Source organism: Helianthus annuus, chromosome 2, assembly GCF_002127325.2.
Source record: "Helianthus annuus cultivar XRQ/B chromosome 2, HanXRQr2.0-SUNRISE, whole genome shotgun sequence".
NCBI classification, from domain to species: domain Eukaryota; kingdom Viridiplantae; phylum Streptophyta; class Magnoliopsida; order Asterales; family Asteraceae; genus Helianthus; species Helianthus annuus.
In genome coordinates, this window is record NC_035434.2 from 14,866,736 (window position 1) to 15,010,914 (window position 144,179).

A 144,179-nucleotide genomic window follows, 5' to 3' on the forward strand; every position below is an offset into this window, starting at 1 on the left:
ACTATGAATCAACTAATCAATTTTTGTTGCATTAATAGAAAATCCACGCTTATGAACACACGAATATATGGTATACCTCAATATGGTAAAAACAACATATTCATAAGCAACCAAAATATTTTTTTTTAACGGCAAATTTGGATCACTGACGGACCACTAGAGTATGATCGTGCCACCAGCGGATCCACTCGATCATATCCATCTCCACTAGGCATACTGCCTATACACCAGTTCAAGAGGACACCCAATAAATATGGGAAAAATCCCCCTTGTGGGGAATCAAACCCACGACCTATTGGTCCCAAAATCTTATCTCACCACTAAGATGCCACTAGATTATTATAATAAATACGGTGTTGATGCTCAGACTTCTCTCCAAAAAAAACACCCAACTTCGAAATATCCCAAATAACCTATAAAAATGACGTCTTTCATTCTGATTTACTGTGTAGAAAACACAAATCAATAATGAACACAATATATAATAAATAGAGAAAACACATAGAATCTACTTTTGTACATGATGACTAATTGCAAGAGCTATAACAGATTAGAGCAAAAACAAATTGGAGCTTTAAGGGTAACAGATTAGAGCAAAAACAAATTTGGCAGCAAAAAAAAAGGGGGGGGGGGGGTGGAATTAGAGCAAAAACAAATTGGATGGGTAACATATTAGAGAAAAACAAATTTGGCGGCAAAAACACATAGTCTGACTTCTATTGTATATCGGCTCTTCCCTGTTCCTAGATACGCCAGCCAGGTGCTCACCAAGGCCCAAATTACATTAATTAAAAAAGGTTTGGGGGCCCTATTCACGTGGAGGCCTAAAGCAAACGCTTGCTTTCACTGCCCCAAGAGCCGGCACTGGCCCTAAATCATCCCATTACTAATTTTGTTATCCAAACATCCAAGCTAATCTTTATATGTCTTCTTTTTAATGGCTCGTTTGTTCCCACCATTTGGATTCAAGTATAGTTATACTAAATACGATATGTTACCACATTTCATACATTGACTCGATTATTATGTACTCATCCTTTCATGATTCCCATACCTCATGCATATCCTTACCTCTTCTTGACCGGTTTGCCTTCCGTGCTTGAGTCCATTTTGACATGATTTCTCATGTTTACATGTCATCACGTTCATATCTTTGTGAGCATATATGATCATACATATTATCAATCATATCCAATACCTATGTAACATGACTTCCATTGGTAAATTACTAACATGCATATGACATAGATTAACAATTACATTGTTCCAAATCCACGCATTTCAACTTACCATCATGTGTACCACATAATAATCTAACATGCATCATATGATTTCCCCAATCTTACAATTGTGTTAGGATGCCTAAAGATGTTATCCCCACATTCCTTGACTTTTCAAAAGGTCAATGTCAAGCCTACAAGCTTTCAACTTAGGAACATACATTCATATTGATATACTAGATCCTATCAGTTACACCATATGCATTACATTCACATGATTTATGACACATGCAGCCTTATGATCATTTAGTTACATAGATATACCCATGTACTCTATTCCACACATACTAGTATTTCCATGATTATATGATTAGTAACATAATCTAAGGTTAACTAATACAACATACTTCTAACATCATTACGTGCTAGTAAGTCCACATGCTACACAATTAACACCAATTTACTTCTTGATCCCAACTAAATAATCAATTAAATACATGGTTTATGTCACACTATTCAAGCGTAAAGTACAAGATCTTAAGGCATACATCTACCAAATTATACTATCAACTACATTCCCACATGGATTCCCCAAAAATTAACTAGAGTAAGTATAGAGTAATAATATCTATTTCTCTTTCAGGATTGCATTAATTTGATGATGGTCCATGGTATGGCTTTATATTCATGTTTTCTTTCTTGACAACTTGGTGATTATAGGTTCAGACACAGATATTATAAGCACAACCCAAGGAAAATGGTGAAGACATAAGGAAATGATAAATTTTATGCGGTTACATAATTATCTTTTCCTTAGTGAATCTGTATAATCTCATAACTTGATGTGGCTTCCAAAGATAGATATAACTATATTTCACACAACGGGTTCAACAGGTGGTAAGCAGTAACACCGCGCATGTTAAGGGGCAGAATTTTGTGTTTAGCAGGGTAGGGTTTGCTATTCAGAAGGGGGTAGCGGCGCAACTTGTTGCTCGTCTACCTGCCATTAGTCTGTAATCGTCTCTGTTTTTATGATTCGATATAAATAAAAGGGTTTGAACTGAAACATGTTGTTTTCAGTGCAAATTGAAAGGGGCGGGTTGGGTTAAGCACTTAAGCCGCAGGCAACTTGGAATTTTAGCTTGTAAACCTGACTGACTGCAGTATAGTGATTGGGGTCTCCAACCGGACCAGAAGTCGAAAAGCTAAAAAAAACCCAGCTTTCTCTAGACAAGTTACAAGAGGGTTATGTTTGTAAGGATTAATCTTGTCATAACTCAAAAGTTGGAGGATGTTAAGTGTTTAGTTTATTTTAGGTGGAATATGTAGTATTTATGGTACTTTTATTTTATTTTTATTTTATATGATTTATCGTTGATTATATTGAAAAAGCCTGATTTCCAACAATTGGTATCAAAGCGCGGGATGATCAAAACCATCGAGAGTTGAAGAGATTCGATCGAGCGTATAAGGCGCTGATCGAAGCGTTGGGTTTGTGGAATTTACTGGATACCATTGTTGTTGTTGGTTATGAGAGTCGGCCACTTGGCCATCGTCATCTCAGCCATAAAATAACATATTAATACAAACTAGCCGGCCACTGGGCCATCATCCCTCCTCAGCAATATGACAACAATTTGAAAAACAAGTTGAACCGTTAAGATTATCAAAATAATACCACATTAATCAGTCAAAACAATACCACATTAATTAATCACCCAATTTATTATGTCATCATGTACCACACCCCTCCCCCCCCCCCCAATTGCTTTAATGATAGCAGCAGATCACCTGCGACTAGTCGGCGAGTAATCACTAGTCGGCCGGTAACTGAGTAATTTTTCATTAATCAGTCCATTAATCGCTAGTCGGACCTAGTCGGCTGGCCAAAAAACGGCGATTCCGGCAAAAAACCTTTATATTCTGGCCAAAACCTCTAAATTCCGGCCAATTTCCAATCAAACCATGTGAATTCTAACAATTAATCTTGTATACTTAAAAAATGAGTTGACTAAAAGTTAAAACCTAGCTACTTAAAATATTTACCGATAAAAATATGTATATGTATACATAAAACTGAAAATTACATATAAAACCCGATCTGATTAATCCCGATTAATCACGAGTAATCCCGAGTAGTCGCTAGTCCCCACCTCACCACCAGCCGACTAGCGAGTTCTCCAACCTTGAACAACATAATAATACAAAGCTACAACTTCAATTTTAATCAGTCTAAATATCCTTTCTTCTTCACCGGTGGCAAGGCAATGGCAGTCCCCCTCACTTTCATCTCCGGCAAACCACCATTCTCCGCCACACCATCACAGTTAACTACCAATCTTTCACTCCCACTCACTCTTCTACCCATCATCCCTTCAAAGACTCATGTTTCTAAACACCTCATAATAACCAATGCTATTGCTAAACATTCACATTCACATAAAGCTTTTGTGGTCTCGAGGTTCGGTCCTGACGAACCAAGGAAAGGATCTGATGTCCTAGTGGAAGCACTAGAGCGCGAAGGGGTAACGAACGTCTTTGCGTATCCAGGTGGCGCCACCTTGGAGATCCACCAAGCGCTAACACGATCAACCATCATACGCAACATCCTCCCTCGCCATGAGCAAGGCGGTGTGTTTGCTGCAGAGGGTTACGCACGCGCCTCTGGTTTAACCGGCGTATGCATATCTACTTCCGGTCCAGGCGCTACAAACTTGGTCAGTGGCCTTGCCGACGCCCTTCTTGATAGCGTCCCAATCGTCGCCATTACTGGACAAGTCCCTCGTAACATGATTGGTACTGATGCTTTCCAAGAAACACCCATTGTTGAGGTTTCACGCTCCATTACTAAACATAACTACCTAGTTTTGAATGTACAAGATATCCCACGTATAGTTCATGAAGCTTTCTTTCTTGCCTCGTCTGGTCGGCCCGGCCCGGTTTTAATCGACATCCCAAAAGACATACAACAACAGTTGGTTGTTCCCAATTGGGATGAACAACAACAACCTATGAGGTTAGATGGTTACATCTCCAGGTTACCAAAGCCTCCAAACGAGACGCATTTACGACAAATTGTACGCTTCATAAAGGAATCGAAGAGGCCGGTTTTGTATGTGGGTGGGGGTTGTATGAACTCGAGTGATGAACTGGGTCGTTTTGTAGAGCTTACCGGGATTCCAGTGGCGAATACTTTGATGGGACTTGGAACATACCCCGGGTCGCATGATTTGTCGCTTCATATGCTAGGGATGCATGGCACGGTTTATGCGAATTATGCGATTGATAAAAGCGACTTGTTGTTGGCGTTTGGCGTCCGGTTTGATGACCGTGTGACGGGAAAGATTGAAGCGTTTGCGAGTCGAGCAAAGATTGTTCATATCGATATTGATCCTGCCGAGATAGGGAAGAATAAGCAGCCTCATTTTTCGATTTGTGGGGATATCAAGGCGGCTTTACAAGGACTAAACAAGATTTTGGAAAGAGGTGAAGATCTTGATTTCGATTTCTCACCTTGGAAGGAGGAAGTAATGAATCAGAAAGCGAGTAACCCGTTGAGTTATAAAACGTTTGGGGACGCGATTCCACCTCAGTATGCGATCCAAGTGCTGAATGAAGTGACGGGTGGGAACGCGATCATAACGACTGGGGTGGGGCAGCATCAAATGTGGTCAGCCCAGTTTTACAAGTACAATAGGCCTAGGCAATGGCTAACTTCGGCTGGGCTAGGTGCTATGGGGTTCGGGCTGCCTGCAGCTATCGGGGCGGCTGTTGCACGACCAGATGCAGTCGTGGTTGACATCGACGGTGATGGAAGTTTTATGATGAATGTTCAAGAATTGGCGACCATTCGTGTAGAGAATCTTCCTGTTAAAATGATGGTGCTTAATAACCAACACTTGGGTATGGTGGTTCAGTGGGAAGACCGTTTTTATAAGGCAAACCGCGCGCACACCTACTTAGGAAACCCGACAAACGAATCGGGTATATTCCCAAATATGTTGAAGTTTGCTGAAGCGTGTGACATCCCCGCTGCGCGAGTAACCAAAAAGGGAGATGTTAGAACCGCGATTCAGAAAATGTTGGATACACCCGGGCCTTACTTATTGGATGTTATCGTTCCACATCAAGAACATGTTTTACCCATGATCCCAGCCGGAGGGGGTTTTAACGATATCATAACTGACGGCGATGGCAGAACACAATAGGCTCAATACTAGTATATCAAATAAATTGGTTAGTAAAGCATTGTGTGTTAAATGTTATAATTAATACATGCAGTATGTATCTACCTCATTTGTGGAAGTTATCTGCAATCTAGTAATGGCAAAAATCAAATACAAATAATCTTAAGATACTAAACATAAAAATTGAAGGAAAACTCAAAAAGACAAGTTGGCATTTTTGTAATTACCACCAACTATCAAAGTTACTATACAAATTTGAACTCAACCAAAAATACCTAAAAAACACAAAAAAAAAATTTTTTAACATTTTATTAAAAAATCGCTACCTAAAATTTTTTTTTTGCTGCTACTAAAAGTAGCGATTTTTTAATAAAAAATGTTAAAAAAATAAAATAAAATAATTTGTGTGTTTTTTTTATTTTTTTAGATTTTTTTAGGTTTTTTGGGGGGTTTAGTTTTTAGCATTTTAGCTGGGGGGGGGGGGGGGGGTGGGGGTGTTAGGTTTTTGGGAGGTGGGGGGTTTAGGTTTTTTTTTTTTTTGGGGGGGGGGGGGTTAGTTTTTTGGGGGTGGGGGGGGGGGTTAGGTTTTTGGGGGTGGGGGGTTTAGGTTTTTTTTTTGGGTTGGGGGGGGGGAGGGGTTAGGTTTTTTTTAGGTATATTTGTAGAGTAACTTTGATAGTTATTGATAATTACAAAAATGTCACCTTGTCTTTTTGAATTTTCCTTCAATTTGTATGTTTAGTATGTTAAGATTATTTGTACAAGAACTTTACCCATCTGGTAATTACAAAGAAATCCGATTCTTAGCGATAAAGATACCAAGTCATCATGATTCTCGGCGCTGCAAATCATATACCGATTCTTAGAGAAAACAAAACAAGTAATAATATGTCTGTCAAAAGAATCCATTCAGAACAAGAAAGGCATGATACTTCCTGTCTGAAAAGTAGTGATGACAGTTTTGACCCGTTTATGTAGTCGATTTGTGTTGTGTTTTATCACAAACGGATCAAATGAGCTTAATGAGAACGGGTCAAATACGTTATGAAAATCTAGTTGAAAGATAAGAAATTTAAGATTATAATTGTAATAACGATTTTTTAAAACATCTGGTATTTATTAAGAACGGATTAACGTTTATAAGCTTACCGTTCTCTTGCTTATATAAGGCTGTAACTGCAGTAATGAATCATGAATTTTACTTTCATCACCATTATTTAAACGCCTCTCAAGTTATTTAAACAGTCTGCATGGATATGATTAACTAAATACTCGTTAACAATGTGTTGTGGATTAACTAAACACCCAGTACCAATAACTGCATCAAAAGTTAAAAAAAAAGACTGGCATGTGATTGGTTGGAAAAGACATCGGCCCTACCATCATCCTCACCTTCTTCCAATTCATGGTCAATGCATTAACAATCTCTCCATTAACTAAACCCATTAAGACCATACGTTGTGGAGGGGCATGAAAATTGGGCGTTATTCGACACGTGGACAACACATTTGCGCGCGTCAGAAACGGGGCGTGGTGAAAAAACGGAGGGTGTCGGAAGGGGTGTGGAAGAGTGGCGTTATTCGACATGTGGCACCTACTTTTTGTTATTATTTTTATATAAAATGTGTGTTTAATTTTTTTAAAATACCTATATAATAATTAACAATAATAAAAAAGATTAAATAATGTTAATAGAAAAATATTACATAAATTAGAAAAAGGTTACATGATTTAAATAAAAAAAGACTGCATAAATTAAAAAAAAAAACAAAAGGAAAGCTAAAAAGCCAAAGCTTAAAAGAAACAAAAACTAATTACGATATTTTGCCTTTATTTCTTCTCAGTTTCTTGTACAATTCCATCTCTTGTTCAGATCAAAGTTGCGGTTGCGTGGATGCATTATTTTTTTATAAAAGGTTGAAAGATTTTATAAAAATGAAGATTGGGAAGAAGAGAATAAGTTGAAAGTGTTGAGTTTTTTATATAGATAAGGTAAAATATTTTTTTTAAATAATGTCGTTTGGGTCCAACGGCTATATGCCACCCCCATTCACAGCACGCCACGTTGACACACATTAACTCCAATGACATTAACGTCGTTGATCCACCCCCATACCGTATGGTCTAACGAAGGGACACGGTGTTGAGCCTGTTAATGGGTGATGTGGCACCCCTCCATTAATCCACAACGCATAGTGTAAGAGTATGTGCTACCATTTAGTGTAAGGCTCCAGTATCCGAAAATTTTTTAATTACTGTGTTTAATTGTTATATGGCATGAAGTAGTTTAATTAGTTTAAATAACTTAGTTAAAATGAATGTATGTTAAATACAAAGGAAAAAATAAGTTTTGATTAAAAAGGGAAAGACATCAAATTATGAGGGGTTATTGTGCAAAATTATTTTAACAACAAAATGGGAGGGGGGGGGGGGGGGAATCACGACACACACTTGTGTTTGTTTGTGTGTGTGTGTTTGTTCTTGTGTGAGTCAAATAAAAAAGGAGAACACAAGGAAGTGAAATTACATGGATAATTTGCGATTTTAGAAGTGATCATCACCTTCTAAGTATCCAATTTATCTCTTGAACCTTTTTGGTTTGAGTTCTTGGTGGGTTTTGATGAATCAACATTGTGATTGAGGGTTCATGTTAAAAATTTTTAGGGTTTTTGATTAAATATGGTTAATGTATTTGGTGATCATTTAGATTGTGAACATGGATTTTACTTGAAATGATGAACAAACCATTAAGAAATTGTTTATGAATATGAATCCTTTGGATTGGATAAATTGGTGTTATAAATCCATGGTTAAAGGGATTAAAATAATGGATTAACGTTCATGCTCACATGATGTTTGATAAAATGTCTAGGTGATGATAATGTAAGAAATTGTATGCAAGAACTTAACAAGTGTGAATAGAAAATGAATATTGATGTAATTGTTTGTGAATAGAAAATGAATATTGATGTAATTGTCTGTAAACTAAAATGAGGAATGTGTCCATGATACCTCGCGTTCATCCTCCGGAACCGAGTCGAGATCCAACCTTATAATCCTAAAATCCTTCGCTCGAGCATAGTCGGCCTACAAGTTTTTCTTATAACTATATTTTTCCGCCGTGAGCTCTTTGAACGAACGGAATTCGGATATCAACTCGTCCATTTTCGAACCCGCCCCGGAAGACGTTTGGCTCGAACCGCCCCCTTTTCTCTTTCCGGCCGCCTCTTTTTTTGCTTTGTCCCTTCTGGGAGACGTTCCGACTCGTGAACAGCCAACACCTACTCGTCAAATTGCGGGTCGTTGTTTATGTCGATGTGACAACGAGCGGTGGAGCCTCCCGCACTATAACTTCCAGACTCGGAAGTTTTACTCCGTTTGGCGGTTGCGACCTCATTTGGAACCGGCCTCCATTTGTTTTCTTTCTTTAAAACGTTCCATGCTCGAAGGTGTTGGAAAGGAGTTGTACTCTTAGAGTCCCATTTAGCCAAAGCACGCTTGAGAATATCCTCGTCGTTACTCCCACTAAGAGGATTAGTAAATTTGGTTATAAAACCCGCTAAAGGTGTTGATGGCCTTGCTCATTTTATGCCACTTGCGAGAGACGGAATCGATATCACGCATCGGGCCTTGCTCCATAAGCACGTTAAATTTTTCTGTCATCGCCTTCCAAAAACCGGTACCCGTTTGGTTGTTCCCTAAATTAAAAAAAAATGCCTTAGTAAAATAAAAAATAAATCTTTTTAAATTTAAATTAAAAATATAAACTTGGTTCATACCAATAATTGGGCAAGTTGAGGACTTAACCCACGCAATTGCTAGCGCCTCCTGTCGCAACCCCGACCCCTGCCTCAGGAGGCGGGCGGCCGCGGCCTACTCAGAGATGGTGGTATCGGTGTTTATCATTATTTGACAGCGGAAATTTCATCAGGACCGTAGTTAGGAAATATTTTATCAGAGTAAAACACCATATTTTATAATAATAATTATATTGGGATAAAACCCAAGTTTCGTTACAAACATGATTATAGGGGTAAACCCTATTTTATTGAAATAAAACATCTTCTTTATTTAGGTAACTTTTATAGCCACTTTTCCAATCCTTCAGTGCTGTCCAGCTGTCTTCTATTTGGCTTTCACATTTTGTTACCTGAAACGCGTTTAAAAATATTTTATCAGTGGGAAATACTGGTGAGTGAATCCCAATTTAATCAAGAAAAGTTTTATCATTTAACAGTATTGAGAGCGATTACAATGTTTACATCTATCTACACAATTACTCATTCAGTACTTACTGTCAATCCTGACTGGTGGGTCATATTACTCATTGGCTATCTCGTTGTCCAATGGTAACGTGTTCCACATTTTGTATACAAAACCCAACATACCGGCAGTAATTGAAGAATTACAAAGACTCAATCACTGCTAATTATAATTTAAAATAATTTAGGTTTTGTAAAAACAATTTATAAAAAGGTTTACAAAAGGAGATTACTCACATTGCTACTTTAGGTATTTTTCCTGTGGCTTCCTGGTTATAATCTATAAATTTTAAATAATGCACACGTGTTAGTATAATAACCCAAATTTTACATTAGTTATACCCTCCCCAAGACAGAACTCCAACGACTACGTCGGGCAGAGCCTCAACAGCCGTTACGGAGCACTAGATCAATCGGGCAGCGTATCTAATATGTAACCGGGGGTTAAAATACTTACAACGAGGCATAGCTTCGCTATTTAGGGGGGTGTAATGCCCGGGTATTATAATTGCTACGTAGAAATTGAGAGAGAAGTAAAAGTTTTGAATAAGTTGGGACTAAGGCCGATCAAAGCAATTTATAGGGCCTGATTGACCATCTCTCGCGCCCCGTGAAAGATGAGACGAGGGCTTACACGACCCGCGAGCTAGGGGTGTAGGCCCTAGCCTTGCTTATTCGCCGAACTATGTTTGACACGGGGCTGCCACGTGGCAGCTCAGGGTGCTGCCTCGTAGCCAGGCGCTCGCGTCCCACGACGGCCCTTAAGGGCTCTGTCGCGCCCTGCCAGGACCCATTAAACTTTGTTTTTAATTAATTGTTATAAAAATAAAGGTATTTTGGGTCATTTCTAGTATACGGGGTGTATTTTAGGGCGTATAGGGGTGTTCTAAATATTTTAGGAGTGTCGGAAATATTTTAGGAGGGTTGTTATATCCTCCCCACCTTGTTTTAGAACTCGTCCTCGAGGTCTACGGTATAGGTGTGGGTATTTCCTCTGCATTTCTGATTCAAGCTCCCATGTGTATTCTGGTCCTCTCTTGGAATCCCATTTTACTTTGACTAGAACTAATCTCTTGTGTTTGAGATTCTTGACTTTTCTGTCTTCAATCTGTAGAGGCTTTTCTATAAATTTAAGTTTTTCATTTACCTCTATATCCTTAAGAGGTACTACTAATGATTCATCGGCTAAACATTTTTTGAGGTTACATACATGAAATACATCATGTATTCCTGCCATTTCCTCTGGCAGTTGTAGCTGATAAGCTACTGGTCCTATTCTTTTGATAATCTCAAAGGGTCCAACATATCTGGGGCTTAGCTTTCCTCTTTTGATGAATCTCACCACTCCTTTCCAAGGAGAAACTTTCAACAAGACCTTACCTCCTACCTGAAATTCCAACGGCTTTCGACTGTTGTCAGCATAATTCTTTTATTGATCACGTGCTGCTTTCAGTCTTTCTTTGACTTGAATAATTTTGTCTGTTGTTTCTTGTACTATCTCGGGTCCGGATAGTTGTTTTTCTCCAATTTCTGCCCAACAGACAGGAGTTTGGCACTTTCGTCCGTAAAGTGCTTCGAATGGTGCAGCATTGATACTGGTATGATAGCTGTTATTGTAAGAAAAATCTATTAATGGTAGATGATCGTCCCAACTTACTCCGAAATCAACAACTTCCTCCGAAATCAATTACACAAGCTTTAAGCATATCTTCCATCGTCTAAATTGTCCTTTCGCTTTGCCCATCCGTTTGAGGATGATAAGCAGTGCTTAGATGTAACTTGGTTCCCATTGCTTTTTGGAAACTAGTCCAAAAATGAGAGGTAAAACGGCTATCTCTATCAGAAACAATTGATAAAGGAATTCCATGTAATGAAACTATTTCATTTACATACAATTTGGCTAACTGTTCCATACTGAAAGTTTCCTTCATTGGTAAGAAATGAGCTGACTTGGTTAACATGTCTACAATCACCCAGATTGTATCATTACCTTTTCTTATCTTGGGTAATTTGGTAACAAAATCCATTGTTATCAATTCCCATTTCCACACCGGCATTTCTAACTGTTGCAAAAAGCTTGAAGGTTTCTGTTGTTTAGCTTTAACTTGTGAACAAGTTAGACATTTGGCAACATAAGCTGCTATATCCTTTTTCATTTCTACCCACTAGAAATTCTTCCTTAAGTCTTGGTACATCTTATCACTTCCAGGATGTATTGTATATTTAGACTTATGGGCTTCTTCTAATATTCGGTGGCGTAGGTTTCCTTGTTTAGGTATCCAAATCCTTTCCTTATGAAATCTCCAAATTCCATCTGTTCCTTGTTCTAATTCCTTAATCATTCCTTTCAATTTTTCAGTATCATCCTTGATTACTGATTCCTGAGCTTCTCTAATCTGTTCATTTAAATCTATCTGCAGATTTAATTTAAGAGAACGTACTCTTTTCGGCTTTTCGTGATACTTTCAACTTAAAGCATCAGCAACTACATTAGCCTTTCCTGCATGATACTGGATATTACAATCGTAATCACTAAGAATTTCCATCCAGCGTCTTTGTCTCATGTTTAACTCTTTTTGCCCAAAAACATATCTTAAACTCTTATGATCAGTGAAAATGGTGAACTTGCTACCGTAAAGGTAATGTATCCAAATCTTAAGGGCAAAAATTATAGTTCCTAATTCTAGATCATGTGTTGTATAATTCTCTTCATGATTCTTAAGTTGTCTAGAGGCATAGGCTATAACCTTTTGACGTTGCATCAACACACATCCATAACCTAATTTAGATGCGTCACAATAGACAACAAATTCTTCTGTCCCTTCTGGTAACACTAATATGGGTGCGTTGGTTAATCTTTGCTTAAGAATTCTAAAGGCTTCTTCTTGTTTTGGCCCCCATTCAAACTTAACATATTTACAGGTTAGCTTAGTTAAGGGAATGACTATTCTAGAAAAATCTTTGATAAATCGTCTATAATAACCAGCCAGTCCTAGAAAACTTCTAACCTCTGTTGGTGATTCAGGGGTTTTCCATTTAGTAATTGCCTCAATCTTTGTGGGATCCACATGATTGACTTAATGTCCTAGAAACTGTACTTCTTCTAATCAAAACTCACACTTCGATAACTTAGCATAAAGCTTTTGTTTTCTAAATAAGCTTAGGAGTGCATGTAGGTGCTCTGCATGTTCCTCTTTACTCTTAAAGTAAATGAGAATATTATCTATAAAGACAATTATGAATTTATCCAAATATGACTTACATATTCGGTTCATCATGTCCATAAATGCAGCTGGGGCATTGGTTAAACCAAATGGCATGACATTAAATTCATAATGGCCATACCTTGTTCTGAAGGCGGTCTTAGGAATGTCCTCTTCCTGTACCTTTAATTGATGATATCCTGAGCGTAAATCGATCTTAGAAAAGAATCAAGCTCCTTGTAACTGATCAAACAAATCATCGATTCTTGGTAATGGATACCGATTTTTAATCGTGACTTTATTTAATTCACGGTAATCAATGCACATTCGCATTGACTCGTCTTTCTTTTTTACGAACAAGATCGGTGCTCCCCATGGCGATGAGCTTGGCTGTATGAATCCTTTCTCCAACAATTCGTCTAATTGCTTCTTTAGCTCTTGCATTTCTGCGGGTGCCAAACGGTAAGGTGCCTTTGCAATTGGCGTTGTTCCTAACTTGAGGGTAAATCCCATGCAAGATATAGACACTGTGTAACAGTGTTTTCATAGTATAAAGTGTACATTCTATCAGCCTTAGGAAAGGCATGTAAGTTTAATAGGAACATATGCTGCTAGGAAGCAGTTACGGTAGAATGCATAAGTCTTAAACAACAAATAAGAATCAAGTTCCTAGAACTATAGACTAGGGCAAGTATTCCTACTTATCCTAATTCCCTATAGTTATGGCTCTGATACCAATCTGTCACACCCCAACGGATGGCGGAAACATCGGGGTGCGAGCACTAAGCGTTCAGATTGCTCATGAGATTCCATAACACTAATTGTTTCAATAGAAATTAATCAAATTCATCATAACGTTGTCTAAAGAGTACCAACCAAACACAACCAGTACAAAACATAACAGATATTGTTTAAATTGTTCGAAAGTTTCTAAGTTAACTAGGCGACGTTTCTAAGCATCTCCTAGCTGGATTCCATGCATTCCAAAGCATCCTATCAGCCTGCAACATGTATTAAAATATCAATACAAAAGTATTGGCGAGTATACAAGTTTAATAATAGAATAATAGATTAAAACAACTCATATCCACAATGTAAGCATAAAATAGTTTCAGCCGTGCTAGTGTCGCAGTCCACGCAGTGATAGCCCAAGTTTCCAATGCGTTAAGTGCCTTTCCCAAAGTTTAATGGGAGGTTACGTGTCTCATCCTAACAATACCCCAAAGACTAACGGGGAGGTGCATTACCCCTATAGCGCTACCATTGTTAAGGCGGAACTACACACTCTGGATTAAATGTCACATAGCACAAAGAGTTAAGAATCAAGAATCACAAGTTTCACGTACACATAGGATAGAGTATAAGTTTCAAAGATTCAAGTTTAAGTTTCATAGAATACATGTTACACCCCAAAAGTTTAAAGTAAAAGGGGATCGAGTATACTCACAGTGATTGCTTAACAGTCGCAACTGTTATTGGATCAAAGGGAGCTCTTTTTGGGAATTAGCCTGATTAGATTATAATAGGATAAGAGTCGGGCAGAGTAACGAGTTTGAATAGAGTGTCAAACCAGTCACTGGATCGATTGACTGTCCGATCGGATTGCCAGTCGGTCGAGTGACCTTGATGTGTTTGTGAAAACAGATGACTGCCCGATCAGATGGCCATCCGATCGGGTTTCCACATGAGTTGAGGTTCATAAATGAGTGGAATAGGGTGGCTGTCCGATCGGATGGCGATCCGATCGGATTGCCACTCGATCCGGATGTGTTTATAGATTTGGTCCTCTCAATCGGGTGTCACCTCGATCGGACGGCTGTCCAATCGGGCTACCACTTGATCAAAGTTTCCAATATTTTGAGAAAGTTTCTGAATAAGTTTCTAAGTATTTGAAAAGTTTCAAGTTTCAAGACAAAAGGCAAGTGTCACCTGATAGGGTGGCTGACCGATCGTATGGCTGTCCGATCGGGCGACCCTTGTTCTTGTTTTATCATGTTTGCAAAATTTCCAAGTTTCCAGATTAACGGTGACGGCACGACACGTATTGAGAAAACGGTAAACCCCTTAGCACCCAAAACTCTGATCGGGTGGGAATCACCCCTGTTCGATCAGTCGTTTGTTTCTAATGGGTTTATGTCGGAATCCGTTGTCATGCTCGTCTTTACCGGTAAGAACCCAGATCAATACCAACTCTAGACTATTCATCAGATCTACAGTTAGTTTAGACCCGATTCCCACCGAATAAAGTAAAATTTGAGAAAAAAATGAAAATACTCAAGTTTTATAGGAAAAAGTCTAGATTTAGCTTAGATTTAGTGTGAAAACGCATGAAACAGCTTAGATCTGAGCTAGATCTTGCTCAGAATGACATCACATGGCAGTTTGTACAAACCTCCACGATGACATCACCCTCAAGAACTTAGATCCGAGAGATTTCACGGTGAGAAGTGCGATTTCAAGTGAGAATCACGTAGTGAATGATGTGTAGATCAAGAAAGTACAAGAATCTAGCCTAAAACGTACCGAAATCAGCAAGAAAATGGAGGAGAAATGTGTTTGTGCGTCTGAGTCGAGCAGAGCCGTCACATCACTGAAATGGTGATATGACAGGTCTATTTATAGTGTGAGAGTGAAGTGGAGGTGGTACAAGGTGGATAGGGTGGTGACCCGTTCGAGTGGTCATCCGATCGGGTGGCCATCCGATCGGGTGGTCATCAGATCGGGTGGCATGCCGATCGGATTGCCACTCTGGTCAATCCCACCATTCCGCGTTCCCGTTCTTGATTTGTTTAGTGGTTTAGGTTAGGCGTTGCATTGCGTATATTTTGGGTAAAAGTATTTTATAACTAGATCACATCGAATGTTTCAAAGTTTTGTAGATTCTGCCAGTGACAAGGCTCTAGTCTCTCGTTCAACAAGAAGCAAGTTCCACGAGTCTAAAGAGTCTAAAGAGTCAAGCACCAAATAAGTTTCAAAGGGTCAAGAATCATAGTTTCTTAAGCATCAAGAATCAAGAGTCTAAGTATCAGGTATCAAGAATCGTAAAGAATCTAGCTTCCATAGTATCAAGAATCAAGTATCTAGTTTAATTACCAAGAATCAAGTGTCTAGATTAGGCAGCAAGAGTCAAGTATCTAGACTAAGTATCAAGTCTCGTAGTTTAAGTGTCAAGAATCAAGCTTCTAGAATAAAGAATCAAGCATCATTGTATCAAGCATCAACGTCAATAAGATTCATGCCAAAAGTTTCAAAGTATCAACATCATATAACTACAGGGACCAAAACTGACAATTGATAAAGGTTCAGGGACTGATCTTGCCAAGTGCCTAAAGTTTAGGGACGCTGGACGTTACAGTCTCCCCTCCTTTAGGAGATTTCATCCCCGAAATCTTAGATGAAGACTGCTCAAAGAGCTGCGAATACTTGGCCTTCATATCACTTTTCAGCTCCCAAGTGAATTCGGCACCACGCTTTCCTTCCCATAGAACCTTAACAATGGGAATTTTGCTGTGCCTTAGACGCTTGACAATTTGATCCATGATTTCGACCGGTTTCTCCACAAATTGAACAGCTTCATTTATTTGCATGTCTTCAAGAGGAACCTGCAGTCCCTCGTCGGCTAGGCATTTACGTAGATTAGATACGTGGAATACTGGATGCACGTTGTTTAGTTCTTGGGGCAAGTCGAGTCTGTACGCCACCTTGCCAATCCTTTCAAGTATCACGAAAGGTCCCACATAGCGAGGAGCGAGCTTTCCCTTCTTTTAGAAACGAACTACTTCCTTCCAGGGAGATACCTTCAGAAGAACTCCGTCACCAACAGCAAATTCCAAAGGCTTCCGCCTATTGCCAGCATAGCTCTTTTGTCTGCTCCTAGCCTTAATCAAGTTCTCATGGATCTGAAGAATCTTATCTGTTGTCTCTTGAACAATCTCAGGGCCAGTGAACTGCTTTTCCCCAACCTCATGCCAACTGAGAGGAGATCGACATTTTCGCCCATATAAAGCTTCGAAAGGAGCCATCTGAATACTGGAATGGTAGCTATTGTTGTACGAGAATTCTATCAATGGTAAATGTACATCCCAGTTACCACCATAGTCGATGACACAAGAACAGAGCATATCCTCTAGGGTTTGAATATTACGCTCGGTCTGACCATCCGTCTGAGGATGAAAGGTCGTGCTAAGATTCAAGTGCGAACCCATAGCGGACTGAAATGTTTGCCAAAGACGCGAAGTAAAACGACCATCACGGTCCGAGATTATGTCAAGAGGTATGCCATGACGGCATATAATCTCATCAGTATAGACTCGAGCAAGTTTCTCAACTCTGTAATCTTCACGAATATGAAGAAAGTGAGCGGATTTGGTCAAACGATCTATTATCACCCAGATACTATCGTGACCTTTAGAGGTACGGGGTAGTTTGGTAATAAAGTCCATAGTAATGCTATCCCATTTCCAGACAGGGATTTTAGGTTGTTCCAAGAGTCCAGAAGGACACTGGTGTTCAGCCTTTACCTTCAAGCAGGTAAGGCACTTAGACACATATATAGCAATGTCCCTCTTCATGCCAGGCCACCAATAAGTCACACGCAAATCCTGGTACATCTTATCAGCGCCTGGATGGATAGAGTAACGGGATTTGTGAGCCTCATTCATAATGAGCTCATGTAGATTATCGCGATCCGGCACCCAGACGTGATTTAGATAGTACTGAAGACCATCAGATTTAGTCTCGAGCTGATTTATATTAGCGCCATGAACTTCAACAGTTAGACTTCCTTCATTTGCTGACGAAAACTGAACTTCACGAATACAAGCATGTAGATCACTAGATAAACGAATAGCCTTGAAATGAGTTTTATGACTAAGGGCGTCGGCTACTACATTCGCCTTGCCAGGATGATAGCGAATTTCGCAGTCATAGTTGTTAAGCAATTCCACCCAACGTCTTTGTCGCATGTTCAGCTCTTTTTGGTCAAAGATATGTTGAAGGCTCCTATGGTCGGTGAAGACCACACACTTAGTACCATAAAGGTAGTGTCGCCAGATCTTTAACGCAAAAATAACCGCACCGAGCTCCAGATCGTGAGTAGTATAGTTTTTCTCATGTACCTTGAGATGTCGAGAGGCATAAGCAATAACCTTGTCTCGTTGCATGAGCACATAGCCCAATCCACGGTTCGAGGCATCACAATATACCACAAAATCGTCATTGCCATCAGGTAGAGTCAACACAGGAGCATTACACAGAAGGTTCTTAAGAGTCAGAAAGGATTCCTCTTGTTCAGGACCCCAAACAAAAGGTTTCTCCTTTTGGGTTAGTATAGTAAGAGGAACAACGATTTTAGAGAAATCCACGATGAACCAACGGTAATAACCCGCCAATCCTAGAAAAGAACGAATCTCGGACACGGATTTAGGCGTACACCAATTATTCACTGTCTCAATCTTAGAAGGGTCAACATGAATACCCTAACTACTAACAATATGACCAAGAAATTGTACTTCATTAATCCAAAACTCACACTTAGAAAATTCAGCATACAGACGTTCACCACGCAATAGTTCAAGCATAAGACGTAGATGGCGAGCATGATCAGCTTTAGACTTAGAATAAATAAGAATATCATCAATAAAGACTATCACAAAACGATCCAAGTAGGGTTTACAAACGCGGTTCATAAGGTCCATGAACACCGCAAGTGCGTTATTTAAGCCAAAAGGCATGACCACAAACTCGTAGTGTCCGTATCGAGTACGAAACGCCGTTTTAGGAATATCATCTTCGAGGATACGTAGTTGATGATATCCAGAACGTAAGTCAATCTTCGAGAAACAGGACGCGCCTTGTAGTTGATCAAATAGGTCATCGATACGAGGAAGCGGATAACGATTCTTCATGGTAAGCTTATTCAGTTCACGATAGTCGATACACATACGGAAGGACCCATCCTTCTTCTTGACGAATAAAACGGGAGCACCCCACGGGGAGGTACTTGGATGAATAAAACCCTTATCGAGTAATTCCTGTAGCTGACTAGATAACTCTTGCATCTCGGAAGGTGCAAGACGATAGGGAGCCCTGGCGACAGGAGTCGCACAAGGTACGAGATCAATACGAAAATTAACAGATCTAGGAGGAGGAAGACCAGGAAGATCTTCAGGAAAGACATCGGTGAAGTCACACACCACTAGAACGTCGCTTATGTTCTTCCCCTTGCCTTTTTGTTCCACCACGTGGGCCAAGAAGGCAGGGTTCTGTTTACGTAAGCTTCTGCTCGCTTGTGTGCATGACATCAATCTCAGTCCCTTTGAAGGTCGGTCTCCATAGATGATCAAAGTATCACCAGAGGGAAGAGGAAGACGAATAAGTTTCTCGTGACACACAATTTCAGCATGGTTCTTACGCAACCAATCCATGCCGATAATAACATCAAAACTACCCAACCGCATGGGTATAAGGTCAATAGCGAAGATGTGATCATTAAGAATCAAGGAACAATCACGCACGATAGAATTTACAAGAATCGACTTACCATTGGCGACCTTAACAGAGAACGACTCAGGTAACTCAAAGCGTGTACAATTTATCAAAGACTCAAATTCCACGGACATAAATGTTTTATCGGCACCAGTATCAAATAGAATCGAAGCATAAAGGTTATTAACAAGGAACATACCATTGACAACGTCATTGTCATTACGAGCCTGATTTGCGTTGAGATTGAACGCCCGTCCACGAGCGGCTGGCTGCTAGTCCCGGTTCAACTGAGGATACTGGTTACGGAGGTGGGTAGTATCTCCACACTTGTAGCATGCACAAACAGCATTGACTGGCCTTGGGTTCTGTAGAGGAGCTGGAGGTGCAGGTGGAGCTGCCTGAGCTGGGGCTTGCTGAGATGGCTGGGCTGGGTTAGCTTGACGACAGTAGGGAGTCGTGTGACCATAGCGATTACAGTTAGTGCACAAACGACATGCAGAAGTAGCAGGATGATGGTAGTTGCAATTGGCACACTTGGGATGGGACCCAGTGTATTGCTTCTTAGCTTCTGGGACAGCAGGGTTAGCAGCAGTAGTGGCAGGAGCAGGTTTAGCAGCAGGGTTTGCAGCAGGAGTACATCCGAAACCCTGAGCTTTCCTTTTCTTGTTCTTGCTGCCGCCTGACTGCTGGGTAACTTGATTCGCAGACTTGGAGGGAGCAGGAGTAGCGAACTGCTTATCACGCACGCGGTTGTTGTTCAAACTTGCTGCCAAACGATAGACTTCTTCAATAGTTTCCAGTTGAGCCGCTTCAATTGAATCACGCATAGCAGGAGATAGTCCATTGATGTACTTGGTTATCATCCGCTTAGGAGTCGAAACCAAATGAGGAACGATAAGAATCGGCTGCTTAAAACGGGTAGTATAAGCCAGGTTATCATCACCAACCTGCTTCAGATGCCAAAACTCTTCTTCAAGCTTCAGTTGTTCATGAGCAGGGCAGAACTCAAGCATCATTAGTTCTCGCACCTCAGCCCGTGGAAGAGCATAGGCCTTTCGTTTGAACGGATGTTTCTCTCATTTGACCACCACTCCAACGCTCTACCTTGAAACATCCCGGTTGCACTCCTAGTCTTTAAGTGGTCTGGACACTCGCTGTTCATGAAGGTAACCTCTATGCTGTCGAACCACTCGAGCATAGCAGTCACCCCATCACTGCCCGTGAAAGACTTAGGATTGCAAGAGATGAAATGCTTATAGTTGAACTTAGTAGGCTTTTGCTTCTCAGCCTTGGAGTCCGCAGAGGATGGAGGCGTGTTTGATCCTTGGAGCTCAGAGACGATCTTTGGCACGACTCGAGCAATCTGGTCGGCCATGAACGACATCATCTTTTTCTGAGACTTCTCCCTGGATTTCCTGAGGGTGTCGGATAGCTTTCGAGAAGACATCCTAAAGATCCAATAACAGGATCGTATAAGTCTAAATTCATGAAGCCTCACAATATAGATTCACACACAATAGACCAAAACTCAACAAGATTCATCAAGATTCAAGTTTCACATAGATTTCAATACCACAAAACCCACGACCTTCGCATGGCACATTGTACGAGTTTGGCAACGTGTCAGAAACGCTTATATATAGGAAGTACTAGCGGCGTATCCACCACGCTTCTGGCACATCGCTTCCACCTCGTACTCGGTGTCATGTTACGTGTCGTAGAACACACTCATCATCATCATCATCATCATCGTCATCATCATTATCATCATCATCATAGATTCACATAGTTTACAATAGATTCAAACAGATTCATGTAGATTTCAAATTAATTCCAATAGATTCAATAGACTCCCATAGCTTCAATAGATTCAATAGATCCCAATAGATTCACATAGCCTCACATAGATTCGTGTTAACAATCCACAAACAACAAGATCCCTCATGGCACGTGCTACGAAAGTTTGGCAACATGACGGAAGCACTTATATATAGGAAGTACCAGCGGCGTATCCACCATGCTTCAATCATGCCACGTCCGTCTCGTCATCGGTGTCATGCCTCGTTAACCACCGCTTTAGATTTCACAATTTCTCAAAACATAGATTAACCAGTTAGATTCAACCACATAGATCATCAAGGTAGATTCAATCACTTAAACCTGAGCCTACAAAAATATGAATTTCGCTTAGCGCGTGGTACGAAAGTTCGGTAACATGCCAGAAACACTTATATATAGGAAGTACCAGCGGCGTATCCACCATGTTTTGGACATGCCACTTTCCTCCTCATCTTTGGCGCTAGGTTACATTTCGTATTTTTGTTTCTCCATCCACACGTACGTAGCTTACATATAAATTTCACCAGAGTACACGATAGATTTCACATAAGTTTCTTATAGAATACACAAATAGACCTTCCATAGCTCTAGAATTCCACATCAGACACTAAATTTCGCGTGGCACTTGGTACGAAGTTGGTAACATGCCAGAAACACTTATATATAAGAAGTACCAGCGGCGTATCCACCATGCTTCGGACACGTCACTTTCCCCTCGTATTCCATGCCATGATACATCTATTGTCTTATAATCGCGTTATCACATAGATTGCTCATAGAATAAAGCTTCATAAATTTAGTTCGATCTGAGATTAGAATTTACGTTTTAGATTGCGAACAACGTGTGATTCGTGTAAAAGAATACCAAAATAAATGAACGTCGAGTTTAAAACCACATGCATAAAATCGAGATAACATATGAGCAAGATAGGCTTATAAAACATACGATTGTTCCGGGTAGAGGAACGACGACAAACCAAAGTGGTTCGAACCCCTTTCGAATTGAGGTAACGTGTCTTGACTTACTTAGACAAATACGTCATCGATGTTAGGCCTACGATATTCGTCCTTTTGGTCATTTCACATACTCAATTGATCGGAAGTTACGAGACTTTGGCGAGACATAAAATCATCAAGGAGTGGGACTAGTCAACAAGATCTGAGTTTCACCTCTAACTTGACAACGTCGTACCCTAAGGGCGTTGGTACTTATCTGCGGATAAAACCCATTTAGAATAATATGGGGAGTTCCATCAAGGTTTGGATGTCACTCCTAACTTGAGGGTAAATCCCGTGCAAGATATAGACACTGTGTAACAGTGTTTTCATCGTATAAAGTGTACATTGTATCAGCCTTAGGAAAGGCATGTAAGTTTAATAGGAACATATTCTGCTAGGAAGCAGTTACGGTAGAATGAATAAGTCTTAAACAACAAATAAGAATCAAGTTCCTACAACTATAGACTAGAGCAAGTATTCCTACTTATCCTAATTCCCTATAGTTATGGCTCTGATACCAACCGATGGTGGAAACATCGGGGTGCGAGCACTAAGCGTTCAGATTGCTCATGAGATTCCATAACACTAATTGTTTCAATAGAAATTAATCAAATACATCATAACATTGTCTAAAGAGTACCAACCAAACACAACCAGTACAAAACATAACAGATATTGTTTAAATTGTTCGAAAGTTTCTAAGTTAACTAGGCGACGTTTCTAAGCATCTCCCAGCTGGATTCCATGCATTCCAAAGCATCCTATCAGCCTGCAACATGTATTAAAATATCAATACAAAACTATTGGCGAACCCAGATCGATACCAACTCTAGACTATTCATCAGATCTACAGTTAGTTTAGACCCGATTCCCACCGAATAAAGTAAAATGTTTAAGAAAAAGATGAAGATACTCAAGTTTTATAGGAAAGAGTCTAGGTTTAGCTTAGATTTAGTGTGAAAACGCATGAAACATCTTAGATCTGAGCTAGATATTGCTCAGAATGACATCACATGGCAATTTGTACAAACCTCCATGATGACATCACCCTCAAGAACTCAGATCCGAGAGATTTCACAGTGAGAAGTGTGATTTCATGTGAGAATCACGTAGTGAATGATGTGTAAATCAAGAAACTACAAGAATCTAGCCTAAAACGTACCGAAATCAGTAAGAAAATGGAGGAGAAAGGTGTTTATGCGTCTGAGTCGAGCAGAGCTGTCACATCACTAAAATGGTGATGTGACAGGTCTATTTATAATGTGAGAGTGAAGTGGAGGCGGTACAAGGTGGATAGGTTGGTGACCCATTCGGGTGGTCATCCGATCGGGTGGCAATCCGATCGGATTGCCACTCTTGTCAATCCCACCTTTCCGCGTTCCCGTTCTTGATTCGTTTAGCGGTTTAGGTTAGGCGTTGCGTATAGTTTGGGTAAAAGTATTTCATAACTAGATCACATCGAATGTTTCAAAGTTTTGTAGACTCCGCCAGTGACAAGGCTCTAGTCTCTCATTCAACAAGAATCAAGTTCCACGAGTCTAAAGAGTCAAGCACCAAATAAGTTTCAAAGGGTCAAGAATCATAGTTTCTCAAGCATCAAGAATCAAGAGTCCAAGTATCAGGTATCAAGAATCGTAAAGAATCTAGCTTCCATAGTATCAAGAAACAAGTATCTAGTTTAATTACCAAGAATCAAGTGTCTAGATTAGGCAGCAAGAGTCAAGTATCTAGACTAAGTATCAAGTCTCGTAGTTTAAGTGTCAAGAATCAAGCTTCTAGAATAAAGAATCAAGCATCATAGTATCAAGCATCAACGACAATAAGATTCATGCCAAAAGTTTCAAAGTATCAACATCACATAACTACAGGGACCAAAACTGACAATTGATAAAGGTTCAGGGACTGATCTTGCCAAGTGCCTAAAGTTTAGGGGCGCTGGGCGTTACACTGCCAGATTCATTGGGTAAAGGTTTACAATAAAATTTTGATTTAAAATTTCTATTCTTGCTCCCTGCAAGATTTCGGTAATCTTAATGGATTCCCCATTTGCTGTTTCTACTAGACATTCTTGTTGAAGTTTAGTTAATGGTTGATTGAGAAGTTTTCAAAAGGAAGTATTAATAAAACTTTGGTTCGCACCAGAGTCAAATAATACTTTAGCAAAAACATCATTAACTAAAAACGTACCGGCAATCACGTCCGGAATCATCTTGGCTTCTTCTGCAGTCGGAACAAATGCTCTAGCATTTTTAGTAGTCTTGTTGTTCATGGCTGGAGCTAGTTTCGGACAGTTTGGCTTAATATGACCGTGTTCCCCACAATTGTAGCATATCCTATTGTTAGGTTTCTTCCTGCAGTCTTCTTCCTTGTGTCCAGATATTTTGCAGAAATTACAGTATATAGAGCATCTTCCAGAATGCTTCCATTTACAATACTTGCAGTAAGGTGCAGAAGTAGAACCAACATTTTTCCCACGATTGGAATTTCCATAGCGAAATTCTTAGGTAAGCTTTTGAGCTAGGTTCTTCCTCTGGTTTTCTTCTTGTGTACGTACCAGTTCATCAGTCAAGGTATTTACTAGTTCTACAGCTTCTTCTATAGTTTGTGGTCTAGCTGCCTTGACTACATGTCTAATTTCACTGATTAATCCCCAGATGTAACGGGAGATTAACACTGGTTCTGGTGATGCTAGGGTTGGCACTATTCTAGCATATTCAAAGAATGTAGTAGTGTAACCCTTGCTATCTACTCCAGTCATTCTAAGGTTTAAGAATTTATTAGCTATTTGTTCCTTTTCATTGGGAGGACAAAATTTTCTTTCCACCATATTCTTAAATTCATTCCATTCCATATTATAGGTTCTATCACCTCCCCTAGACTGGAGGATAGTGTTCCATCATTCTAAAGCTGAGTTCTTAAACAGATTGGAAGCGAACATTATCTTATCCTCTTCCGCGCACTTGCTTATTTTTAAGATTGCCTCAGTCTTTTCTATCCAAGGTAGAGCTGCAGTGGCTCCTTCATTTCCAGAGAATTCTATTGGTTTACAGGACCAGAATTCTTTGTAAGAACAACCATAAGACATGGTTCTTCTTCTTTTTGGAATTGGCAATTGAAGTAAGGGTCCATTGTATACGCTGTGATCGGGTTCGGTAGGTGGTCGGTTACTTCCACTATTACTTTTATTATTTTTCGCTTCCTTAACCGTTTTGATAATATATGGCATTGCGTCTATAATCCCTTGTGCCACTATATGTTGGATGGCACTGTTATCTACTTGGTTTCCGTTATTATCGTTATTCGGATTTTCTTGATTCACTTCGTTGTCCATCTGGATTATAAACATTTACCACGTATTAATATCACAAGACAATATCTAATGCAAACAATCATACAACAAGCATATTGATCAAAATCGTCGAACATTGCGACCTTTACTCTATTTTATATATGCGTCTAGTACAAACTATAACTGAAATCTAAAGTACAATACTAGTATGCATCCGTAGCTATTATCTATTTTAGGATATACATATACTATATATATATATATTCAACATACAAACATATTATATATATATATATATTATTACTATTACTGACAGGGCCGGCCCTAAGAATTCATATACCCTGTTCGAGCCCGAAAAAATGTGCCCTTAGGCCTTAACGAAATTGGGTATTTGCTCACTAAATGTCTAAACCTAATGCCAAAGTGGTTTATAACTAATGTAAACCATAAGAATAGTTTTGTAAGGTGACCTATGTTGGTGTTTGTATGGATGTACCCTATTAAAAAAATATTTTACATATACATATCGGGTTTTTTCCTAAAAAACGTACCCCTCAAAATATCGGGCCCTGGCCGGTGGTCCTCCCTGCCCACCCCCAGGGCCGGCCATGATTACTGATACGGGTTCATCCAAAATTGCATGTTATCCTCGTCATATTTTCAAACGAGCCTTTCACCTATCTGTCTTATCCTTTCACTTTCGTCTAACAACTCCTCACCAAATGTTCGGAGTTCTTACACATTCTCAGTACTCATGGGTGGGGCTGGTGATGGTATTGGGTCGGGAAACTGGGGCATCGGTTCTTCGTGTGGGTAAGGGTTCTCTAGGATTTCCCTGATATACTGGTCATTATCCCAATATGGATCTAAAGGGTCCAGGTTGGGATAGGGTGCTACTGGGTTCTGTATGGGTTCCTCTATTGGGTAGAGTTATTGGTAATCCTTGTGGTCGTCAAACCATGGGTCATAATCTGGGGGATGGGGTGCTGGGACTCTAGGAATTTCAGCTGGGTCAATTTCCATTGGTTGTGTGGGAAATAGTGGTAACGGCTGAGGTGCAATGAGTTGTTCTAGATTCGGGTATGCAGTTGTGGTAGCTAAGGTATGAAAATTTGCTAATCTCCTATTGAGCATATCCTGGGTGCGAGCATTCATTTCTCTATTGGCTGCTGCTAACGCCTGTTGTTGCTGTAACTTTCTCATCCTTTTTCTACGCTCACGAGCTCCTCTGCTGAACTATCCTCTGTTCTTGGGAGGGAATGGCTCTTCAGATTGTGCTTTGAATACGAAAATCCCTTCTTCGGTGTCAGCCGAATACCCCGAGGGGGAAGGCTGGGAAGAAGTTCCTTCGTCCTTAGGTGAACTAGACAGTTGACGGTAAGCGTCCGAAGTTCCTTGGTAACTCATACTGTAAACTAAAAAATTGTCAAATAATACAAAACAATAAAATATGCACGTAGTTCCGTAGATAATTTCCTAACATAACAAATAAAATTTTGGTGTCAGCAGAACACTTCTGTGGCTGAAATTAGTGGCTGTAGCTCTGATACCACCTTCTGTCGCAACCCCCGACCCCTACCTCAGGAGGTGTGACAACCCTCACCAAACCAGGTATCCGTACGAATTAATTAATATTTAATTAATGCTTAATTACTGTGCTTGCTTACAATTGTGAATAAACTGCTACATGATTTCTGAAATATACATAACCATGCATCATACTTTATTTGCTGTCACTCCATTATTTACACAGAACTATAGTGACAAACTTGATGCACAAAAAGCACAGTAGCACAATGAACGGATAACCCATTAAACGTGCTGACATAGCCAGCACCAGACAGACACTGTCTCTAAGGCCAGTATGAGCCGGAAATAGTTTACTACACTAGTAAGAAGTGTAGGGAGGTGAGGATTGTAGAACTGCGTCACTAGGTGTTAGTTGTAGTGACCGGATGTGCCTAAAACGTGTTTTAAACACAAAATTCTGCACTTTAATACAAAATTCAGCTTTTAAGCTAACTAGTAAAGTGCAAAAAATGGGAAAACAATACTAGACACTTTCCAAAGTGTCAGGAATTCTTTGTGTCACTAAAAATAATATCAAAGACACTTTAAATGCTTATTAAGCACTTTAACGGATCAGTATCCAACCGAACAACCGGACTTTACCCGGAACATAAAAATATTGACAATGACACTGTTTCTCTTTTTCTGAGCCAGTTAGGGTCCCCGAATACCCTAACACCCGTTATAAAACATAACACACAAGTAGTTAGATTAACCTTCTAACTAAATCAACTAATCACTAACTATCTAGTTCAAAACTAACCAACCCCCCCCTATAACCGAATTCGGTCCCATATGTGGGACATACCCATCACAACTTTGATTATTTTAATCACATTGCTAAATATCTTCCCAACACATTATACATTGGGTAATTAGAGATGATGGATCACAAATGTGTCCATAAGACTCTCATTTCATTCACAAACCCATCACAACAAAATCATAACTCTCTCTCCCTTCTCTTTGATACTCGGCCGAGAGCATCCACCCACATCCACCCACTTTCAAATTTTGATCTTGTAATTCTACATACATTCAAAGGTGAAAGGTCACATACGAGGAGACCCGGTGCTTACGGAATCACAAGGACCTCTCTACAACGCTATTAACGACCTTGTTTTCGCTTGATTTCTTTCCTAGCCTTGAGCTAGTTGTAAGTGCTTCTAATCACTCTCTTGTTCACGTATGAAGTGGTTAATAAGAAGTTTAACGGATAAAATTCATAAACACTAAAGATCAAAGTTTAAAGTCTTGTTAAATTGATGAATATGGTGGTTAAAGAGTAAAGAATAGTGTAAAACTTATGAAACTTGTTTTGTTATGATTATTTTATGTTGTTTGATGCTAGTAGTAGAATGGATCGTCATCTAACCGGGCTAGGTCATGTTCATGAAACATAAACTAGTGTTATGTTAAGTGTAAAAATGGTAAGATGATGAACTCTACTACTTATGAACATGAACTTGTGTAAAGATGATTTTTCTTGTAAAATGGAGTTCTAAACTAGTAGATCTAAAGATCTACAAGTGGTATTTTCAAAGAACCAAGTGTAAGATGCAAATCATGTTTTAAACCCGGTTCTTACATAAACCAAAGGCATTTTTGTGAATAAACAAGTGTGTAGACACTTGTGTAACGAAAGGATTTAACAAAGAAATATTTTTGTAACTTTTGACCAAGAAGTTGTAAAGATGCATTTTCTTTAAAAACAAGATTTACAAGAAACCGATTTTATTTTTAAGGATGGAAGGATCTACAAACAATGATGGAAGGTTACTACATACTTTTACACAACTTACAAGTTCATGTGTTTGCGATTTATGTATATTTTTTACTAGTTTGATGTCTTGATATTGAATAATGATGATTGAAAATTGATTGATTGAGTTGTTAAAAGAAAATGATACGCTTGTAGGCGTGGCCACCTCCAGTTACAGAGGAAACTCTGGCGAAATTTTTCCAGAAATATAACACTTGGAAAATATTTTTACAAGTGTTATGAATATATTTTTAACTTGGTTTTTCCAAATAAAATTCGCCATGACTTTTTATTACAAAATTTCAAGTCTCGGAGGTGGAATTTTCATAAATAAAACTTGTTAAATATATATTTAATATATATTTTTTTCATAATAACCCTTGTGCGATTTTATGATTATTTTGTGAACTACATGAATATTATTTTTAGAGTAAAAATAATATTACTAGACTACACTGAACAGTAATGATTCCAAAATAATACTAACGCCCTCACAATAAATATTTAAGTTACACAGGTATTATTATTGCCACCCAAACTTTAAATGTAACTTATGTATTTTCAGAAAATACTCTTAAATGCGTATTTTGATAAAAGTATTATTTTGGTAAAATTATATGGAATAAAATATAATATTTTTGGGAAAAATATTTATATTTTGGAGATAGAATTAAAATAAATTTTAAGTGTGACTTAATAATATATTTTTGGAATTACAAGAAAACGCACATGTATTGAAACCCCCATCCTTGGGAAGGAGTATAATTAATACATAATTAAGAAGTGTAAACACGAAATAGTTGTCTAACTATTTCCCAAAAACTTAAACCTTAAGCTAAAGCACGGCCGTCCGTCTAATAGAAGTTAGTACGTGTAGGTCGTCGCACAGCAGGTTGACTGGGAGATTACTAGATAGAGACGCATTTCGGTGAGTTCATGTCCCCCTTTTCTCTTAACTGTTTTCAGTTTTTAAACTGCGGGGGTGAAATACATGTTACTATGATTATGAGTACTTTTTACATGGTATGGTTAGCGTAAGGAGGGTTACTACTAAGATCATGTGAGTGAGTAGGCGGGAACTAAAGGCCATTAATCCTCAGTGTAGGACCGAGGGTCAATAGCGGTAGATCTATCTGGGTGTAGCGAGCCCAGCCCCAGGCCCAACAGAACGGACCTCGGGGTGACTTTGAGCCCGACGCAAAAATCTGCTAGGTTTGAGTCTTCGTACTGCACTTCACACATATCAATGGCCTTGCATGGTTTAAAACAATGCTGTAGTACTTTTATTTTAAAACTTAAATCAATGGATGATCTGCATGGTTTTATTTTCATATAGCTTGTTGTGATTAAGCTATGGTATTAAGAAATCACACCAAATTAACCCACGCTTCCGCAAAGCCAGGGTGTGACACCTTGGTATCAGAGCTTTGATCATAGCGAACTAGGATTCCTTCTCGAGTCTAGACTATGATCACTGGGGCTCTCATGAAAACATTTTTACATTGCATACACTAAGTCCAGATCCAGGACACAAAACGTTTTTACAAACAAAAGTTAAGCACTTTTCCTTCCTAAAATTTATGGTTCAGTCGGGGAGACTGAGGGATTCAGTCGGGGAGACTGAGGGATTCAGTCGGGGAGACTGAGGGGTTCAGTCGGGGAGACTGAGGGATTCAGTCGGGGAGACTGAGGGGTTCAGTCGGGGGGACTGAGGGATTTAGTCAGGGAGACTGAGAGTCGGGGAGACTGAGGGAATTAGTCGGAGAGACTAGGAGATTCAGTCGGGGAGACTGGGAGGAAGTCTAGTGGGACTAGGAGAACTATTTGATTGCTTATTGGTGACTAACATGTTTATATGATTATATGATTGATTATTTGTGCATGTGTGTGTGTTTATTACAGACGTCATGCCTTCATCCGGTACTGGAGAGTCGGACATCACAGACCCCATGCCTATAGTATCAGACGACATAGTCTCATCAGAGCACGAGGTGTATACCTCAGATACTACCAGCACGGACGATGATGATTTCCAGCCATTTGCGCTGCCCGATGTCGTTGCTGAGCCCGCTGATGGCCCTATCGCTGGGGACTTGCCACTCGTGGTGATCCCTGCCCCTGTGCCTCTTTCCGCTTACCCTATTATCGATATGCCCCTCGACGTAGTTGCTGACGACGAGGTCGACTTGTTTGACGAGGACCCACTCGAGGATGATTTTGAGGGCGAGGCCCACATTGCTGCTGGTGATCTCCTACTTCTTGTTGATGCTCCTGCTGAGGAGGCACCCGTTCATTCACCAGTCCCAGACTCCTTTGAGTCTGTGGCATCCGCACCTTCGCACGCGTAGGGAGTGCAGCACCATTCGCATGACACAAACCCTGATATGGCATCATCCGCTGCACCTGCACCTGCCCCTAGTTTTGCGTTCGATCATGATATTGATGATGATTCATATCCTGTTTTCCCACCTGGTTTTGATCCAGACCAGGAGATTGAGTTCATACATTTAGATCAGCCCATGGAGGATCCCGTAGCCCCTGTTGACCCTATGTTTGCTGATCCCGCTGATTTTGAGATGGAGTTTGACGATCCGGAGCCTGCTGTGGCCCCTGAGCCAGTAGTTGCTCCAGACCCCGCATTCGAGCATGACCCTATTCATGTTGATGTACCCGCTGTTGTTCCTTTGGTTGATGATGTACCTGTTGGTGATGCACCCGTTTTTGCACCAACCCCTTGTGGGCCTACCTGTTGATGCCCCACCGTTGGTGGATGATCATGCTGTTATTGCTCATATTGATGCTCCTCATGTTGCTGATATTCCTGCTGATCCTGTTGTTGCCCCTCTTCCTGACCCAATGCCTATGCAGCTCGATAATGCACCTTTTGCGACCCATGTTGATCCTCGATATGCGCACACCCGAAATGGGTGGATAGACGATGATGATGACTACCCGCTTTTCGTGGTACCTGTTACACCTACTTCAGCACCTGCTTCAGTTCCTATTGATGCACCCTTGTTTCCCACACACGTCACTGATGCGCATCGCGCAGGCCTTCCTGTTACATTTCTCCAGGACATCCCTCTGCCACGTCCTGGAGAAGGTTCATCTCGTCAGCCATTTGGTCATGTACCTTTCATGACATGAGGAGATCAGCTTGTACCTCCGATTTCTCATCATACTTTTGTTCCCCCTGTTGCATCATCTGCTATACCATCCTTCGCTCCATCTAGTGAGCTGTTCCTCTGGACTTCGCCACCCATCATGCCACCATCTGATCCTTATCATCCTTATCACATGGGTTATTCTACAGAGAATATTCTCAGGTCTTTCATGATACGGCAGGAGGCGCTGACCCTCGCGTGCAGGAGCTCGAGAGAGCTCAGCGACTCCCGTGCTAGTGCCAGACTCCACCTACAGTATCTCATCCTCCAGGACCTCCACGTCCACTTTCACCATATTCTGCCACTCGCTTTTGGACTCCTGAGTAGCAGATAGCTTACTTGTTGCGCTCTCATCGCGCTATGGAGGAGGATTGGCTTCACATGCGACGTTTGCTCTTTTCTCGTTTCCCCCTCCTCCACCGCCATCAGCTTAGGGCCATTTTGTACGACACGGGTAGACTTTTGATGAGAGGACGGCGATTGTGCAGACTTTCAGCCTTTTTGGAGACCGCATTTTGGATGATTTTGACTTTTGATGATTTGTATATTGGATGTATTGACACTGATTTGATAGTTTTGGACTAGGGCGATGTGGCCCTTAGTCATGGATGTTGTATGATACAGTTGTGTACTTGTAAACCTTACATTGTGGTCTCGATTTATGACAGTGTAATCGCAGTGTTCTCATCATATGTGATGTTTGATTGATTGTTTATGTTCTATAACATGAGATGTTATGTGTTTGATTTATTTATAACATGAGATGTTATGTGTTTGATATTTTTGCTATGTACGTACACTTTACTTACTATGATCTGACCAACGTAAAACATCTTTTTAGAAGATGCCTCCAAGACGCCAGACGCGCATGTCTACCAACGAGGCAGAACTTCAATAGGTCATCGCTGCCGCCATTGCGCAGTATGCAACCTCACAAGGAGGAATCAGTGGAAGCAATTCCAACAACAACGGCAATAACAATCCGCCTCATGGTAATGTTGAGTCGTTGAGACATAATGCGATACATTTAGATATTTTTAGCACGTTCGCTAATACCATTTGTATATTCTAACGTATGTGCAGGGTGCACCTACAAGCAGTTCCTAGACTGCAAGCCTGTAAACTTTGATGGCACCGGAGGTGCTGTTGCTTTTGTAAGATGGGCCGAAAAGACTGAGTCTGTACTTCGAATGAGCAAGTGTGCTACAGACCAACAAGTGACTTACATTTCTGGGCTATTTTTGGACGGAGCCCTATCATGGTGGAACTTACAAGTACAAACTCTTGGTGAAGCCGCAGCTTACGCGATGACATGGAATGAGCTGAAAGAGCTTATGCGAAGAAAGTATTACTCTCGCGCTGAAATTCAAAAGTTGGAAACTGAATTTTGGCATCTCAAGATGGAAGGACCCAAAATCGCGGAATATGTTCAGAGATTCCATGACTTGTCACATGTGGTACCCTATATGGTTACACCAGAATTCAAGCGAATCGAGTGATTTATTTGGGGTTTAGCCCCACAGATCATGAGTATGGTCACTACTTCAAAGCCTGCGACAATCACAGAGGCCATTGATCTGAGCGTGGCTCTCACTGAGGAAGCCATCCGCCTGAACAAGTTTTCAGATGTTGAGCCAAAGAAGAAGGAGACTCACGTAGAGTCATCTGGCGAGAACAAAAGGAAGTGCTCGAACTTCAAACAAGGAACAAGTGGTGTTGGTAAGAAAGGAGAGTTAAGCACACCGGTCCAAGCTGCAACCAGTGCTGGAAAGAAAGGAAAGGGATATATGGGTACACATCCCAAGTGCAACACCTGCCAGCGTCACCATTCTGGCCGGTGTGGGTCAAAAGTATGTGAAGCATGTGGAAAGGTTGGCCACTCGAAGGATTCTTGTTGGGCTATTGCTGGCCGGGGAGGCCAAGGAGGTTTTGGTAATCGGAACAATAATCGTGGTGGCAATGGAAATCGTGCACAAGGAAACAATGGAGGAAATGGAAATCGGGGCAACAATGCAAATCAGGCTAGTAATGCGAACCGAAACAACAACAATCCAGCTGGGAATGGAGGAGGAAATGGTCAAAGAATGGGTTGTTTTAACTGTGGTGACATTGGGCATATTAAGAGGAACTGCCCGGAATTGAACCAAGCACGAGGAAGAGTTTTTAACATCAGCGAGGGAAGCGCGCCAGGACCCCAATGTTGTTACTGGTACGTTCCTTATAAACCAACGCTTTGCATCCGTTTTGTTTGATACTGGTGCCGATTATAGCTTCGTATCATTAGAATTTAAGAACATGCTTGGGTTAGCCGCTAGTAAATTAAATATCCCGTACTCGATTGAATTGGCTAATGGAAAGCTGGTTGAAGCTAATGAAGTTGTCAGAGGTTGTGTAATCGAGTTGGGAGAGCGTGAGTTTGCTTTGGATCTACTGCCAGTCAAGTTAGGAAGCTTCGACGTGGTAGTAGGGATGGATTGGTTATCGAGTAACAAGGCTGAGATTATTTATCGCAAAAAGATCATTCGCATCCCCACCGATGATGGTGAAACAATTTTGGTTCATGGGGAGAATCGAGATACGCCTCTAAGAATCATCAGCTGCCTGAAAGCCCGAAAGTGTTTACAAAAGGGATGTGTTGCCTTCCTGGCACACATCATGGATAAGAAAGCTGCAGAACCGAAGATCGAAGACATCCCTGTCGTGAGGGAATATCCGGAAGTCTTCCCAGAGGACTTGCCAGGATTGCCACCCCAGAGGCAAGTGGAATTCCGCATTGACTTAGTTCCAGGTGCCGCGCCTGTGGCTAAGGCACCCTACAGACTTGCACATTCGGAAATGCAAGAGTTGTCGACACAACTTCAAGAGTTGCTAGACAAAGGATTTATCCGACCAAGCTTCTCACCTTGGGGAGCTCCGGCCCTATTTGTCAAGAAGAAGGACGGTAGTTTTCGTATGTGTATCGACTACCGGGAGTTGAATAAGCTAACGATCAAGAATAGGTATCCTCTGCCAAGGATCGATGATCTATTTGACCAGCTGCAAGGTTCAAGCTTTTACTCGAAGATCGATTTGTGATCAGGCTACCATCAGTTAAGGATACAAGAGGAAAGTATCCCAAAGACGGCCTTTAGGACTCGTTATGGACACTACGAGTTCCTAGTTATGCCGTTTGGGTTGACAAATGCACCAGCTGTTTTTTTATGGACCTGTGTTAGTGCATGCATCTGTCGACTTCGTCTTGTATCGAGTCTTAGTCTTAGAATGTTAGATTAGGGCGCATTGTACGAGATTTCTTGACATGTCCGTATAAGTGAAACCTTATGAAAGGTTCCGCTTATTCGTACATGTCTGTATAAGTGAAACCTTATGAAAGGTTCCACTTATTCGTACATGTCCGTATAAGTGAAACCTTATGAGAGGTTCCGCTTATTCGTACATGTCCGTATAAGTGAAACCTTATGAAAGGTTCCGCTTATTCGTACATGTCTATAAATACCTCTTGAGCGAAATCATTTGTAACCTTCTTGTTTTCCATACCGAGGTGCTGCCGGTGTGAGAATTGGTTGTAAACGCTGTTATATCAATCAACAAAGTGATTTAAGTGAAGATCTAGCTGTTTCTACGTCAGGTACTTGTTTTCCGCACCTGTATCTGATCAAAACTCCTCTGATAGACTCGTTCGGGTCAGAATTCGATCCTACAAGTGGTATCAGAGCTTCAGGAGAAGGAGTTATACAAAGATTTGCTGGATTTCATCAAAAATTCTTACTTCTACACATTCTTTCTTCATCAGAACGAGATTTTACGGTCGGAATCCGCTCAAAATTTCACAGATTGTAGATAATTGATCATAGTCAAACCCTTGAAAGTTTCATATTAAAATTCACACTAAAAATGGTCCAAAATAACCTCCGAGTTGGTTTCGCTTATACGTACACACAATAGTTTCGCTTCAAATGATCTCCAAATTGACTTAGTTTCGCTTATTATGTCACATAGTTTCGCTTGTATGTCATTCCTAAAGGACTAGTTCCACTTCAAAGGTCACCCAAGACTCTTAGTTTCGCTTTTGTGACCACACAAGTGAGATGGTTTCGCTTGTATGACCGTTGGGGTTTCGGTCATAGGTGCAACAAATACCTTTCGCTTATAGGACCACCTATTTCGCTTTTGTGTCAACCCTACACCTAGTTTTGCTTTTATGAACATTCATTGGACCAACATTATATGATGCAGATAATCTGTTACTTAAAGTTGTAGGCCCAATCCATGTGCTAAACATTAGAGGTCCAATGAGATTTGAGTAGTGAATCAAAGTGTCGGCCATTGAAAAGATTATTGTTGTTGTTTTCATGTGAGATATGTCAGCCTAGTGAATAATCGGCCCAATCACAATCAATCTTATTCCCTGTCCACTTAAAAAAAACGGCCAAATCATATTTCATCTTGGTGGATTAAATGGCCCAATGAGAATTTATAAGTTTAAAAATTGTTGTCGGCAACTTGTTTGGGTATAATAATTGCATGTGATCAGTTTGTATTACATTAAAGTTGTCGGTTGAAGTAATTCACCATTATAAATGTGGCCCAATGACCATCGTTTGAAATAAATGAATTGCATGTGACTGGATCATTTTGAATTGAGTTTAATTGTGATTTACATGTGAACAAAGTGGTTGGCCCAATCATTAGTCTATATTGAGGTCAAATAGAAGTTTGAAAATTATCGGCTCAATCATAACATATAGATACTAATCATTGTTGTCAGACATCAAAGGTGCGGCCCAATCAAAGTTTTTGTAAGCACTAAATACAATAGCCCAATTAATTGTTGGTTTAGTGATTTTAGAGAATTGAAAGAGGTGAACGGTCATGAATATGTCAAATAAGATGTAACTGATATTCAAACATATTGTCGGTGTTGCATGTGAAATGTGTTAAATGAATATGTCAGCTTAGTGGGGGATTGTGAAAGTTGTCGATTGGATAGTTTGTGCGGCCCAATAATTGTAATCGGTTCTCATTTTGGACATTAATTAGTTGGCTATTCAACAAACAAGTTTGTCCGATATAACAGATTATTATATTGATTCGGCCCAATCATATGTGTTGCTAATTGGCCCAATTATAATTGTCATGTTTTAAAAGTGTTGGTCTAATGGGTTTAACGATGAAATAATTCTATAAGATTTTGTTTCACTTACATGTGATCGAGCCCAAGATTTGAAGGCCCAAACAGGTTATTCACTTCACGCGTATTATTCACGAGGTCGTTTGGTGTGGTAAAGTCATGTGAAAAAGTCCAGTTCGTTTGAACCTTGTCAGATCGTTTTGGAGTAAGGTCAGGTCGTTTGAAATTGATCCGAGTCATAGCAGTTCTCACAGTTTGTCAACCTTCAGTCCACACAGAATATTCACCAGTTCGAGTGTTCCAGTTCACACAGAGTATCAGTTTGATTTAGTTGCTTTGATAAATGTTTTAAACTGATTGTGTTTTGTTTGTTTGTGTTACGTCAGGTAATACAGGTGTGAAACATGGATACTGAGTTTTACATCGCGTTTGCTACAACCCCTACTAGTCCGTCTGACATTACAAAGACCATGACAATGGAGAATGAAACCGGAACAATGCAAAAACCCCCGAAACTTATGGGAATTGAAGATTATCATGGATGGAAGAAACGGTTCGAGAATTGGGTTCAGGCGAATAATTTAAAAGCTTGGGAGTGCATCGAAACTGAATATGAGAGGCCAAAGAATTCAGTGGGTGTTGATAAAATCATTTCAGAGTTCACTAAGCAAGAGAGAGAGAGAGTTATAAAGCAGAAAAGATGATGATCAATTTACTACAACAAGCTGTTAAGGAGGATATATTTGTGTTGCTTCAACACGATGAAAATGCTTATTCTATCTGGGAAGCTCTTAAAAAGAAATTTGAGGGAAGTACTGAAATGTTACAAAGTAAAGCAGCTTTGTTAAAAAAGGAGTTTGAACTTTTTACATGCATGCCTAGTGAAACAACGAAGACTCTTATTGAAGATATTGTCATTTGGTTCGCACTATGTCACAGTTAAAAATTACAAAGACTCCAGCAGAATGGGTTGAAAAGCTTGCTGATGCATTACCGCAAAAGGAATAGGGTACATATCTGATGATATTGAAGAATTCCGGACAGTTTAGCAGGTTATCAATTGCACAGTTTATCGAGAAGCTGGAGGCACAGGATCTGGAGCAGCAGAAAATTGCTAGAATGAACAGTTCAACTCATCAGCAAGATATCAAACTGTACTATAAAGGAAATGTTCAAACTACTGAAGCCAGTCTAAAGATACAAACTGCATTTAGTGCTGGAAATCAGTCTGAACCAAGCAGTCAAGGATCAGTCAACTCTAGTGGTTTTTCAACGGTGAATCCTCCAAGTGTTCAAAGTGCATCTGCTGGAAATGGACATTCGATTCAGTGCAATGTAGCTCTACATCTTCAAAATGGTCAAAATTATTCTGAAGAAGTTGTAAAGCATCATATGGGATTATTGGTCACTGTATTAGAGTCTTATGAAGGGTTGATTGCCGGAAGAATTGGTAATCTGATGCTCACAAAGGAAGATTATGACCAAATTGATGCAGAGGAGCTAGAACTGATGGATATTAAATGGGCCTTAGCGAGTGTTTTGAGGAGAGCAGAAAAGTTTAGATTGGTTACAGGGAGAACTGATTTCTTGGATGCAAATCTTTCTAATCTTGGATTTGATAAATCTAAAGTTGTTTGTTTTCGTTGCAGGGAGAAAGGCCACTTTAAAAGAGAGTGCAAGAATCAGGAGCCGAGATGAGCAAAGGAGTCTTCTGGAAAAGATGATTATTATAGGAAAACCATTTATCAGCAAATCACTCATCAACCGCATCAACAAAAAGAACCTCAAACGGCACATGGAAAAATGATCGAGGATGCAAACAGGAAAGCTTATTATGGCATTGTTGATCAAGATGATGAGAAAATGGCTGGAGGATTTAGCTGGGACAAATACATTCCAGCTGATTCAAATGTTCATGCTTTCATTGCACATATTGTTCGAAAGCCAGAATGCTGAAGGAATGGATGGAAGTGTTATCTGATGAAGAGAAGAGTGAAGATGAAGGATCTGTTTCTTCTGAAAACAGTTCATCAGAAACAAGTGATGATGAAGAAATGGAACAGATAAATTTGGGAAAAACTCATTTATCTTCTGACACTTTTGAATTTTATTTTGCAGAAAAATTGAAGAAATTGAAAGAGAGGAAAGCTGCAAAGGAAATGAAAGAAGTCAAAGTGATTGAGAAGATTGTGGAAGTTGAAAATAGAGTTGAAGTCGAGAAGATCGTTGAAGTCACAAAACCCTGTCTTACATGTTTAGAGTCTTGTAAACAATGTATAGAGAAAGACGAGATGTTTAGTGAGTTAGAAAAGTTGAAAGAACAATTGTTATTTGATGTAAAGAATTTGAAAAAGTCGTATGATGTATTGAACATGCATGTGAATAGTCTGGAGAAGACTAACTCTGAAAGAGAGAAAGCTTTGAAAATGATGAATGCTACCATGATGACAAAGCAGAAAGAGATCAACTTGTACATAGAAGAATGTGCAAAGTGGAAGAAAGAGTTGGATAATGAAGCAGCTGAGAATGAAAGAATCAGAAGATTGCTGCAAAGTTACAAAGGTTGTGACTACATAATCGATAGAATTTATCCAACAGTAGAAGGTTTTGAAGCGTTTAAAGATGAAGAAACAAAATCAAAGAAGAAAAAGGATACTGGTAAGAAACAGGGTGTCTGTTATAATAAGTGACCGCCTCCGATTTGGGAAGGGTACTCGCCTAGAAAACCTAATGAGGAAGAACTAAAACAGGCGGTCAATATTAAGTTAGAATCCGAGATAACCGATGTTTTACCAGACAATATTGATGTCACGTTCACAGCGTCCGACACAGATCATGAGTCCGAACTGATAAAATGAGTGGTCGATCAGGTGTTGGATAAGGATGAGGAGTCAGAGTCAAAGTCCGAGTCCGAAAGTTCATGTCAGTCAGTTGGGAGTTCAAATTCGTCTGAAAAGAGTTTGAAATCATCGGGAAAACGGGTTTATAGTAAAGAGTTTTTGCTGTCAAAATCTAATTTAAATGACGAAACGTTTGAAGTTGCATATACTTTGAATGATTCTAACAAATTATATTTTGATAAAGAGTTTCCAAGAAGAGGTGTTAAAAATGAATTGATTAAAAAGGTTTTCAAACTAACAGAAATTAATAGTTCTGAAATAAAAGATTTAAATCTTAATGATAAACCTAAACTTTACACCTCAAGAGTTCAACAAAGGTTAAACAAGAAAAAGGGTTACAATTCTGGTTCTGGTTTTCAAAAGAAACCAAACCAAAATCGTAGCTACAAAAAGAAAGGACTTGGTTTTACTCCATCAGAAAACTATAAAAATGAAAATTTTTCTAAAACAAATACAAAATTTGTTTCAGGTACAAGCTCGGAAGAGGAAGCAAAAAGCCCGTTCTGGAAACAATCTAACCAAGAATTTCTTGCCGAGAAGAAAAAGAATGGAGCTTACGTGAAGAAAGAAACCAGAATCTGTTTCCGATGCAATGAAGCTGGTCACATTGCATGGAACTGTCCGAAAGCGACAAACACAAAACAGGGAGTTTCTGGAAAACTGAAACAAGTTGTTGTTGATAAAACCGAACCACCAACTGAACAATTTAAAGTTTTCAAAAATTCAACATTTGAAGTTGGTGAGTGTTCGAAGAGATTTTACAGGCGAAGTGTAAAACTTGACAACCAAAAATGGGTTGTTAAGAAATCTGAGGTAAAATCTGGGGATAAATCTGATTCCACAAAATCAAAGGAGCCACAGTTTGATGAGGGTGATGAAAACTCAGCTCCTTCAATGGATGATGAGAACTTTCCACCATTGAGGACTGAAAATTTTAAAAGGAAAGTTGGAAAGTCTGAAATCTCAAATCAGGGTTATTCTGAAAAGGATAATTTTGATGTTGAAAAAGCATTTAGTGGGAAAGTTAAGAAGATTTTCGGAAAAATGGTTGATGGGAAGGTGAAAGGGGTAAAAGACTTCTACGCTACAAAGAAAGCAACTTACACCCCAACAAAATCTGAACTGAAATCACCCAAGGCTGGTCAGGCTTGGGTGGACATTTTCTTTGCTTGATAAACCTGACTTGCCGGAGATCCCAAGTTTGTAATCGTGGATCAGGAATCGGCATCATTCATGTATTATGAGTTTGTATGAAAAATTCTTAAAATTATTAAAACTTTACAGGTTGAATGACTACGCCGGAGCTTCCAGGTTGGTAAGTGCAAAGCAGGAATCAGCACTTTGATGGGTAAAATGTAGATGGCTCATTCCTACAATTGGTATTGATTGGTTATATCTACAAGTGGTTATTCTTACAAGTGGTTTAGAGGTTACTTGATTGCAAACAGTGAATCAAGGACATTAAGTTGTACTTGATTTACTACATTTGATAAAACTGACAAGATGATGAACCATATCCTCGTACTTAAACAAGTGGTAAACTTACAAGTGGTAAAAACAAACTCATTTTCCGGAAAAATCATTTTGATTAAAACAAACTTAAGTGTTTTGAAATCTAAATGAGAAAATGGTTTGTGAAAGGGGGAGTTCAGATTGTTTATGCCTAGTGAATGGCGAATTGAGGCGATTTGATATCGGTTGTCATGTTTCTGTACAGTTTGTTTTGAATTTTCTTCAAGTGGGTCAAGAGCTTAGATAGTTTTCAAATTTCTTTAATGTGTTTGCATTTTAGGGGGAGTAGAAATTTCAGAAAATCCAAAAACATTAGAAAATTTGAAAAAAGCCAAAAACATTATAAAATCAAAAATGAGTTTTGTTGTATAAAAGAGGAAATGATAGTACATCAGTGGACTGTCACAACATGCTAAAGAATTGGATAGTTAAAATGTGATAAACAATCTCACTGCGGATATGCCAGTAGGTTTTTACACATTTAGTAGATTGTGACGAGACATAAACCTAAAATTCAAACTTGCTTGTTCTGTGGGTTAACACAAACTTGGATATATAGGTAACCCCTGAAATCTTGTTTGAAAGGTCCCTTATTCTGAGATACTAGGTCTTTATGCTCAGTGATATCTGGGGTATTATCCCGGGACTTCTGCTGTATGGAAGTACTGACCTAGTCCCCGGATAATGCTTTCCGCAAATGCTTGAAACATAGCATCGCCTTCAGCAAGCTGATGAAACAATAAATTTGATAGTCGCTGCTGTTGAAACTAAAAGATCCTTTAAAGGGGACACACCGAAAAGTTGAAGCCGTCATCTCTCTGCGTATACGGAAGTATCGACCTGAGCTCTCACGGCCCTCGCATTTAACCCCTGAACAGATATCATCTGTGGTATACTCACCTGTAAGACTGAATATTGGGATCTGGATACGAGAGTATATTCAAGAAGTGGGACACACGGATAAGTTTAAGTCATTAAGACATTAACATCGTATCTCGGAACAATTGAACTTTGTGTGAAAATTTAAGTGGACAAATATACTGACAATCTAGGTGAATTGTTTAGAACTTAAAATAAAATGAAGCTTAACGGTGTTGGTGACCTGTCTCAAAAACTGATATGATCCTCTTACACGAACTCACAAAAATATTGTTTGTAAATATTTCTTTACTGCATTACATTTGTCTTTATTTCAAAATCCAAAATATTTTCAGTGTGTTTTAGCATAAATTTTTAAAAACTCAAAAAGATTTTCGATAACTGATATTGAAAAGCTGATTTTCAAAATTTTGAGTGCTAAACATGATGAGTATCATTTGAGGGGGAGTTTGTTTTAAAAACTGATTATTCTTAATCAAATCCTCAAGTGGTTCATCAATACTGTTACTGATAAAGTTTCAGTTTGGTTTGAGGGAGAGTTTGTTTTAGTGCATACACTTTTATTCTAAATTGTAAAAGTTATGTTTTGGGTAGAGAATTTGCAGGTGATACAGTTGCAGGTTGTATTGATTGAATCTGTAATAAGCCAGACAACGATCCTAAAGCTGATGATCTGAAGAAATGCCAGCATATCGCAAGGGGGAGTCTGAAGTCCTGCGAGAAAAGATTGAGGATGAAGCCCAGAGACAGATCAAGACTGAAGATACGAAGACTCGACACTTAAGACTCATCAACATCTGAGGGGGAGTCTGTTAGTGCATGCATCTGTCGACTTCGTCTTGTATCGAGTCTTAGTCTTAGAATGTTAGATTAGGGCGCATTGTACGAGATTTCTCGACATGTCCGTATAAGTGAAACCTTATGAAAGGTTCTGCTTATTCGTACATGTCCGTATAAGTGAAACCTTATGAAAGGTTCCGCTTATTCGTACATGTCCGTATAAGTGAAACCTTATGAAAGGTTCCGCTTATTCGTACATGTCCGTATAAGTGAAACCTTATAAGAGGTTCCGCTTATGTGTACGTGTCCCTATAAGTGAAACCTTATGAAAGGTTCCGCTTATTCGTACATGTCCGTATAAGTGAAACCTTATGAGAGGTTCCGCTTATTCGTACATGTCCGTATAAGTGAAACCTTATGAAAGGTTCCGCTTATTCGTACATGTCTATAAATACCTCTTGAGCGAAATCATTTGTAACCTTCTTGTTTTCCATACCCAGGTGCTGTCGGTGTGAGAATTGGTTGTAAACGCTGTTATATCAATCAACAAAGTGATTTAAGTGAAGATCTAGCTATTTCTACGTCAGGTACTTGTTTTCCGCACCTGTATCTGATCAAAACTCCTCTGGTAGACTCGTTTGGGCCAGAATTCGATCCTACAACCTGATGAATAGAGTTTGCAAGCCGTATCTAGATAAGTTCATGATTGTGTTTATCGATGATATTTTGATTTATTCAAAGACAAAGGCTGAACACGAACAGCACTTAAGAGCTATTTTGGAGTTGCTGAAAAAGGAACAGTTGTATGCCAAATTCTCGAAGTGCGAGTTTTGGTTACGTGAAGTCCAATTTCTTGGACATGTGGTAAATGGAGATGGGATTCATGTGGACCCCACCAAGATTGAGGCGATAAAGAATTGGGAGACCCCAAAGACGCCAACCGAGATTCGTCAATTCTTAGGTTTGGCAGTGGTATTATCGAAGGTTCATCGAGGATTTTTCAAAAATCGCTCAACCGCTGACACTCCTCACGCAGAAAGATAAGAAGTTTGATTGGGGAATCAAACAGGGAGAAGCGTTTCAGCTGTTAAAAGACAAGCTCTGCAATGCGCCGATTTTAGCGCTACCAGAGGGAACTGATGATTCCGTGGTATACTGTGACGCCTCACGCCAAGGTTTGGGTTGCGTGTTGATGCAACGCCAGAAAGTTATAGCTTACGCATCACGTCAATTGAAAGCACATGAAAAGAACTATACCACGCATGATTTAGAGCTAGGCGCAGTGATATTTGCATTAAAGATCGGGAGACATTATCTATATGGTACGAAGTGTACGATCTTTACGGATCATAAAAGTCTGCAGCACATATTCGACCAGAAAGAGCTAAACATGAGACAAAGGCGCTGGGTCGAATTATTGAATGATTACGACTGCGAGATCAAGTACCATCTAGGGAAGGCGAATGCGGTCGCCGATGCCCTAAGTCGAAAGGAAAGGATCAAGCCCATAAGGGTTAGGGCTTTGGAGATGATTATTCAAACAAATCTTTCTCTGCGCATTCGTGCCACGCAGAAAGAAGCTCTTAAGGAAAGGAACCTTGAAGAAGAATATCTCCGTGGGATGGAGAAGCAGTTAATACCAAACGACGAAGGAACGTTATGCTTCATGAAAAGGATTTGGGTTCCTCTGTTTGGTTGTAACACCCCGTGTTTTCGAATGTCAAAGTCAAAGTCAAAGTCCAAGTCAACTGATCTAACAATCAAAGTATTATGTGGATTTTATGTTTTAATTGTATTATGTGGAGTAAGTGTTGTAATCAGCAAGAATCGAAGTAATCGAATGTGTTTTAAAGCGAACCGATCTACGACTGTGAATGATAGGAAGTAACAATGCGATAAAGTTAACTAATCAGTAATCAAACCGATCTAACAATCAATCGAACTCGAGACTCGAATTATGCGAATTTTGGTATTGTTATACGTGTGTGTGTGCCTTATGTGTTACTTGTGCGTGTTTACTTTATGTTTGGTGTGGTATTCAAGCAAAGCAATCGAAAATCAAATCGAAACTCGAAAAGCAATCGAACTCAATCGAAACCGACATCGAAACGTGACTTATAGAAGATTGTATGTTAGATATAGCAGTTGGGACAAAAAGTAATTTGACTAGGAACCCTATCGTATTCGTATCATCGTCCATCGAAATTGAAACGTCGAAAATCGTCGCAAAATACTCAAAGTGTGTCGCGGATCGAACAGGAGGCAACCTGATCGAACAGGCCAGCCGATCGGCTAGAATCTTGCCAGCCGATCGAGCGCCCACTCGATCGGAGCTCCTGGCCGATCGGCTGCCACTTTCCTCTTTTGGAAGCCTATAAATAGGGCTGTCCTTGCCTTCATTTCCACTTTTGGAAAGTTCTGACCGGCCAGCTCCTATTCTTCATCTTTTCTCAGATTTCTCTCAATCCCGGTAAGTTTTCACTCTAATTCTTGTACGTTTTTTTATCATTACTTGATTCTACACCTTTCTATCTTTCAAAACTTGGATTTTAACCGTGAAATCACCAAGATCTAAGTGTTCTTGGGTGATGTCATCATGGTGTTCTTGAAGAACATCAAACTTTGGCCTCATTCAACCATGAATAGCTTAGATCTAACCGATTTCCACATAAACAAGTTAAGATCTATCAAAGATCTAAACATCCACAAGTTGTGAAGGATTGGAAGAAGGAATCCCAACTCTCTTTCAACTCTTTTACACTCAATGCCTTCAAACCGATAGAAGCGGAGCTTAAACCGGCTAACTAATCATTCAAACAGTTAGAAGGTTCAAGATTCGGGTTCTATGAACAAGGTTCACCGATTTCGGGTTAAACTCTAAACCAACGTCCCGAACCGTTCATCGGCCAGACTCGGGTGATTCCTGTCCGAGCCGGAGAGACGGGTAAGAACGAAGGTATCATAGTTCAACTTGTTATCAAACTACCTCGATATAATGAAAAGTGTTAGACGAAAGGCCGACCAGGTCAGACTTGCTGGCCGAACGGCTAGGCTGATCGAACAGCCCAGCCGATCGGACACACCAGCCAATCGACCGGGCCAGCCGATCGGCTAGCACATGGCGTCTCACTTTTCCAAACTTTTGAGGTATAGTATTGACGAAGTAGTGTTCGATCGAATATGGCACTTGATTGGTGAACATTACTGTTCGGATCATGAGATACTATGCTTCAACACTTAATCATTTTCACAACTCGTTCGTAGTAGGGAATGCCAGCCGATCGAACAGACTGTTCGATCGAGTGACATTCAGTTGAGGACTAATTCTGAGGTTCCTAGCCGATCGAGTGAGCTAGCCGATCAAGCGAACCGCTCGATCGATCGACTTGAAAGGTAGGAACACTTCAGTGTTCTCAAATGCTGCAACGAAAACTTCAAAAGTTCAAATCCTCAAACACAAACACACCAGAGGAAGAAACAATCCACTCGAATGGCCCAGCCGATCGAGCCAACCGGCCGATCGAACAAGACTGTTCAACCGGACAGACCAGCCGACCGAACAGCCCGTTCGATCGAACCTGCCGTTCGATCGACCAGCCCATTCGATCCATTCACACTTGTCTTATTTTTCCCCGTTACTTATCGTTATGCTATCAAACTATTCAGGCTAATCTTACTCTCAGCGTTCCCTTCAATCCATAATCAATCACTGTGAGTATACTCGATCCCTTTTTGCTTTTAGCACTTTTGGGTGTTACATACGTTACCTATCAAACCACAATCAAACACAAACTATTTGAACGCTAACCATATGCATGTGCTACTTGACTAAATGAATGTTGTTTATTATGTTTACACGTGGAGTGCTATCTACCTGCCTTAGCAACATAGTACTATAGTTTGGACTCAGCACCCATTCACACGGGGGTTGTTAAGGACAATTACTTGCATGGATTACGGTGGTAATCATGTATTGCGAACCGTCTCGGACGGTCAACCCGCAGTCGTTGGTATCGATGGTTCCATGTCGATAATTAACATGCATCGTTTTCCTCTGTGTATGTGCCTGGTTATGCGTAAACTATTCGAACTCTATATGCTATTATCAAACTTGTGTGCTCACCTTTACATTATATGTATTGACTTTATTTTAACGTATGTGACAGGTGCTTACGTTGCTAGGATGCTTAGGCGCATGGTGATGAAATCGAGGCTAGGGAGCCTAGAAATAATAAACATTTGTCTGTAATAATTGAATCTGAGTTGTCGGAACGGAATTATTTGCCTAGTTGCTTTCTATGATAACTTGTTTATTTATTTGGGACACGGTATGGGACGTGTCATTTAAACTGAATTTATATAATAGTTGTTGTGGAAACTTCTGGACAATCTGTTTCGCTCAGTGCCGCGCCCTGATGATTCCGCCATCGGTTGGGGTGTGACATTGGTGGTTTGAGAAAAGTTATTTTTGATGAAGCTCACAAATCGCGGTACTCTATCCATCCAGGAGCGGATAAGATGTACCAAGATCTTAAAGATTATTATTGGTGGCCTAGGATGAAAGGCGACGTTGCTGTTTATGTGAGCAAATGTTTGACGTGCGCCAAGGTTAAAGCGGAATACCAGAAGCCTTCGGGACTTCTGCAACAACCTGAGATTCCCAAGTGGAAGTGGGAACAAATTTCCATGGATTTTATAACGAAGTTGCCAAAAACGCCAAGAGGTCATGACATAATTTGGGTAATAGTGGACCGATTAACAAAATCTGCGCACTTCTTACCTATCAGGGAGAAAGATAACACAAGCAAATTGGATGAAATTTACATGGGAGAAATCGTTGCACGTCATGGAGTGCCTCTCTCGATCATCTCTAATAGAGACGGAAGGTTTGTGTCAAGGATATGGCAATCCTTCCAAGAAGCTTTTGGCTCACAATTGAATCTGAGCACTGCATTTCACCCACAGACCGACGGACAAAGCGAATGGACTATTCAGACGTTAGAAGATATGCTGAGAGCATGTGTTATGGATTTGGGTGGTAGCTGGGATAAACATTTACCTTTGGTCGAATTTTCATATAACAACAGCTACCACACCAGTATTGGTGCCGCGCCATTTGAAGCTCTATATGGCCGCAAGTGCAGATCATCGCTTTGTTGGTCTGATGCAGCTGATAAACAATTGGTTGGTCCTGATGTGGTCCAGGAAACCACAGATAAGATTGCACAGATCCGAGATCGCATCAAGTCGGCTCGTGATCGTCAGAAATGCTATGCGGATAGAAGAAGGAAACCTCTAGAGTTTGAGGTAGGTGACATGGTATTGTTGAAGGTATCACCCTGGAAGGGTGTGGCACGCTTCGGGAAGCGTGGAAAGTTGAATCCGCGGTATATTGGTCCATTCAAGATTCTGGAAAGAATTGGGTTAGTAGCATACAAGTTGGATTTACCTGCCGAGCTGAACGGTGTCCACGATACATTTCATGTATCAAACTTAAAGAAAAGTCCAACGCACGATACTGTTGTCATTCCCGCAGACGAGATTCATATTGACGACACGCTCCATTTTGTCGAAGAACCGGTTGAGGTTACAGATTGGAAGATCAACAAAACCCGCCGGAGCAGTGTCAAACTCGTCAAGGTTCGATGGAACGCAAGACATGGTCCTGAATACACCTGGGAACGTGAGGACTGAATGAAATAAAAATACCCCCACTTATATCCCAAGACCCCTGCAACTAGAAGCAGAACTTAAAATTTTGGGACGAAATTTTTCTAACGGGGGGAGAATGTGACAACCCTCACCAAACCAGGTATCCGTACGAATTAATTAATATTTAATTAATGCTTAATTACTGTGCTTGCTTACAATTGTGAATAAACTGCTACATGATTTCTGAAATATACATAACCATGCATCATACTTTATTTGTTGTCACTCCATTATTTACACAGAACTATAGTGACAAACTTGATGCACAAAAAGCACAGTAGCACAATGAACGGATAACCCATTAAACGTGCTGACATAGCCAGCACCAGACAGACACTGTCTCTAAGGCCAGTATGAGCCGAGAATAGTTTACTACACTAGTAAGAAGTGTAGGGAGGTGAGGATTGTAGAACTGCGTCACTAGGTGTTAGTTGTAGTGACCGGATGTGCCTAAAACGTGTTTTAAACACAAAATTATGCACTTTAATACAAAATTCAGCTTTTAAGCTAACTAGTAAGGTGCAAAAACATGGGAAAACAATACTAGACACTTTCCAAAGTGTCGGGAATTCTTTGTGTCACTAAAAATAATATCAAAGACACTTTAAATGCTTATTAAGCACTTTCACGGATCAGTATCCAACCGAACAACCGGACTTTACCCGGAACATAAAAATATTGACAATGACACTGTTTTTCTTTTTCTAAGCCAGTTAGGGTCCCCGAATACCCTAACACCCGTTATAAAACATAACACACAAGTAGTTAGTTTAACCTTCTAACTATATCAACTTTTTTTTTTTTTTTTTTTTTTGAACGGCAAATTTGGATCACTGACGGACCACTGGAGTATCATCGTGCCACCAGCAGAACCACCCGATCATATCCATCTCCACTAGGCAATAATGCCTATACACCAATTCAGGAGGAAACCCAATAAATATGGGAAAAACCCCCTTTGTGAGAATCGAACCCATGACCTAATGGTCATAAGCCTTATCCCACCACCAAGATACCACTAGGCTATAATGCCATGGGTTCTAACTATATCAACTAATCACTAACTATCTAGTTCAAAACTAACCAACCCCCCTATAACCGAATTCGGTCCCATATGTGGGACATACCCATCACAACTTTGATTATTTTAATCACATTGCTAAATATCTTCCCTACACATTATACATTGGGTAATTAGAGATGATGGATTATAAATGTGTCCATAAGACTCTCATTTCATTCACAAACCCATCACAACAAAATCATAACTCTCTCTCCCTTCTCTTTGATACTCGGCCGAGAGCATCACCCACATCCACCCACTTTCAAATTTTGATCTTGCAATTCTACATACATTCAAAGGTGAAAGGTCACATACGAGGAGACCCGGTGCTTACGGAATCACAAGGACCTCTCTACAACGCTATTAACCACCTTGTTTTCGCTTGATTTCTTCCCTAGCCTTGAGCTAGTTGTAAGTGCTTCTAATCACTCTCTTGTTCATGTATGAAGTGGTTAATAAGAAGTTTAACGGATAAAATTCATAAACACTAAAGATCAAAGTTTAAAGTCTTGTTAAAATGATGAATATGGTGGTTAAAGAGTAAAGAATAGTGTAAAACTTATGAAACTTGTTTTGTTATGATTATTTTATGTTGTTTGATGCTAGTCGTAGAACGGATCGTCATCTAACCGGGCTAGGTCATGTTCATGAAACATGAACTAGTGTTATGTTAAGTGTAAAAATGGTAAGATGATAAACTCTACTACTTATGAATATGAACTTGTGTAAAAGTGATTTTTCTTGTAAAATGGAGTTCTAAACTAGTAGATCTAAAGATCTACAAGTGGTATTTTCGAAGAACCAAGTGTAAGATGTAAATCATGTTTTAAACCCGGTTCTTACATAAACCAAAGGCATTTTTGTGAACAAACAAGTGTGTAGACACTTGTGTAACGAAAGGATTTAACAAAGAAATATTTTTGTAACTTTTGACCAAGAAGTTGTAAAGATGCATTTTCTTTAAAAACAAGATTTACAAGAAACCGATTTTATTTTTAAGGATGGAAGGATCTACTAACAATGATGGAAGGTTACTACATACTTTTACACAACTTACAAGTTCATGTGTTTGCGATTTATGTATATTTTTTACTAGTTTGATGTCTTGATATTGAATAATGATGATTGAAAATTGATTGATTGAGTTGTTAAAAGAAAATGATACGCTTGTAGGCGTGGCCACCTCCAGTTACAGAGGAAACTCTGTCGAAATTTTTCCAGAAATATAACACTTGGAAAATATTTTTACAACAAGTGTTATGAATATATTTTTAACTTGGTTTTTCCAAATAAATTTCGCCATGACTTTTTATTACAAAATTTCCAAGTGTCGGAGGTGGAATTTTCATAAATAAAACTTGTTAAATATATATTTAATATATATTTTTTTCATAATAACCCTTGTGCGATTTTATGATTATTTTGTGAACTACATGAATATTATTTTTAGAGTAAAAATAATATTACTAGACTACACTGAACAGTAATGATTCCAAAATAATACTAACGCCCTCACAATAAATATTTAAGTTACACATGTATTATTATTACCACCCGAACTTTAAATGTAACTTATGTATTTTCAGAAAATACTCTTAAATGCGTATTTCGATAAAAGTATTATTTTGGTAAAATTATATGGAATAAAATATAATATTTTTGGGAAAAATATTTATATTTTGGAGATAGAATTAAAATATATTTTAAGTGTGACTTAATAATATATTTTTGGAATTACAAGAAAACGCACATGTATTGAAACCCCCATCCTTGGGAAGGAGTATAATTAATACATAATTAAGAAGTGTAAACACGAAATAGTTGTCTAACTATTTCCCAAAAACTTAAATCTTAAGCTAAGGCACGGCCGTCCGTCTAATAGAAGTTAGTACGTGTAGGTCGTCGCACAGCAGGTTGACTGGGAGATTACTAGTTAGAGACGCATTTCGGTGAGTTCATGTCCCCATTTTCTCTTAACTGTTTTCAGTTTTTAAACTGCGGGGGTGAAATACATGTTACTATGATTACGAGTACTTTTTACATGGTATGATTAGCGTAAGGAGGGTTACTACTTAGATCATGTGAGTGAGTAGGCGGGAACTAAAGGCCATTAATCCACAGTGTAGGACCGAGGGTCAGTAGCGGTAGATCTATCTGGGTGTAGCGAGCCTAGCCCCAGGCCCAACAGAACGGACCTCGGGGTGACTTTGAGTCCGACGCAAAAATCTGCTAGGTTTGAGTCTTCCTACTGCACTTCACACATATCAATGGCCTTGCAAACCATTGGTGATCTCTTTCTTTCCTTATTTGCTACATAAGGGTTTTTATACTTACAAAGGTTTTACATACTCACTACACATGAACTCGCTCAAGATTTTTGTTGATTTTTCCAACTTACATGTATTTCAGGGAATTAAGGATCTGGCACGGTATGCTACGTTTTCACGCTGCGTAAGAGTTATGAGGTCATCCAAGTTTAGGGGTTGTGGCTTTTACCTGGACGAGTCACGGTTCTTAAACTACGTCTGTTTTATGTTTGTGGTTATGTCTTCTGAACAATGTTTTTATATTATTAGGTTGTAATTTCCGTTGCATGTGTCAACGCTTTAAAACAATGTTGTGGTACTTTTATTTTAAAACTTAAATCAATGGATGATCTGCATGGTTTTATTTTCATATAGCTTGTTGTGATTAAGCTATGGTATTAAGAAGTCACACCAAATTAACCCACGCTTCCGCAAAGCCAGGGTGTGACAGGAGGCGGGCGGCCGCGGCCTACTCAGAGATGGTGGTATCAGTGTTTATCATTATTTGGCAGCGGAAATTTCATCAAGATCGTAGTTAGGAAATATTTTATCAGAGTAAAACATCATATTTTATAATAATAATGATATCGAGATAAAACCTAAGTTTTCGTTACAAACAGGATTATAGGGATAAACCCTATTTTATTGAAATAAAACATCTTCTTTATTTAGGTAACTTTTATAGCCACTTTTCCAAGCCTTCAGTGCTGTCCAGCTGGCTTCTATTTGGCTTTCACATTTTGTTACCTGAAACGCGTTTAAAAACATTTTGTCAGTGGGAAATACTGGTGAGTGAATCCCAATTTAATCAAGAAAAGTTTTATCATTTAACAGTATTGAGAGCGATTACAATGTTTACGTCTACACAATTACTCATTCAGTACTGTCAATCCTGACTGGTGGGTCATATTACTCATTAGCTATCTCGTTGTCCAATGGTAACGTGTTCCACATTTTGTATACAAAACCCCAACATACCGGCAGTAATTGAAGTATTATAAAGACTAAATCACTGCTAATAATGATTTAAAATAGCTTAGGTTTTGTAAAAACAATTTATAAAAAGGTTTACAAAAAGGAGATTACTCATATTGCTACTTTAGGTATTTTTCCTTTGGCCTCCTGGTTATAATCTATAAATTTTAAATAATGCACACGTGTTAGTATAATAACCCAAATTTTACATTAGTTATACCCTCCCCAAGACAGAACTTCAACGACTACGTCGGGCAGAGCCTCAACAGCCGTTACGGAGCACTAGATCAATCGGGTAACGTATCTAATACGTAACCGGGGGTTAAAATACTTACAACGAGGCAGAGCTTCGCTATTTAAGGGGTATAGTGCCCGGGTATTATAATTACTATGAAGAAATTGAGAGAGAAATAAAAGTTTTTGAACGAGTTGAGCTCAGGGTGCTGCCTCGTAGCCAGGCGCTCACGCCCTGCGACGGCCCTTTAGGGCTCTGTCGCCCCGCCAGGACCCATTAAATTTTGTTTTTAATTAATTTTTATAAAATAAAGGTATTTTGGGCCAATTTCTCGTATATGGGGTGTATTTTAGGGCTTCTAGGGGAGTTTAATATTTTAGGAGTGTCGGAAATATTTTAGGAGGGTTGTTATACCTCCTCCTCTATTTTTGTCCAAGGTCTCGCCTTTGGTTTCGAACCGCCTTTGGTTTCGACTACGGTTTCAACCGCCTTCCCCTTGTTTTTTTTTTTTTTTTTTGCGCTTGAGATTTTGAGGTGGCGATTCGGGGAGGACTTCTTCATCATTGTCAAGTGGAACCGGGGGGGATGTTGGCGTTTGCGATTGGAATTGCGCTTGAGATTCTAACGAGTTGCGTAGCATCATTTGTTGGAGTGCTTGGTAATGTTGCATTTGTTGGACTCGAGACATTTGTTTGAACGCGTTGGGTGATTGTTGGAAACCGGAAAACGTAAATTGCAGAGACACCCATGAAGGATCGATAGTCGGAGTATAAGCGGGAGTCGAAAAAAAGTTAGCTTGATTCGGGTTCGGGTTGAGATTGTTTGGGTTGAACGGATTCATGATTTTATAAAAAAGATGAAGTTTTTTTTATAAAAATGGATGAGAGAAGGGAGAAGTTTGGAGATTTTGGATATAAAAAATGGATTGAGGTGGGCTATTTATTTAAAGTGGAAAAACCTTTTTTTAAATAGCCGTTGGCAACGGCTTTATTTCAAAAAGTTGGCCCGTCACTAACGTTGCTGGGGAGACGGAGAAGCCGGGACGCTCCAAAGGGGGGCGGTGTGAGGGGGCGGCGCCAGGCCAAGACCGGCCCCCATACCGTGTAGTCTTATACATATAAGCTTTGAGGCATGTCGGTTACGTTCCCGACACTTATCGTTTTTGGTCCAATTATTGCAAAACTTTGATACATTTTCAAAGCAGGTTTGAAACATCAAAATGTTATTTTTATTTTGAACTTAAAAATTTGTAGATTTTTATTCCTATATTTAAAAGTTCAGGTTTTGTAATAAAAGTCGATTTTAAAGCCCATTTATTCATTAAATTCCCTAAAATTCATGCTAATGATTAATAATTCCCAAATAAAAAAGAATCCCAAATCAGTGTGATAAAATTTGGATTCCAAATCCGAGTAGTCTAACGTAGCTTTTTGGCTGGATAATTGGATCGGTACCCAACCTCTTTTCACTTCTTTCCCTCGGTTGTTTGCGGCTGAACAAGTGAAGACCTGCTGCATTTCAGACCGGTTGTCTTGGGGTGTTAATGGGTTGATTTGTAACTGGGCTTGGAGTAGGCCTATGTTAAGCGTGGAGGAGGATCTGGAGTTACAAAATATTTCAGCCTTGCTTAGTGGTTTTACATTGATGGCGGGGCAAGACCGGTGGGTGTGGAGTTTATGTCCGTCGGGCGAATTCAATGTGGCAAGTATCAAAAATATTGCAGCAACATTTGGTAGAACGGCTCCTGTGTACCCATTTTTTTGGAATAACTTCGTTCCTAAAAAGGTTGGGATTGTTTCATGGCGGGCGGTTATGGAAAGGCTCCCTACTCGAAATGCATTGGCTGCCAGGAACATTGATATTGGGGACCCGAGTTGCCCCTTCTGTGGTGAGTATGCTGAAACATGCGACCATATTTTCGTGTCTTGTCATTTTGCTCAAGTTATTTGGCTTGTTATCGCCCAATGGTGCAATATCCAGCCTGTGATCGCATTCAGCCTCAAAGACCTACTGGATGCCCATGTTGTTATGGCCGGCTCCAAAAAGAGGAAGAAAGTATTCAGTGCAATTTTCCAGGTCGTCATTTGGAGCATCTGGAAGATGAGAAATGCGGTTGTCTTTGGTAACGAATATCCTAATATCTCCAAAGTGGTGGAAGAATCAAAATCGATGAGCTTTCTTTGGATTAAGCATCGGACAAACTCTCTCGACTGGACTTGGAATGAATGGAAAAGTTTTCGGTTTGTAATGTAATTTAGATTTCGTATGTTTGGTGGAGTTTATTGTGGTGAATCTTTGATGTAAATTTGGATTCTAGCTTCTTGCTAGTTGTTTGAATAAATTTTGTTGGCCGTTCAAAAAAAAAAAAAATCCGAGTAGTCGGCGACTACTCGGTACTCCGGCACTTTACCTTGGAAAGTTACTTAAAGTCGGCCTTTATAAGTCGAAGGCGGTCAAACTCGGCCTACTCGGCGACTACTCAGAATACTCGGTCAACTACTCGGAATACTTGGCCGAATACTTGGTGGGAACCTTGGAGTACTGGAGTACTCAGGGACTACTTGGATTACTCGGTCAACTACTCGGCCTACTCCGTAACTACTTGGGATTATGCCAATTTTAACATGAGTTATGCTAATTTTGACACAATTATGATAGTTTTGACATGAGTTACGCTTATTTTGACACTTATATAATATCCGATAATTAGTTTTCTTTATATTTAACAAGTCCGTACTCTTCGCATACTCCCCGAATAATCCGACTACTCCCAACTCCCTACTTAGCCGATTAGGGAACGCCTAAGGACTTCTGCAACACTACTTTTAAGCTTCTGTCAAAAAATTATATTTTTGATGTTTGTTGTGAAAATCCATATAAAAATCTTTAAAATGTATTTCAAATCCATTATTCAAAACCATAGTTACACAACATTTCTTACTAAACCACTTTAGTTATCGTGTAATGGGTTCAACTCACAATATATTAATGGGTTTAATCTAAGTCTGTTATATATAAGGTCTATTAAAAATTCGAAACGCAGTTGCTTATTTTTAAGACTACCTCAGTCTTTTCTATCCAAGGTAGAGCTGCAATGGCTCCTTCATTGCCAGAGAATTCTATTGGTTTACAGGACCAGAATTCTTTGTAAGAACAACCATAAGACATGTTTCTTCTTCTTTTTGGAATTGGCAATTGAAGTAAGGGTCCATTGTTTACGCTGTGATCGGGTTCGGTAGGTGGTCGTTTACTTCCACTATTACTTTTATTATTTTCCGCTTCCTTAACCGTTTTGATAATATATGGCATTGCGTCTATAATCCCTTGTGCCACTATATGTTGGATGGCACTGTTATCTACTTGGTTCCGTTATTATCGTTATTCGGATTTTCTTGATTCACTTCGTTGTCCATCTGGATTATAAACATTTACCACGTATTAATATCACAAGACAATATCTAATGCAAACAATCACACAACAAGCATATTGATCAAAATCGTCGAACATTGCGACCTTTAGTCTATTTTATATATGCGTCTAGTACAAACTATAATTGAAATCTAAAGTACAATACTAGTATGCATTCGTAGCTATTATCTATTTTAGGATATACATATATATATATTCAACATACAAACATATTATATATATATATATATATTATTACTATTACTGATACGGGTTCATCCAAAATTGCATGTTACCCTCGTCATATTTTCAAACGAGCCTTTCACCTATCTGTCTTATCCTTTCACTTTCGTCTAACAACTCCTCACCAAATGTTCGGAGTTCTTACACATTCTCAGTACTCATGGGTGGGGCTGGGGATGGTATTGGGCAGGAAACTGGGGCATTGGTTCTTCGTGTGGGTAAGGGTTCTCTAGGATTTCCCTGATATACTGGTCATTATCCCAATATGGATCTAAAGGGTCCAGGTTGGGATAGGGTGCAACTGGGTTCTGTATGGGTTCCTCTATTGGGTAGAGTTGTTGGTAATCCTTGTGGTCGTCAAACCATGGGTCATAATCTGGGGGATGGGGTGCTGCGACTCTAGGAATTTCAGCTGGGTCAATTTCCATTGGTTGTGTGGGAAATAGTGGTAACGGCTGAGGTGCAATGAGTTGTTCTAGATTCGGGTATGCAGCTGTGGTAGCTAAGATATGAAAATTTGCTAATCTCCTATTGTGCATATCCTGGGTGTGAGCATTCATTTCTCTATTGGCCGCTGCTAACACCCGCTGTTGCTGTAACTTTCTCATCCTTTTTCTACGCTCATGAGCTCCTCTGCTGAACTATCATCTGTTCTTGGGAGGGAATGGCTCTTCAGATTGTGCTTTGAATACGAAAATCCCTTCTTCGGTGTCAGCCGAATACCCCGAGGGGGTAGGCTGGGAAGAAGTTCCTTCGTCTTTAGGTGAACTAGACAGTTGACGGTAAGCGTCCAAAGTTCCTTGGTCACTCATACTGTAAACTAACAAATTGTCAAATAATACAAAACAATAAAATATGCATGTAGTTCCGTAGATAATTACCTAACATAACAAATAAAATTTTGGTGTCACCAGAACACTTATGTAGCTGAAATTAGTGGCTGTGGGTTTGATACCACCTTCTGTCGCAACCCCCGACCCCTGCCTCAGGAGGCGGGCAGCCGCGGCCTACTCAGAGATGGTGGTATCGGTGTTTATCATTATTTGGCAGCGGAAATTTCATCAGGACCGTAGTTAGGAAATATTTTATCAGAGTAAAACATCATATTTTATAATAATAATTATATCGAGATAAAACCTAAGTTTTCGTTACAAACAGGATTATAGGGATAAACCCTATTTTATTGAAATAAAACATCTTCTTTATTTAGGTAACTTTTATAGCCACTTTTCAAAGCCTTCAGTGCTGTCCAGCTGGCTTCTATTTGGCTTTCACATTTTGTTACCTGAAACGCGTTTAAAAACATTTTGTCAGTGGGAAATACTGGTGAGTGAATCCCAAGTTAATCAAGAAAAGTTTTATCATTTAATAGTATTGAGAGCGATTACAATGTTTACGTCTACACAATTACTCATTCAGTACTGTCAGTCCTGACTGGTGGGTCATATTACTCATTGGCTATCTCGTTGTGCAATGGTAACGTGTTCCACATTTTGTATACAAAACCCCAACATACCGACAGTAAGTATTATAAAGACTCAATCACTGTTAATAATAATTTAAAATAATTTAGGTTTTGTAAAAACAATTTATAAAAAGGTTTACAAAAAGGAGATTACTCACATTGCTACTTAAGGTATTTTTCCTGTGGCCTCCTGGTTATAATCTATAAATTTTAAATAATGCACACGCGTTAGTATAATAACCAAAATTTTACATTAGTTATACCCTCCCCGAGACAGAACTCCAACGACTACGTCGGGCAGAGCCTCAACAGCCGTTACGGAGCACTAGATCAATCGGGCAACGTATCTAATACGTAACTGGGGGCTAAAATACTTACAACGAGACAGAGCTTCGCTATTTAGGGGGTATAATACCCGGGTATTATAATTGCTACGTAGAAATTGAGAGAGAAGTAAAAGTTTTGAACGAGTTGAGACTGAGGCCGATCAAAGCAATTTATAGGGCCTGATCGACCATCTCTCGCGGCCCGCGAAAGATGAGATGAAGGCTTATGCGGCCCGCGAGCTAGGGGTGTAAGCCCTAGCCTTGCTGATTCGCCGGACTAGGTTTGACACGGGGCTGCCACGTGGCAGCTCAGGGTGCTGCCTCGTAGCCAGGCGCTCGCGCCTTGCGACGGCCCTTAAGGGCTCTGTCGCGCCCTGCCAGGACCCATTAAATTTTGTTTTTAATTAATTTTTATAAAATAAAGGTATTTTGGGCCAATTTCTCGTATACGGGGTGTATTTTAGGGCTTATAGGGGTGTTTTAAATATTTTAGGAGTGTCGGAAATATTTTAGGAGAGTTGTTATACCTCCTCCTCTATTTTTGTCCAAGGTCTCGCCTTTGGTTTCAAACCGCCTTTGGTTTCGACTATGGTTTCAACCGCCTTCCCCTTGTTTTTTTTTGCGTTTGAGATTTTGAGGTGACGATTCGGGGACGACTTCTTCATCATCGTCAAGTGGAATCGGCTGGGATGTTGGCGTTTGCGATTGGAATTGCGCTTGAGATTCTAACGAGTTGCGTAGCATCATTTGTTGGAGTGCTTGGTAATGTTGCATTTGTTGGACTCGAGACATTTGTTTGAGCGCGTTGGGTGATTGTTGGCAGAGCCGTCCCTATAGGCTTCTAAATCTAGGCAACGGCCTAGGGCCTCCAAAAAATAGGGCCTCCAATTATTTTAAAAATCTTTATATAGCATGTGTATTATGCATTAGACCCAAATAAATAACCAATTTTTAAATAAAAGAGCTTAATTCCAACTCCAACCAATTTGCAATTCGTATTTAATTTAGTCCGCCATCTTTATTTTCACTAACTATAACATCGCACTTGCCCATTTTGCTCAATTGTTTTGTCGATTGAGGAAAAATTAGACGTGAAATTAATGGTGTCGCAAGGATAATCTAGGTTGGTTAACGGCTATTTTTTATAGTGATCTCTATATATTATGATTCACTTAATCATGTTCTCCGTAAGTTCCTAATTGATACTTTGAATATTTGAATTTTGATATTGTGCTTGCGACTGAGACTTAGAAAGAAAAAAGCAGAACCGATATTTTCTTTATACCCATTCAAAGGGCCTCACCTCTGTAGTTTGGTTAGGGCCTCCAAAAACGTTGGAACGGCTCTGATTGTTGGAAACCCGAAAACGTAAATTGCGGAGACACCCATGAAGGATCGATAGTCGGAGTATAAGCGGGAGTCGAAAAAAAGTTAGCTTGATTCGGGTTCGGGTTGAGATTGTTTGGGTTGAACGGATTCATGATTTTATAAAAAGATGAAGTTTTTTTTATAAAAATGGATGAGAGAAGGGAGAAGTTTGGAGATTTTAGATATAAAAAATGGATTGAGGTGGGGTATTTATTTAATGTGGAAAAACCTTTTTTTTTTAAATAGTCGTTGGCAACGGCTTTATTTCAAAAAGTTGGCCCGTCGCTAACGTCGCTGGGGAGACGGAGAAGCCGGGACGCTCCAAAGGGAGGTGATGTGAGGGGGCGGCGCCGGGCCAAGACCGGCCCCCATACCGTTTAGTCTTATACATATATGACAAGCTTTGAGGCATGTCGGTTACGTTCCCGACACTTATCGTTTTTCCCGTTTATTTTCGTTTTTGGTCCAGTTTTTGCAAAACTTTGATACATTTTCAAAGTAGGTTTGAAACATCAAAATGTTATTTTTATTTTGAACTTAAAAATTTGTAGATTTTTATTCCTATATTTAAAAGTGCAGGTTTTGTAATAAAAGTCGATTTTAAAGCCCGTTTATTCATTAAATTCCCTAAAATTCATGCCAATGATTAATAATTCCCAAATAAAAAAGAATCCCAAATCAGTGTGATAAAATTTGGATTCCAAAGCCGAGTACTCGGCGACTACTCGGTACTCCGGCACTTTACCTTGGAAAGTTACTAAAAGTCGGCCTTTATAAGTCGGAGGCGGTCAAACTCGGCCTACTCGGCGACTACTCGGAATACTCGGTCAACTACTCGGAATACTCGGCCGAATACTTGGTGGGAACCTTGGAGTACTGGAGTACTCAGGGACTACTCGGATTACTCGGTCAACTACTCGGCCTACTCCGCAACTACTTGGGATTATGCTAATTTTGACATGAGTTATGCTAATTTTGACACAATTATGATAGTTTTGACATGAATTACGCTTATTTTGACACTTATATAATATCCGATAATTAATTTTCTTTATATTTAACAAGTCCGTACTCTCCGCATACTCCCCGAGTAATCCGACTACTCCCAACTCCCCACTCAGCCGATTAGGGAACGCCTAGTGACTTCTGCAACAGTACTTTTAAGCTTCTGTCAAAAAATTATATTTTTGATGTTTGTTGTGAAAATCCATATAAAAGTCTTTAAAATGTATTTCAAATCCATTATTCAAAACCATAGTTACACAACATTTCTTTCTAAACCACTTTAGTTATCGTCTAATGGGTTCAACTCACATTATATTAATGGGTTAATGGGTTCAACTCACATTATATTAATGGGTTTAATCTAAGTCTGTTATATATAAGGTCTATTAAAAATTCAAAACGCAGTGGATTCGTGTGACTTGTAGGCAAGTACATAGGTCTGCCCCTTCGTAAACTTTCAATTTCTTAATTTTTCTTAATAATTTGAACATGGAAATTGTGAATTGAATTAGACAATTGAACATTATATTAATGGGTTCACTCTAGTTTTGTTATATATAAGGTCTATTAAAAATTCAATACGCAATGGGTTTGTATGAACCCGTAGGCAAGTACATAGGTCCGCCCCTGGGTAAACTTTTAAAATGTTAACTTTTTATTAATTTGAACTTGGAATTTGGAAATTGTGAATTGAATTAGAAAATTAGTGATTTAAAGAACCCAAGACCTAACATTGTGACAGCTATGGTTTATCTACTTTAATTCCAACAATAAAATAAGACTGAAGGGTATGGGGAGGCTCATTCCCATGAGGATGGGCTGTCACGTAGGCGCCACATCACCATCTCATGGAGGATGAGCCTCCATGCTTTTTGAAGGGGGTGGAGGATGAGCCTACCCCATATATTTTTTCATTGTTTAATTTATTTTATTTGTTTAACTTTTATAAAAACTATTCAATATTTAAATAAAAAATAAGACATAAAGGAAGATAATAAAATCCATTACATAACATAAATAAAAATTACATAGCCTAAAAAAAATTATGCTATCTAAAATTTGTAAAAAAAGACTAGATTTAAAAAAACACATAAAGGAAGATAATAAAATCCATTAACTACTCGTCTTCGTCATCGTCACCGTCACCGGAAACCCGTGCCGTGCTTCATGAGCTTGGTACAACTGCTGAACATCATACGAGTTTGGTTTACACAAATATTTTTTGCTATACAGTTTCACCTCATTATGGCAAAACCGATACAAGCATTCCCGCGTAGTTCTTGCCGACATTTGTAAGTACTCGTCCAAAGCGTCGGCCATTGTCCCGTACGCCAGTTGGCGAATGGCCGCAGTACACTTTTGTAACGTGGTGAACCCTTCATAATTTCGAGCATCAGGTCGTTGCGTGAAAAACGGGTCTAGCCCCGCCAAATCATTAGCAATCCGTGTGAATAACCGGCGACTCATTCGGAACCTGCGTCTGAAAATCTCGTCATTGTAAAGTGGTTCATCCGAAAAATAATCGTTCAGCAATTTCTCGTGCGCTCCTGTCGTAAAAAATATATAAAACGAGGAAATAAGGAATAAGGATAATAAAATTTTTTAATGATAAACCTTGGCGGTCTCTGTTAATCTGTATTCGTCTGGTAATAACGTTTTCAAACGAGACGTCTTCCTCTTCCTCTTCCTCTTTAATAAGAATCTGCCCCGCCCGTAGCACAGCGTTTGCGAAAAACATCTCCTCTTCGTCATCTGAAGACGAGGACCACCAAGAACTAGATGGCATTGTGGATGAAAAGATAATTTTTTTATAAAAGTGGGGAGAAAATGGTATAAAAGAGAGAGGGTTTTGGGTTGAAAGTGGGGAAAATATGGTGAAAATAGGTGTGTTTTATAGAAAAATGGATTTTTTTAATTAATTCTAGCCATTCAACGGCTATTTTTTGAATTGAGTAGGCCCGTCCTCCCTGGCTGTGGGGAGCCGTTTCTGCCGAGCCGAGCCGAGCCCAGGAGGCGGTGTGGGGGACCGGCGCCGGTCCTAGCCAGGCCTTAGCCGGCCCCCATACCCTTCAGTCTAAGAATACCAGTTTAAAATTAATCATTGATCTAGTCAAGACCACATAAAATCAAATTCATAAAAGTAAAAGTATGAAATTCTTTATTCTAGAATTGAAGATCGATGATCATGACCCGGTTGGCTTCGTACAGTGCTTTCCTTGACCAAAAATGGCATAGCTTTCTAGAAAATGGCATAGTAAATTATTTATTGGTATAAATATTAAGAGCAAATTTAATAAATGTGTGAGTATGCTCTTTCTAAAGAAAAACTTGATATGCCACTTTGAAAAGTACACTTATATTTTAGAGTTAAATATCTGCTTGGTCCTAATGGTTGTTTTGGAGATATTGAAGATTTTGTCCCAATGCTTCAAAATTACAAAGATGGTTCCCGTGGTTGTAATTTTCGCACTCGGATGATCCTTATCACTTTGAAAAGTACACTCGGAAGTGGTGGATTGAAGGTGGAGGTGGTGGTGGTGGTAATGGTGGTAGGTTGAAGGTGGAGGTGGTGGTGGTGGATTGAAGGTGGAGGTGGTGGTGGTGGGTTTTAAAGAGAGAGTGAGAGGAAGAAGAAGATGAGGGTGGGCCATCTTTAAAAATAAATTGTTGTTTAGGGGCAATTTAGTAAATTCGTACACATTTAACTTTAACTGAGAAACTTAACATTGGTTAATGATAAGGATCACCGAGTGCGAAAATTGCAACCACTGGGACCAACTTTATAATTATTGAAGCATTAGGACCAAGTCTGCAATATCTGCAAACCACATGGACCAACCAGGTATTTAACTCTATGTTTTATATTATTCATATTAAAACATACTTAGAGACTATTTGTTTATCTCTTAATGGGATTCTTAATGGTTCAGACCTCGTATTGTTTTAGCACTTACTGGTTCAGACTGTTTGTTTCGCGAGGAGATGTCTGAATGGTTCAGACATTTGTCTATGAATGGTTAAGCATTATACTGAGTCTGAATGGTTAAGACCTCTAATCTGAATTGGTGAGAAATTTGCCTCTAAACAGTTAAGCATCATATTGGTTCTTAATGGTTCAGGCCTTACTGCTTCAGCACTTAATGGGTTCATATCTCTTACTGGTGCAGCACTTAACCATTGAGAAGTTGCCAAACAACCCCTTAGAGCATCAACAATGGTGGTCAAAGTCCAAAATCCAAACCAGCCACATTATTTCAACCTCCACCATTCCAAACCAACTTTTTTCCTCCAATAATAAATCATTCCAAACCTCCACATTACATCTCACTTTTACACAAAAAAAGCATGTGTGTGGGGGGACCCCACTAAACAACCCAGACCAGTCCGCTACACCAAATCAGACGAGCAAAGTCAATCTCCCAGGGGCGTAGGATTGTGCCCGACACCCCGAACTTTTCGGTCAGTAGTGTTATGTATGTACGTTTCGTATAGAATTTTGTAGGTATATACGTTTTCGACCCCCCGGTTTTAATTTTTTTTATTTATATAGCCCAAATAAAATATTTAATTAGGACAAATATTATATAACCTAAATCATTATATTTGGAAGAATGTATATTATATAGCCTAAATCATTATATAGTCCAAATAAAGTCCCACCCTATAAAAAAACCCCAAATTCGTTTACCTGGGACTACGACCAGAACAGAACATAAGGGGGGAAAATCACTGCTTTCTTGGTCGCCTGGTCTTCTTCAGTTGTTCGATTGCAGCTGCTGCTTGTTGAATCTTTCTTGTTCGACCAGAACCGGCTGCAGCTTGTTGAATCTTTCTTGTTCGACTTCTTCAATCTTCATAAGGTTAAAGGTATGTGTTTTTTATCTTTAGGTTTAACTTAGGGCTGCAATTTATGTGATTTAGGTTAAAATTAGGGGTGAAATTGGTCCGAATTTTTGCCCTAAACTTGTTGAATCTTTCTGTAACTATGTCTAATTTTATTTGTTTAATTTTATTGTGATTTGATTTAGAAAAAAATTAGAGTTTGAAATTTAGGGTAATTTGTTAACTTGTTGTGTTATTAGATTATACTATGGGGAAGTATAAAAGCATAACTTCTTTTTTCAAAAGAAAGAATGAAGAACAAGCAGAGGGAATTGTTGATGGAAACAATGAGATTAAACGTCTACAATGAAAATATTTAAGAATCGCCTTCGCAATAAGATGTCAGATCAGTATCTAGCAAATAGTACGGTCATTTACATAGAAAAGGATATTGTTGTGAACTTTGATTCGGAGTCCATAATTGAAGAATTCAAAAATTTTAAAGGAAGACGGGCAGAACTATAATTCTTCATCCAGGACAATCGGGTACCCACATTCCTCTATCCTTTTTAATGTTTTGGTGTCTTTGTTCATTTGTTTGTTAAACAATCTTTACGTTTTAATGTTTGAGAACGTTTTTTATTTGATATTAATGTTTGACCCGACCCGACCCGACCTGAATCGAATCACCGACATCCGACACGAACATATCACCTCGAAACAACGCGATAGAAATTTGTTTTTAGGTCCAGTACCTTCCGACCCTCCTGTGGAAATTTTCAAGCTTCGCCACTGCAATCTCTTTCAACTGGGGTGATTCGGAATTGGTGGTTTGATTTTGGACGGCTCGTTGTAGGTGCTCTTAGCCTTGTTTTTTAGATTGCTCTTCAATATCTTCAGTGATATTTCCAACTTGTATTATTACCGTGCTATGCGAAGGTGGCTTAGTATGGGTGTATGTACCTAGCTTTGCAATTAATATATGTATATATATATATATATATATATAGGGTCGGGATTTAGAGAAAACGATGAAAAGTGTGAGAACGGTGAGAACGATTATGGATCGTCCGATCAAAACAATCCATGGACTAGATTGCGTGATGGCGTTTTCATAAATAACATCAATATTATTAGGTGGGACGTGCTTCATTAAGGGTAAAAGGGTTTTTTACCCCTCATATTCAAAACGCCATCAAATGATAAAACGCCATAAAAAAAATAAAACGCCATTAAAAACAAAACGCCAAAAATTAAAAATAAAACGCGTTGAATATTATAGGAAGATGAAACAACACAAAATAACTGAATTTCAGTTATTAATATTTATTAGAAGAAATTCCCTCCTAAATTACATGCCAAAAACATCATTATATAAACAAACGAAAAACATAGCTTCCATAATCACTTCAATCTATCCATTTTCTGCAAAAAAAAAAAACATCTTTAACCAAAAACGCCAACTTAAACAAAACGCTAAAAATGGCAACAATCGTTTCGTGGAAATACACTCTGGGAATCAGCCGATACGTCCTCCATTTTGACAACAGAAGGAGGGTGTATGTTAAGACGGTCAAGGCAATTCTGAAAATGGAAGAAGAGATACAGAGGCAAATCTTATCCATTGGCATCGCTCTAGACAACGAATGCCATGAAACGCATATGCTTATGAAAGCATTAACCAGCAAATTTGGACCAATCAAAGGAGATGTGAAGCCAGACCCTGTCATAACATCATGGCGTTTTGATGATGAAACAGACATGGTGACAGTTACGTACGACAGCGGAGAACAGGAAGTCTGCTGGCTAGAGAACATCATGACAAAGCAGCGACTGGGCTTCATGGAAGAATTGCATAACGCCACTTGTACCAACACAGAAATAGACTCAAAATTGGAGTTAATGCAAGACATGTTCAGGTGGAGGCTTCAGAATCTTCAGAATACAAGAAGCTGATTAAGGTGAATGTGATGATGATGTGCGTGAAGTGTGTTATATTTTTTTGATGTATATTTAAGCCCCTTTTACACTTTTAGCCAAGTTTTAAATTTATAAAACACGATATTTACTAACACTAAACACACATATGGGCAAGTGCACCCATCGTGGACGTAGTATAGTGTTGGTAAGATACCGAGGTCGTCCAAGGACACAAGAGCTTTTAATACTGGTTTATCCTCAACGTCTAATCAAATCAAAAAGTGAGAAAAATGTTTTTAACTAAGAAAATAAAAACTAACTAAATGCTGAAAAATAAAATAAAATAAAAACAGATAGACAAGATGAATCACTTGGATCCGACACGTGTATTAGTATAACCTTTGATTATTTTCGCACTTTTGCACTTGTTTAAGAGATTATCTTAGTTATTGTAGTAGGCCCCTCTTTTGAAGGCGACGTTACCCTCAACCCAGTAGTTTGAGTCAGCAAGGATACAATCCTAAAGGGTCGGATTATTGAAAGATAATGAATTAAGTTATTAATGCAAATTGTGGTAGGCCCCGCTTTCGGCGGTGACGTTACCCTCGGCTAAGTAGTCTGAGTCAGCAGGGATACAGTCCTAAATAGCCGGGTTATAGTATTAATAGTAGTTAACTTATGAGGGGGTCAAAGAGTTTGGATCCCTGCCATCCAATACCTATGGGCATTGAAGGAGATCCTACTAAATTTGACCCAGGTCCCTTGCAGGACCTCTAAACGCTGAACAAGGGCAAGACCCTTACCAAACTGTTCCCTTAACCCCCGACCAGGTAGCCAACATACCTCCATATAGACCGTGGAGATATGAATGGTGAAAATCTTTTATTTTATATAGACAGTAAAATAATGCCAAGACACCACGGACAAACGATAAGGAAAGATCACCTTCAACATAAGCAACTAGTTATTAAAGTCATTAATACAAAACCAAATAAAAAGTGCAAAAGATTAAAAATAAAAAGTATTATACTAAACACTTGTCTTCACCAAGTGATGTAAGAGACTTAGGCAAACATGGCCTTGATTGTCAAGAACTCTTACGATCAATCTTGGATCCCGAGACGACTCACACACTCTACGATGGACAATGGATGATGGTGGTGGATGATGGTGTTATGGTGGTGGTGGGTGGTGGATGAAGTGTGAGAGAGGTGGTGTGCCAAGGGATGAGATGGAATGAAACCAAGCACTCCTATTTATAGGCTGAACAGAAGGCTGGGCACGGCCCCGTGTCCGCTGGACACGCCCCCGTGCCCGTCTGACACTCTCTCTCCTCATTAATTGTAATTCGCAATTACAATTAATGCGCCTGCTGTACTTTCACCACGCCCCCGTGCCCGCTGGACACGGCCCCGTGGTGGGCAATGGAAGCTTCTATAAGTTTGTCTTTTATGCTGCTTCTTGGGCACGGCCCCGTGCTGGCTGAGCACGGGGCGTGTTCAGACTTCTGCTTTCTCTTCTTTGCCTTGGAGGATGCCGTTGAGGGTCCGGGCAGTCTACTTTTATTGCTTTTCTTGTATTTATGCTAGAATTAGTTGTCTTTTTGCTTCTTTTGTGAATTTGAGCTCATTTCATCCTGAAAATACAAAAGAAAGACAAAAACACTCTTTTTCCAACATTAGTACTTAAAAAGGGTTAGTTTTATGCCTTAATTGATGTGATTTATATGTTGTATTTTACACACATCAAATACCTCCACACTTGAACTTTTGCTTGTCCTCAAGCAAAACTCTTTAAATGTGGCTTACACTCCCAAATGGAATAGGTAGAAGAGAAAGTTTTTGGCTTGTCATAGAGTGTCGGGAATCCAAGATCTTTGTAAGTTTTATTTTTATTTATTTACAATCCTATTCGTTATGATTTATTTAGAACGTTTCACAAGATAAATTACTTATTCGGGCATAGCATGCCTTATTAAAATTCTATTTACATACAAGTTCACATACCTCACGGGAGATCACTCAACACTCGGCCGAAGGTGTAATTTTTTTAGTGAATCACTCGAGAGCGGCATGGAACTTACGCCTTCCATAGGCTTGCCAAGCAATCAATCCTCCTCCTTTTTAACTTTTTACCTTTGTAAATATCAAGAGGACTTTTTGGGTGAAGAGTTAGGCTTGGGTTAAAGGTGGGTGGTTGGGTTAGTGGTTAGTAAAAGGGCGAAAATCGTAAAAAGCGTCGGTTTTCGTGACACACCTTGTTTTTAGTGACTTTTTATTTTGAAGTATTTCTCCAAACAAGCTTTTATATAGCTTTTGTTTGTTTTTGACTTCATCATATTATTTTTTTTTTGATAGGTCACATAAAATAGCGAGCTTACGAAAAACCGAGCTTGTTACTAAAATAAAGGGTGAACAATAAAAAAAAGGGTTTTTGGTGGGTAAAAAGGGTTTTAGGGTAATGAAATGAAAGGTTTAGGCTCAAAGGGGCTAACTAGGGGGATTTTGGGTAGGTGGTAAAAAAAATGAAAAATAATGGTGTAGAAAGAAAAATATGGTTAGTCCTAATGCCTCCATCACTTACTTACTTGGGTTTAAGTTGGTAAGGACCGGGAATGTATCGTCGTGGCAAGTTCTAGAGTTGTAAGAACCAAGCGGCTATTCACACAAGAAACGAAAAATGAGCATTTAGTCTAAAGATGTATATTTGTATGCTCAATAAAGGCTCAAAACTCACTTTTGTGGGAATGGGTTTTTTATGCGATCAAGTATATATAATCGAATTTTTAACTAGACTTGTTATGCCGTTTCGTAATTTTCTTATGTTGGTTCTTTGTTATCACGATGCTATCGGTTGTAAATTTATAAAAATATAACCTTTTTAGAACTTGTTATTCCCAAGTTAAACCAAGACAAGTAAAAAAAACGAAAAGTTTTTGAAAAAATTTGGGGTGTTTAGCGGTTCCAATAGAGTTTTGTGTAAGGCTTGTAATTAGGATTTGCAAAATTCAAGGTTTTAGCATCCCCCCACACTTAAATTACACATTGTCCTCAATGTGTCCCAAAAATAAGATTTTCGGTTGATTAGAATGTGTAAAAGTGGGTTAATAAAGCAAAGATTTATGTTACTGGCAGCCTGGACACGGCCCCGTGTCCACTGGACACGGCCTCGTGTCTGGAAAATAATTGCAGGTCAGTAACCAATCAGCAGGTCTGGGAGATGAACACGGGGGCGTGTCGGCTGGACACGTCCCCGTGTGGACAGTCTGTGAGCCTGAAAAACAGGTTTTGTCTCCCGGTTTCTCCATTTTGGGGCTGCAAGTGCTAAGGTTTAGCACTCTAACCCTTGCATTGTTCCTGTTTAATCACTCAATACCACACCAAGCAAACATAAACCATCCTAATTTACCGACGTTAATTGTCTCCAAGCATAAAGTGAAAATAAAACGAAAATAAAAAAGAAAGTAAATTGTTCAACAAGCGGCACGCAGGCCGTAAATTGTTCGATAGAGAAGGGTACTTAAACCTGTGGGCTCATCACCAACCTGCCCCTTGTTCCTTCAAACGTCCATGTCTTCACCGCTATCATCACCTCCATCCCCATGCCCCGCCATGTACTCCCGGATGCTACCGATATCATCTTGTATATCGTTGATGTTGCGCTCAATAGCTCCAACCCGGTGGTATGTGTTGTTGGCGAGGTTGTAGGTGTTCCTGGTACACATGAGGTTTTCCTGCAAAAGATCATGTAAGCTTTGAAAGTTAGGAAAACCGCCTCCTTGTGAGGAGGATTGACCCTGATCACCATGGGGTTGGTACTGGTAGTGGGGAGGTGGTGCGTGGAGAACTAGGGCCTCTTGTGGGTTCCATGCATAGCCTTGTGTCCTTTGGAAGCTCACTGTCCCGTCTTCCGCCTCATAAAGTAAGTTCATGGCTCGGCAAATGTGGTAGTCAACTCGTCCCGACCATGGACTCCTTTCAAAGGACCTTGGGATTCTCGTGAAATGCTTGAAAAGACGGTACACCCATCCCCCGAAGAAGATAGGCGTAGGAGCGTGAGCAAGGCGATTGAGGTGCATGTTTCGTAACAAGAGATATGGAACATCGAGAGGCTTCTGGTTGTGGATGCAGTGAAGGACAACCAAATCTTTCAACCCTACAACGCCACTACTGTCGTGACGCTGGTTCAGCGAGTAAGTTAGGAGCCTGTGAATGTAGCGGTAAAGCGGGTCCCTCAGTTTGGTACTCTTGGTGCTGCTAGGGTTGTAGATTCCTTCACCTATTTGAGCCCATGCAGCTTGACGTTCAGTTGCATCCAAGTCTCGTAATCCCCCGGTATTCTCCTCATTCCCCGATTCTTCTTCCCCGTACAGTCCTATTATAGCTCCAAACTGTGCCATGGAGATCGAGTACCTTGTCCCGCCACACCGAAATGGAACCCCTTCATTGTCAAACGGGTCACACCTCGAGGTGAAATTGAAAGTACTGTAGAACTCCATGGTGCATTGATGCACCGACCGGAGCCGAGTGTTCAATGCAACTGCTAGTGGCCCTGTCACGATGTTGTTGAATCGGTCTAGCTGGTTTACCATGGTTAACAGGTCCGTGCATGCTCGCCTAGGATACTCCTCGGGTCTTGTTTGGAGTGTCTCATATCGTGCCCTAGCATCGAGTTCGCTTGCGTTGAACCTTGTGAACTTTGACATCTGAAAGAATACACCAAAAGTTAGTACGAAACAAAGATATTTGGGGTGAAACTGCAAACAGTGGGCTGGACACGGCCCCGTGTTCAGCGGACACGGCCCCGTGTCCAGGCGTCTGTAACCCAAAAACTTCATTTTTCGTCCCGGTTTCGAAAACCTGAAAATTTTTAGCCCAATAGTAGCGGTTTCCCTCGAAAATGAAACCCTAAGTGTCGTTTTTCCCAAAACAAACCATTTACCCTTCCAATTTTGTCTTTTTCGGTTCAAAAACAAGGGTTTGGGGTTTTAGTGGGAAATCGAACGAATCTATCAACAATACATGTTTATTTACTTTCTACTACACTAATCTAAACTACTACTAACAGATTGCATCAAAAATTTGAAGTTCGATCCGGATGAACACGAAGAACCCTAGATTTTTCCCCAATTTTTGATGTTTTAACTACATGCAAGTAACTAATCTAACTACTAGAGATGATAGAATCATACCTTGATGTTGTTAAACGTGGTAGTGACGTCGGAAATCTGCGGAAAATCGCCTGGAACCAGAGCGTTTTCGGCGAAACGCGGCGTGTGGAATGAGGTAACTGTTGTGAAAAGAGGGTTTTATCCCGACAGTTGCCTCGACACGGCCCCGTGTCCAGCTGACACGGCCTCGTGCCGAGCAAGTTTTTTTTGAATTTTTTTTTTTTGTGCTCGTGTGCATGCCCCTTTTTCCGAAAATGGTTAGAAGACTTGCCGATTTTAAACGTACACTTACCTGTTCGTAACATGTCGGGTATGAGTTTATTCGTTAGCCGTTTGAAGTGAGATCTCCTCTTCCTCATCCTCAATGGATCCTCGGTAGAGTTTTAGCCGTTGGCCATTGACTTTAAATGGTATCCCATTTCGAGTTTTAATTTCTACTGCACCGTACGGAAAAACATGGGTGACGGAAAAAGGTCCTGACCACCTAGATTTTAGCTTGCCAGAAAATAATCGAAGTCGTGAATTAAACAATAGAACCTGATCTCCTACCCGAAATTCATTAGACTTAATATATTTATCATGTAAATTTTTCATTCTTTCCTTATAAATTTCGGAGTTAGAATATGCATAATTCCTTAGCTCGTCTAATTCATTTATTTGACAAAATCGATTTTTACCGGCAGTTTCTAAATCTAAGTTCACAGTTTTTATTGCCCAGTAGGCTTTGTGAGCTATTTCTACTGGCAAGTGACAACTTTTTCCATAGACAAGCTTATATGGGGTTGTGCCTATAGTGGTTTTATAAGCAGTTCGAAAAGCCCATAAAGCATCGTCTAATTTGTCGGCCCATTCTTTTTTATTTATTCCTACGGTTTTTTCAAGTATTCGTTTTAAACCTCGATTAGTCACTTCGGCTTGCCCATTTGTTTGAGGGTGATATGCTGTTGAGACCCGGTGATAGACCCCATACCTTGTTAATATTTTTTCGAGTTGATGATTGCAAAAATGGGTACCTCTATCACTTATTAAAGCCTTTGGTGTCCCGAAGCGAGAAACAGTTTTTTCAGAAATTTTACCACTACTCTTCCATCATTTGTTGGAAGAGCCTCGGCCTCCGCCCATTTAGACAAGTAATCGACTGCCACAAGTATATATTTGTTTCCCTTTGAAGGCGGGAAAGGTCCCATGAAATCGAGCCCCCACACATCAAAGATTTCACAAACGAGAATGCCATTTTGAGGCATTTCGTGTTTGGAAGAAATATTACCTGATCTCTGGTAGGCATCACATGTCTTTACAAGGTTTTGTGCATCCTTGTAAATGGTTGGCCAGTAAAATCCTGAATCAAATACCTTTCGTGCGGTACTTGCGGCACCATGATGTCCTCCGTATGGACCTTCATGACAATGACGGAGAATTCTTCGTGCTTCATTACCATGGACACACCTTCGGATGAGTTGGTCGGCACACATTTTGAAAAGATAGGGGTCTTCCCAAAAGTAATGCTTTAAATTAGCAAAGAATTTCTTTCTTTGATGATGTGGCCATCCCTTGGTGACTATACCGCTAGCTAGGAAATTAGCGTAGTCGGCATACCATGGCTCTTGTCTACTCTCCACCATTTCCAAGGATTCTGTGGGAAATTTCTCGTTGATTTGCTCGTCTCTGGTCGTTTCCAAAGCTGGGTCTTCTAAGCGTGAGAGATGATCTGCAGCAGTGTTTTCTGCTCCTCTTTTGTCCTTGATTTCGATGTCGAATTCTTGGAGGAGTAGAATCCATCTGATCAAACAGGGTTTTGCGTCTTGTTTCTTGAAGAGGTACCTGATGGCTGCATGGTCTGTATAGACTACAGTTTTAGAAAGAACAAGATAAGAACGAAATTTATCAAAAGCAAACACCACTGCTAGTAATTCTTTTTCTGTAGTTGTATAATTTTCTTGTGCATCATTAAGAGTTTTACTAGCATAATAGATTGGGTGGAAATGCTTTTCTTTTCTTTGTCCCAAGACTGCTCCAACAGCAAAGTCACTTGCATCACACATGATTTCGAAAGGAAATTTCCAATCTGGTGCTATCATGATAGGTGCATTGACTAGCATTTCCTTGAGGGTTAGAAATGCTTGATTGCATTCCTTGTCAAAGATGAAGGGTGCATCTTTTTCAAGTAATTTTGTTAGAGGCCTTGAAATTTTTGAAAAGTCCTTGATAAACCTTCTATAAAATCCGGCATGCCCTAGGAAACTTCTGATTGCTCTTACGGAGGATGGAGGAGGTAATCGAGAAATAGTTTCTATTTTTGCTCGATCAACTTCCATTCCTTCGCTTGAGATTTTGTGACCGAGTACTATTCCCTCTGTTACCATGAAATGGCATTTTTCCCAGTTAAGGGCGAGGTTAGTTTCCTCACATCGGGATAGCATTCGTTCAAGATTATCGAGGCATTGGTCATATGAGTCTCCAAAGATGGAAAAGTCGTCCATGAAGACTTCCATTGTCTTTTCTATCATATCATGGAAAATGGCCACTATACAACGTTGGAATGTTGCAGGCGCATTACATAGACCGAATGGCATGCGTCGATATGCGAAAGTTCCGTAGGGACATGTGAAAGTTGTTTTCTCTTGGTCTTCTGGTACTATCGGTATTTGAAAGTAACCTGAAAAACCATCTAAGAAACAATAAAATTTATGACCGGACAGTCGTTCTAACATTTGATCAATGAAGGGTAAAGGAAAGTGGTCTTTCCTTGTTGCTTCATTTAATCGCCTATAATCTATACAAACTCTCCATCCTGTGACGGTTCTCGTTGGTATTAATTCATTTTTCTCATTAGTTATTACCGTCATACCTCCTTTCTTCGGGACTACTTGAACGGGACTTACCCACGGACTATCGGAGATAGGGTAGATTAGTCCGGCGTCAAGCAGCTTGATGACTTCATTTTTAACCACTTCTTGAACATTGGGGTTCACTCTTCGTTGTGGTTGAATTACTGTTTTGTAGTCATCATTCATTAAAATTTTGTGCGTGCACATGGAAGGGCTTATTCCTTTTATATCTACAAGCTTCCAAGCGATCGCGTTTTTGTGTTTTTTAAGTAGGTTAACTAATTTCTCTTTTTCTACGTTACTTAATTTAGATGAAATAATTACAGGTAAATCACCATCTTTGCCTAGAAAAGCATATTCCAAACCTTTAGGAAGTTCTTTGAGCTCAATGGGTGGGTCTTTAGAAGTCACCTTATTTTGTGGCTCATCTAGATTAAGAACCTTAAAGGTTTGTTCTATGGCTATCTCTTCCTCGACAAAGTGGTCTTCTTCGTTAGTTGTATCGGGTGGTTCAGCTTCATCTTCAATTAGGGGGTCATTATTGCCAAAAGGATATTTCATTGAACGCTCAAGATCTATGCTCCTTTTGAATGCCCCTAACTGAAGAAGTAGATTGTTGAATTTCCGGTTTTTCAATGCTTTATGAGTTTGTACAAAAGGTTTTCCCAAGACTAGGGGGCGTCATCAAGGATGACGAAGTCGGTTGGGATTACCAATTGATTTGTGTGAACCAAAACATCTTCAACTACACCGATTGATTTTATCACTTTTCGATCGGATAGAAAAATGGGTATTTGAAGTGGAGTAAAATCACTAATACTTAATTTTTCAAAAATGTAGTTAGGCATTATGTTAACACAAAGATCTTTATCAATAGTGATATTACTAATAAATGAATTTTGAAAGAAACATGGAACCGGTGTAATGTTAATTTCAAAAGGTCTTCTTTTATTAGCGAAGTTTGATCATTAGTTAACTTAACACTCACTATTTCTTTGATTTTAGCACTAGTGTTTAACTCTTTTAAAAACTTGGCATGAGGGGTTATTAAACAATGATTTTCGAAAGTAGGTGACAAGAGATTAATTTCTTCAAAATTAGACTCTTCATGAATTTTAACATTATCGGACTCACCTTTTTCATTGTTTAACTCATGTGTCGGTTTTTCACTTTCTTGTTCTTCCATTTTTACATTTTCAACTATCTCTACGTTATTATTACTATTCAATTTTTCTCTTGCGCGGGATTCCTCTTCCCTTGCGCGAGATTCTTTCATGTAACGTTCGATAGTTTTAATGTGTTCTAATATCCTATTGGTCACTTCGGTGAGAGAAAAAGAATTTGGATCCTCAAAGCTTGAATCCGGTTGTTCGATCCTTGGCTCCTCATAATACTCATATGAAGTAGATGGTTCACACCATTGTTCTTCATTGTAAGTATATGATGGATAAGGGTCGAAACTTTGTTCTTCATAGTACTCATATGAGGTGTGTTGTTCACGCCATGGTTCCTCATAGTAAGAGTATGAAGATGGTGGCTCATATCTTGAATCTTCAAAGTATGAGTATGAAGGCTCATGCCTTGGTTCATCAAAACATGAGTATGAGGGAGGAGGTTCATACCTTTGGTCTTCATAGGATGTGTATGAAGTTGATGGCTCGTACCTGGGCTCCTCATAATAGTTGTATGAATTGGATGGTTGATATGAGTTATTATATTGAACCGAGCGTGTGTTACGACAATTAGTGCAATAATTACCCCTATAATCATCCTCATCATAGGTGTAGTTGTAACCTCCTGAGTATTGATCCATAAGAATCACTCAACAGACTACAACTGAGTCTCGGGACCAGAAAACAAAAAAATAAAGACGGAAACAGAAGCTGGACACGGCCCCGTGTCTGGTGAACACGGCCCCGTGTTCAGGGTCTGTATCTGGGCGTTTTAATTAAAGTTACTGGTCACGTTGAGCACGGGGGTGTGTTCAGTGAGCACGGCCCCGTGTTCAGACTCTATATCTGGGTATCTAACTAAAAATATGCAGCACGGGGGCGTGTTCAGCGAGCACGGCCCCGTGTTCAGGTTACTGTAAATGCAAACTAAACTAAAATACAGAAAAATGTGCGCGCGTTTTGAAAAGGTTTTGAAAAACTGATTAGGCCGTCGATTTTAAGCTTTCTTAAACTCCTTGTGTCCCCGGCAGCGGCGCCAAAAACTTGATGTGCGTGAAGTGTGTTATATTTTTTTGATGTATATTTAAGCCCCTTTTACACTTTTAGCCAAGTTTTAAATTTATAAAACACGATATTTACTAACACTAAACACACATATGGGCAAGTGCACCCATCGTGGACGTAGTATAGTGTTGGTAAGATACCGAGGTCGTCCAAGGACACAAGAGCTTTTAATACCGGTTTATCCTCAACGTCTAATCAAATCAAAAACTGAGAAAAATGTTTTTAACTAAGAAAATAAAAACTAACTAAATGCTGAAAAATAAAATAAAATAAAAACAGATAGACAAGATGAATCACTTGGATCCAACACGTGTATTAGTATAACCTTTGATTATTTTCGCACTTTTGCACTTGTTTAAGAGATTATCTTAGTTATTGTAGTAGGCCCCTCTTTTGAAGGCGACGTTACCCTCAACCCAGTAGTTTGAGTCAGCAAGGATACAATCCTAAAGGGTCGGATTATTGAAAGATAATGAATTAAGTTATTAATGCAAATTGTGGTAGGCCCCGCTTTCGGCGGTGACGTTACCCTCGGCTAAGTAGTCTGAGTCAGCAGGGATACAGTCCTAAATAGCCGGGTTATAGTATTAATAGTAGTTAACTTATGAGGGGGTCAAAGAGTTTGGATCCCCGCCATCCAATACCTATGGGCATTGAAGGAGATCCTACTAAATTTGACCCAGGTCCCTTGCAGGACCTCTAAACGCTGAACAAGGGCAAGACCCTTACCAAACCGTTCCCTTAACCCCCGACCAGGTAGCCAACATACCTCCATATAGACCGTGGAGATATGAATGGTGAAAATCTTTTATTTTATATAGACAGTAAAATAATGCCAAGACACCACGGACAAACGATAAGGAAAGATCACCTTCAACATAAGCAACTAGTTATTAAAGTCATTAATACAAAACCAAATAAAAAGTGCAAAAGATTAAAAATAAAGAGTATTATACTAAACACTTGTCTTCACCAAGTGATGTAAGAGACTTAGGCAAACATGGCCTTGATTGTCAAGAACTCTTACGATCAATCTTGGATCCCGAGACGACTCACACACTCTACGATGGACAATGGATGATGGTGGTGGATGATGGTGTTATGGTGGTGGTGGGTGGTGGATGAAGTGTGAGAGAGGTGGTGTGCCAAGGGATGAGATGGAATGAAACCAAACACTCCTATTTATAGGCTGAACAGAAGGCTGGGCACGGCCCCGTGTCCGCTGGACACGCCCCCGTGCCCGTCTGACACTCTCTTCCTCATTAATTGTAATTCGCAATTACAATTAATACGCCTGTTGTACTTTCACCACGCCCCCGTGCCCGCTGGACACGGCCCCGTGGTGGGCAATGGAAGCTTCTATAAGTTTGTCTTTTATGCTGCTTCTTGGGCACGGCCCCGTGCTGGCTGAGCACGGGGCGTGTTCAGACTTCTGTTTTCTCTTCTTTGCCTTGGAGGATGCCGTTGAGGGTCCGGGCAGTCTACTTTTATTCCTTTTCTTGTATTTATGCTAGAATTAGTTGTCTTTTTGCTTCTTTTGTGAATTTGAGCTCATTTCATCCTGAAAATACAAAAGAAAGACAAAAACACTCTTTTTCCAACATTAGTACTTAAAAAGGGTTAGTTTTATGCCTTAATTGATGTGATTTATATGTTGTATTTTACACACATCAGATGACATGGATGAAGATCAAGATGAAGACTCCGAGGAGGAAGAAGATGACACAAGTGATGGATACTATTCAGATAAAGTACCTTCTGACGAAGGATTTTAATTTTTTTTTTCTCTTTTTCCTTCTACTATGTAATCTTCTTTTTTTAAGATAATTAAATGATATATTTCTATCTTTAATAGCAAAACGCCAAAATAATACTAAAAATGGTTAACCCTAACAAAACGCCAAAAATAACAAAAAATATTTTTCCTCCTTAATATTTTATTTACTCCATTATTGTTTTTTGTCATATTGGTCTGCATAAGGCCATTTAAAAAGAAACGCCAAACTTAGAAGATGAGACGTCTATAACCTATAAAACTGATAAAAGCTGATTAACACAGTAAACACAAAAAACAGTAACTGAAAAAGACAGTTACTTTATTACTATCATTTATTACAATAAAAAGTCCCGCCTAAACTACGCGCCAAAAAACTCCTATAAGAGAGGGGTCTATACACAATGAAATTAATCACACCCAAAAAAAACACAAAAACGCCATATCCTCTAGAAACCACTCCCTTTAAAACGCCACAGATGTCAAAGCTTTCACTGAAATGGATCATTTTTCTGAGGGGGTTAACTCAATAATATTTTGCTGGATGAGATGGACAAATATTCAAGAAAAAGACACTGATGACAGTGATATGCCATCATGCAAGCTTTGTTCTTGATGATTATAGGCATGGAAGAAAGGGTTCAACCAAAGTATAAAATGCTATTTTGGACTCCATTATTACAAATAGCATCAAGCAAGAGTTGATCTTCAATGACATGCCACCAAACAAGACTATCACACCAAAAAACATGATGCCACTAAGCAGCTTCTTCTGAAAAATGACGGGGTTTATGTAGGAAAGTTGGCATCTAGCTAAAGTATTCAAAAAAGTTTCAAAACGCCAAAACAAATTCAAGAAGATAGAGGCTGATGACAGTGAAGATTCGGAAGAGAAATTAGATTACCATTTTTATTAGTTTTGTTTTCATTTTATATTGTTTTGATATCAAATTATATGTTGATTTGTTATCTAATTCTCTATAAATAAAATGCATTATTATATAAAACGCCAAAAACTACAAACACCAAAACGCTAGAAGTATGAATACTGGGAGAACAGCTGCTGGCAAAACACCTTGTAAAGGGTATTAAACGCCAAAAAATTCACTAAAGGCCAAAAAAAATTGGTCTTATTGTAATCTTATGCAAATATTAGATACTCGTAGTGAATTATTATACAAAACGCCATAAACGCCAAAAAAAAATAACCAAAAAACTCTATAACGGCAAAAAATTATATATGTGACACAAACATAATTAATTCAACGCCAAAAAGTTTAAAAAAATACAATTAACGCCAAAAAAAAATACTTAGACGCCATAAAATATTATACCGCGTTGGGAAAATAAAAGAAGAATGAAAAGACAAAAAAACCCCTCCGCCCTTCTCTATGCCGCGGGACACGTGTTAGACGAGGAAGCGTTCTCACACTTTTGACCGTTTTCTCCTGATCCCGTTTATATATATATATATATATATATGGTCGGGATTTAGAGAAAACGCTCAAAAGTGTGAGGACGGTGAGAACGCTTATCGATCGTCCGATCAAAACAATCTATGGACTAGATTGGCGCGGTGGTATTTTCGTAAATAACATCAATTTTATTACGTGGACGCGCTTCATTAAGGGTAAAAGCGTCTTTTGACTACTCCAAACAAAACGCCATCTTATGAAAATAAAATGCCAAAACAAAAATCACCCAGCATTGGGCTAAAAACGCTATTAGATATAAAACGCCAAACTTAATTATAGTAAAATCCCGCCTAAAAAACCGCCAAAAAAATCCTATATATACAACAACTAAGACCTTCAATTAAAAAACACAAGCAAAAACCCCAACGCTAAATTTAATATATACCATTCGACTGATAAACGCCAGAAACCCCAAACATCAAATATATTGCTGCCAGTAAAGTTTAGTTGTATGGTGTAGACAACATTGTCAGTTATATTTCTTAACTGAGGATTAACAATGTTATCCAACATCATACAGCAACACGTTGTTGACTTTAGCATGCTCAAATTTACAGTTTTAAAAATAGTTTATTTTGTGGCGTTCTTTTTATCGGTAAAACGCCAAAAAAGATAACATTTTGGCTGAAAGGATGTAAAATCAATAACATTTTTGCTGCATGAGATGGACAAAAATAATAGAAAAACAGGCTGATTTCATACGAAAGTCGAAACAGCCAGTGAAGATGCTTCAAAAGAAGAAAGAGACTGATGATTGTGAAGATCTGAAGATCAATATTTATTTTGTTTAATTTTCTTTTTCAGTTGATTGTTATTTAATAAACAACGCCATATCTAATAAAAACGCCAAAAAAGGCAAATGTCTTACACCTTTGGCGTTTATCGAACCATCATAAAATGACTTTGGACAAGTATTATAACAAAACTTTTTTTTATGTATTCTTTTTTTTATTATTATTTTCCTTTCAGTTGATTGTTGTATAATAAAACGCCATATATAATAAAAACGCCAAAACAGCCAAAATGCTTGTTTAAACGATATCATCCAGTTAAAACGCCCCCAAAAACTCCCAAACTATAATAAAATTAAGAGTTAATTGCCCGGATGGTCCCTGTGGTTTTATGTTTTTTCACGTTTAGTCCCCACCTTTTGGAAATAGCAGGTATGCTCCCTATGGTTTGTCATTTTGTTACTCGGATAGTCCCCTGACATTTACTCCGGGGACTATCCGAGTAACAAAATGACAAACCATAGGGAGCATACCTGCTATTTCCAAACTAACTGACATCTACTCCGGGGACTATCCGAGTAACAAAATAACATATCATAGGGAGCATATCTGCTATTTTCAAAAGGTGGGGACTAAACGTGAAAAAACGTGAAACCACAGGGACCATCCGGGCAATTAACTCTAAAATTAATTTGAAAAAGTTTTATAAAAAACCACAAAAAAATAAAAAATAAAAAATAAAAAATAAAAAACAAACTTGAAAATGTAACTAGAAACAGTAACTAGAAACAGTAACTTCAAATCAGAAAAACTGAAGATAGGGAAAATTTATTATATTAGAATCTAAAACGTCAAACTTTAAAGATGAGACGTGTTACAGACTTCAGAGATAAAGCTTGTCAAAAAAACAATAATTACAAACAGTAACTGAAAAGACGAATACTTTATTATAATAATGCACCGCCTAACTTACGCGCCAAAAAGAGATCCTATAAAATGATACATCTCAGCAACTTCTATTTTATCAAACCAAAAAAGAAAAACAAACGCCAATACTACTAAAATACCACTCACTGTAAAACGCCAAAAAATCAAAGATGGCTAATATGCTTTTGTTGGATATTCAGTATTGTTATTCGTCAAGTTTCACTGAATGAATTGTTAGGGAGGCAAGTAACTCAGTAAGATTTTGCTGCATGAGATGGACAAAAATTCAAGAAAAAGATACTAATGTCAGTCATATGGCATTTTGTATTTTTTGTTCTTGAAGAAGGCTTGGATGAGTAGAAGAGATCAATGACACTAAAGAGTGGGATGATAAAGATGAAGATCAACATGAAGAAAAAAGCGAAACACCCACCCACACGTCACAGATCTATGTCCCCAAACATCCACAAAAAAAGCCACTACAACAGACGAGCAGGCAAAATAATCAAACCGATGGGTTTGTTAAGTTTTACATAAAACGCCATATTTTGGTGTCAGTTCTTGTACTATTAAAGAACAGATCAGAGACTGATGACAGTGAATATTGTGAAGAGAGATCCGATTAGGATTTTTAATTTATTTTTTGTATTTTTTTTACTGTGGCTGAAATATAATCCAACAATTGTAAAACGCCAAGATAACTCAAACGCCAAAATGTTTATAAAAATAATAGAACAATGAGCCATCTTGTTTAAAACCCCTTGAAAAACGCCATTCAAATAAAACGCCATAAAAGCCAAAATGTTGATACAATGAAACCATTAAAACGCCATTAATTATTGAATTTTGTTAACGCCAAAAATCTTAAAAACCAAAAATTAAAACAAAATTAGGAAAAGCGGAACTGGAAAAGCAGAAGATAAAAGGATAAAAAAGCCCCTCCGCCCTTTTCTAAGTGGCGTGACACGTGTTGGGCCAGGAAGCGTTCTCACCGTTCTCACACTTTTGAGTGTTTTCTCCCGATCTCGTTTCTATATATATATATATATATATATATATATATATATATATATAGGGTAGGGTTCCAGCGTGAACCAAATTCCATGCGTGAACTGCGTGAACTGATCTGGACCATTGATTTCCTTTTTAGTTGTTAAGGGTATGATTGTAATTATTTAAAAAATTAGATTTAAATCATTATTTTAATAATTGAATTAAGTTACGTCTTTCCTATTTTAAATTCATTATCCACATTATCTTTTATTTCATTTTTATTTTTAGATTTCACCACCAGAATTCGGATTATGATTTTTAAGATTCACGTAACCTTCATATCTCAACGGTATACACATGTGTACTTTGATATGAATTGAACAGTACACATGTGTACTCAGCATGGCACATATGTGTAATTAGCTACATAATACATACATATAAACAAAACTTGTAAACCTATTTTATATTAAGCAAATAACAATTTCTATAATGTTTGCCAAACCAAAAAAAACCATACAATTACAAGTTCCAGTTTCGTGAAAACAATAAACGCAACATAATCGGAAAAATAAAAAAGATATAGTCTTTTACAACTATTCACCGCGTTGTATGCTGAATCATCCTTATCGACCAAGCAAACAAACATACGTGAATCATCCTTATCGACCTCATACGTGAATCATCCTTATCGACCTTCCATCTCCACTTTCCTCGTTTACGACGTCTCCTATAATAACACAAAAAACTCAGCAATTAGTACTTTGCATAATTCACAAGTGTACATCAACAACTTTACACATTCAATACATAAAAAAATATGAGTATCACAAAAACAGACGCTATACACATGTGTACATCGCATTAAAAACATAGAAAAACCAGAATACACATGTGTACAGAGCCTTAAAAACAGAGCAAAATCAGAATACACATGTGTACAACACCTTAAAACCAGAGCAAAAATTAGAATACACATGTGTACAGCGCCTCAAAAACAAGCAAAATCAGAATACACATGTGTACATCGCCTTAAAAACAAGCAAAATCAGAATACACATGTGTACATCGCCTTAAAGCAGTGAAAAAACTAATGACACATCTAATAATGACGGTGTATAGTTATAGTCCATTCAAATAACACATCAAAACTGTAGTTCTGGTTAGAAATAGACTAGTACCTGAATTTCATGCTCGATGTAGTATAGTTCCCAACAGGCATTGCAACCTTAATGTTTCGACTTGAAAAGAAACTGAAATCATTACAACCCTGCAACAAATGAAAGTTGATATTAGTGTCTGAGTAATTTTGAGGACGATAACTGTAGCGCATCAAGGGTGTGTCTGGAAACAGGGGTGTCAACCGTGTGCAATTGACAGGTTAAGTCGTTAAAACCGGTAGCAAATCAGAACCTAGCCGACATGAAACAGACCGATATCACCAGTCCGAATCGAACCGACGATCTCATCAGCAACAGTTAACTTTATTAACTCAACAATATATTAAATTGAAATATCAACTAACTCAAAATTATGTTAAACCCTAATTCACTTAAATCTTCAAAATAAACACCCATTCAGATTGAGCCGGTATACCTGTAATCGACGATGGATCTGTTCAGCGTCGCCGGTATATCTGTTCAGATTCGCCACCGCTGACATCACTGGTGGTTGATCTCTTCTGCTGCCGCCGTCTGCAACCATCATCGTCATCATCAACGGAACCCTCAACGTCCTTAATCACCGGAAAAACAAATGAAAGAAACAAAAAAACCAACACTTTGTCGATCTGAAGTAAAGAAGAGTGGAGGAGTGTTTACCGGAAAATCTCGTCGAAGAAGAATAAAAGTACCACCACCACCGCCATAGCAGTGGCGTTGCTTCAGCTCTCTCTATCTGTCGTTTCTCCGGTTCCGTCGCCACACAAGGTGGCTCCCTTCCTTCTCAGATTCTCTCTCTAGATCAAGTAGGTTAAGTGGGTGTGTGTTCTGGTACGAGGGATAGACGAACATAAGAGGGTGTCGGGGGTATATTGTCGGATAAGCCCTGCCGGGAGCCGATCTCCGGCAGGGAACCACGAGATAAAGGGGTTACGGGGGGTGGGTATAGTGGATAAGAGGGAAGAGGTGTTAAGATTGTTTGGGTGTGCGACGACCGGAGGTGTCGCCGGAGTAACTCTAGTTGCCGGAGGTGTAATCAAGAGGGAAAGCAGAAAGATGAACGAGATGAAAAGTGGGTGTCTGCTTGTGTGCGTGTTTGAAGATATGAGGAAGATAGGGTTTGAGGTTTTAAAAGGATTTTTATATGTGAGAGAGAGATTTTTTGTGGGATTTTGAAACATAAATGTAGAGAGATTTTTGTGGGATTTATGCAATCAAGATGATATGGAAATTACACATATACCCTTATTCTCTTAATTAAATAGTAACAAATAACCAAATAATTACCATCATGCCATTCACTTAAAATCTCAAGATCATAAAAATCAAGGGCCCAGATTAGTTCACGCAGTTCACGCTGGAGAAATTGTTCACGTTTGAACCTAATCCTATATATATATATATATATATATATATATATATATATATATATATATATATATATATTAGTGGGATTCTCGCCGCGCTACGCGGCAAACATTTTGTCGGTATTGGTTCGGTTCATTATGGTAATTGTACGATGCTGACACTCAGTATAACAACTAAAGAGAACTCAGAAAATAAAGTTGTGATATACCCAAAAGGATATCGACTAATACTTTATGTCGATCAAGAACCATCAAAAAAGAATACCGGTACTGGTTTTAGTAAGACTTATCGGCAATCACTATAGCCTACGATATCAAAGATATGCTCTATTTCGAATACAATTCTGTTACCAATAAATTTTATACCAAATGGTCCATAAACAAAAATTAAACACAACCACATATTTAATTGTTTTTTAAAAGTTAACGAACGAAAATTATCTGAAAAAAAAAACAGATTAGAAATTAAATGGGTTAAAGACATAATATAAGGGGTGAAAGTGAAAGTTAAAAAAATACAAAAAGGCGAGCATGCTTTATATAAGTAGAACACTAATACCATAAGACCATGTGTAGTGGGAGAGAGAAGACCCTTGGGTATTTTGCGTCATGTGACAGTCCAGTCAGCATGTGGGTATTATGGGGCATTATGTTAAAAGTGGTGTATTGGGGCCTTAAATCTTGCAATGATTAGATATTCTAATATAATTAAATAAAAAATATAAAAAACCATCAAAAAATGCTATTGGCCAAAGAAACACGTGAAGGCGTTTAAAAAAGCAAAATTTTTTCAAGAAAAAAAAATGCCACGGCGGTTACATGGCGTGTTTGGGCTTTTTTTTTTAAACGCCAAAAAACCTCACTACGGGTAGTCTTATAAAATCACACATAACTTCATTTTATTAAACAATCATTATCCAAAAGCATGCCTTATATGACTAGATTACACTAATACAAATAAGTCGCCGATCGAGCCAAACTAATGATGGATACATATATAATAAAGTATGTAAACATGGGTTTTTTTAGTATGTATCACTAGTTGCATTTCATTAAAAAAACGATAAATAAGATGAATTCTTACATTATTTATAAACTGCCGTTGGGGTTTGGGTGAAAGCACATTATCACTTTTCTTCTTGATCAACTTATCAATACAAAAAATTAAACGCAATGAAGTTTCAAAAACAACCAAGCAAATTCATAAAACCATTGGTTCCAACTCCTTCAAACCTTAAACACTACAAGAAAGGCTTCACCGATGAACTCGCTCCGTTTGTGAATGTAAATATCGTCCTTTTCTTTAGCAAAAATCTCCATCACGATCCGAAGTTTGTTACCCAACTAGAAAATTCCCTAGCAAAAACCTTGACACAATTTTACCCTCTCGCGGGTAGATATGTTGAAGAAAGTGAGTATGTTGACTGTAACGACGAAGGTGTTGAGTTCATACAAGCCAATGTTAATGTCAAACTTGAAAATATTCTTGGTCCTGAGGTGACTATTTTGTTTCTTGAGGAATTTATTCCATTAGAAACAAAACCTCAAGAAGTTGTTCTTACAATTCAATTGACCACCTTTGAGTGTGGAGGGGTAGCACTTGGTGTAAGTGCTACACATTCGGTTGTTGATGCGTCGACACTATGCACATTCCTAAACAAATGGGCTGCCATGAACCGCGAAGAAAATTGGACCAAATTCACGACGCCTGGTTTCATCTCATCCTCGTTGTTTCCTGCTCGTGGTTTCCATCCCATGCAACTACCTCTTACTACCGACGATCATGTGTTAGACAAATATACAAGAAAGAAATTATCATTTAGTGAAAGTGCAATATCTAGCATGAAAGAAAAGGTCAAAACAAGCGTACACTTGTCAAAGGCGCAGTTAGTATCCGCGATCATTTGGAAGGGTCTCATTGGTGTGGATCGCGCAACACATGGTCATCCAAGAGAGTCTATGCTCTTCCAGCCAATAAATCTAAGGGAAAAAATGGCTTCTTCAATATCCAAACATGCTTGTGGAAATATTTGGGGGATTTGTGCTACGAAACCTACGATTCTTGAAACAACTATAGAACTAGCGAATCTTTTAAACGAATGTGTCACGAAAGCAGTGAATGACTACTCAAACGTACACCATGATAGCGAACAAGGGCAAATGATGGTTTTGAATTCTTTCTTAGGTATGACCCACATTCCTGAATCAACGAAAGCGATTCCAATAACTAGTTGGTGTAAGTTCCCTTTTTATGAAGTTGACTTTGGTTTTGGAGAGCCGGTTTGGGTGGTTCCCGGGACTATGCCTGTGAAAAATTCAGCGTATTTGATCGACGATAAGGAAGGTAATGGAGTGGAAGCATTTGTCTTTCTAGAAGTTAAAGATGTCCCCTATTTTGAAGAGGCACTAGATCATCTAGTCTAGATGGCAATGTTTTTGGTGCTTAAAATCTGTTTATTTTGCATATTTATGATCATCGTGTCAAGCTCTTGCTTGGAGTCTGTTGTTATATGTTGTGTATTTGTAAGTTTTATGTTTTCTAGGTTAATATCAAGCATACATGACGTTGGATTATACTACAAACTAGAATATAGAACTAGATGTCATTTGAGTCTCTGTGGTTTTGGTCATTTTACCAGTTTAGTCCAAAGGTTTGAAACGTTGTCATTTTAGTCCAAATAGCTTCAAGCATTGCCATTTTAGTCCACTGGGTTAACTCCGTCCATTTTTTATATTAGCTAGAAGGGTAATTCAAGCATTTTATATGACCGAAATGCCCTTTTAGTTAACAGAATAAAGAGATGGAGTTAACTCAGTGGACTAAAATGGCAACGTTTAAAACTATTTGGACTAATATGACAACGTTTCAAACCTTTGAACTAAACTGGCAAAATGGCCCAAACCACAGGAAGTAAAATAACAGTTAACTCATAAATCTATTATTATGATAATCCAATTTAGAATTTGCATTGCAACACATATCCATTGACTTAAAGACATATTTAATAATTTTGATTTTTTTTTTTATTTTTTTTTTTTTTTTTTGCAAAAACATGGGACTTACCAATATGTATTTGTGAGGTAAATATCACATCCAACGGTGATATGAGAATGGCTACATTGGTCGAACTATCCCTAAACTCTACATGCATTCGCATAGAATGGAGAGACCACATTGGACGCACATCTCCCATGAAGTTAATTGCAAGAACGGAATGTAAGGCATCACATAACATGGAATTAAAAACATTTTAAAGAAATCTATACTTCAAGTGTAAAATCTTCTTGTTATATTAAATGTACCCCGAAACTAATATTTAAATGTATAAGCTCGGTAGCACTGCCATGCAAGAGATAAATTACCAATCAAAGTTACCGGCCAAACCGATTCCGCGATGTATATAATCTACGTGACATTGAAAATTTGGAATAGTTAGTTTGAGCAGGGCCGGCTCAAAAATTTTTAATTTTTTCTAGACCCAAAGCGGATAGCAAAATTGGGGCCCTTTTTGTAAATGAAAAAAATTGCTATGAATCTATTATTCATATATCATCTTTGTATACGCATAACTATCCCCCAGGCAGGGCCGGCTCAAAAATTTTTAATTTTTTCTAGGCCCAAAGCGGATAGCAAAATTAGGGCCCTTTTTGTAAAGGAAAAAAATTGCTATGAATCTATTATTCATATATCATCTTTGTGTACAAATAATTATCGATCATAAACCTCAATGTTAACAATTTCAAAGCCAAAATTACCAAAATATAATATATTTTCTTAGAACTTGAGACCCTAGGAAAATGGAGGCCTAAAGCTCTTGCTTTATTTCACTCCCCCTTGAGCCAACCCTGAGCTTGAGAGTTGAAACTCTACCCACCATCTCTAGTATAATAACCGCACTTGTATAAAGAAGTACAAACACCGAATGTATGCAAAGACCACATGTGGTGAACATATACACAGAAATTCAAATCCCATGGTTAACTTATCTTCAATAAAACATAAAACTATTTAAAAATTCAAATGTAAGGACACACCACTAAAATAAACTTTAAAAATTAAACATATACATCAAGGTTCATCTAAACCAAATGGATACAAGAAGTTTAGCCACTAAGCGTCATTAAAATACTAAACTATTTTAATTTTTATAATAAATCAACAGTTTTAAATTATATTATTTTTTATAATTAGTTTTATCTTCGTATCCGAATAAACTTTGTCCAGAATCGACATGCCACTACATGCTTATTTTTATCAACATTTTGACATAAATTTTCTTAATACATGTATATTTGCATTTCTCGGCGTTTCAATACCATACTTTTTTGTCGTCCTTATTGCTACGCGTTATGGAATACTATTTATCAGTCTATTACCACCGTGAATCACTCTCAATATTATGTATCAACTATTAGAGCACCTACAACGGTGGTCAAAGTCCATACTCCAAACAGTCTAGTCAGCGTGCCACATCATTCCAAACCTCACTTTTTCCCGCAACAAATAACCATTCCAAACTTCACATCACACCCCACTTTTTACACGAAAAAACAAAAAAAAAATGTTTGTGAGTGGGTGGTCCCCACCTTGTCAAACCAAGATGGCCCGCTCAAGCAAACCGGACCGCATGGGTCAAACGCCTCCCAACAAGGGAAGTCCGGTGGGGGTGGTCCACTCTACAGACTTGAGCAACGGACGAATCGTTTTTTATGCTCTTAGAACACCTCATCACCACGTCACTTTTAACTGTTTTAATACAAAATTTAATATTAAAAAAAAAGTATCTACTTCAACAAGTTGTACAATTGTAACATCATTTATCAAGACTTGATCTTAAAGTTTAAAGGGTAACACATAGAGTGAGCATGGAACTTCTTTTTCATATATCATTTGTGACGACATTATTTTGAAGGATCAGTGTAGTCCAGTACTAAGTTCTACTGATCTTATTACCATATCATTAAGTCTTGCTAACATTGTGATTAGTTGAAGACTTATCTATTCTTCAAAGGAACTAATGTTGTGTTATACCAAACATAATCTTTCGTACTCATGACTAGTACAAGTTCAAGCACTTTAATCAAAATCAAAGATTAAAAGACAAGAGTCTACACACAATTGCAAGTGAGGCACTGTAAAGATTACAAGTTAGTAAAACGGAGTTTATCGAATTTCAGACAGTTCTTTGTATTATGATAGATTGATACATTGATATCGTATTAGGTGACAACATCTGCAGAACAACCTACCGACTAACTACGAGGTTTCATTTCTTGGTTAGAGACCTAGAAGGCATATGCTCATGACACCATTTGACTTCAGAATAAGCAAATTCGATGCATCAAATTAAGATCAGCGTTTGGGACTGTATACCATACCGAAATTCAGACTTTGGAAGCGCATCACTCTGTTTAGTTTGTCGCATTAACTTTCACACATTCACGAACACCCTTCACCACAAAGGATACAAGAGCCATCAAGTTAGAGACCAACTTTATTTCACCCATATTTGAAGCGTAATACGTGGCTAATCAAATCATATATACATGTCGAGGTTGAAATCATAAAGTTACTTGATATAATCCCGTCGGTATTCTATAGCAGTAAATCCCACCAATAGCGTATAGAGCCAACATAACCAAAAGAAAGGTTAGGTTAAATAAAACGAATTAAAAACTTAAAGAGATAATCGGGATTGTTCACGCATACAGTATAAATAGAGACGCGAAGGCTAAGAAAACTCAACAAGATACAAAATTATCTACGGTATACAAGAATCTTACTATAAAACTGTCGAACCGATACTTTTTTTTACCGAGTTTTCTTAGCTTTGGCCAGCTTCTTCTTTTTCTTCTTAACCGCTTTGGGCACTTTAGTCTTCCGGGCTTCTCTCTTCTCTTCTTTTACTTTCTTCTTGTTCTCTTTTCTTGCTGCTTTCTTATCTAAAGGTGTCGGTTTCTCATTATCAGAAAAAGATTCATCATCATCATCGTCGTCATCATCATCATCTTCAGAATCATCTGAGTCGTTATCTTCAACGGTTGGTGATTCTTGATCATGTGAATTAGCATGTTGTGTCGGATCATCAAGGGAATGTTCTGAAAGATTTGTTTCTTGATGTTGTTGTTCTTTAATTTGACGCGCGTGTTTGAGTCCTGTAATCGTTTGATAATACATATCTCCCGTGTCTTGTCCGCTTGTTAAGCGTATTACATCCGCCTCAGCGTTTTTCACATTATCCAGTGTCTTCGGGATATATGACTACATAAAGCGAAACAAAACAATATTAAATTAAAATTAAATTAAAATTAAAAAAACTATAAATTAGCAACCTTTTTGTGCATCTATGTCTTGTACCCAATGCTTTGGGTGTTTTTCAAAAATTTTTTGATATTTTCACTTTTCACCCAAAGGTATTTTCTAAATTACTTTTAACCCAAAACTATTTGTTTTCTTTACTTTTCACCCAAAACTTTTTATCTTTTACTATCTATCCTCACAATTTTTTTTTTACTTTCAACTTTAGTCTTTTATAGTTTTCATTTTTCGCAAATTTTTCGCTTTATGCTTCGTTCTAAATTTTGTGGGTTAACACATCGCAATGTGCGTGCGTGGTGTACCGTTTTTACGTTTCGTTCTAAACTTTGTGAGTTAACACCACGCAACGTGCGTGTGTGAGTGAACGTTTTTACATCGCCTGTTGTTTTTCCCGTTTCACAGGTTCAACATAACGTGTGGGTCCTAAATCGACTTAGTTATAACTAAAGAATCCCCGCCGCAATTGCGGCGGGTCGTAATTCTAGTTTACTTCTATAAAGAATCAGAAAATGGGACCCTTTGAAACTAGAAGTTTTTGATTCTCATGCACACCTGGACGAAAACGGCATCTGCAATTTCATCCTCGGCAGAAATCTCGTGTCCCCGAGCCGTAACTTTTTTTTGAGCCTAAAAGTTTTTTAATTTGATCAAATAATGTAAATATAATTCCTTCAATATAAATAATTAATAAATCATGATAACCATAACATACCTCCTCCAAATAACTGTCAACAGATTCATCACCGATTGACGGGTCAACAATGAAGTCAAATAACTCACGGATAGTCATAACCGCCACCCCATGTTTCTTGAAGAAATCCTACATTCCACAACAAAGTTATATGATTAGTGCCTACTGAATTACTAGATGTGGCAGAATAGGCGGGTAGAGTCTGGAAAACGGGTCTAACGAGTCATTTTTTTAGTTTAGGAACTCAAAACAATTGTCCATTTTTAAAGAGTAGAATGCCATTTTCGTCTATGAGGTTTGGCCAGTTTTGCGACTTTCATCAAAGGTTTGGAATTTTGCCATTTTCATCTGGCTCGTTAACTCCATGCAATTTTCTCCGTTAAGTCAGAGGTATTTCCGTCTTTTTTGTTAACTTTAAGGGCAGTTAAGTCTTTTTCACTTTATGTAAAAAGATCAAATACCCCTGAAAAAGACCGAATTGCCCTTAAAGTTAACAAAAAAAGACAGATATACCTGACTTAATGGAGAAAAAAGGATGGAGTTAACGAGCCGAATGAAAATGGCAAAATATTTCAAACCTTTTGGATCCAGATGCAGAAAAAACAAACCTTTCGGCCAAACATCAGGAACGAAAATGGCATTTCTAAAAGAACCTGTATTATTACAATGTTAATTTAGTTTTTGCATAAAACAATTTAGGATGCTTTAGGCTTTAAAACAAGGTTTTCAAGGTTAAGATTGTAACAGAGATTATTTTGATCGTTGCAAGATGAAGATATCAAATCAGGAGAACTATCCTACTCAAATGTTAGTCTTTTTCATTAGGTGAAGCTTGAGATTTCCGACCGGGGGTCGAAAACGTATATACCCAAAAAATTCTTGGAAACCGGGGGTTTGAAAACGTATATACCCAAAAATTTCTATACGAAAACTACATACTCTCCACTACTGAGCGAAAAGTTCGGGGAGGGGGGGGGCACTATGTTGCGGCCCTGTTGTCATGTTTTGTATACCATGTGAAAAAACTAATTGCATGAAACTAGTGAACGGTTCAAAGTTTAAACACCATATAAATATAAAAATCAACTCATGAAGATTTTGCATATTAAATTATGTTGGCAAGGATTGAAACCTAGGCGTGTTGACTTCTTGAAGTTGTGAAAATTTCGTGAAGCTTAATCTTATGGGCCACTGGTTAAAGTCCGCACTCGACACCTCTATGGACTACAGATTAAAGAAGGTTTTAATATAAGGAACTTACGGATACGTGAACACAATCCTCTCTCAAAAAATCAAGCGCATGAGGATGATCAAGATCAACTGATTGAGATACATCGATGATGTACAAGTGACCCTGCAGAAAAGAAATACAAATGTATTTAATTATCACATGAAGGTGGTTTGAACATGAATAAATAAGAAATAAATAAAATGTAAGAAAACTTGCCTCGTGGTAGAGTATGTTATACTCACTAAGGTCTCCATGTACTAGCTTGCATTTTTGATATAGTACCCGCATTGAAGTTATCATCTACATAGAGACACATAAATAGTTGTAAGAATGTTAAATTACGTAACCATCCTGAGTTTTGATCTACCCTATGCAGTTAATGCGGTAAAATATCGGATATTGGTCAAGGACCGATATTTGAAATATAGGTAATCTCGGTGAGATATCGGTAATTTTAATATAATGCAGAATTTATATATATAGCAATTTAACACCAATAATTCAGTGATATATCAGTGATATATCGGTTATATCGGTCAAATATCGGTGATATATCGGTTATATCGGTCAATAACGCCGATAATATCGGACTATCGGTACCGATATTTTGACTGATATTTTACTAAGGAACCGATATGACCGATATGACCGATATAACCGATATATCACCGATATTAACTGCATAGGATCTACCTCAACGTAACCCTCTCGTAACTTGTCTAGAGAAAGTGCGGCATCTTTGAGTCGAGGTGCAGCCCATCCAGTGGTCCCTGAAAATTAAAAATGTATAAATATTAATAACAAGATAAATCCTCAGATGATAATTCTTAGTGATCATATGATAGTAATATAGTATACCATCAACATATCAGTAAAACGGTAAATATAACCATTTACCTATGAACTCCATAACCAAAACATGGAGCCTTAAAAGAAGTGGAGTTGGGCAACGAATTCCAGCTGCTTTCAGGCTGCAGTCAAATACTCGTTAGAAACATATGTAGTTATATTCTTATACAGATTCACCAAGAAAAGGAAAATTATGTTACCGCATAAGATTCCTCATTTCCTTTTCGGCCCATGTCTTCACCATTTTCCTCGGGTTGTGCTTACAATATCCGTGTCTGAACCTGTAATCACCTTGTACATAGCGATCTCTATCCCTATAGTTGTCAAAAAAAAAACATGAACATAGAGCCATATCATCGAATACTGTGTCGCTGCTTTGAATATCAGATTAACGATAGAAGTGGGAAAACATACGTGTAACACATGTATGTCATTGTAATTTACACATAATTTAATGAAGGTACATGGTTTGGTATACGGAACATACTTGAAGACAAGAACAGAAGTTTTGTACACTTTGATTGCCAGTTCCTGGCCATCAGATTTCGTAGCATGATATACATTTGCCTGTTTGACAGATATAAGTTGAAGGTGTGAGAAAACAAATCACAGTAAAATTCATTCTAATCTAAAGTCAATAAACATTCTCTTCCAAATCTAATATTTATAAGTTGAAACTTGAAAGGCAGCACATACCTCCTTCCCGGTTGAAATGCAGCCATTTATATCGTGAAAAACACCACGATTCAACATTTTGAACAGAACCATGCGAGTTCTAGGGTCGATTGCCTGAAACATAGTAACACAATTTTAAAAATTTATTGAAAAACCAATAAACCATATGCATCCATGTAAGACAAAATACAACCAAGTTGCCGAAAATTATTATAATGCAAAGATGATATGTCTATAGCAGCGGTGACCACCATGCATTAACTTTCCCTAGAAACATGAATAAAGAGCAGGTTGACTCATAGTTGTTAAAAGCCATCGCCTCTTGCGACTAGGCCCATTTTTCAGGCGAGGCGAGGCAGTTGCGCTTTAAGTCGAGAAAATTGCGCTTTAACTCTCTAGGTTATGGTTCAGGCGCACATTCCGGCAAGATTCCTAGATTCCGGAGAGTTTCCGGCTAAATTCCGACAAGATTCTAGCCAAATTTCTACTTTTAATCAAGGAAAACTAATTTTCTACACTAATACACTAATATTTTGGTACTAATTAGATGATATAAAGTGTTACATAATAGACTTTGTTTATTTTATTTGAAGAATAGTATTCTTTTTCTAATACTATAATATAGTTTTTAAAATTTTTCATTATGCGCTTTATTTTTCTCAGGCCCTCGCTTTTTTTGCGCTTTGCGCCTAGGCCCCAGGCGAGGCCTATGCGCCTTGAGTGCGCCTAGTGCCTTTAATAACTATGGGTTGACTAGAAGCAATAAAACATAGTCGTAAAACAGAACCAACAGGGCCATTGACGTATATGATAAGCACAACAAACTAAAATATAAAAAAGTCAACGACATAAAAAGTATAAAAACTTATGTCACAATATGATGGCATTCAATGTAACACAGTAGTAGTTCATCATCACAAGTCATCTGTGATATGGCCTATAGGCTATAGTGAACAAGCATTTCGTTTAACAACATTCACATATAAGGATATCTTAGTGATTCTAATCAAACGTTCAAGATAGATAATTGATGTTACTCACTTGTTCAACGGTTGCTCTATCAGCTTTTTCAGTAGTTTTGGTCTTACCAATAGCCATCCCTCGCACACTCTCACGGATAGCAGTGGTGACCGAGTTTGACATGCCACGGTTCCACCTTCCTTCCCACTCCTGTGTACAACATAATGTCCAAATCAATTATCAGATTATGAAAACCCTAGCATCATCACAAACAATGTTGTAAAAATCAAGATCGGTGATTAATCGGTAATCGGTAGTTTGCTGATTAAATTTCACTTAGTCGGGCAGTAATCAATCAAAGGCAGTCAAAATTCGGGCAAAACACTAAAAATCAGTCAAATTCTTTAAAGTATTTTGAAAATTAAACTTATTAATCCAACCCTATTAATAAGTTTGAAACTTCATATTTAAAATTTTGAAAATTTATATATAAAAATTGAAAACTTTGTATATATATTATACATAGTTGTTAAAAGGTTGCATCTTTCTGAGGACATGGTCCAAGATAGGACTTCGTGGAGGTGTAGGATTAGGGTTAAGGATTTATAGAGGATATTGCAGTAAGGTCTTAGGTGTGTTTTAGGGACGTAGGTTTTTCTTATTCTTTAAGGGACTTTTCCGGTGATTGCCTTCTTGTGTTTATGCCCAAATGATGTTGTATGCTATTATACATGATTTACATCATATTGTCACTCTGATCACTTTCTTGGTATAGGTGACTTCTTATTTCTATATTCTTTGACTTGGTGTGTTGGTATGCTATTCGTTTTCGAGCCGAGGGTCTCTCTGGAAGGAGCCTCTCTATCCCTATGGATAGAGGCAAGGTCTGTCTACATCCCACCCTCCCCAGACCCTATAAGTAGCTTTGCTATTTGTGGGATTTACTGGGTATGGTTGTTGTTGTATAGTTGTTAAAAGCTATCGCCTCTTGCGCCTAGACCCATTTTCTAGGCGAGGCCATTGCACCTTAAGTCAAGGAAATTGCGCTTTAATTCTCCATAAATGGTTCAGTCGCAGATTCCGGTGAGATTCCTATATTCTAGGAAGTTTCGGCCAAATTCTCTAAATTCTGGCAAGATTCCAGCTAAATTTCTACTTTTATCGAACGGAACCTATTTTTTACACTAATACACTAATATTTTAAACTTTTGGTACTAAAAAGATGATATCAAATGTTATATAATAGCTTTCATTTATTTTATTTGAAGAATAGTATTAATTTTCTAATACACAAAATGCTTTAAAAAAAAAATTCATCGTGCGCTTTTCTTTTATTAGGCCCTCGTTTTTTTGCTCCTTGCACCTAGGCCCCAGGCGAGGCCTATGCGCCTTGAGTGCTCCCAGAGCTTTAATAACTATGATATTATACATAACATTTTAAATTATTTTGTGTGTGTATATATATAAGTTTGAAAAACTACACATAAAATTCATATCCGATTATTCACTAGCCGCCTAGCGATTTTTACAACCATGATCATTGGTGATATCTGGTACAAACAATAACTCTAGTTCTTTTTGTTATATTTGACGTAGCTTAATAATAATAACTCTACTTCATATTGTTCAAGACTATAGCATAACTTCAAGCATAATGACTACGGTTATATATCATTAACAGCATCCAATCAATAAATCAAATTACAGAAATGAATATACCTCCAATGGAGAAGCCCTAATATGATTAGTAAACTTCTGGTTCCGATTCGAAAGCGGTTGCAGAGCCGACGCATTAGGACGGGAGTGTACTCCTCCGTGAGCATTCGGCCGGCGTGCGTTTAGCACCAGAGCTCCGTCAACTGCTCCGGCATCATCCTTCAAGTCCAAATAATCCAACGCTTCTCCGATTTCGGAATCCGATGACCATGAAAGCTCTTCATCGTCGTCTGTTTCGTCTTCTAATGGCTCTGGATCTTCGTTTTCGTTCGTTGCTTGCTCAATTGCAGGTGTTTCGTTAGCAATTGACATCGTTGAATGATTCTGATTAGGTTGAGTATTCGATTGAATGTGATAAACCTCTGATGAGCTCGTCGTTAGGGTTAGGGTTAGGGTTAGGGTTTTAGATATTGGTTTCGGTTTGATCGGTTATGAACAAATTAGTTGTCGCGGGTTATTGGGTTGGGCTCACTTTTTACTGGGCTGATGATATCAAATGCTAACCTAATATCAGGTATGCCACGTAAGATCTGCTGATGTCATAAATTCCACTTTGTTTTAAAAAAAAATCATTTCATTTATTTAATAATAATACATAAATAATACTGATGGTTTTAGAGCCATTTTCAAAATTCAAATTCAATCCCTCTTTCTCTCAAATATAGTTTTGGCTCCATTTTCAAATTTCAAACCATAATTTCAACCTCTCTCTCTCAAATCCAGAGTCATCTTTCAAAATTCATCTAGGGTTTAAAGATCCGCATTTATGTGTTTGGATCCAATACAAGTTCCCTATTCTCCATTCACTAATGAAACCCTAGCGGCCTCCCTGTAGATCCATATGTTGAAAAGTTTCACAATCACAAAACAAAGGCTCTGACGCCGCCACCGTCTCCTGCTCCATCGATAATCTCCTTCTCTGCTCCGCCTGCGATCACGATTTCCACGGTGACGCATCGGTTTCCTCATTTCACAACCGTTTTCCGGTTGATGACGTCACCGGTTGCCCTATCGTTCATGAACTCGCTTCAGTTTGGGGATTTGATCTCAAACGTTCAAATTCTAACGGTAATTCGTGTGAGAGTAAGTTTTTTAATACAAATTCACATGATTTGACGATGATAGATCAGAAAAGTTGTTTTGATGAGGTTCCGTGTGTTGAGTTGGAGTTCAGAGGTTTGGGATGTGGAGTGAATAGGAAGGTGTTGTATAAGCAGTTGTGTGAGCTTGCAAAACAACGGTTTGATGAAGATGGAGAAGGAGGTGAATTAGGGCCGAAAACTCCGAGTGGATGTGGTAGGGGGAAGTTGTCACACCCCCAAATTCCACCATGCGGAGTATCACCGCTTGGAGGCGTGACAAGACCAGGATCGAGCCACCAATCATATTGAACAACATAATTAAGTAAATCAAACCAACCACAATACAATTGGTGACCAAAAGGAAGTTAACCAAGTTCAATTTAAACAGCGGAAGCATAAGACGTTAAACCAAAACATAAGTTCGTAGTTCATAAGTTTAAAAACCCAAAACATAAGTTTCATAAGATCATAAGTTTGTTTATTAAGTACGGGACATAACAGTTCGCATCCCACAACGACCACCTCCATGTGCAAGCCCCATAGCATCTAGACCTGCAAAGCATGTAACAACGAGTCAACAACAAAGTTGAGTGAGTTCACGGTTGGTTGTCCATTTTAGAGTTGTTTCCAAAAACGTAGTTTAATCTTAATCAGCTATCCAGCCGTGGGGGTTACCCCATAGTTCGAAAACGTTTATCAGTTAACCATCCCATGTCCACCTTCCCTGGCTATCCAGCCCGGCACTCCGGCCATGGGGGCTACCCCATTATTTAAACCACCAGACTCATTTATCATATCGACTACTAACGAAAATTAATTGTGCCCTAGCGTCGGTGTCTATCATCACCGACGTACCATAGTCCATTAGTACACGCCCGTCCGACTGGCACGGCGTGAGGTTTGTTAAACCTAATAGCGCTATTAACTAATGACCCGCTCGCCATAGCCTCGACGATTAAGTCGATACAAAAAGGGAGGCACTTCGCTGATAGAGTTCTAGTCCAATAAGTCTAAATACGTCCCAAGGATGAGGAATTCACATTCCTGAACGCGTCCCAAAGGACGAGGAATCCCTATTCCTGAACCCGTTCCCATTCCCACCGGGAATTTACCATGCTTTGTAGAAAAGTGTGAACTCGCCTCAGTTTGCTCGGTTAGATTAGTTACTCTAATAATAAGGAAATCAAGCACGTCCTAATAAGATACAGATAACAATCAATTTCTCATGCATCACACTTATGGTTTATCTACCCATTACTTTTATCACATATCATACAATTTAAACGTCAAGGCACTTTGTTAAGTTATATATTATTTTACCCTAAAATAATATAACGGTAAAATAAACAAATATTCACACAAGAGTTTTAGTATACAATATATATTTTAAATATGTGTTTATCAAATTTTATTTACGAAAGTCAACCTCCGATACTTGGTGTTTTGGTACAAAAATTATGGCGAAGTTTATATTCGAAAAGCAAGTTATAAAATACACTCATAACGCTTGTTTTAGAAAAATATTTTCTAAGTGTTGGGATTTTTAGAAAATTTCGCCAGAGTTTCCTTTGTAAATGGAGGTGTCCATGCTTACTAGCATATCATTTTCTTTTCAAAAATTCATTCAAACAATTCTCAATCATTAACATACAATCTCTATTTACCAAACTTGTCAAAAACAAGCATAAACTATAAACTTATGAATTTGAAAATTTATAAAAATATGTAGTAACTTACTAGCATACTTAGTAAGTCTTGTTACCTTCTAAAATGTGATTAGTTCTTTAAAATCTTTATTTTTAAAGACTTTAGGTGTTTACAACTTCCACCATATTTTCTAAAAATATTTCTTTGTGAACCTTTCTTATTACACAAGTGTTTCTACACTTGTTTATTTACCAAGAATGTGATTAGTTTATGTAAGATCCAAGTTTTAGTGAAACTCATATTTTTAACTTGGTTCTTTTGAAAAATCACTCATGGATCTTTAGATCTACAAGATTGTAACCTACTTTGATCTTTGTTTTTCAAGAAAACATTTATTTATTCAAGTTCATAGTTTATGTGTGGATGATTCCATCATCCTACACATTTCTAACTTTCTCCTCTTGCTATATCATGTTTTTAATCATGATTTAGCAAGACCATATGATGATCCATCAACTACATAAGTAACAACAACCAACAATCATCACAACACATGAATATCATAATTTCTTCATCTTTTAACCATACTTTTATCACCAACTAGTTTATGTTCTATATTTCTTCACAAGATTCATTAGAGTTCTTATCATTTTGATCATTAAACATTATTAACCACTTAAACAAGATGTAAAAAGCAAAGATCTAAGTTCTTACCACTAGCTCAAGGCTAGGGGAGTTCAAGAGTGTAAAAGTGATGGATAAAAGAAAATGAGAGAGGTCCTTCAACTTTCGAACACACCGAGCTTCGTTGTATGCCTTCTAACACATTTGTATGCTTATAGAATGTTTGAAAGTGATCAAGTGATGGTGGTGGTGGTGGTGCTACTAGGGGGCGGCCGAACAAGGAAGAGAGGGAGAGGGTGTGATGGTGTTGAATGAGATGAAAGTGAAGACCCTTGGTTCTTATAGAGTTACTTCCAATACATGAAGGACTAGTGTGTAATGTGTCCAAGATCAACACAACATATCAAATAAAATATTAAAAGAAATCAAGGGGTGTGGGGCCCCTTGATGAACCGTGATTAGGGGGTATGGTTGGTTTTCAATTGTTAGTTAAGTAGGTTAGTTAGGTTAAGTGGTAAGATTTCAAGTGAACTAGTTAGGTGTTTAGTTGATATAATGTTATTTAGTGTGTTATGTTGTTCGGGAACATAACTAGTTCAGAAAAAAATAAAAACAATGCTTCTAGCATTATTTTGGTGTTTCGGGTAATGTCCGGTTATTCAGTTTGACTCTGTTCCGTTAAAGTGCTTAATTAATCCGTAAAGTGTCCTATACATATATTTTTGTAACATTTTTAATTTTCAACACTCAGGAAAACATACCGGACTATTTAGTAACTTTTCCGTACACTACTAGTATGTTAACAAGCACATGTAAGTATAACACAGAAATCAGAAAACAGTTAAATGATTCAGCACAGTCATCAAGCACTTTAATTATCATTAATAAATTGTACGGATACATGGAATTATGAGGGTTGTCACATTCTCCCCTGTTAAGAAAATTGCGTCCCGAAATTTAGCTCATGGTTACTGAGGAAGCTAGTTATGTTGCGTTGGTTTCCTGATTTTCCTGGGGTGTCACAGAAGTTGCTGAAGGTTTGAGTTTGAGGAACAGGAGGAGAAGGATTTGTTGCGCCAGGAGACTCCGTTGACGTATTTGTTGTTGCTGAACCAGGATGGGTCGAATTTGAAAGCCACTTGTGTTACTGAGTTTAGTAATGTTTGGAGTTATAGTCCGAAATGTCAAGCGAGTCAGGTTGGTATTGAATTACTTGATTATTGAGTTTTGATTATGAAATGATTTGTTCATAGTTGTTTTTAACTTTTAGTCGTGTTAATTATGGAATGCTAACTAAAATATGAAATTATAATTTACATTTGGGATGTTCTTTATATGACTTTTGCTACTTGAAGTGTCTAGACACTCCTTTAAGTGATAATCATAGTGTAACTATATTGTTAGTGATAGATATATCAGCGAGATATATTTGTTAAGAGTTTATTGTATTTAACATACATAGTTAGAAGATATGATTTGATTAGGCTAGAAAATTTACTAAATAAGTATATAAGTTACTAGGTTATAACCCGGGAATACTCCCGGGTTGTTAATCTATGTTTCTAAAAAAATAAATATATACATATATATGAATAAATGAAAATTTCATGATGAATAGGGTAGAATAATCAATGATACGAACGTCTGTAGAAGTAAACATTTATAAAATGTAATACTGAGAAAAACATTTATAAACCCTAATACTAAACACTTTAAGCAGCAACTTCTTCATTAACTTCTTCTTTAGCTTCTACTTTAACACGTGTAAGACGTCATTCAGGAATACGGACCAAATCTTATGTGCCTCTAAAAACCATCATATCAAATTTTGACTCTGAAATCATGTCGAAGATAATAAAGTGTTCATCTTCAATTTTCATGTCTTCTTCAATTTGATTCCATCCAGTAGTCAGATAAATATTTTGACCATGTTTTTCCATAACAACCAACCATGTACGGTTAGGAAAAACGGTTATAGCACATTTGTAAGTTCAGGAAATCTCCTGATCTTATCACACATGGATGCAATTAATGTAGGTTAACATGTAATCTTATAAGATAATGTTGAAGGTGTTTGTGAAGACGAAATCATGACTCTTTTGTGCTACTGCTTTTATGTATCTTTTTTTTGGACATGCAAGTTCTCTTCTTATCATGTTTTATTTTGGTCGTTGGTAGTTTAAGCTTAAAGACAATTAGTGGTATATCATCATGAAAAATACCATATTTTTGAATATATCTAACTGTGGTATCGAATCTAAATGCTTGTTGATTATCGATGTCAAATATATATATTTATAAATTAAAATGTGGTTGTTTATATGTGTTTTGCATTATTATATAAGTTCTAAATCAATTCCAAAAAAATTAAAGAGGTAAAGTAAGGAGTAACAAAAAATTAAAAATCAATATGGATTAAGTTTTAAAACGTAACAATACATGTAAAATTGAGAATAATATTGAATTACCTTTCATAACGTAAGAGAACCAACATCTGAAATCTGAAAGATTTTGGGAAAAAAGAATTTCATTAGTCTCTTCAATGTTTTAAACAATAATATATGATAAAACAAAATAAGAAGCAAAGGAACAATCATTAGCGACGACATTCATTGGAAGTTCAGAAGAAGATGAATATAGTTGTTTGAACGCATTATACATTTTCTAAACACCAGCAGAAAGCTAAATATAACACACAGTTATAATTATAGAATCAAAACTTTTATCTTCTAAAAAAATAATTAAAACTAACATAGATTTATCATCAATGGAAAACATGAAAATACGTAGAAATGATAGTACAATACATGAAAACTTACTGGAAATTTAAAGAGTGATAGAAAAAATATAACAACGTAGAAAAAGTCAGAATCAAGATTCAAAGAAACTTGAAGATGAAATGAAGAAGTATGTAATTTTTTTCTATTTATAGACATAACCTATTTAAGGAATAAATAATGACATCATTACAAATCAATTACAATCAAATTAATGAGTTTAATTATAGAAAGGATGTTAAATTTAGAAAGATTACGAATTTTTTAAATTAGTCAATACTACAATCTAATTTCTATAATCAGGATATTTTATAAACTAAATATAAAATTGTAACTTATTTGTACAAAGAATTTAAAATAAATAATTAGTGTTACTTTCATGAAAAGTAACTAAGGATAAGAGTAATATAAAATTTGTAATTTTCGTTTTTTTATTGTATGATTAGATTAGTAAATAAAAAATGTAATCTCATAAAATAAGAAACATAAGTAAACATCATTTCGAACCAAACGCCAAAATAGATAACTCAAAATGTCATATTAAATAGGGAAACAATATAAATGTTTTAAAGACAAAATAAAAAACTCAAAGCAAACACTCCAATAACAAACCAAATGTTTTTTATTGTAACAATCACTTCTCTCGTTTATCAATTCTTGGCAACATCTTCATCAAGACAAATGCTATCAACACTTATGCGAGGTTTACTTGCTGACGACCCAAGTCCCTGTTCAATCGCATACAAATCACTAAGGTTACGCTTCAGATCGGCTGATGATTGCTTCAAGTCAGCCACATAATCCTTTGAAACAGTTCCGTAAATTTTTCAAAGTAAATACAAACAAACTAATCATAAGTCCGTCTTTAAACAATTTTTCAAAGTTTACCTACTTGAGCCATTAGAGATAAATATAAAAATAACACTTTAACATCTAAAGTATCATCTTTCCATTTTCTCCACCAAAAATTTTTAATTCGGTTTCTTAAACTTTTTCTTGTTGCAAAGAGCCATAAAAACATACAAAAGCAAGAATGTATATTAATCATGTATATTTTTTAGTATAACAAATTATTTTTTTATAATTTGTATACACGTATAGACAATACCTCACTGACACTCTACACTCTAAATCAAACTATTTTGACCCGGCTCATACCTATTCCCAACCTTGCCCCACCCATATCAGCTACAACAAAAAACATCAACAAAAAAAATACATGTTTGGATTCTTATATTATGATACAATGACACCTACATCAGCTACAACGAAAAACAAAACCAACTAACACTAATATATAAACATGGAAAAAAATAAACTACAAATCCAACCCAGATGGCTCAGTTCGTTAAAAAAAGATAATCCGTGAAACATTAATATACATTACTCGATGGAAAATACATGAAAATCTGTTGGTGGAGGTAAGATAGTTGGTGTCACACCCCGATTTTCACGTGTCTCACCGGTGGGCCCGGTGGGGGATTACCGTGACGATGTTGGCAACAATATAGTCAAACCACACAATTATATAATGCACAGCGGAAGCATAAGATAAATATATAAATTTCAACCTCTGATTGTAATATCAAAGTGTATTACAGGGGTTGAATATCCACAGTTGATCGTAAATAAAAGTAAAGCATTGTTCCATCAGATACTGCAATCAAGCTTGCGAGGCTTATCCCGACGCTAGGGAGCTAATACCAGCCAATTACGTTTAGGTACCTGCACTTAATCTTTTTGGGGAAAATACGTCAGTTTACACTGGTAAATACATTCAACTGACACATTTGAAAATGTTTGTTAAAATTGATTTGAATGCACAAGGCACAAACTCTTTTATAACTTGGGAAAATTCATAATGATCTTGTGAACGTTTTACATGTTCTTTTATGCGTTCAGTAGCCCGGGTCGTGCCGGGTTAAAGATTTATAGACACACCACGTTTGCGTAAAACCGTAGTACAAAAACCAACGGCTACGTCTTTTAGTTTTAATGTCGACACTTTATACCGGGTGTACGCCTACACCGGGATGTCGATGGTCGTGGCCATTTCGTAAAATGATGCCAAGGATATCCGGGACAACGGTCATTAAACCCCCCAAAGGCTTATAAGCAACAAAACTGTTTAAATGAGCCGATCATATTTAAATCAATTAACCACCTAAGCGATGGAATTATATAATGCTCAATCAAGCGGTATTAATATACCGTAACCCAAGCCCATATAGGGGAAATAAGTCAAAAGTATTTACCTTTGCAAGTATAAATCCTTAATTAAGATCAAGTCACCGATAGCTTTTACTGGGGCTCCTAATCTGGAACGAAGGTTTTAATTGACCTCTTAGAATCCTAACGGTCCTTATATTAGCCGTAGCTTAAACCGGTTGATTCTGATATATAGATATGGTTAATTCGCACGAAAAGGCGAAAACCGAGAATGGAGTATGATTTGGACCCAACAAGTTCAGAGACTTGTTTTATATGGGTTTATAGTTCATACTCTGGATTTTGGGGTTCAAATAATATAATTTGACCCATATCGGCTATTGCACGAAAACTAGTTTTATGAGCCGTACCGTGTGCGCAAATAGGCGAAACGGTTAACCATAAGTGTCCTACGCTTATTTCCTAAGTCAATATGCCTTAAAAGTATTTTGGTATCAGTAGGATACCTTCCGTATTGCCCGTAATGAGTTTAAGTTTATATTATGCCCCGTAGGGGCTTTTCGGTCATTTTAAAGACTTTAAAAAGGCTTTTCGAGTTCTACAGGAAATCTGAGTTTCCCGAACAGCTTATAAAGCTCAAAATACTTTATTTATTATTTAAAACCAGTGGCAACTGGAATCGGGTCAAAAGACCTTGTAGAACTCCCGTTTTGGCCAAAAAGGGTATATTCGGTATTTACCGAACCGCAGCCATAACCGCAGGTTATGAGCAAGGTAAAAATTATTAAAAATCTTTAAAATTCCCAAAATATTATTTTACCACAGTGGGTAAAAGTTTTGGTGACGAAAACTTGGGTTAGATGGGCGTTATGCTAATTGCGCCGTTAATTACAAAACTTTCTTAAAAGTGCGCCTTTTAGCATAACTCTGATTCTAGACCTCGGATTGACGTGAAACTTTAAGGACATGCTTATAATTTAATAAGCAAGGTTATGGTCCGTTCACGTGTCCGAAATACTCGTTTTAATTTTAAAAGGCCGTTACGGTCAACTTTTAGGCGAATGACGGAATCGCGCAAAAGACTCGGATAACTCATGAACCGACCACAGAGGTTTATACCAACATGTGACCTGGTCCTAAGAGTGTCCTAAGTTATATTTACATCTCACTAAAACGGGTCAGAACTGAAGTCAAAGCAAAAGTCAAACTTTTGCGACTTTCGGCTCCGAACCGGGTTAATATAGCAAACGGACGATTCAAACGAGCGCAAACAAGTTTATATGCTTATTATCATGTTTTATGATTATCAAAACAGGTTCCATAACATATATTTTACGGATTATGCATAAATCGTTAAAATGGCTTTCTGTTGACTTTTTAACCGCACGTTTGACTCGACATTTGACATAGTTAGAGTGGTGATCAGAGGGAACCCTTTTAGGGGTTTATTACCTCCATTGATACCCACTTATAACTACTTTGGATTCGTCATAAGACTGAACCATCAATGAGTTATTTTAAAGTCAAACCGTAGTTACGACGGTTTGGTTTTTTTTAGCTAAATACTAAGTATAAACTGAACTATGGGTGATCAAGATAACTTACAGAAGTTAGGACTTGAATATGGAGCAGAGAAGAACACTTGGATGCCTTTAGAATGATCAGATAGAGTGTTTGAGGTGTGGTGAATGTTATGAACATGAACATGGTATTTATAGCCAAGGCCAAGCTCTTAGATCACTCCACCACACTCTACAACTGATATGGGATGAATGGCATGTGTCCTAGGGAGTTATGGGTCGAGTAGGGGGCAACCATACTCCTGGAGAACCCATCATTTGATGTCTGGCCGCTTAACAAAGCCAACAGCCACATTTCTGTCGCTGGGCGCTGCTTACGGACCGTATGGCTTCGGCCTTGCGGTCCGTAAGCCATAGGCGGAATAATTCAAATCTGCTGCCTCCTTACGGTCCGTAAGGCACACCCTTTACGGTCCGTAAGGGGTCAAAGTTGAATCTTTTTCAAATGATTACTAAATCTCTGTAATTAATAACAAATCTTTCGTAATGATTTACCTGACCTTTCGGGTTTGAAGGGGTAACCTTGCGGTTTGGCCCTCGGTTATTTGCCGATAGGGGCCTCGAGTTATTTACCCGCATTATTAAGTCCCCGGTTTATTTATTTAATTATTCTGAAAGTCTTAACTTTCATTATTGACGCTTTTAACCCTTCTTCTACGAATTCGATCGTAACTTTCCCGTTTCATATCGAAACTTCGCGAAATTTATATATATTATTTTAGTGAGTGTATAATACCGTTACAAAGTCTTGGGAACGTTAAAGGGTCACTCAGAGGTATAATTAAACATGTTGACACAGTTAACCCCTGTAGTTTGTAATCTCTTACTTTCTTCCGCGTTTTGTTTTTGTACGATCTATAATTTATTCGTTTGAAGGTTCAAGCATTATTTAGGGATACTATACAGTATATTTACCCTTGTTGACATTTATAACCCTCGAATTTACGTACTTTCAAGGTTTGTCAAAATTTGTCCTTTATTTATTGTAGATGCCACGTGTAATCAAACGACACGTGTTAACACATCATTGGACACAAAAATTCGAGGTGTTACATCCTCACCCCCTTAAAATAAATCTCGACCCGAGATTTACTCAAATAAATAGGGGTATTTTTCTTTCATTGTAGCTTCGACTTCCCACGTATATTCGGGACCTCTACGAGCATCCCATTTGACCTTTACAATCGGCACGTGTTTTCTTCGAAGCTTCTTTACCTGTCGATCCTCAATCGACAACGGTTTTTCTATGAACTTTAAGCTCTCATCTATATGCACATCTGTGTGCGGGATCACCAATGATTCATCGGCGAAGCACTTCTTGAGATTGCAGATGTGGAACACATTGTGAATTCCATTGAGCTCTTCGGGCAAGTTTAGTTTATAGGCAACTGATCCGACTCGTTCAATGACCTCAAAAGGCCCTATGTATCTCGGACTCAGCTTGCCCTTCTTGCCGAAACGCATCACCCCCTTCCAGGGTGACACCTTAAGTAATACCTTTTCACCCACTTCGAAGTGAAAATCCTTACGCTTTGGATCAGCGTAGCTCTTCTGCCTATCGCGGGCAGCTTTGAGACGTTCCCGGATCTGGACAATCTTGTCCGTTGTCTGGAAAACAATCTCTGGTCCCGATAATTGGACCTCTCCTACTTCCGCCCAACAAACAGGCGATCTGCATTTCCTACCATATAATGCCTCAAAAGGCGCAGCCTTTATGCTGGTGTGGTAGCTATTATTGTAGGAGAATTCGATCAGGGGTAGGTTTTTATCCCAGTTACCACCTAAATCGATCGCACATGCACGAAGCATGTCTTCTAGCGTTTGGATAGTACGCTCACTTTGACCGTCCGTCTGTGGATGGTAAGCCGTACTAAAATTTAAACGCGTACCCAAAGATTGCTGGAAACTTTTCCAGAAGTGAGATGTGTATCTAGTATCCCTGTCGGAGATAATAGACACAGGTATGCCGTGTAAGGCTACAATCTTATCAACATAAAGTTGGGCTAACATATCGGAGCTATATGTCTCCTTGATGGGTAGAAAATGAGCTAATTTAGTCAGCCTGTCGACTATGACCCATATTGTATCGTTTCCTTTCCTGGTTTTGGGTAACTTGGTTATGAAGTCCATAGTTACGCATTCCCACTTCCACTCGGGAAGTTCAGGCTGTTGTAGCAAGCCAGACGGCTTTTGGTGCTCGGCTTTGACTTGAGCACAAGTCAAGCACCTTGCTACATGGGCGGCTACAGACTTTTTCAAGCCTATCCACCAATAATTTGCCTTTAAGTCTTGGTACATTTTATCAGCACCAGGATGGACCGAGTATTTGGAACTATGGGCTTCCTGGAGAACAACATCACGTAGTCCTCCGTAAACTGGAACCCATATACGTCCATTCAGTCTTAGGATTCCATCCTTGCTAAGAGTCAGCTGCTCCTCAGTTACTCCCAGCTTTTCATTAGGATAATTAGCTTCCAACACAGCCTCTCGCTGTGCAGCCAAAATCCTTTCAATCAAATTATTTTTAACTTCAATGCTCTTGGCATTGATTCGAATGGGTTTTACCCTTTCCTTCCTGCTCAAGGCATCGGCGACCACATTCGCCTTGCCGGGATGGTACCTGATTTCACAGTCATAATCATTCAGGGTTTCCATCCAACGGCGTTGCCTCATGTTCAATTCTTTCTGGTTGAACAGGTGCTGGAGGCTTTTGTGATCAGAATAAATCACAAATTTAATACCATAAAGGTAGTGCCTCCACAACTTCAGTGCAAATACAACGGCACCCAACTCCAAATCATGGGTGGTGTAATTCTTTTCATGCACCTTTAATTGCCTTGAAGCATAGGCAATCACCTTGCCCTTCTGCATAAGCACACACTGTGACAACCCGAGTTTTCAAGGCCTATCCTCAACACGTTACTTGTTTCACAACTGTGTTATAAAATGTGTTGTAAACTCTTCGCCAAGGCCCGACATCTTTGAATTGTGTCTTGATATTTGCACCATGTATATCTTGAATCACCTGCTATCAAAACAAACAAACGATCAGTTTAAACAAACTATAATCATCTATTAACCTTGACAATCTATAATCATCAGTTCACGTGACAACATTAAATGCTATTTACACTTGAATGGCCGACACCTAGTATTAAATATTTGAACTCAAATTTCATGTGAAAGGCTGAACAATGGGCTGACAAATCGGAACTATTTTGACTATTATTGGATCCTCGGCCTTAAACCTTGAGCCCATTATCGGCTAAAGGATAGAACCGCCTAAAACATGCATCATTATGTATACGTATTAATGTTGCTGATTAAATAATAAACTCACAAACCCTACCCCTCTTCCCTGATTTGCGACGGACATAGGAGACCCCCCCTGTTTGTGGTTACATCTCGATTAATCAAGTTTTGGTAAGTAACTCTCACTTATTGATTCCCTGTTTGTGTGATAATGATCGTTATTAGCGATTAGGGTGTACATGACGTTATATGCGTTAGTTGTTGCATGATCATAGGATTCTTGGTGGTTAGGATGTGATCGTGCAAATCGTTAGGCAAACCGTGATGTGCGTGACGTAAAGGACTTCAGTAATCTTGACATAATAATAGGTGTTTCGGTGAGTTCGTATGTTGTGATGCCAACGAATAGATTGCGTAATCGTGGATAGTAGTGATTAGCTATGGAGGTAATCATGTGGGTCGGTTTGCTCTGAACGAGGATCCAGATTAAAAGAAAATTTATAAAAGAACAATGAATCACTAAGTTACGTTTAATACATGCATGATCAGTGAATGAGGGTTGAGCTATTAATATGAGTAGGGTAATATATGAACTGGTATTGTGAATGTGAATAGTTACTGGATTCGATACTGTTTAACTTGATTTGAAACTGTAAAAGTTAATTATTGATGTTTAATGTGAAACTGTTCCAAGAACCGACATGGATATAAATATATGTGTAGTAAATGGCGGCCCATGTGTGTCAGTTTGTAGTATGAATCAAATAAAAACATGTGCATGTTATTATAACTAGTATGGGCCCATGTAAATACTAACCGAATGAATTCTAAAAGCTCTTTGCAAAAGTTCACTCCACTTTAGTTATACAAATTAATGAGATCAATGAGAGTGGCAAATTATAACCAGAATAAATGTTGTGGGAACAGTGATTTAGTATTTCAAGTTTTGAATGTGATTATCATTATCAGTGACCTTTGACCATAAATAGTTTGCATGTATTGAAATTGATCTGTGATATGTCGGCCATACAATATCTGTTTGCAATGGTTAACGAGTTCATGTGAAATATGAATCGGTGATGTAAACGTGTATACAACTTGAATACCAGTTATGTGATAACGATGGATAACTAATGTACATGAGTAATTATTACGACTTGTCATATGTTTTGTGTTTCTGGTACACCACTGGATTGATGGAGTATGTAAGACTTGTGCGCTAAATGTGTAATATGAATAAGGAATTTGTGATTAAGTGTTACGAAACTGATTGGCTTGTTAACCATACTAGGACGCGATTGACCGACCTTGGCTGATTGCTATATTTTTTTTTAAGTCAAACCGAGCAAACCAAGGTGAGTTCATTTCTCTTTTCTCAAGCATGGATCCCAGTGGAGGGTTAACGGGTAACGTTCCGATGAGGAATGCATGGGTAACGGGATGTTGGTTATTGTACTCTGTTTTTCTATCACTGTAAGACCACTACATCTACCGGCACGTTGCTTGTAGGGCAACGGGGGTTATTAGTTGATAGCGCTATTAGGTTTGGCACCCTCACGACGTTCAAGGGGAACGGGCGTGAACTAATTACCTTAAAACATGACCAATGCTTTGATAGGGGCATTGGGGTTGGCAATCACATATCATCTGGCCATTCGGTACTCGAGTAATAACAACATCAAAACATCGAAACTTCGAAACATCAAACATCTTAACAACAAACAACATATCGTTTTGTAAACTGTTTTACTCACATAATCGGTAACGCAACTTGGTAATCAAACGTAAACCTTGAACTCACCAGCGTAGTCTGACACACTTGTTTACATGCTTATAGGTAATTATTGAAGGAACGTGGGAACTTGCCGTCTGATGCTGCTGGAGTGGTTATGGTCACAATAAATAGTTATTTGATTTGGTTACGATACATTTACACATTTATACTTTTATGCTTCCGCTCAATACTTTGGTTTTGGTTAAACTTTTCAAACGATATATTTATTTCAATTGGGTATTTCAATACATTATGACTTGTGTTTGATATGATTGGTGGCTCTCTGTTGGATCGTCGCACCTCCATTAGGGACACGCCCTAGGTGGTAATTTGGGGGTGTGACAGTTTGGTATCAGAGCCACTGGTTATAGAGAACTCGGTTTTAAAACGTTTTCATAAAACCAGACTATAACCGAATTGATCCAAACGATGACCATGACACTCAGCTTCAGACTGCAAGGTTCGTTCCTCCTTAGCTTATGCTTTATATATGCCTAGTAAACGTAACTGTATTTATAGCATGAACGATACGACATGGAAGGCATCATGACACATTGTTAGTGCAACATAACACTTGCATCTAGTAAATTTTAATCTTGTTGGTAGTGCTTATTATGTGTTGATTAGAGTGGGAGAAACTTCAAACATAAGTTAAGAAGCATCGAGAGGAGCATGCAAACCGCCTTATTATCATGGGTGCACACATAATAATAACGCGTGGTGCATGCAAATCCCAATGAGGCTTAACGAGTGTGAGAGGGGTTCTTCCCTGTTTGCGTATGAATATGGTAGTTAATTGTTCTTAACGTGATAAACCTGAACACTTTCCTCGTTTTCGACCCCTAAATTAGTTCATTTCCCATATATAGAAACATGAGTGGACGAGGAAACGGACGTAGCAACTATTGATTGAAACCTTGTGTGCTTACTCTTTCTGTCATATTTCCTTTCTGCGTTAATACCCTCTTTTGGAACGTTGTGAGTGTGCATCCTTTCGTTTAACTTGCGTTACGTCATCAACTCGACAGGTATGTCTACATCGTCCGCATCTTCCGACCAATCCCGGGCGCCAGGGAAGGCACCCGCTGATACTCACTCACCCCCGCGTCAGATGGAGACGCGTGCTGCTTATAGGAAGAGACTCGCACAGGGCGGGGAGTCGTCCTCCCGACCTACGCATGCACTACCAGTTAACTCCCTCAGCGCTCAGGCCGAGTCGGCCGTGAGTAAGGCCCTCCGAGATTATAACCAGATTCTAATAGAACAAAACCAAGTCTTAATGGAGCAAAATCAGAAATTACTAAGAAAGGTTGATATCCAAGGAGGGCGGTCGGAAGCTCAAGAGAAACAGATACAGGAACTTGTTAGGAGGACTACTGACTTGAAGGCAGAAGCCCTAAAAGGGCGTGAGGTACAAGGTCTGATACTGAGAGACGCTCGATTGGATCATGAAAGGCTTAACTCGCATGCCGAAAAGATAGGTATGATAGATTGGAGGGTCCATCACTTAGAGGAAGCTCGCTTCGAACCTGAACCCGAGCCAGCCCCAGTCCCGGCACCTCCTGAACCAGAGGCGGAAGGGTCTGATGAAGAACCCAAAGAGGAGGAAGAAGAGCCAGAGGAGGTCCCGGATAATGACGAAGACGATGATGATGGTAGTGACCTCGGGGATGGTGACGTGGATGACTGACTCGTCTTTTAATCGTTTATCTAGTTATTTTTTTTTCCTTTCAGTTGTTTTCGTATAAACAATCATGGTGATTAAGACTTTCGCGGATATACGATGTAGTGACTTATATGGTTTAATTTGAATGGGTTTCTTATTTTATCGTTTAAAGGGTATTTCTTGTACTGAGCCGTCACCTTACCTCTTTTACCCTTGCACCGCGAGAGACACATCTTTAACTCTACGACAGTTACCTTAATTATGGTAAACCTCTCGCTGGCCTATGTACTATCCGGTGTCTATTGGTTGATGCAATACTCTTGTAAGTTTTGACATGGTCGTTGACCTGGACTTGGTTATCTAGGTATCAAGCGGAAAATTCTCTGCAAACGGAAAATCGTGCGTCCCCTCTCCCCAGTGGGGAATCCTTATCAGTTTAAGATCATCGTAGTGGTGCCGTTGTTGGCATTGTCACTGTCACGAAAGCCCGGAAGTGTCTACGGAAGGGCTACCCTGCCATGCTAACTCTTGTCGCCGATCTGCCGCTTTAAGAAAGGAAGATCGAGTGTCTTCCACCTATCCATGGATTTTCCGACTTGCCTCCTGAAGAGTGAGTTGGTTTACTTCCACACCGTTAGGCGGAATTTCAGTTTGACCGTATGCAATTTCAGATTAGTTTGAACTTAAACCTAACGTGTGTTAACCTTATTAAGTATGAACCTTTGTTACACGTGACTTTTGTTAAACGTTACATGTTAATATATTTGGGCCACCACACATTAATGATCCAGCCCAGGTTATTTATGCATGCTATCCATTACCCTTCGGCCCACCCATCCCCCTTTCATTAGCTTGGCTCAACATTAAACCTTTATGTATACGTATACTAATTATGTATTGATATTTAATAATCCCTAATTTACCAAAACAAACCCTATCTTTCTCAATCTTGGACGGTAGCCTCATCTCTCTCGATACCCCCTCCCCCTGAGGTCGACGACAACATCAAGAAAAGCCAGCCTAGTCGCAACCCTTCCTTGCGTGTTAACGGGTCTCCGTGTGTCGTTGTCGGGTTAATGTTCCATCATAGTTAACTATTATTGATTGACGCATGATATGTATACTTAATTGTGGTATGCATGGTGTATGCGTGATTTGTGTTCTGTTATCATGTGAGTATGTCGCTTGATGAATGAAAACCATGATGTTTTAGGGCATAGAACTCCGTAATTATAAAATGTTATTGTGTGACTGGTTTTGGTTAGTAATTCTTGATTCTTGCCTGCAATATTCATCGTTGAATGGTATTGATCATATGTGATATTGAAGGTGTGATTTTCATATATGATTGATTAATCGTGTGATAATATGTGAATCCTTGTGCATTGACTGAATAGGGTTAGTTGTCGTGGTTAATAATCTGATTCCTTGATCTTGCTTTATATGCATATCATGTTCCGATAACCCTTGCATGATTTTGTTGTATATGTGCTTTGAAACCGCCCACAACCATGAGGAATTTATAAGATGATCTTATGTGTTATGATGACTGATCTAATGTGTCACGCGTATGGAATTGGTGTAACTGGTCTTGTGAGGAACCGGTTAGAATAGATGCGAAAGTAAAGGGTGATTTTAAGTTTGGTTCGTGAATTATAAGATAGTTGTTTTGATACTGGATGTTATGATCGTATGCTTGGTATAATAAACAGAAACCCCTTAGGTTTGTTAAATACTATCACAGCTTCGTCATAGGATTTTCGAGGGTTTCGCAACTTCAATCTCCTTAGCATAGCGGGGAGCTGTGAATCCCTGAGTAATAAAATCGGAGAACGTCCTTACAGCTTTTGAAACCCAACTCTACAACACGCGAAGCATCGCTTTTATCCGAAGGCACCAATTAGACCGATCACAAGGGCCTCCAGTGCACCCTTGTTTCAATAGAGCTAACCATGTGCAGGCATCGCTAGAATGGAACTTCCGAACGAACACGGGATTAGAAGAACTATACCCACGCATCCCTGTAGACGAACCTTATCACTTTCACTTGTCATCGCCGCTAGAAGTGAAGCAGTCACAGTTACATGCGTTTGTTGTTTTGCAACACTAACCCTTACCCACCCAGCCTCAGTTTTGAACAAATGATACACTCGCGCGACCGCAATATAACGAACCTCCCTGTTGTGTCCTGCCGCCATGCACCACTACTGGAAATTACTTCTTGACAACAAATTTGCTGGCCAAATCCTTCAGATGTTTAATGAACCCCTGTTTCGCCCGATTCTTTGTTCGAACCTCATTAATCCCCGGTTTCTTTGATCGGCAACTGATATAACCACACGCTAACCACCATATTATGATTTCCACTGATCGCAAGATTAGCCCTAGGCGTTGTAAAGTATCTATAGATCGAGTTCGTCGGAACTTACTTTAAACCATTGTTTTAGATCAATTTTCGGGACGAAAATTCTTTCAAGTTGGGGATGATGTGACACCCCGCGAAACGTTTAACAAAACTAGCTTCCTCAGTGACTGTTTGCTAAATTTCGGGGCGAGATTCCTCTTCAAGTTGGGTTCTAAAACCCGCAACAACTCTGATTTCTCACTTCATTTCTCTCACAATCCACAGTCATCCTGATCCAACACCGTGCTGCTTTGGACTGCTTATCAAATTTCGGGACGAAATTTCTTTCAAGTTGGGGATGATGTGACAACCCGAGTTTTCAAGGCCTATCCTCAACACGTTACTTGTTTCACAACTGTGTTATAAAATGTGTTGTAAACTCTTCGCCAAGGCCCGACATCTTTGAATTGTGTCTTGATATTTGCACCATGTATATCTTGAATCACCTGCTATCAAAACAAACAAACGATCAGTTTAAACAAACTATAATCATCTATTAACCTTGACAATCTATAATCATCAGTTCACGTGACAACATTAAATGCTATTTACACTTGAATGGCCGACACCTAGTATTAAATATTTGAACTCAAATTTCATGTGAAAGGCTGAACAATGGGCTGACAAATCGGAACTATTTTGACTATTATTGGATCCTCGGCCTTAAACCTTGAGCCCATTATCGGCTAAAGGATAGAACCGCCTAAAACATGCATCATTATGTATACGTATTAATGTTGCTGATTAAATAATAAACTCACAAACCCTACCCCTCTTCCCTGATTTGCGACGGACATAGGAGACCCCCCTGTTTGTGGTTACATCTCGATTAATCAAGTTTTGGTAAGTAACTCTCACTTATTGATTCCCTGTTTGTGTGATAATGATCGTTATTAGCGATTAGGGTGTACATGACGTTATATGCGTTAGTTGTTGCATGATCATAGGATTCTTGGTGGTTAGGATGTGATCGTGCAAATCGTTAGGCAAACCGTGATGTGCGTGACGTAAAGGACTTCAGTAATCTTGACATAATAATAGGTGTTTCGGTGAGTTCGTATGTTGTGATGCCAACGAATAGATTGCGTAATCGTGGATAGTAGTGATTAGCTATGGAGGTAATCATGTGGGTCGGTTTGCTCTGAACGAGGATCCAGATTAAAAGAAAATTTATAAAAGAACAATGAATCACTAAGTTACGTTTAATACATGCATGATCAGTGAATGAGGGTTGAGCTATTAATATGAGTAGGGTAATATATGAACTGGTATTGTGAATGTGAATAGTTACTGGATTCGATACTGTTTAACTTGATTTGAAACTGTAAAAGTTAATTATTGATGTTTAATGTGAAACTGTTCCAAGAACCGACATGGATATAAATATATGTGTAGTAAATGGCGGCCCATGTGTGTCAGTTTGTAGTATGAATCAAATAAAAACATGTGCATGTTATTATAACTAGTATGGGCCCATGTAAATACTAACCGAATGAATTCTAAAAGCTCTTTGCAAAAGTTCACTCCACTTTAGTTATACAAATTAATGAGATCAATGAGAGTGGCAAATTATAACCAGAATAAATGTTGTGGGAACAGTGATTTAGTATTTCAAGTTTTGAATGTGATTATCATTATCAGTGACCTTTGACCATAAATAGTTTGCATGTATTGAAATTGATCTGTGATATGTCGGCCATACAATATCTGTTTGCAATGGTTAACGAGTTCATGTGAAATATGAATCGGTGATGTAAACGTGTATACAACTTGAATACCAGTTATGTGATAACGATGGATAACTAATGTACATGAGTAATTATTACGACTTGTCATATGTTTTGTGTTTCTGGTACACCACTGGATTGATGGAGTATGTAAGACTTGTGCGCTAAATGTGTAATATGAATAAGGAATTTGTGATTAAGTGTTACGAAACTGATTGGCTTGTTAACCATACTAGGACGCGATTGACCGACCTTGGCTGATTGCTATATTTTTTTTAAGTCAAACCGAGCAAACCAAGGTGAGTTCATTTCTCTTTTCTCAAGCATGGATCCCAGTGGAGGGTTAACGGGTAACGTTCCGATGAGGAATGCATGGGTAACGGGATGTTGGTTATTGCACTCTGTTTTTCTATCACTGTAAGACCACTACATCTACCGGCACGTTGCTTGTAGGGCAACGGGGGTTATTAGTTGATAGCGCTATTAGGTTTGGCACCCTCACGACGTTCAAGGGGAACGGGCGTGAACTAATTACCTTAAAACATGACCAATGCTTTGATAGGGGCATTGGGGTTGGCAATCACATATCATCTGGCCATTCGGTACTCGAGTAATAACAACATCAAAACATCGAAACTTCGAAACATCAAACATCTTAACAACAAACAACATATCGTTTTGTAAACTGTTTTACTCACATAATCGGTAACGCAACTTGGTAATCAAACGTAAACCTTGAACTCACCAGCGTAGTCTGACACACTTGTTTACATGCTTGTAGGTAATTATTGAAGGAACGTGGGAACTTGCCGTCTGATGCTGCTGGAGTGGTTATGGTCACAATAAATAGTTATTTGATTTGGTTACGATACATTTACACATTTATACTTTTATGCTTCCGCTCAATACTTTGGTTTTGGTTAAACTTTTCAAACGATATATTTATTTCAATTGGGTATTTCAATACATTATGACTTGTGTTTGATATGATTGGTGGCTCTCTGTTGTATCGTCGCACCTCCATTAGGGACACGCCCTAGGTGGTAATTTGGGGGTGTGACACACACCCCATGCCTGTATGTGATGCATCGCAGTAAACTACGAATTCATCTGTACCTTCCGGTAATGTCAGCACAGGTGCGTTGCTTAGCTTCTGCTTCAGTATTTCAAAGGACTCTTGCTGCTTCGGGCCCCAAATGTACTTTTCTTTCTTCTTGGTCAAGGAAGTCAAAGGCGCAGCAATCCTTGAAAAATTTTCAATAAATCTTCGGTAGTATCCTGCTAAACCCAGGAAGCTACGGATTTCGGTAGGCGTCTTTGGCTCTTGCCAGTTCATGACCGCCTCTACCTTAGCGGGATCCACTTGGATACCACGCTCACTCACAACGTGTCCTAAAAACTGAACTTCTCGTAGCCAGAATTCACATTTCGAGAATTTGGCGTAGAGTTTCTCACGCTGTAGTAATTCGAGAATGCAACGGAGGTGCTTCTCGTGGTCAGCTTGATTCTTGGAATATATAAGGATATCGTCGATGAAGACTATGACGAATTTGTCCAAGTATGGCTTGCAAACGCGATTCATGAGATCCATGAACGCAGCCGGTGCATTTGTGAGCCCAAAAGGCATCACTAGGAACTCGTAATGACCATAGCGAGTCCTAAATGCAGTCTTGTGTACATCTTCATCTCTGACCCTTAGTTGATGATAACCCGACCTTAAGTCGATCTTGGAAAAGTAGCTTGCTCCTTGCAGCTGATCGAATAGATCATCGATCCTTGGTAAAGGATATCTATTCTTTATGGTAACTTTATTCAGTTCTCTATAGTCGATGCACAACCGCATCGATCCGTCCTTCTTCTTTACAAATAGGACAGGAGCTCCCCAGGGAGATGAACTAGGTCTGATAAAACCTTTCGCCAGCAGTTCATCCAACTGGGTCCTCAGTTCTTTCATTTCCGTTGGCGCTAGTCTGTAAGGTGCTCTTGCTATCGGAGCTGCTCCAGGAATGATGTCAATTCTGAACTCCACTTGTCTATCTGGTGGCAAACCAGGTAGTTCTTCAGGAAAAACTTCGGGGTATTCAGAAATGACAGGAAGATCCTCGATCTTCGGCTTTGGTTCTTCAATTATCACCTGAGCCATGTAAATTACACAGCCTCTGTTCAAACACCTTGAAGCTTTTAGCATAGATACATCTTCGGGCAATCCGTAATGCGTATCCCCTCGAATGGTAAGGGATTCACCACTCGGAGTCTTTAAAACTATTTGCCTCTTGCCGCAAATGATTTGGGCCTGGTTACGGGATAACCAGTCCATGCCTAGCACGATGTCAAAACCCGCAAGTTTGAAAGGAAGTAGAGATAAAGGAAAAGAATGGTTCCTAATGGATATTTCACATCCTTCTAGAATGGTAGAGACGGTTTCTATCGTGCCGTCTGCTAACTCTACTTCGTATTTCACGTCAAGGGTTTTGATTGGCATATTTAGTAGTTGGCAAAATTTCTGGTCTACAAAGGACTTGTCAGCGCCAGAATCGAACAGTACTCTTGCAAATATATTATTTACGAGAAAGTACCTGTAAGCACGTTGTCGTCCTTGACCGCTTCTTTTGCATCCAAGCGAAAAACTCTCGCATTCGACTTCTTCGTCTCTTCCGCCTTCTTGGCATACTTCGGGCAATTACTCTTTATGTGCCCCTTTTCGTTACAATTATAGCAGGTTGCGTCCTTTATCTTTTTGCACTCCACGGTCTTGTGATCCTTGGACTTGCATAGCCCACAGGGTGGAGTCCTTTGTTGCGACTGTGAACCAGACGCAAACCTACACTTCCCGGAGTGTGGTTTCTTGCAGACCTTGCAGTGAGGTCTTCCATCAGTTTGCCCCTCCTTCTTTGCCTCCGACCCTCTCTTTCCTTCACCGTTTCCACGGTGCTTTTTCCCAGACTTTCGTGAGGTATCATCCTCACGCTTTCGCTTTTCAGCCTCCTTGCTCCTTTGTGCCCTCAGACGGACAGCATCAAGTGTAAGAGACAAGGAGAGGTCAGTAACTGACCTGAAGGTCGTCGGCCTAGAAGCCTTTACGCTAGCCTTGATTGCCGGCTCTAAGCCCCCAATGAAACGGGCAATCCTTCTAGGTTCTGGCGTCACAAGATATGGCACCAGTCGTGACACAGTGTTAAAGCTTGTCAGATAAGCTTGACAATCCAGGTTTGTCATCACTAGTGAGACAAAATCAGCCTCAATCTTCTCAACCTCGTGCTGAGGGCAGTAGTTTTCTTTTATGAGGGTAATAAACTCCCCCCATGACATTTTGTACAAGGCAGACTTACCTGAAGCCTGCACCAGAGCTCTCCACCATGCCAGGGCCTCGCCCTTGAATGACTGGGACACAAACTTAACCACGTCCCTCTCGGCGCACCCGCTGATGTCCACAATCGTGTCCATCTCGTCCAGCCAGGTGATACAATCAACCGCACCTTTTCCCCCTGTAAATTCACGGGGCTTACATGATACAAAGTATTTGTAGGTGCAACCCTTAGCACTTGACGCATCAGTATATTCTCTATCGCGATGAACGCTGTGCTCAGTAGACGAGTGCTTGTCGTCATCTTTCTTGGGTTCAGAGGGTGGTTTGGAGTGTGTCTTTGGTTTAGAGGGTGGTTTTGACACAGTTCTGCCTTGAGACTCAGTATTTTGACGATCAATAGCTGCCTGGACAGCATTGTTGATCAGAGCCTTTAGCTGTGCGCCTGTCAAATGTACTGACGCATTGTCGTAGTCATCTTCGTTTGTGTGGCTGTTCTCTCCATTGGGATCCGCCATTGTAACTTGAATCTGTTACAGAAGATAACAAAATTTTAATTTAGGAGATTATTATATGATTGTCTTTTATGACAATTTGTCAACCATGGTACGGAGACCATATTCGGTTAACTTATTAACTCATTACATATTAGGATCTGAATATATCCTATTTCAACTATACAAATAGTATTGGCGGCATAAAGCCTAATCATGATGATGTTTTATAATATTAGCCGAGATTTCAGAGAATCGAAGGCATAGAGAATTGAACCGTAGTTCTTTTATCTCCTTCTGACAGTGAGTCATAGACTACCACTGCCTTTTGTCTTATAAGACAATTATTATGGCCCATAGGCACTACACCTCTAATGGATGTTTGAATATAGTCGGCCCGTAGGCACTACATCGCTAAATGGATGTTTTTAAAATACTGGCCCGTAGGCACTACATCACTAATGGATGTTTTAATAGTTCTGGCCCGTAGGCACTGCATCACTAATGGATGTTTTAATATTGATCACCTTCATTGGTGATTTAACCCACGATTTATAAATCATTTAGTTGGGTTTTGAAATCCTTAAAGGATTATTGTATAAGAATGACGTGCGTGATTATAACGAATCACATCTGCCATGAAGGTTAACATGCGTACAGAGGTTAACAGGGAATCAGAATCTTCTCAGTTAGGTCGTACCATCTTGACTAGATCTTAAAAGACCCCAAGCTAGGTTTCACCTTTTAAGATTCTTTATTTAGGCAGATCAATATAAAAGGAATGGTTTTGATTTATTTTTATATATATTAAAACAAAACTCATAACATACATTCCAATCTCAAATACAATTACATATTGCCCTAAACGGGTCTTTCAAATAATACATACCTCCATAGAGGTTTTTAAAATAAGTGACAAGTCCACGCAGGGACTAACATAGGATAGGTGTCCATGCAAGGACTAAAGATAAGTCCACGTAGGGACTGAAATACTATAAGTTGTCCACACAGGGACTTATTTTAAAGTAGAAATTACAGTAGTACAACTATTAAGGGCTAGTGGTCACGTTTCTTCTTTTTGCCCTTTAGTAGGTTCGCCAAGCCTTTGAGAAATCCTCGGTGGCTTTTCTTTTCTTCCTCGAACTCTCTCTCCACACGATCTAGTCGATGGAGTATTTCTTCCTGTTCAGGAGGAGAAAAACGTGGTTGTTGCGCTTGATGCGGAACTGGAGGTCTGGGAGGTATTGGATACCCATGAGCTGAGTAATCCGGTGCTCCCATGTTTCCATGTGCTCCGTCAGGGTAGCGCGCATTATATCTAGCCGACACCACATATGGGTCGCGCTCATAGCCGTAGTTGTATTGTGCTTGTGACGGTTCGAACGGATTGTAAGCCGTTGGACCCGTATAAGCAGGTATGGGTTGGTCATACCCAAATGGTGGCGAATTTCGTGCAGTTGGTGCGGAGTTCGCCTCCTGTATAGGACTTGAAGGTCCTTCTTCTTGTAGCGGCGGATAGTGGCTACTACTAGAATGTCGAGGAGTGCTGAAGTGGATACCCCCTCCTCCTCGTGTAGACATACGAGCATTGGTCCTCCTACGCCTCGGCGGATCAGGTATAACTGGTTGTGCCGGTGGCGGAGGTGGTGGCGTAACTGCCTCAAAGCGTGAATGTCTCGGTTGCGATGTCTGATGAGATGGTGTGTTTTACCACTCATGTCGGTCAAACAAGGCCATAAAGCTGTCTGGGCCTTGATACTGCGGACCATGATATGAAGATCCATCAGATACTTCTATCGGATGCGTGGGCGTACCACGAGCTGGTTCAGTTGGATCCTCATCTTCCTCCATGGGATCTTCAGAAAAATGGTCTTGTGGCCCTAGTGGAACAAAACCTGAAGGTTCCTGTATGTAGTCAGCCGGATTAAACTGAGCTACGTAGTATGGAGTAGGGTCGTCAAAATTCCGGTGCGAAACCGAACGTTGTAGAGGTATGAAGGAAGGTTGTGGGTTGTTGGGATTATTTTCTGAATCTGGCCCAAAGGAGTGCCGGTAGGATGGCGTCGAGCTGTGCGAAGTGGAATGCCTCGCTGGTTCGTAAAGATCTCTTCGTCGTTGTGGCTCTTCGCTTCGTGTCATCGAAGGATGTCTTGTACCAGATGGTCCAGCTTCTTGATCGTGATGTGTCACGATTTCTCCCCGGCCTCTTCGTCCCCTTCCTCTTCCTCGGAATATAACAGGTGGCATTTTCCTGCTCCAAAACTTATTAAAAATCAAATCGAAAATAAAGACAAAAAGGAGTAATAATCCGAATTTGTCCTAAGTTCTTGTCTAGACTCAAGTATGTGCAATTGTGTCATTGAGATTAAACACAATAGGATAGTGTTTAATTCACTCAATGTTGGCTCTGATACCAACCTGTCACACCCCGATTTTCACGTGTCTCACCGGTGGGCCCGGTGGGGGATTACCGTGACGATGTTGGCAACAATATAGTCAAACCACACAATTATATAATGCACAGCGGAAGCATAAGATAAATATATAAATTTCAACCTCTGATTGTAATATCAAAGTGTATTACAGGGGTTGAATATCCACAGTGGATCGTAAATAAAAGTAAAGCATTGTTCCATCAGATACTGCAATCAAGCTTGCGAGGCTTATCCCGACGCTAGGGAGCTAATACCAGCCAATTACGTTTAGGTACCTGCACTTAATCTTTTTGGGGAAAATACGTCAGTTTACACTGGTAAATACATTCAACTGACACATTTGAAAATGTTTGTTAAAATTGATTTGAATGCACAAGGCACAAACTCTTTTATAACTTGGGAAAATTCATAATGATCTTGTGAACGTTTTACATGTTCTTTTATGCGTTCAGTAGCCCGGGTCGTGCCGGGTTAAAGATTTATAGACACACCACGTTTGCGTAAAACCGTAGTACAAAAACCAACGGCTACGTCTTTTAGTTTTAATGTCGACACTTTATACCGGGTGTACGCCTACACCGGGATGTCGATGGTCGTGGCCATTTCGTAAAATGATGCCAAGGATATCTGGGACAACGGTCATTAAACCCCCCAAAGGCTTATAAGCAACAAAACTGTTTAAATGAGCCGATCATATTTAAATCAATTAACCACCTAAGCGATGGAATTATATAATGCTCAATCAAGCGGTATTAATATACCGTAACCCAAGCCCATATAGGGGAAATAAGTCAAAAGTATTTACCTTTGCAAGTATAAATCCTTAATTAAGATCAAGTCACCGATAGCTTTTACTGGGGCTCCTAATCTGGAACGAAGGTTTTAATTGACCTCTTAGAATCCTAACGGTCCTTATATTAGCCGTAGCTTAAACCGGTTGATTCTGATATATAGATATGGTTAATTCGCACGAAAAGGCGAAAACCGAGAATGGAGTATGATTTGGACCCAACAAGTTCAGAGACTTGTTTTATATGGGTTTATAGTTCATACTCTGGATTTTGGGGTTCAAATAATATAATTTGACCCATATCGGCTATTGCACGAAAACTAGTTTTATGAGCCGTACCGTGTGCGCAAATAGGCGAAACGGTTAACTATAAGTGTCCTACGCTTATTTCCTAAGTCAATATGCCTTAAAAGTATTTTGGTATCAGTAGGATACCTTCCGTATTGCCCGTAATGAGTTTAAGTTTATATTATGCCCCGTAGGGGCTTTTCGGTCATTTTAAAGACTTTAAAAAGGCTTTTCGAGTTCTACAGGAAATCTGAGTTTCCCGAACAGCTTATAAAGCTCAAAATACTTTATTTATTATTTAAAACCAGTGGCAACTGGAATCGGGTCAAAAGACCTTGTAGAACTCCCGTTTTGGCCAAAAAGGGTATATTCGGTATTTACCGAACCGCAGCCATAACCGCAGGTTATGAGCAAGGTAAAAATTATTAAAAATCTTTAAAATTCCCAAAATATTATTTTACCACAGTGGGTAAAAGTTTTGGTGACGAAAACTTGGGTTAGATGGGCGTTATGCTAATTGCGCCGTTAATTACAAAACTTTCTTAAAAGTGCGCCTTTTAGCATAACTCTGATTCTAGACCTCGGATTGACGTGAAACTTTAAGGACATGCTTATAATTTAATAAGCAAGGTTATGGTCCGTTCACGTGTCCGAAATACTCGTTTTAATTTTAAAAGGCCGTTACGGTCAACTTTTAGGCGAATGACGGAATCGCGCAAAAGACTCGGATAACTCATGAACCGACCACAGAGGTTTATACCAACATGTGACCTGGTCCTAAGAGTGTCCTAAGTTATATTTACATCTCACTAAAACGGGTCAGAACTGAAGTCAAAGCAAAAGTCAAACTTTTGCGACTTTCGGCTCCGAACCGGGTTAATATAGCAAACGGACGATTCAAACGAGCGCAAACAAGTTTATATGCTTATTATCATGTTTTATGATTATCAAAACAGGTTCCATAACATATATTTTACGGATTATGCATAAATCGTTAAAATGGCTTTCTGTTGACTTTTTAACCGCACGTTTGACTCGACATTTGACATAGTTAGAGTGGTGATCAGAGGGAACCCTTTTAGGGGTTTATTACCTCCATTGATACCCACTTATAACTACTTTGGATTCGTCATAAGACTGAACCATCAATGAGTTATTTTAAAGTCAAACCGTAGTTACGACGGTTTGGTTTTTTTTAGCTAAATACTAAGTATAAACTGAACTATGGGTGATCAAGATAACTTACAGAAGTTAGGACTTGAATATGGAGCAGAGAAGAACACTTGGATGCCTTTAGAATGATCAGATAGAGTGTTTGAGGTGTGGTGAATGTTATGAACATGAACATGGTATTTATAGCCAAGGCCAAGCTCTTAGATCACTCCACCACACTCTACAACTGATATGGGATGAATGGCATGTGTCCTAGGGAGTTATGGGTCGAGTAGGGGGCAACCATACTCCTGGAGAACCCATCATTTGATGTCTGGCCGCTTAACAAAGCCAACAGCCACATTTCTGTCGCTGGGCGCTGCTTACGGACCGTATGGCTTCGGCCTTGCGGTCCGTAAGCCATAGGCGGAATAATTCAAATCTGCTGCCTCCTTACGGTCCGTAAGGCACACCCTTTACGGTCCGTAAGGGGTCAAAGTTGAATCTTTTTCAAATGATTACTAAATCTCTGTAATTAATAACAAATCTTTCGTAATGATTTACCTGACCTTTCGGGTTTGAAGGGGTAACCTTGCGGTTTGGCCCTCGGTTATTTGCCGATAGGGGCCTCGAGTTATTTACCCGCATTATTAAGTCCCCGGTTTATTTATTTAATTATTCTGAAAGTCTTAACTTTCATTATTGACGCTTTTAACCCTTCTTCTACGAATTCGATCGTAACTTTCCCGTTTCATATCGAAACTTCGCGAAATTTATATATATTATTTTAGTGAGTGTATAATACCGTTACAAAGTCTTGGGAACGTTAAAGGGTCACTCAGAGGTATAATTAAACATGTTGACACAGTTAACCCCTGTAGTTTGTAATCTCTTACTTTCTTCCGCGTTTTGTTTTTGTACGATCTATAATTTATTCGTTTGAAGGTTCAAGCATTATTTAGGGATACTATACAGTATATTTACCCTTGTTGACATTTATAACCCTCGAATTTACGTACTTTCAAGGTTTGTCAAAATTTGTCCTTTATTTATTATAGATGCCACGTGTAATCAAACGACACGTGTTAACACATCATTGGACACAAAAATTCGAGGTGTTACAGTTGGTGTCTATATAAGTTAAAGATCTAAATTCTATATAATCCCTTCCATCTATAATATGAAGTATATAAATCAAATAATGTATTCAACACGTGAACACCTATGCAACCATCAACTAATTAAATGAGCAGTTGAGCAACTTCGAAGGTCATTAACCAGTAAAAACCCACAATGACATTAAAGTTATAGTTTTCAATCATTTTTTTCTTATGTAGACATTTAATTTAAAATCTATCTAAGATTGTGATTCGCTCGGTTCTCGATCATAATCTGCAGAAGAACAAACAATATCAACATTCAAAAACAAAAAAGATTCAATTAATCCAACAAATCATTTTGTATTAATCACCTGTGACTTCAATTTCCAATCGATTAAGCTCGAGTTTCAACGAATCCAAAACCGTGAAACAACTTTATAAGATTGTCCGTGTCTAAACTTGGCCTCACCGTAGACCCCCTTACAACTTGTAGTACCCAAACCCCTACCTCCTCCACATCAAATAATAGATCCATCCATAAACATTATAATCGAACAAACTTAAATAATCATCAACAACACAAAAAATACATATGAATGATCAAAAAATATTGCGATTAAAGATTTAAAATACATAACAATCAAATCTTGATTATATACATGCAGAATAAGTGGAATGATCTACTTATTTAATGGAATTGCATTATATAATACTTAAGTAACCAGGTATACATGAGATTTATTATTCAGTATCAAAAATTTGTCCAGATGGAAAAAATGTTTAACAATCTAATACGAATAGTAATTAAATTTAACAAAATAAGAAAAAAAAAACAATGATAAAAAAAAAATAATTAGAAAACAAATAAACATACCAAAAATAATGGGACATCTTCCTCAATAAGCTTTAAAAATGAAGGACATTTGTTACTCTGATCCATATCTGGAAATTAAATATGAAGGCTTTCTAAAAATTAAAATGGTAAACTATTTATAGAAACAAACTTATAATATCGGGAGAAACTTCTAAAACAAATAATTAAAAAGGAACGGTTTCAAAAAAAAAAAAAAAAACCTATTTATTTTTAGAAACACAATCAATATTCCGTAAAAACATATCACACACTAAAAATTTACATAATCTTTAATGGATTCAATATTAACACAATATAAAATTTATTAGTTAATCATGAAAAAAAGAAAAACAGAAATAAAAAACCAAAACAAAAGAATCATTAATACATATTAATACAATACAAAATTTATTAGTAAAAAAACAAAGATTTTCAAATTTAAAAAATATCATAGTTAGATTTGCCAAAAAAATAAAAAAAAATAACTTAAAAATTATAGCGATTAGCATAAACGTTGAAAACTATCATTATAACGGATCAAAAAACACCAAAAAAAGATAAAATTAAACTAAGTGAACAAAAACCTTTAAAGTTAGATTTTCATAACAACAACATTTGATTTCCCCTTCGGATCATCCTAAGAAACATAAAACATTAAGCTTTAAAAAAATGAAAAAATAAAGGTAAAACAATTCAGTTAATTTACAAACTCCTATAATTTAGTAAATGAACACAAACCTTTGAACTTAGATTTTCATCATAAAAGAATACTTGCTTTCCCTTTCGGTTCAGTTTTTTTATCCCAATCATCTTTGAACTACATATAAGGGAAAAAATGTTTAACAATCTAATACGAATAGTAATTAAATTTAACAAAATAAGAAAAAAAACAATGAAAAAAAATAATAAGAAAACAAATAAACATAACAAAAATAATGGACCATCTTTCTCAATAAGCTTTAAAAATGAAGGAAAGTTGTTACTCTGATCCATATCTGGAAATGAAATATGAAGGCTTTTTAAAAATTAAAACGGTAAACTATTTATAGAAACAAACTTATAATATCGGGAGAAACTTCTAAAACAAATAATTAAAAATGAACGGTTTCAAAAAAAATTTAAACCTATTTATTTTTAGAAACACAATCAATATTCCGTAAATACATATCACACATTAAAAATTTACATAATCTTTAATGGATTCAAAATTAACACAATATAAAATTTATTAGTTAATCATGAAAAAAGAAAAACAGAAATAAAAAACCAAAACAAAAGAATCACTAATACATCTTAATACAATACAAAATTTATTAGTAAAAAAAACAAAGATTTTCAAATTTCAAATAATATCATAGTTAGAGTTGCCAAAAAAAAATAACTTAAAAATTATAGAGATTAGCATAAACGATGAAAACCATCATTATACTGGATCAAAAAACACCAAAAAAACGATAAAATTAAACTTACCTCTTGTGTTCGAAGAAGATTCAGACTCCTGCAATTGCATAAGTCATCATCAATAAGTTCAAGACATTTGACCATATGGAACTTTTCCTCCCCACAATAAGCTTGCAAAATCATACGGTATTTCCAATGAATCGATACAAAAAACATATAAGCTTAAATAACTTATTGTCTGTTGATAAAATGAAAACTAAAGAAACATACAAAAAATATAGGATCATAGTCATCAATCAACTTTAAAAACAATTGGAGCTGTGTTTTTAGGATCCATAACTACAAAGGAATAAAGGAATTTTTTTTAAAAATATAACGGTAACTTATTTATAGAAACAATTTCTAATTACAGAAACCGAGTTATAATTGAGAATAAAAAAATCAACCTTTAAAACAGTAATGTATTTATGGAAACAAAAGCATCTTTAGAAAGAAATTAAAGGTATATTTAAACATAAATAGAAAAACTCATAATTGACAAAACTAACAATATGAACTTCAAAAGATAATGACATAAAATTTCAAAATTATGCATAAACAGAAAATTTAATAAGAAATAAGAAAGAGTATACATATCAAAATACAAACAATACCAACAACATTTAACTAACCTGTTTTGGTAGACGAACATTCCGAATCCGAATTTCAAAAAAGATTGAGGATTCACCATGGGAAAATACAAACAATAAATCAATCAGAACATATATTGCTAATTTAAAAAAAAATAGTGACACAAAATTTAATAAGAAATAAGAAAGACTATACATCTAAAAACAAACAATACCAACAATAATTAACTAACCTGTTTTGGTAGACGAACATTCCGAGTACGAATTTCACAAAAGATTGACGGTTAACCATGGGAAAATACAAACCATAAATCATTCAGAACATATATTACTAATTTAAAAAAAATACTGAACAGAAAGGATAAAATTAAATATTACAAACTTAAAAAAGATAAAAAAAACTATAAAATTTAACTAACCTCTTTTGTTTGAGGAATTATCGGAGTCCGATTTTCATAGTCATCAATCAACTTTAAAAACGTTTGGAGCGTTGTTTTAGGATCCATAACTGCAAAGGAATAAAGGAATTTAAAAAAAAATATATAACGGTAACTTATTTATAAAAACAATGTCTAATTACAGAAACCGAGTTATAATTGAGAACAGAAAAATTAACCTTAAAAACAGTAATGTGTTTATGGAAACAAAAAACATCTTTAGAAAGAAATTAAATGTATCTTTAAACGTAAATAGAAAAACTCATAATTAACAAAATTAACAATATAAACTTCAAAAGATAATGACATAAAATTTCAAAATTATGCCTAAACAGAAAATTTAATAAGAAATAAGAAAGAGTATACATATAAAAAACAAACAATACCAACAACATTTAACTAACCTGTTTTGGTAGACGAACATTCCGAGTCCGAATTTCAAAAACAGTAAATAAATTTTTAACAAAACATCATTTCATATGAATCATGATGAAAAACAAACAATCTAATATTGTTTACATACCTTGACTATATGTCTAATGATCTACAAAAATATAAGAAGAACAACAAACATTAGCAGCTGCCAAAACAGTTTTCAACATGAAAAACATAACTTTTCTTGAATAAATTGAAGATCGAACAACATAAAGAAACGGTATTTAACCTTAATCATGTAGTTTTACCTTAAATCTTTTTATAGATTATTGATTAAATACACCTATAACATGTTCGATCTACATATAAAAAAAAGAAAATTCATCAAAAATTGACATTAAACATTTACAATAAATAAATATCTACTATAGATTACATACCTGCAAATTATGTGGATATATCATTTACAATAAATAAATATCTACTAACATTTACAATAATAAATATCAAAAACCTAAAATACAGACATACACCACTCAACTAAAGCATCAAATAACCATTGAATACAATCAACAAACCTCGTTAACAAAAGGCCAGATCTTTGTAAGATGAGCATTAAGCCATGGCAACTTGAAAAATTGAACAACAAAATCAGTCCCCAAAAATAGAAAGAGCATGAACAGAAAAAAAAACCAAGATAAATAAACAAAACTCAATTTCTATCTCTGTAAAAAAACAACCCAAGAATAGTAAGCTACATTCGTTTAGAAATATTCATTGACAAAACTTCTTTTTCACGCCATATTCTAGTGATGTGCCCTAATTTTATAAAATTTTCAAAATATTTTTACATGCTGGTCAACAGTCTATTTGGAATGTAGAAGATCTGAAGAACATACATAAAATGAATATTATAAAAACCAAAATACTACACAAAATCGCAAACCTGGTTACTGAATCGTTAGAATTTCGAATTTTCCGACAAATTGCTGGACAATTCAAACATAAAAAAATTGTATGGATCAGGTAAGTTAAATATCAATAAAAACTCTAATGATAGAAAAAAAAGCCCTAATTAAAGGAAAATATGAACGATACAAAATGAATCTGCTCAAATCGATGGACGATTCAAATGATTCAGCCAAGTTTGTATGGATTGTATTACAAATAACATCAAAAGAAGATTTAATGGCGAAAAAATAAGACCTCATTTGCAAGAACGAACCTGGTATATGGTGATTTAAGAAGAAAATGCGGCGATGATCGATAGATGATATCTAGGGTTTAAGAAAGAGATAGATTGTGTTTAAAATAACAAAGAAAAATCAAAGACAGAAAAGAAAATTAACATACCTATGCTTGATCGGTGAAGAAGGAAGAACCAAATTAGAGAAAAATAGATCTAGGGTTTCAAAAAAGTGAGGCTGTGAACAATTGTTGTTTGGAAAAGATGATATATAAGATCCATTAACTTGACCCGATTATAATTCGGATCCCGTGTCCAATTCTCAAACCATCTAATATTGTGTCTTCCCTCCCAAAATCATCATTTCCTCAACCATAGGATGCCACATCATCAAAATGGCTTCACCATTCAAGGACACATAGCCCACATCATCTCATTTATTAATATATATATAGATTACGTGTTGTTAATTATTAATTAATTATCTATAGGGATACAATGAGGATGATCAGGGCAGAGGTAGGCTATTCGGAATGTAGTCACAGGACAGCAACGGTTTTTCGGTCGTATATACACATGTATGCATAGGTTATTTGGGTGACATCAATGATTTTTTGGATGGTGACTCCACTGATTTTTGTGGATGGTGACATCAATGATTTTTTAGATTAAACTAATTTGATGTTAATACCTTAAACTCTCTGCAGCTAATGTCAAGAAGAAGAAGACGACGTAAATGCTGAAAGTGAAAGATGTGTTGCAATTAAATACCCAATAACCCAGCCCAATTAGATATATAAAAAGTCCTTTAAGAAGGCCAACTCCAATTAAATACCCAAAGCCCACTTTCTACTAAATAACCTAAGCCCATATAGATTGATAAAAACAAGGGCAGTAGGCAAATTTTATTGACCTAGAATATCAAATCTTGCCTTTCTAACTCTAGTTGCTAAGACGAATTGCTGAATTTTGAAAAAAAATTGAAAATCGATTCACAGATTTGAGATGGCTGATCAAAGAGGTTAGTTTTATACTTTTATTGTTTATTGAATAAGAATTGTTTCTTAACTACTTGTTTATTTCATTGTTTGATTTTCAGTGACTTATTTTTTGTTTGTAACAAAAGTCATCGTTAGTAAGAAATTTTTTGTTTGATTTTCATTACTTTTAATTATATGATGAATTTTATCCGACCCGAACCATCGAACTGACCCAGAAATTTTTATGTCCGCTACTATGAAATTGAAACATCGAAAAACATTGACATCATTGGAAAAAATTTCTGGATCCGCCACTGAGGATGATTACAAATCACCATGCTTGAGAACAGTTCTTTGTCTATTGTTCTTTGTCTGTTTGTGGAAGTTGATGGTATGATATTTACAAGTTCATTAGGGTTCAGGATTATGATGCTCAAGTAGTTTTACAAGTTCATCATGAGAAGGTTAGCTACTAATCTCGTATTACTGATTTTGTATTTTTTTGATATTTTCTTCAAGAGGGATAAAGATATAATTTGGGTCCCAGTAAAAATAAATGGTCACCATTATTAAGTATGCTATTTTGAAACGGGTTTAGAAAAGGAAGCACGAGGGAGATGAAGATCTCAATGACATTCACAGGCACAAGTAAGGTAACTCGGACACACTTTAATGTTTTAAATATAGATCATACTTGTGTGGTTATATTTTTTTTTGTATGGGATTGTTTTTTGTTCCTTATTTGCCCTTTGAGTTATGTAGTTAATTTTGCAGCACAAGAGCTCAAAAATGGAAGAAATGGGTGCAATAAAGGTAGCAGCTTGAAAGTGGCATGTGATCTATATTATTGTCTGTCGTCGATGTTGCATATGAAAATTTAAGAGGTCCTTACTTAGTGTAGTCATATCGAGGTACTTTAAAATCTTTTTTTCCTTTCATGTTGAATATGCATTTACGGTACAATTTTCATTATAAAACAAAAAAAAAAAAAATTAGGAAGTTCCTTTGTTAAAATCTCCACGCTCATTTGCTTTTGTTTTCATTTTTTTAGTTTTCTTTTATGTGAATTTTTGTGCTATAAGCTCTTAGAAGGGGAGTGGATAACTTACTTCAATGAGGGTTGTCAATGTACTCGACAACAAATGGCATTCATGCCCAAGTACGCTGCGTTATTTCAGCTGCTGTCTCTGGGGGCGTACAAATAGCTAGCGAATTCTGATAACACAAGGTTTGGGTTACATTTTACAGTTTTTTTTAATTATCTATTTTGTTAAGTTTTTTTAAATATATGCACGGAATTAATTTCATCAGGAAACAACAGGTAAAGACAAGGAGTGTATTTGCTTCCATGTATCCGCTTATAAATGCGGGTTTTGATGATTATACGTGTCTACCACGAAATAATGTGAAGGACATCAGGTTAGACTATTTGATGTCTAAGATGCAACGAACTGACGAATCGAGGTATAAGAAATGTGGTTGATTAATATAATATTGGAGTGTTTGTTGTCATTTTCAAGGGTTTAATGTTGATTGTTGATTAATCTAATATTTGAGTTTTAGGGAGTTAGAAGAGAAAACAGGTTTCTTTTAATTCATACAAATCTGATGAAAGGATGAGGTAAGTGGTGAGGTATGCTTTAGACTCTTACGGTATCGAGTAATTAATATAGATGTTTTAAATAGAAATGCATCTTTTTGAGAGAAATGGTTATAATTGAGCATGGATGTAAATTTGAAGATCATACACGCATGAAAAGAAGTGGACTTGGAATGTGTACATATAAAAATATTAAAAGCTCTTTTTGGTCATAAGCATCTGATCCACTTCTTTGATGCATGTGAAGATGCAAAATAATGTATAAATCGTTATGGAGTGCGTCTTTCTTATTACAGTTATATTTGAATTACCAAAAAAAACTCTACTTTATCTGCTGTTATCTCTGTATGTCTACATAATTGGCGAGAAGTTTTATGTTTCGTTTTGTTGTATATATAGATTGTGTGAAGGTGGGGAATTACTTGATCGGATACTATCCAGGTAAGAGGACGTCCTGTTACAAATTGCGTGATTTGTATAGTAATGAGTAGGTGTAGTTAACTTAAGTCAAACTTTGTGTCAAATGCAGATGTGGAAGATACACAGAAGCTGACTTGAGTCAAACTAAGCGTTGTTGCTTTTTGCCATCTTCAAGGCGTCGTGCACCGTGACCTAACCCGAGGTTATAAATGCATCTTTTTAAGAAACTTCTTTTTCTTATTTTGTTTTCTATTACTTAAATTTCAAGATATAATAGCTATTAGTCACGTTTTTTAATAGTTATTGACCTTCTGTTAAATTTTGTCTCAGAACTTTCTTTTCATGTCCAAAAGTGAAGATGCTGATATGAAGCTTATTGATTTTGGTCTTTCCGATTTCATTAGTCCAGGTAATCATCACACGTACTTCTTTGTTTTTTGTTGCTTTTTGCCATCTTCAAGGCATCGTGCACCGTGACCTAAAGCCCGAGGTTATAAATGCATATTTTTGAGAAACTTCTTTTTCTTATTTTGTTTTCTATTACTTAAATTTCAAAATATAACATGCGTAGAGATGCATAGAAAGAAGGCAAAAATTGATGCTACAGGTAAGCATTCATTATACTTCACCCTTAATTAAGAACGAACTCTTTTAAATATATTGAAATTTTGAGGATTAAATGCAGTTTTAGCATTTCGAACAAATCAATCCATTAATTGCAAATTTGATTTAACAAACTAACCATCGACTGAGCAATGGGTCTAACTATTTGAATAAATCAGATCATTGATTGGACAAATCTGACCAGAGATAATGAACACATCTTTTATCATAGTGTTTAAAAGTTATTGAGTTAAATCATTATCTCATTTTTTAGTATTCTTAATAATGAAGACCCTTGCATATGTGATACGCGTACATTGCGCATTGGCTTTTGGTGATCAACAGATTGATGTTTTCACTCCGACAAGGTTTAGTTTTAGTTACTTTCCTCATCTAATTGGTTGAAGATCTTAAATTGCATGTCTGCATCTCATGTGTTCGATATCATGTTATTGTTTTGTTCGTTATTTGATGGATATGATTTGTTATATATTCGATCAATGATATCCCTATGAACATGTATTTTGCAGCCCTGAAGTTATACAGTTGTCGCATTGACACTAACGTCTGTGGTATGAAGGCTTGGGATTCCGACCGGACTTTAATTAATTCCGACAAGTTCTGTGGTATTCCCCATTTTTCTTGTGTGTTTTACTTTTAGATTGGATCCTCACGAGTTTTAATCGATGGAATGTGTATTGAACACAAATGAAACCAATTAGTCTCTTTGATAATTTATTTTTTTAATGTGCGTTTTACGATTAGCGACATAAATTACATGGATTGGTGGTTTTGTATAATTTAACCAGATAGTCTCATCTCTTTGATGATTTCTTTGTAACAGGTGAATCAGCAGATAAAGAAATGAGGAGATATATAAAAGTTTCAAGTGATGTTGTAAAAATCATTGATAAGCTATATATTTCTAGAGAGATTACATGGATCAGTGATTTTGTATAATTTAAGATGGGTGAGTTAGATTATGCACAAAACACAATCTAGAATTGATTTCATGTGAAAGCTGTAATAATCCTATGTGAAACCCCTTGATAATACGGTCTTGATGAAGTTTCATGGTCAGGTTTAAAAGCTCAAATAGTTATATACTTATATAATGTTGTTCTCTATAGATCAAATAGTTATGTTTAGTTATATAGTTAGATATAGCGAAAACATTGATAAAAGTATAGAGTTATCTAGATTTTTGCACTTTTGAATTAGAAAAGCTTATGATGAAATGATTGTAAGTTCACATGTGAATTGTTTGTCTTAATAACTAGAACCATCAACATACATCTGATTGTTCGTCTTAATAACCAGAACCATCAACATACATCTGATTCTTGCCAAAGAATTTAGTTAATTGGATCAAATGTATGGGCTTTTATTGAATGGTTCAATAACATTTGGTTATTTAAATCCCAAATTGAATAGTTCATTTAACTAGGTCATGATGAATCGTACAATAACAATGGGCCTTTACTGAATTGTACACTAACAATGTGTCAAAAAAAATTAAAGTCATATACAATAACTTATTATAATCTGTTTTTTAGTATCTGTTTTCGATCGTTATTAAACATACCCGTGTGTTCACACGGGTGTTACAACTAGTTCGTATTAAGTGAGGTGCACAAATCCGGTTTCTTTTAGAGTAAAGTGCAATTTTCCTTCGTGTGGTTTGGGTACGATTGTACTTTTCCTTCGTATCTTTTGGTTTTTGCATTTTGGCTCTCCCTGGTTATCAAACGTAAGACTTTGTCATCTTTTCGTTATTTGATTGTTTATTGACCACTACACAGTCGAAGTTTGCTACCGTATCAACCATCATGCACCTGTCAGATCACCTTCGTTTCATTTTAGTCCCTTACATTTACAACTTGACCAACTACATTAGCACCACATGCCCCGTTGGATCATCATGGCTACTAATGTTCATTTTGTAGTTAAAACTCGGGTGATTGCTGTTAAACCTTAATTTCTTTTGATGTTTCTTGTTTTAGGTTAGAATAGATTTTTACTTGAAATTAAACTTGAATACTTGATTTTACTTCAAATTTGAACTTGACTGTAGCCGAAGTTAGGGTCGACGACAACTAGAACTACCGTGTAGTCCAGTTCACGGTGGTGCTTCGCTTTTTTAACAACCGGACCTTCAACTTCAGGTTTGAGGGGGATTCTTCCACTACCCCGCCATCAACAACGCCATCACCACCATCTCCCACCATTACCGTCGCCTCATCATTACCCTTTGAAACCATCACCACCCACTCCCACCAATATTAATCCTATATGCTTTAATTATGTTTAATTATGGTATGTTTCTTGTATAATTATCTTAGTTTAACATGCATAATTATCTTAGTTTAAAATTTTGTTAGTTTAGAATGTATAACTATGGTAGTTTTTTTTTTTTGTAAAAATACTAATTGATGAATGTTTTTTTTTGTAGTATAATGTTTGGGATCATGAATGTGGGTTTTTATACTTTAATGTTAGTTTATAAGTGTGGGGTTCATTGGGGAACACCAAAAAAATGGGGAACAGGGGAACACCATTGGATTAAGTTAATCAAGGGCTGAGATTATAGATCAAATTTTTTAAGTCTAAAAAACGCGGAGGGGCATTATTGTCATTTTGAAAAGTTTCAATTAGGTCGTTCACATCTCCTCCACCGTCCCTTTCCCCTCTGCCTTCCCCACCGCCGCCGCCACCACCTCTCGCCGCCGTCCGTCCTTCACGTTTTCTGTTCAAATACACATGCTGTGTGTATTTAAAACCTGATCTGCACCACAGAAATCGCGATCTTTATAGCCATAACAATTACACAACGAAGGATTATGCTCTTTGTGAATGTCGCCTGTGAATCGGTGAGGTTCATTCTGCACTTGATCTTTCTCGTTTTAGTTTTAATATTGATTTCAAATTATCTTATCTGGATTTTGTAGTTTATAACGAATTCATCATAATTCTGATTGAATATCCATTGAGTTTTCTAGTTAATAAGCATTCATAGTTGTTTTACGTGAATTGCCAATTTGTTTTATGTAAAAACTTTTTTTAACATGTTAAATTTTGTCAAAATGAGTTTTAGTGATGCGGATTCTATATCTTACTTTGTCTTATGTAAAAACTTTTTTTTAACATGTTAATTTTTGTCAAATGAATTTTAGGTCTTGATTTTGTGTTGTTTTTAGGTCTAATTGTTTGAGATGATTTGAGTTTGAGGTAATTTCGCATCATGTGCATACGCCTGCCAAGTGTTTGATAAATTGCCTTAATGAACAAGTTTAGCAATTAAACTTTAATTAATTGTTCTTGGCTACTTGTTGGTTAAAGTGCTTCATAATGTTGTTTATATTTACTGATTCTCATATGATCGTAATACTCTATATAGACCTATAGGTATGTGATCACAGACTGCATTCATGTCACATGTTTTAATGCTTGTTCTTCATTTGTCATGTCACATGTTTTATACGTGTTCAATAGTTAGTGTAATAGATCGTAATACTACATATAAAACTCGAGTCACTTGTTTATCTTCTTACCAGATTACATGTGCATTTGGCTTGTATATTTGGTGTGCTGGTGCTGATCCAGCAGATGCAGGGGTTTTCAAGTCCAGAAAGTATTGTAAAACCCCCAACAGCCAAACAAATGCTAGAAAATAAGGGTCAAACCATGGTGGAGAATCTCTAACTAAAGACGCGAATGATGAGAGGTCTAAAACCGTAAAAGCCACGTTGTCACCGTCTTGTTTAATGGCTATTTTGTGTCTGATTCCTCGTGCTCTCACGTGTCATTGTTCGAGTTTAGAAGAGGAGTCTTCTCAACACCAAACAAGTGAAGATGGCATATTTTACTGCAGTTTGTGCGAGGTTGAGGTGCGTTTGACTTTTGAGGTCAAACTATCATTTTCTAACTTCAAACTTGATGTGATGTCTTGGAAATTTGAAATTAATTGAATTAGTACAAATAAATTTGTTATATAATGCTTGATTTTACAAGCAGGCTAGTCCTATTTTGATATTCAGATGTCAAAACTTTGACTTGTAAAGTCAAAGTCAGAAAATAAATCATAACAATTGAACATTAGGTTTGGCTTTCTTGTAGGTTTTCAAGTACAGCAAGCACTGTAGAGTATGTGACAAATGTGTCGACCGATTTGATCATCATTGCAAGGTATATCGTCGAAATAATGTGAATACTTATTTGACTTCTTGTTGAGCGTTGACTAATTAAAAACCTAACGTCTCAACTTTCTTGTAGTTGAGCGTTGACAAGTTATATTAAAAAGCTATATTCTTAACATGTTAACTATAATAAAAAGCAGATAAATATTTTCTTAACATGTTAAATAAATGTTTTTACTAACTGCATACATGTAATCTTAGAACACAAATCACTTAAATTAAATGACAAACAACCTATGCAAGTTTTAAAATTTACATTTGATATCTGATAAAAGTACAACAAGTTATATTAAAAAGTTATATTCTTATCATGTTAACTATATTAAGAAGCAGGTAAATATTTTCTTAACATGTTAAATGAATGTTTTTACTAACTGCATACATGTAATCTTAGAACACAAATCACTTAAATTAAATGATAAACAACCTATGCAAGTTTTAAAATTTACATTTGATATCTGATATAAGCACAACAAGTTATATTAAAAAGTTATATTCTTATCATGTTAACTATATTAAAAAGCAGATAAATATTTTCTTAACATGTTAAATAAATGTTTTTACTAACTGCATACATGTAATCTTATAATATAAATCACTTAAATTAAATGACAAACAACTTATGCAATTTTTAATCTTTACATTTCTTATCTTATAATGCACAACAAGTTATATTGATAAACTAATATTTTAGTTTTTATTTATCGCAAGGTACGTCTTGTGTCACCATGGTTTCCTAGATCACCAGTGATCTGGGTGAGATCAGAGATACATCACCTCGTTGAAGGTTAGGAGCTTTCCCGACAATATACCATTGCAAATAATTATAAACAATACATGTTAAATAAATGTTTCTACTAACTGCATACATGTAATCTTTTAATATAAATCACTTAAATTAAATGACAAACAACCTATGTTAGTTTTAAATTTTACATTTGATATCTGATATAAGCACAACAAGTTATATTAAAAAGCTATATTCTTAACATGTTAACTATAATAAAAAGCAGATAAATATTTTCTTAACATGTTTAATAAATGTTTTTACTAACTGCATACATGTAATCTTAGAACACAAATCACTTAAATTAAATGACAAACAACCTATGCAAGTTTTAAAATTTACATTTGATATCTGATATAAGCACAACAAGTTATATTAAAAAGTTATATTCTTATCATGTTAACTATATTAAAAAGCAGATAAGTATTTTCTTAACATGTTAAATAAACATTTTTACTATCTGCATACATATAATATTAGAACACAAATCACTTAAATTAAATGACAAACAACTTATGCAATTTTTAATTTTTACATTTCTTATCTTATTATGCACAACAAGTTATATTAAAAAATTATATTCTTAACATGTTAAATATATTTAGATGCAGATAAATATTTTCTTAACATGTTAAATAAATGTTTTTATTAACTGCATAGACGTAACCTTATAATATAAATCAGTAAAATTAAATGACAAACAACCTATGAAAGTTTTAAACTTCACATTTGATATCTGATATAAGCATACAAGTTATAGTGATAAACTAATATTTTAGTTTTTATTAATCGCAAGGTACGTCTTGTGTCACCATGGTTTCCTAGATCACCAGTGATCTGGGTGAGATCAGAGATACATCACCTCGTAGAAGGTTAGGAGCTTTCCCAACAATATACCATTGCGAATAATTATAAATAATACAGAATATTTTCTTAACATGTTAAATAAATTTTTTTACTAAGTGCATACATGTAATCTTTAGAATAAAAATCACATAAAACAAATGACAAACAACATATGCAATTTTTAAACATTACATTTGATATCTCATATAAGCACAAGTTATATTAAAAAAGTTATATTCTTAACATTTTAACTATATTAAAAAGCAGATAAACATTTTCTTAACATGTTAAATAAATGTTTTTACTAACTGCATACATGTAATCTTAGAATATAAATCACTTAAATTAAACGACAAACAACCTATGCAAGTTTTAAAATTTACATTTGATATCTGATATAAGCACAACAAGTTATATTAAAAAGTTATATTCTTATCATGTTAACTATATTAAAAAGCAGATAAGTATTTTCTTAACATGTTAAATAAATGTTTTTACTATCTGCATACATATAATATTAGAACACAAATCACTTAAATTAAATGACAAACAACCTATGCAAGTTTTAAAATTTACATTTGATATCTGATATAAGCACAACAAGTTATATTAAAAAAATTATCTTCTTAACATGTTAAATAAATGCTTTTACTAACTGCATACCTGTAATCTTAGAACACAAATCACTTAAATTAAATGACAAACAACCTACGCAAGTTTTAAAATTTAGATTTGATATCTGATATAAGCACAACAAGTTATATTAAAAAGTTATATTCTTATCATGTTAACTATATTAAAAAGCAGATAAATATTTTCTTAACATGTTAAATAAATGTTTTTACTAACTGCATACATGTAATCTTATAATATAAACAACTTATTCAACTGAATGTATCAAGTCTAGGCTTCTAGCAGACATGTGTGTAGCTTGTCTTAGTAGCTTGGTTTTATTTGTGATGAAATATTGTACATCATATTATATTTTAAACTTATAGTTGGTAAATTGCTCAACCCCAAATATTGTACTGAATGCAGGGGGTTTTATGCAAACTTAGTGGCTCCTGGTAAAATAGTTGGTAAATTGCTCAACCTTATTGATAACACTGCACATCGTGTTGTTGACGGCCTACCGCCGCCTGTTCCATCAACATCTGGTGGTGGTGCCCAGCATGACCACCATCAATAAACGCAGATGGGTCCTAGGGTTTTATCTAGTAAATCAGCAATGGCAGTGTCATCTTTAGTGCCATCTGCGTCTATGGAGCCCATCTATCAGGCAGACGGAAACAACAGAAATATGATGCATAACCGCAGTGCTTCAGTTACTGCTTTTAGTCGTTCTCCCATGCAGGTTGTCATAAATTTATATTTTCTTATAGCTGGATTTTTTATTCCGATTATTTGACATCACATTGTTGAAACGTTGAAAATGAAATAACTCTTCTGGTCGTATGGGACTTCAAT

General features: G+C 37.8%; 5 protein-coding genes and 1 long non-coding RNA gene across 6 annotated transcripts; 3 read left to right on the forward strand and 3 right to left on the reverse strand.

Annotated features, from left to right (window-relative positions):
* The first annotated feature begins 3,449 nt into the window (after positions 1-3,449).
* Positions 3,450-5,525, forward strand: LOC110911321 (acetolactate synthase 1, chloroplastic). Its single transcript, XM_022155928.2, has one exon. It carries the CDS (start codon positions 3,488-3,490, stop codon positions 5,426-5,428), a length of 1,941 nt encoding a protein of 646 aa, XP_022011620.1. The 5' UTR covers positions 3,450-3,487; the 3' UTR covers positions 5,429-5,525.
* A 49,592-nt stretch (positions 5,526-55,117) lies between these two features.
* LOC110886493 lies at positions 55,118-55,726 on the forward strand. Its single transcript, XM_022134311.1, has one exon. It carries the CDS (start codon positions 55,118-55,120, stop codon positions 55,724-55,726), a length of 609 nt encoding a protein of 202 aa, XP_021990003.1.
* Positions 55,727-57,769: 2,043 nt separating this feature from the next.
* LOC110886505 lies at positions 57,770-63,075 on the reverse strand. The gene is made up of 3 exons (XM_022134319.1): positions 62,904-63,075; positions 62,411-62,836; positions 57,770-57,945 (listed from the first exon to the last, which is right to left on the reverse strand). The coding sequence occupies exons 1-3, from the start codon at positions 63,073-63,075 to the stop codon at positions 57,770-57,772; spliced, it is 774 nt and encodes a 257-aa protein (XP_021990011.1).
* A 23,736-nt stretch (positions 63,076-86,811) lies between these two features.
* LOC110911329 (pelargonidin 3-O-(6-caffeoylglucoside) 5-O-(6-O-malonylglucoside) 4'''-malonyltransferase) lies at positions 86,812-88,272 on the forward strand. The gene has a single exon (XM_022155936.2). It carries the CDS (start codon positions 86,867-86,869, stop codon positions 88,115-88,117), a length of 1,251 nt encoding a protein of 416 aa, XP_022011628.1. The 5' UTR covers positions 86,812-86,866; the 3' UTR covers positions 88,118-88,272.
* A 2,889-nt stretch (positions 88,273-91,161) lies between these two features.
* Positions 91,162-98,556, reverse strand: LOC110911338 (serine/threonine-protein kinase RIO1). The gene is made up of 12 exons (XM_022155948.2): positions 98,138-98,556; positions 96,500-96,628; positions 95,480-95,572; positions 95,271-95,350; positions 94,984-95,097; positions 94,832-94,905; positions 94,628-94,704; positions 94,151-94,234; positions 93,965-94,057; positions 92,725-92,832; positions 92,565-92,639; positions 91,162-91,955 (listed from the first exon to the last, which is right to left on the reverse strand). Exons 1-12 carry the CDS (start codon positions 98,444-98,446, stop codon positions 91,506-91,508), a joined length of 1,686 nt encoding a protein of 561 aa, XP_022011640.1. The 5' UTR covers positions 98,447-98,556; the 3' UTR covers positions 91,162-91,505.
* A 33,686-nt stretch (positions 98,557-132,242) lies between these two features.
* On the reverse strand, positions 132,243-133,086 carry LOC110902275. Its single transcript, XR_002571055.2, has 4 exons — positions 133,041-133,086; positions 132,673-132,723; positions 132,403-132,453; positions 132,243-132,263 (listed from the first exon to the last, which is right to left on the reverse strand). It is a non-coding gene; the product is annotated as an uncharacterized LOC110902275 (long non-coding RNA).
* Positions 133,087-144,179: the final 11,093 nt, after the last annotated feature.

Excerpts from the sequence above, each read along its gene's own strand:
- LOC110911321 (XM_022155928.2), top strand. The coding sequence starts at position 3,488 with ATGGCAGTCCCCCTCACTTTCATCTCCGGCAAACCACCATTCTCCGCC.
- LOC110886493 (XM_022134311.1), top strand. The coding sequence starts at position 55,118 with ATGGCGGGGCAAGACCGGTGGGTGTGGAGTTTATGTCCGTCGGGCGAA.
- LOC110886505 (XM_022134319.1), bottom strand. The coding sequence starts at position 63,075 with ATGCCATCTAGTTCTTGGTGGTCCTCGTCTTCAGATGACGAAGAGGAG. Across the intron at positions 62,837-62,903 it reads GATTAACAGAGACCGCCAAG|GAGCGCACGAGAAATTGCTG; the intron begins GTTTATCATTAA and ends TTTTTACGACAG. Across the intron at positions 57,946-62,410 it reads GGTGACGATGACGAAGACGA|TTTACAGTATGAGTGACCAA; the intron begins GTAGTTAATGGA and ends ACAATTTGTTAG.
- LOC110911329 (XM_022155936.2), top strand. The coding sequence starts at position 86,867 with ATGAAGTTTCAAAAACAACCAAGCAAATTCATAAAACCATTGGTTCCA.
- LOC110911338 (XM_022155948.2), bottom strand. The coding sequence starts at position 98,446 with ATGTCAATTGCTAACGAAACACCTGCAATTGAGCAAGCAACGAACGAA. Across the intron at positions 95,573-96,499 it reads ATAGAGCAACCGTTGAACAA|GCAATCGACCCTAGAACTCG; the intron begins GTGAGTAACATC and ends ACTATGTTTCAG. Across the intron at positions 95,098-95,270 it reads ACTTCTGTTCTTGTCTTCAA|GGATAGAGATCGCTATGTAC; the intron begins GTATGTTCCGTA and ends TGACAACTATAG.